Genomic DNA, 143,045 nt, shown 5'->3' on the forward strand with positions numbered 1-143,045 from the left:
GTGTAGTTTTGTTTGTGTCTCTCTTCAAAGACGTTACGATGAAAACAGAAATGAGGCATCGTCGGCATCACATGGTGAGAAATGGCACGATTAAAGGGCGAAAGGACGCTGACGGATGAGTCGTTCACCTTTTACTTGGGCACGCTGATGCTGTTCTCACCATCCATTTACAGATCCAATTCTCAGAATCATTTTCATCATGTAGGCGGATCTAAACACTACAATACTGACGGCCTCTGCTGATGCTTGAAGGGAAAACAAGCTGACTGGAATTGTTTCGTTTGAAGTATAAAACCAACCCTCCACGGTTGCAGAGTTCATCCCAAATAAATCAAAAGAGATTCATAAAAGGGAAGGAATTGTAACAGCTGAATGTATCTCTCAGTCTTGGAGCTCAGCTCATGTTGTGCAGCGTATCCAGCTGAATTTAAGCTCCTGGTGAGTCATAGATGACTTCTCTCTTTATACTTTTATGTGGATAGATTCGTAACTTTTTCTTTGTGCCGATGATTAATCTTCGCACATCCATCTGAGCCGTACGAGAAAGAAATGAAATGTAACAAGTGAGATGAAGAAGAGAGAGAGAGAGAGACAGAACTCAAATGGATGAAAGCTAGAGTACGAAGGGGAAGAAAGACATGCAGGATGCACGCCAAGAGTGAGAGAGAAGAAGTAAAAATGTCAGGGGGGGAACAGAGACACGAGTGCAATGACGGAGTCTGATGCTGTGGAACAAAAAGTATGACAGCCGAAGAGAGAGATGAGTGACACACAGGCGACAACAAGGGAAACGCCAGAATAAAAAGGGAAAGGGAACGCAAGAGAAGGAATCAGAAGGAAAGGCCGAATCAATGTGAGCAAGAACTGCGCTGGCGGTCATTGAGTTAGATGTTGTGTGTATTAACAATGAATATGATGTTAAATGTGTGTGTGTGTCTGCAGGTGCAGTCGGAGCCCCTCCAGCTGGATCCCGTTGTGCAATCAAAACCTCTACAAACACGGAGCCCTGCCCACTTTCCCTCTGCCAAACAGACTCCGCCGACGTCAGCATCAACGCACTTCAGGCGTCTCTCTATTTGGCATTCAGCTGTAGTTTGTTTCTCCAGACTCATCCTGCCCCCCTCCAGGTCTGACTCCAGGCCCTGTTCCTCTACCTCTCCTGGTCAAATATGTTTAACTGTAATATGTTGGGTTTTTTTTTGAATAATCAGGACTTTATTGTTGTAATAATATGAAATGTTTTTACCCCACAAATTCGGCGTACAGTCTAAAGATGGCAGCTGAGATAAAACACTTCTGGTTCCATACAAGGTCCCTCCAGAGGTTCCTGCAGCCACAATGCAGATTTGAAGTGGACCTGTCAGCTGGTGATATCATGATGTTTATCTTCTCAATGTCGGCCCCATTGTGGGGAAAATAGAAGATAAATGAGGCCAGACTGAGACTGCTCTGAGAACCTGAAACCTCCCAAAGACTACGAAGAGCAGGTCAGATTGAGCCCTTCACTTCTTCAGAGCTCCGTCTTCTCCTCCAAGTGCGGTTACTTCTGGTTTCATTAAAAAACCAGAAGATGGCAGCAGCCGAATTATGAAAACAGAAGTCCAGGTGACGTCTCCTCCAGTTTTACGCGCCGCGGTGTGCACGAGATGCTGAATTAAGGTTTGTGACGGGGCGTTAAGTAGTTAAGCATGAGCGAGTTTGTAAAAGGTGGAACTGAGATGAACCCTCGGAAATAAGTTTGAGGGAGCCGGGAGCAGGACTAAGGGATAGCGTGTGTGTGTGTGTGTGTGTGTGTGTGTGTGTGTGTGGAGATCAGACGGACGTGTATGTAAAGGCCTTCCCTCTCCGCTCAGGTTCTGCCTCTGGATTTTGGTCTTGTTTTCGATTGTTTGTCTTTCCCTCGAGGCCGCCGCCTTGTGGAGTTGTTAATGTGAGAGTGTGCGCGTGTGAATGTGCGCGTTTGTGTGCACGTGTTAGCGGAGCGTTATTGCGGTTGTCCAGAGCCAAATTGGTCAAATGAGATTTCTCTTTTAAAGCGCTGAAATGTCACAGGAGAGTAATTTGCGTCTGCTGGGTGAGATAATGTAGGTTTGTGTGTCTGTGTGTGTGTGTGTGTGTGTGTGTGTGGAGGCAATCAACAGCTTTTCTGAAGTGGATCAAGTATTGGTCATCTTCCAACTGGTCACTTCCTTTTCCTTCTTGGTGTGTTTACCCTTCACACTGTCTTCACACACATTAAAGGACTACACATGCTCGCCAAGATGCAGACTTCTGCCTTGTGTCACACGCACAAATGAGCAGGACAGACACACACACACACACTAACATGGAGCCACAGCATTCACGGTCAAGGACACACATTCACATTCTGTCTTCACACCTGAAAGTATAAAAATGCATATTCATGCTCAGACAAACGCACACATTAACTTGTCAGCAAAGAGCAACACGCAAGTGCGGACAAAAGCAGGAAACAAACACACTCCTGCAGTTTGTGCACTTTGCTTGCTTGCATAAACACAATTTAATATGCAAATACATGCAACACATGCAAATGCATAAGCAGCCACCCATTCACTGTCACACAGACAGACAGACACACAGGCTGAAATGAGCACATGCTCACACGCAGCACATGCATGACGGCCTCACCAAAAAAAATGCACGTGCAGCCATTTACAGAAATTAGATGCACGTACATTTACGCAGTGATACACTCCTGCACATGCTGCTGCTGCCATATGCTATCTCTCTCTCTCTCTCTCTCAATCACACACTCGCTGAGTGAGAAGACAGACCTTCCTCTTTCCAACACACTGACTTGTGTGCGAGCTTGTTTCCATGGAAACCTGAGGGGCAAGGTGTTAATGAAAGACTTTGCGATTGTGTAACCATCATGAAATGTTCACCATTACCTGCATCCGCGGCAGCATGAGGAATGTGAACACACTTTTTTCTTTTCCGGTCCTATTATCTGCTAGCAAGACTCTTTCAAGTTGTCACTTCAGTCAGGAAAACTATCAGGTACATAAGAGGCGACAGACAGTCCACCTGTTTCCTCGTCGGTGAAGAGGCGGCAAGTTTAGGCTCATCGAGCGTTTCAAAAGCACCCATGTTGAAAGAAAACTGTAAGGTGAGCTTCTTTAAAGAGCACGATGATATAAAAATGCGTCATGTTGCATCGCAGCCTCTGATGCTATATTAAGAAAACACAGATGTATTTGTATTACAAGGCCCCCATTGGCGCTTTTTTATTTGAGTGCTTTTAACTTCAGAAGTCGCACAGAGAGCGTGTGTGCCGATCCGGTTGGACCCTTTTTTTTTTTTTTTTTTTTTTTTTTAAAAACAGCTCTAATTTATTTCATATTATTGTGTGAATATCCCTCCAAACTGCATTTGCTTTAAATTGTGGATGCTCTGTCGTGGCACTGGAATGTGTCAGTAGATGAAATGAATTAATTATATCTCTGTATCTTTCCCCTCAGGCTCCTATTTCTACCATTCACAGTTGTTACATCAACAAAAGCAATGAGATGTTTGCAATAATTATATTTATCCTCCGTGGATGGATCTCCTCTCATCCCTAACACCTCTTAGCATACAGATTTAATTCCCAGTAGAATAAATTCTTGAAATGGATTTCTTTTTTTCTTTTTTTTTTGCAGGGTGGGTTTCAGCTCTGGTGAAGCTGCAAGCCCCTTCAGCCTTTTTTTTTTTTTTCCAGGTGAGTGAGCGTCAGGGGAGATAAGCCTGTCACAGTTTCCCTCTAGACGGAGGCACAGGGAGTACATCTCAAACAGCGGGACGACTGGCCAACAGCGATAGCCGGCCAACATCTCCATGAGACGGGTGAGACGGGAGGGGAGGGGTGAGATGGGGGTGGCGGTGGGGGAGGAGACGCATCAAAAACCTGGCATACTTTCACAGGAGCTGAGGCGCTCGGCAAAGACCTATCAGCGGTAATTGTTTTGCTTCCAAACGAGAAGTCACTTTGTTGCCAGTGCAGAGAGGAAAGGGGAAAAAAAAAAAAAAGGGATGATTGATGGATGTGAGTGATGGTGCATTTGAATGAGAGGCTTCAGTATTACACTCTGTACATGTCCCACATCTCCTCAGCAGGCACGAACCGTCGGAAAACAACAAGGTGGAGAGATGTTTCATCTATTATACACAACTTCCCAAACTTTTTTTAATGACATTCCAGCTTGTTTTATTTAAGAGTTCAATTTCTACAATTTATCGCGTCGCTTCTCTGCTTTTCATCCTGAATAAGATAAAGTCACTGATGTGTCTGATCCATTAATGCCTCTTGACACCTTCCTGGATTCGGGACTCGTCCTTGCATGCGGTCACGTGCCTCTGTTCGATTGTCAGTCCACGCGTTTTCAGACCTTTTGGTGCAGCCTCGTCTCCTGATTTGGGCTCAGCAGTCACGGCCACCAGCCAGTGATGAATGCAACATGGAGAGCGACCAACGGTTCATCTATTAGCTTATCTGTGCAGCCGATCCCAGCTGAGGTTCGCCCCCAACAGGTCGCCAGTCTTTCGCAGGGCCGATGCAAACAGAGCTCAAACCGACAATTGATCCAGAGTCATGAGAGTCACACCTGTGATATTTTACAGGTGATTTAAAGATTAGTTTTTTGCCGCTATCCAGATAATCGATGCAGAGTAGCAAACATCGGTGTGATGCCGTCTGTTTGTTTGTTGTGTCGCTGCCACATTTCAGAAAGTGCAGTTTCAGACCCGACAATATCTTTTTGGGTAATAACTAACAAACCAATTCAGTTGGTGTTCTCGGTCTGCCCGAGGAGAATTTACTAAAAATACATTTTTGCTTTCACTGTAACGTCCTGACTTTCCCAAAACGTCATCATTTTTCAAAGTGGCTCTCACTAAAAAGGTCCTCACTTCCCGAAAATATCTTCATTTTGGGGGGAAGGTGATCAGGCTGGAAAAAACGTCCTCACGTTCCCTGTCACAAGCCATGTACACAACACATACATGGACGCACACGTCTCCCCACACACACCCTTCACACGGTGCGAACAGTGCTGCTGGGGCTAATAAACGTTCTCAGGGTTAATTATGCGTTCTGCCCATTACATGGCTGTCCAGGTCGGGTCTGACATGTGTAATTTCCCCAACGTCTATGAATGGAGGCCAACAGCCCACCAGAGGCTCATGGGAAGCAGGTGGCTGCCGGACACCGGTCCTCCAACGGGTGACGGGGGGCTTGTTCAGGCTCGGCAGCATTTTTTGAAATGGTCAGGCACCGCGAGCTGGAGTTTCGAGGCCAGACGACTCACCTGAACTCTGAGGGGCGAAGGACGTGATCAAATGTTTCCAAATGTCTTTATGAGGGATTCATTTGCTCATATTACAGCCACAGTTTATTCTCCATCCCACTTTGCCGGAGAACCACATGTCACTTCAGCATTACTTTGTTCAGCAGAGTGTGAAAAGGGCACTTTACTTTCCTGTCTTCTTATTTAAAAAGCAGTGTGCGATGCACCCCGATCCACTGAATCTATAAGAGGAGGAAAGGTCAACTATGTCGGCGCTTTAAATGTGAATGTTAATTAGAGTTGGGCTGTAAAACCCTGCAGGCCCATTTTAACAGTAGCAAATGGGGAGTTTTTACCACCCAGGAGCCAGAGTTTGAAATACAGTCATTAGCAATGAATTTTTAAAGTGATTTATGGTGTGAGAAAGAAAAAAACGTTTGAAAGCGTTCAGCTGTCTGTCAGAGAGACAGCACTGACAGGCACGTCCCAGCATCACTGGGAACTTCTCCTGACACGCATGGAAAACTCAGTCAGCAGCTGGTGGAGACCAAAACTGAGCGTATACCTGCACTTGGCCGCTCAAGTTCTCAACCCATCATCCTCAATTAAGATATGTTACATTGACTTAAAGCATAAAATGGGAACATTTACATGAGGGGGCAGCGTGGAGGCTGCGGGCGGATGTCAGATGTCAGCAGTGAGCTTTCCAACGCCCTTATCAGTGTTTTCACTGAAAATCTAAGCGCTCAGATTGATATGTGCCGGCTGAACTGGACTAATAATCTGTGAGTCATCTGACATCACAACACACATTCTGAGCTTTATGATACTAACGCAAATAGAGCTTCTGTTTTTTTTTTCATGTTATGACATCCACTTATTGTTGGGAAAAGCCCATGAGGGTTTACATCATACCCCCCCACCACACTGCCACCATCAACAACCTCCCCTCCGCCTCTGTCTTCATCTGTTTGTATTTTAACAGCTCTCCCGGCACGAATGCCTTCTCTGATGTTTTCTGATCACTTCTCCCATCTAGGGGACACCACAGAGCATGCAAATGAAAAAATTTCCACAAGGGAACTACACAAAAAAAAGTAAGAGGAAAAGATTCCTGCTTTTACCATTGTACCATTTGATGAATATTTCTCCTCTGAGATAAAGTCTCAAGAGTTTGGAAAAAGTAGCGAGTAAAACCTCATTTGCGGCGTGTTTGTTAGCTCTCTGTCTCTGAAAGTGCCAGGGTTGTCGGGAGGTTGGTGGTGGTGGGAGGAGGGTTGGTATGTTCGCATGGGACGCCGCAACCCACGCATCACCTATTTACACCCGTCAGAACAGGAGAGATGGCAACGGAGAGGAAGGGAGAGCTGTCGAGTACAAAGTGCGGCAGGAAAAGGAAGCCAGAAAAAAACCAAAAACAAAACATTTTGTGTGTGTGTGTGTGTGTGTGGAAAGCTGTGGGTTTTGACTTTGGAAGCTGTCTTCGGGAGTCAAACAGCAGCACCACACTGTTTGGTCTTCCAAAGAGGTGCACTGTGGCAGAATTATTGCATATTGCCTATGACAGCGATAACGACTTGCCGCATATTGGGATTATACTGCTGTGTGAAGTCTTGGCGCCCAGCCTATTAAATATGCATGAATGTTTGAAATGAATTTTGGAGGATTTTTTTCACACACACACACACACCCCCTCCCCCCCAACCCACCACCACCACCACTCCCCTCCCATCCACCCCCCTCCACCTTCCTCCAACCCCAATCGTCTGCTCTGCCCCCTCCTCTTCATTGTCAAACTATATAATCATATTCCTGTCTATTAAAATTCGGATGAATAATTTAAACGTATGACAACGGCCGGGCTCTGAAAGAGAAGGTTTGTGTTCAGCAGTTGGCAGACAAGGTTGCTTTTGATGAGCGATGCATGCTAAATTGACATTGTTGTGGTGGAAAAAAGGCGAAGCAAAACAATGAAAGAAAAAGCAATACGCCAAAAAATTTCACCCTTGTGAAATCCGACGCTGCGACTTCAAAAAGTGTGACACAGAAACATATTGGTAGATATGAAATATTCAGCAAGGTTACAGCGAGGCTGCAGCAGGTGGAGGCACGGCGTTGTGTTGGCAAACCCCTGTCAATCTGCGGCCGTTTCATGCAGTTTAATTCCAGTCATTGACTTTATCAGCATGACAGTTGTTCAGAAACAATCCTGCCAAGTGCCAAGTGTAGGCTGCGTTTCAGCAAACAGGGAAAACAATTCACGGGTTCAAACCAAACATTCACTTTTGTTGTTGTGTACACGTGGAGTCTGACAGTGACGACAGATGAAATAATCAAAGTTGGGATTGAGAGTGTCCTCGGTGGTCTGGGAAAAAAAAAAAAAACGCACACACAAAATTAACATATAAGTGTGAGGAGATGAAGAACACACACTTTAAAATGGAGGGAGGAAAGAAATGTCCCTTAAAACCCAACAGGATAATTGATTGCACCTGAAATTTGACCGGTGGCTCGGATTTGGGATTTAGCTGCAGATTATTTGCTGAAAACAGCTGCCGCTGGAAACGAACTGAACCCCAAAAGTGAGTGTCAAAAATAGAAAACAATGAGCTTTAAAGGGGGAAAAGCTGCACAGAGAGCGACCTTAAATCTCTGTACGTGCACGAATCATTCATCAGCCTTTAATTTGTCCAGAGCAGCTGCTTCATCCCACCATTCAGTCTTTTCTCACTTTGGCTATGACAGCAGATGTAGACTGGAAGGAGGTAGGACAGACTGAATCACCCTGACTGAGATTGAGACAGACTGAATGTGCACACACAGATGTAGTGATAGACTGTGCTTGTGAGACAGGGAGCGTCTGAGGGAATAGGAGAGTGCGAGCTTGAAAGCGAATGCGAAAATTGGAGATATAGCTGTGGGTGGAGGGCAAACTAACTTTGAACATTCATTGCAGTGAAGTTATTATCCGTCCTCTCTAGAGGTCGCAGTCAAGGCTGCTGGGAAGGCTCCTCAAACAGAAAAAAAAAAAAACAAACTCCCATATATTGAACTCACACAGCACCACATGAGCCCTCACTTATTCCCCCAGAGCGCAGAGAAAATGTAAAAAGGCAATATCGTCTTAAAAAGGAATGGATTTATGTAACATTAGTCTCCCAGTGTTCAGCAAATTTGATCATCTGCTCCTAATTTTATGCAAATTCATCGAAGGCTCGTTTATGCGGCCCGGCTCTATTAGTGCGACTACTTGTATGTGACGACGGAACAAAAGTTTTTTTTTGGACCTGTAATGTCAAAGAGTCCCTCCAAAGTCACCCATCTGTTTGTGAGCTGCCGTTTTAAAGCCTCCAGTCTGCTGTTTGTTCGTGAGCTCCACCACAAATAGAAACGATTCGCCGATGTTAAGGTTGTTATATTATATTATTTATGTCAGCAAATACTTCGGTGAATATTAAATTAAACAGAACCTTTGGCCAGAATTTAAAAGTCATCTAATAAACCTCAGCTCCGGTTAGCTTGATATTATTGATGTGAGAAGATGAACAGGTCGGTTCTCCAGCTTCCAAAACTAAAGAATACATTTTGTTTTGACAGATAACAAACATGAAAGAAATTTTCATGTGTTAAACTTCCAGCTATGAAGATCCCTGAATTGCTTGGAAGAGTTTACTTTTGCTCACATTAAAAAACCTTTTCTGCTGGAAACAACCACCAAAATTACATCCCAGCGGGGCGCACGTATTTAACATCTATTTAAAAGCTTAACTCAAAGCTGATGGGATCTCAGAACATCTGTCTGCCGGCTTTGTTGTCAGAGCTTGAAAATCCAACACGTGGTGGCTTTAACTCATCAACAAATATCATATAATTGTTGCTTTTCAAAGACGATGGGTGGTGTCATTTTTGCCGACGTGACTTCATCACTCCACAGTCACTGCAAAAAATCTTTCCAGTCTTCTAAAGGGGATCACGCTGTGTGAAATTTTCCTTCCTGTCTCACTCAGGTTTTATCTCATCCTTCCTCTGACTGACAGCACACAGTATTCGAGGTATGATATGCTGAAAAAACTCACAATGCACTCACTGTACAAAATAAATGATGTATTATGAAAACCGAACTACCTGCAAGAGAGGGTTACCAAAAAGGCACCGAAAGATGATGAGCATGTAGACAACTGTCCAACATGGACAGACCAATGATGACGATGAATCAGGCCAATGTAAAGCTTCAGTGTGTGTTTGACAACGACAGTCAGCATCACTTGATTGAAAAGCTTTCAGGGAAAAGTGGTGCATATCATACTGTAGACATGATGCTGAATTTTGGGCCACGGGTTTGACTCCCAGCCAACATCTCCAGTCTTTAGACTCTAAAATGCTCAGTTAATCAAAAAAAAAACAAGGATATTGTATTAAACTAACTGATATAGTCTCAGATTTTAGATTGTCTACTGTCGTATTGTGAGCAGTTTTTATCCTTCCCCGCTGCCCTTTACAAATGTTTGTGTTACAGACATGAGAATGGGAATCAATCCCATTCAAAGGCGACACAGTGGCAGCACACTCACCCGCCGAGGGAAGCAGCTCAATATACCGAACCCACAACACCTGAACAAGGGAACTAACAGCCAATAATGTTTTGAGTCCGGTGGCCTCACGTGTTATCGATTTCCCTTTTCCGTGTGCACACAATGTGTGGTGCACTTCTGCTCAGGTGTGAGTGTTTTGTTGTTTTTTGTTTGTTTGTTTTACCTCCAAATAAAAGTGGCTGAGTGTTGGGGAGAGTCTGAGGTACGAGGCCAGATATCTGTCCAGATTAGTGTCAGACACACCTCTGGAGAGTTTATAAGTGGACCTTGAGTTCGGATTTGTTTGTGAAAGAAATGTTTCTTAAGTCACAAATAAACTTTAAATGCTTTCATTTGATTCACAGCAGTTTTTGTGGAACTCCCAAGGTCACAAGGCAAAAAAAAAATAAATCAATTTCTACAGAAATTACAAAGGAAAGGAAGGACTTCAGAAGGTTTATGGATATTTTCAATTTCTTTTAACACATTTTTTCACCGTTGGATTTCAGTCGAAGGAGCAGCTACAGATGTTTCATAACAATCTCTCAGACCGTTAGAAGTGCAAAAAATACAGCTGAAAACAGATTTGTGGATCAAGTATTGCTTTTTGGAAGTCTTCAGGCTCATTAGAGATTTAATCTTTCTTCTCATAATTGAAACGGAGAAGTAGTCAAGTCGAACCAAATATTCAGTCTCTCGAACAAGCAGCCTGGAGAGTAATTCTATCGTTCACTTTTGTTTTCTCATCTCATTGTTTTTTTTCTCTTGTTAGATTGTTTGACTGCTTATATTTCCCTGCCCCCACATCTCAGCTATGAACTCTTTGCAAACAATTTCATTATAACGGATAAAAACGATCAACCTTCAAGGTTCATATTGGACATGGAGGTGTGATGATCGTTCGAATATATGAAAGCGGAAAGTGTGCATGTCTGTGTTCGTTGAATGTGTAAATGGCTTCAAGAGGCACTGACTTTTTGGCTGCGTTTTGTGTGCTGAAGTCAAAGGAGTGGAGAGATGTGTGTGAAGATTTAATGTGTTTCTGTTACGCTGTCTGCACTGTACATGCAGGCCTGTGTGTGTGCATGCATGCGTCCGCACACTTGCTCCTCTGGAGCCTCCACTCAATATGTTGGCAACAAATGCAAAAACCTGCGAGATCAAAGGGAATATGACCCTGCTAATTCAACTTCAGATCAGAGAGAGATCTTCAAATTAAGCGCGCGGTTTTGAAGTAAACGCTGTTTTGCCACCGCGTTTCATTTATTTTCAGCTCCAGTGCCCTAATTGGCCCCAGAGGTGAGGAGGAAAGTGGATGGAATAGGAGTGCAGACGGAGGGCCAACTATCCATCTAAAATGTGCGCTAATGAAAAGGTCTGGGGAGAAATTGACATTTCGGTGGTAAAAGAGCAAAGGCATGTCAGATCGGCTAGTGGCCAAGCAAAGAGCCCTGTGGGACCTGTGCTCTGAGAGCCACTCAATATTTTATGCATCATATAGGTATTCATTGGATTCCGCATAATATATTTCCACAACTTTTATCACAAAATATGTACAAACATGATTCAACCTCCTCTGCAGACGCTGAGTGTCGGTAAAACTGCATTCATGAGCAGCTGTGATGAGGACGCAGGTCTGGAGCGAGAACAGGCATCAGGTTGAACATCTAAATTCTGTGTTATTGTTTCCTGTCTCAATGTTTCTGCACTTAATACATGCAGTTGTACAGTCTGGAACAGCTTCGTTCCGAAATACATTTCCCAAAACAATTTCAATTCAGACCGAAGTGTTGTTGGATATTAGTCACTGTCGCAATATTACAGCTCATTACATTCTGCAAAATATGGGGGGGGGGGAAACAAAACGGTTTAGTGTTTATGTGGACGAGCTGTGTGAGAAAAGATGGTGATTCCTTCTGAGAGATGCACCAGGCTTAGAGTAAACAGCCAGTGATCATTTATTTTATCAAATATCCAACCTTTACTTGCCCTTTGCAAGGGAAGTGATAAGGCCACGCTGAGGGAGTTATGGGCTAAACTTCAACTCTGCTGAAAGCCAAAAATCCAACATGCATGAAGGCGGTTGCATCACGTGTAATGAAAGCGCTTGCTGCAGCACTCATACTGTCAAGCAAAGATAAAAATGTGATGGCTATTCAGTTGAATTAATTCACTAATAAAAACATGCGCTGAAATTTTAACAACTTGTAGACAGCTTGTGATAAAATTTTACACTCACTGATCCCCTGACATTTCCTCCAACATCATCAGGAGGTCTTTTTTTTTTTAACTTTTCCAATATTTAGGTTTATGATCAGCTAAAGGGCTGTTTTCTGATCTAATCTAATCTGATATCATAGCAAACATTACTATTGAGCTCGTGCACTGAACTCAGATGGAGAAATGGAAAACATCACACTTCAATGTCACCAGATGAATACTAGTCATGTAATGGTGAGGGTAGATATTACCATCCAATGTGGCTCAGTACACGCTGCGGTGCTGCAGTCCACATCGGGGTAGATCCTGGCTGTTATCTGTGTGCTGCCGAATCAGTGCAGATCTGGAAGTTGCATCTGAGGCCATGGGAACGCTGTGTACCAGCTAAGAGGAAGCACAAGCATATGGCCCAAGTATAGGCTGGATGCCTCTTTCTTTACTTGTGGATCGAGGCATGTAGAATAAGAAACCGAAGGACTGAGAGCACAGGAAAATTAAACGTGTATGTGATTGCTGAATGTCTTTATTTTGCTCCAACAGCCTCCAAGCTTCTGATTATTATTCTTTTTTCCAGCAGATTTAAGAGGCTGGCTGCAGGGATTTGCTCCCATTCAGGCAGAAGGGCATTAGAGAGGTCCAACAGTGATCTTGAGCGATAAGGCTGATTATTTCAAAGGTGCTGAATGCAGGTGAGCTCCGATTTCTGTGCAGACCAAACTGAACAAATGGTAAAAAAAATCTGGACCTGGCTCTGTAAAGCAAGTACAAAACCTGAATGTAAGCACACAATCTATGAGGCAGGACATTTTTTTAGCCATGTGGTGATAAAACACTGGGAATATGTGACAGGTGTTGTTACAATAGAAACAAACATCCATGCTGAGCAAATTATCACTGGATAACAAAGCTGAGAAGACGCAGTAGAGGAAAAGCAGGGGTTTTGTTTTCCATCTGACACTGATGGATGGCTTAAGCTGGATGAAACAGCGTCTGGACTGTCCAGACCTTTATAAAACCCTGCAGATTACCTGAAGGGAAGAACACATCAACACCAACAAGCCAGCAGGCCACTCGCATCCCTGACAGCACTGCAAATGTGCAATAGAGCAAAAAGATTCATCCGTTAATCATGATTTTGGAAGGTACATTTGCATCAAATTTGAGTCTGTACTGTTCACATTTACATTGTCAAATGAAAAAAAAAATCTTCTTCCCACAAATTCAAAAACAGTCTTGTTTATAGCTTGACCATCGTGTATTTATTACTTTATTCAAATCAGGGCTTTGAGAGCAGAAGTGGGAGTTTGCTCAACCTCACAGAGGCGTAATCCTTCAGTTGACCTTAAAGACACCATGAAATGAAAAACGACTTGTCAACTTGTTTACTAATTTTGCCCACTACAGTCCAATCCTAAATACAAATACTGGAAAATATATGCAGAGTTTTGTTGTTTCGTGAGTCAAACACTTTACATTGTTTTTTTAATTTTCTTTAAAGGAGACCAAATGTCATCTCTGTCCTTCTTGGTAAGTGGCAACGAGCTCATGCTGTACTAAAGGATACAGCTTTATGTGTCATTTTGAACACATCAAATGAGCGAAGCACGATGCATGCTTGGCAAAATGTTTTTCTCTCTCTCTACAACTTCAAAAAGGAAAAAAATTATCAGTCATAAGTCGAAGCTCTGCGGTTTACACAAGAAACAAGGAATGAAATAATCAGCAATGTCATGAATCACTGAAATGTCCACAGTTATAATGTGGCTTAAAACAAAAACAAAAATGTATTTCACTGAAATTATGTCACTTCATGGCCACACATTGCTTTTATTGAAAAAAAGTTTTTGAGTGGAATTTTATTTATTTTTCTAAATTGTTATTTTCGCCTGACTTTGCGTGACCAAGGCTTTTGCTGATAATGAACATGCAGCGGCAGCCTGGAGCCAGCTACCACGCTGGAGGACGCTCCAGCGGCTCTGTCAAAAAGCCTCCTGCCTCCTCCACCAAGGCCACCTATTCATGCTGCTGGAAAAGCTCCCACACGCTGTCAGTGGAAACACAAGGGATGACCGTGGGTGCCGCGAAAGATATTCAAAAAAAAGAAAAAACAAGGAAAAAGAAAGACAGCCTACTGTTGCTGTCAGTATAGAAAGAGTGATCTCTGCAAGGAAGAAAGAAGTTTTGTTGTGCCTGAGAGTCCATACTGTAATGAGAACTGACTGCACTGCTCCTGTTCTAATCCCACAGGATCACACTGTGACTGTGCAGCACTGTGGGGAGGCTTTTGTACTGACTATATCAGACCTTTCTGACTCTTCCTTAATATTTTTGATCTGGAAGACGGTCGCATTTCCTGCCTGTTTAGTTATTTTGTGTTTAAATGAAAGAATGAACTGGAGGCAACCCGGGAAAAAAAACTAAACAAACTGATTTCTATAACTATTCCAATCAAGGTCTGCCACACTCTTAAAACTCTGTGACTCTATCATTAAAGTTACAGTCGATATTTCAAAGTTTCAAATATGTTGATCTGGCTTCCGCTAAAATGTGTATAGAAAAATGTAAGATACACCTAAAATTGAAAATTGATGATGCAGCCAGACGCTGTGCTGTAATAAAGGCTCTTTAAATTTGAATGCAGCGTATTCAGGGCTGGATTAGCAGATGGGCGGGTGCCCCAGTGTCCCTCCAGTGCACTTTGTAGCTAATATAGCATAATATGAACTGACATGGTAAAACCCTAAAGGTGGGTCCTGCTTAATTACCCGATCATAAAAGTGTATTTTAATGACGTTCCCTGTGTCAGGAGCTGGTTTTAAGACCTGCCATTTTGCTTACCAGATGCATATCCTTAAATGAATTTGAATGGAGTCGAAGTATCGCACAGCGAACCAGGGGAAACGTGTTATAATAGCACTGGACTGCAGCGCCCAAAGAGCGGGAGCGCATTAAGAGTCCAACAGAAGCTCACTTTTGTCCCAGGGTCTTCTGACAAATTAATCCAGCAATGATATTAAGTTGATACTGAAGCCTTATACCGCACAGGATGTCAGCAGTACATTGGAACGGTTTTTGAAACTACTGACGCTACGAAAATATTTATTTATTTAGCAGATGAAAGAGAATGTCACGAAGAAAGGAAAGGTGGAAGACGTACTTCTGTCTCAAAGCTGCATTCATGACAGGAGAGCTACTTTAAAGTCGTCATACTTGCTTTGAAGAGGTCATAACTAGGTCACAAGCAAATAAAACCTGCTGTGTACAACTAACGTTAACCGCAGATGATCTCAGTAAAAAAAAAAATAATAATAATATATATATTATTATTCATTTTTCAGGCTTTATGTGACTTAAATTGAAATCTGCAATGTCATGCATAATAAAAGTTGCTAAGCAACGCTGACTTGTATTCTTTAGGGTGCCTTACCAATTTAATGCAAGTTCAAAAATAAAAGTGGGCTTATTATGGAACCGCATTTTGACAGTAAAATGGTTCACTTGAATTTCAATAATATGCATCCTACCACACTTCAAATGTTCTGCTCCCCCAGTAGAAAAGGTTACTACAAGAAAAACTGGAGCTGACTGTGATAATCAAACATGATCTAATGGGGACATCTGCGGGTAGACACACATAATTACATTTAAAATAAAATAAAGAAATATGTATGTTTCTTTAAAATTAAATTAAACTTCAAAGTTAAAATTGAAAACTATTTTTTATTCATTTGGTTATTTATTAATTAAAATAAATCCCATCTCAGTCATGATTTAAAGTAACTTTAGATTAAGCCAATCAAATCTCGTCTTCTTCCTTGCTCAACCAATCAGAGCCGGGATTGCTCGGACGCTAACGTTTGGCTCACGAGCGCAAAAAAGTTGCTGAGTTTGTGCCCGCAGAGCTTCACCCTGATTGGATGAGTCCACCGGAAAAGGAAGTGATGTTTAAGCTCGGCTGTCGGCGCAGGTGCCGCGCATCTTTTTTTCTGTGTGAGTTTGTCGTCAACGTTACACAACCGGGCCAATGCGTCAACGGCGTGGAAAAAGGACACACACCGGGATGCCCGGCCGAAGTTATGCCGATTTATCGACAACAAACTAGCTAAAAGTAGGAAGTTTTTACAGCGGAGGAAGTAACATTTCACTGCTGACAGAAAAGGAATAAAAAGATGTTTCGGCAAACGAAGGCGGCTCTGCAGAAGCTTCGACACCTGAGGTAACGGTTAGCTAACAGTTCAAGCTAACACACCTGTGTGTGTGTGTGTGTGTGTGTGTGTGTGTGTGTGTGTGTGTGTGTGTGTGTGTGTGTGTGTGTGTGTGTGTGTGTGTGTGTGTTGTTAATTACATTCGGTGACTGTGTGTGTCTGTGTTTGCGTGACAATGAGGGAGAAAGAGACAGGATGTTGTTTGTATTTCAGGGAGGAACACAAACAAAAAGCAGACAGGGAGGCCGATCACACAGCTGGAGCAAACAGATGAGGAAATCAACTTTATTGGATTTAAAGATAAAATAATCTGCATTCAAACCAGTTTTACACTAAAACTGTGTGACTGCAGTTTGTATCTTGAAGAAGATGGAGCCATTAGGGACTAAGGCTGGGACATTGGCTTTTTGGAGTTATTTTTACATTTACATCACGTTGACTAATTTGACAGATGCTTCTGCACAGTAGAAGAGTTTGTAATAAGTGCAGGAAATTGTATAAAAATATGTTAGTCAGGCATGGTAGGGTTTTTAGGAGGAGAGATGAGTTTTTAAAGGCTTCTTGAAGGAAACCACAGAGCAGAACGACTGGGTTCAAGTCGACGAAGCCAGTCCAGAAGTTAACTGTGCAGTGAAATGTTAGTGACTTGACCTGGATTTGAGAGGACAAAAGTACAGTCTGATGAGCAGTGAAGTGGAGTGATCGAAGACCAGATGGGCCGCTCCATTCTGGACCACCTGAAAAGGTCTCACCGTAGACAAAGAGTGACGTGCGAGATTATTCAGTAAACTGTCAAGTGTTTTGCCCCCCAGCTTCAATGGACAGCAGCATATGTGGAGGCTGAAGAGCACTTCAGCTGAGAGGGCTCTTCAGTACCAACCAGGACAGAAAATCTATGGCTTCACAGTTAAAGAGGTGACTGAAGTATTTATAATGCTGCAGCTTTATTTTGAGCTCTAATAAACTTTAATAAAATACATATTTAAAGTTATGATTGGTAAACTTGAGTTAAAGGATTAGAATGTTATAGTAATTGCTCTAAATGTAAAATTGCAATTTTATGATCGATGGTCTCAATATAATGTCACTGATTTTCTTGTCTCAGTTTGATCCAGTAACTGAGATTAGACTTTGATCCTTCATGAAAGTGTTTACTGCTATTTGCAAAAAAACAAAAAAAAAAAGCTAATGTCTATGGTTCTTTTTGTGTTCTTCTAGGTTGCAGCAGTACCTGATCTGTTTCTCACAGCAGTGAAACTGACACATGATAAAACTGGGGCTCAGTACCTGCATGCAGCCAGAGATGACGCCAACAATCTCTTCAGGTTGGTTTAATATGTGGTGAAACAGCCCAACTTATTTATATTCATGTCATAAAACAGATTTGACTGGTAAAACGTGATGATGTTTCACTCTGTCTCTGCAATTATTCAGTTACACAAGCAAAAAATAAATAAAAACCACACGTGTTTCAGTGTCCAGTTCAGGACGACCCCCATGGACAGCACAGGGGTTCCCCACATCCTGGAGCACACGGTGCTGTGTGGATCTGAGAGGTATCCCTGCAGAGACCCTTTCTTCAAGATGCTCAACAGATCTCTGTCCACCTTCATGAATGCTTTCACAGGTACACAAAATCAATTCCAGCTAAAAGTACAAAGTGACGTCTGACACGTCACAGCAAAAAGCTGTGAAAATTAATGTCACTCCTGTTATGTATCTTTTTTGCTTCTCAAAGATGTACTGATTATTTTAGATATAATCTAAACATGATAGCTGTAAGGATAGAAAGAGATGCCAAGCTGAAGGTTGATCATCTGCCAAGGTTGCTGATGATTTTATTTCACCAGTGTTTTTGTTTTGTTTCCTTGTGAGCAGCCAGTGACTACACCATGTATCCATTCTCAACCCAAAATGGAAAAGACTTCCAGAATCTTCTCTCCGTCTATCTGGATGCGGTTTTCTTCCCTTCTTTACGAGAGCAGGATTTCTGGTGAGTTGTGACACTCTTGCTGTAGATTTTCTTTATTTACATATTTAACTTTATTCAAGTGCTCACAAGCCTTAGAACTATCTCATTTATGTTTTATCAGACTGGTGTTATGTTGTCCTTGTTTTGTTAAGTCAGCGATATGTGGCTGGATTGTGTTTTGTTTTCCCAGGCAGGAGGGCTGGAGGCTGGAGAATGAAAACCCCACAGATCCCAGCTCCCGTCTAGTATTTAAAGGAGTGGTGTTTAATGAAATGAAGGGAGCTTTTGTAAGTAAAAATTTTCTAAATAACTGCTATTGTTTCTTCCGTACACTGCAGTGTATATGAGCTCAGCATTATGTTTGTGGTGTCAAAACGTATTGCAGCGTTAAAATGTCTGTGGGATGCTGTTTGTGTCATCAGTCAGACAACGAGCGTCTGTACGCTCAGCACCTTCAGAACAAGCTGTACCCGGATCACACGTACTCTGTGGTGTCAGGGGGAGAACCTCTGGCCATCCCCGACCTTTCCTGGGAGCAACTCAAACATTTCCATGCCACACACTACCACCCCAGCAACGCCAGGTAAAGGACACACATGCATACTTTTATAAACCTACAAACAGAGTGTTATGTCGTGAATGAACAAACACACGGCATTCATTGTGTGTTTGTTTGGGTTTTTTTTTTTTTTTTTTTTTTTTCCAAACAAGGTTCTTCACCTACGGAGATTTGCCTTTGGAGCAGCATCTGAAGCAGATTGAAGAGGAAGCTCTGTCCAAGTTTGAACGTATCAATCCGAACACGGCGGTCCCCCCCCAGCCACACTGGAGCAGCCCTGTAAGTCCATATATTTTAATTTTAAGAATTTTTAAATAGCTGAGATTTAAAACTGCTGTAAAAATCCCAACTACTGTCAGACTACTTTAAAAATAAATGGCACATTTTAAAATCCAAAGATGTGTAGCTTGTGTCCCACTGGTTGTCTCTCTGGAATGGACAGTCCAGTCTCACTGTGTTTCATTGGCTTCCTCAGAGAGAGGACCATGTGACCTGCGGTCCTGATGCTCTGGCACCAGATCAAGCCAGACAGAACACGTTGTGTGTGAGCTACCTGCTGGGAGAGTAAGATTACATCGTCACTCTATTTCCTGCTGCAGTTCTCGGAGACATTTGTTCATTGTGAAGTAGAATGATATAAGATTTTAAGATTTCCTGCTTCTTGTGTTGCTGCTGATATTTGTGGCCTTTACCAGAGGTGGTTGTGGTGTTAAACATTTGAGGGGGAAGCACTTCTTCTCACCAAGAACCTTTAACCCTGTTACTCCTTAACACCAGATCTCCTTTTCTGTCCAGCATCACTGATACATTTGAAGGATTCACTCTCAGTCTGTTGTCGTCTTTGATGATCTCTGGGCCAAACTCTCCCTTCTACAAAGCTCTCATCGAACCGAAGTTAGGAACCGACTTCTCCTCTGTTGTTGGGTGGGTACAAAAGCTTCAAAATAACAACAACAACAAACATGTCGTTCCAAGTTTGGATCAGTTACAGTTTGATTTTACCAGCGTGAATGAAAAGTGAATAGGCTGTGCTGCACTTTGTCCATTTCTGGGCCAGAAGACTCACAGCTAAAGTCAAATCACCTTAAGCATTACAGCATTTTCCTTTTTAGTAAGAACCATTTAATGTCCATTAAGTTGACGTACTCATTACCTAAACATCCTGCTCTGCAGATACGACGGCAGCACCAAAGAAGCGTCATTCAGCATAGGATTGCAGGGAATGGCTGAAGAAGACACGGAGAGGGTGAAACAAATCATCAGCCAGACCTTCGACGACATTATAGAGTAAGTCCCATGGCTTAGGTGACTGATCTAGTTTAGGTTTTCATTGGCCTCGCTGTTATTAACGCTTCACAAATCTGCTGTGCATATGAGAAGTAGAGCTCAAAGCTGATGGCTGACGTCTTAGTTGATTCAAATTTCATTTGCATTCAGTTGGTGGATCTATCACCTACATGTAGCCCAAAACTGAAGATATAGAATGACTGAAATAAAGAAGAAATATCTTAAGAAATCTCTCAACACATCTGTGACTTCTGTAAAGTGCTCTCTAAATCATTTGAATTGTTATTACAGACCTAGGAGAAGGCAGCACAGATAAAACTGGACAGTATTACTATTTTATTTCTGCTATCCAAAGTGATTGACAGAATACAGCTCAAAAGACCTTCACTGTGACATCAGCATGTCTACATGTGTAGTTGAGAAAGGCCTCTTGATTGAGTCAACAGAAAAAGATTTCTTCCCTGTATGAGTCAGTTCTATTTGTCATGGGACACAGGAGCGGCTTTGAGGAGGAAAGAATCGAGGCTCTCCTCCATAAGATCGAGATCCAAATGAAACACCAGTCCACCAACTTCGGTTTGTCTTTGGCCTCGGTGAGTTTGCTGCCGTGTAACTGTTAACCTTCGTTCTGTTTCAACAGCCACAAGGACACTGCATGTGTTTATCAACCTCTATGTGGGCAGCTTGTCACAAACTGTTTGTGTTCTTTGAGCATCATTTCACTGTTTGTATTTGTTTCCACACATTTTCCGGACAAATGAAAAGACAGTAGAAATGTTTTTTGTTCTCTGTCACGCTGAGAAATTTATCTCTGGGAAAAATAGAGTCTTGTTTAAGTGCTGCAGAGATAAAGCTGACATGTGTTTCCTCACTCTTGACGTTTTGTTTGCATGTGTTTCTAGTACATCGCGTCGCTGTGGAACCATGACGGTGACCCTGTACAGCTGCTGCAGATCAGCAGCAGCGTCACCAAGTTTAGACAGGCCCTCACAGAAAACCCCCGCTTCCTCCAGGACAAAGTCAAACACTACTTTAAGGTGGTTTCATGGAAACATTAGATCTTAGTGGTATAAATAAAATATCCCCATAACATAAATTATTTGTCATAAAGCATAGACTTTTTGACTTTTTGGCAGCTCCTTCTGTTGAATGTTTTTATTTTAGGGTTAAATGCTGCTTTGGCTCCACTCTAACTCCCCCTCTCACCCTGCAGGAGAACACACACAGACTGACCCTGTCGATGAGCCCGGATGAGTCGTACCTGGAGAAACAGGCCCAGGCCGAGGAGGAGAAGCTTCAGAAAAAGATCCAGACTCTGACTGACAGCGACAGGAATGAGATCTATAAGAAAGGTAACACCAGTAATGTTCCTGATCCATGAGGGAAGCTGAGGAAGTGTCGGAAATTAACTCTCACACTTTGATCTATCTACCTGGAGATGAAGTTGAAAGGATTTCATGTATGTTTAGTAATTACTTATCCATCACTGTTGAGCCACATGATGAATTTTGGGCACGATAAATAAAATAAACACGTAAAAATAGATTTAGCTGCTATTTTAGTTGTCACAGTTGTTTCAGACGGTGTTGAGCACTCCTGATCGAAGTATTCACTTGATATTCAGTTCTGAAGTACCGCTCTCTGTTCCTGCAAAGGTCTGGAGCTGCTTGCTGCTCAGAGTAAAACCCAGGACGCCTCCTGTCTCCCCGCGCTCAAAGTGTCTGACATTGAGCCAGCGATTCCCATCACTCCTGTTCAAATGGGCTCTGCAGGTACGAAACAGTGCCGACGTTGTTAAACTTCATGCCACATTTGCGCAGCGGTTGCAGCATGGTTTTGTTTTGTTTTTGTTTTGTCATCCCTGAAGTGGTTTCTCTTCCTGCTCCCCACAGGATGCGTTCCGGTTCAGTACTGTGAGCAGCCCACCAACGGCCTGGTGTACTTCAGAGCCATGTGTAGTCTCAACACGTTGCCAGAGGATCTTCGGCTGTATGTCCCGCTCTTCTGCAGTGTTATCACCAGGTGAGTTAGCCTGTCAGTCCAGAAGACCAGGACAAGGTCCAACAGAGAGGATGCTGGTTCAATTTAAATTTTTTTTGTTGTTGTTTGTACATGTTTCTCACGGTTTCCACAGGATGGGCTCTGGAGGTCTGGACTACAGGCAACAGGCCCAACAGATGGAGCTCAGGACAGGCGGCATGTCCGTCTCCACCCAAGTCATCCCCGACTCCACCCAGCTGGACATGTACGAGCAGGTCAGAGCCGAGTCCAAGTCCAGTTTTACATTTTTATTTTCCCACTGCGTGCAGGGATAAAAAGTGAATCATTGGCAGAATAAGATATTTTTCCACGATGAAATTAGAGGTAAATATTTCGTATCCCTGAATGAAGATATTAATTTCCTGCTGCTCGTTTCGGTGTTGCAGGGTGTCCTTCTGTCCTCCTCCTGCCTGGAGAGGAACCTTCCTCACATGTTTCAGCTGTGGAGCGACATCTTCAACAGGTATATCATCTGCAGCAGCTGACGTCCGTCCTGTTTTTCAATCTAGTAGGAAACCGCAGCTGCATATTTTTATTAAGATTGTCTGATTGAGAATGAATCAAACTTTTTTCCTTCAGCCCCCACTTTGATGACGAAGAGCGCCTGAGAGTCCTGGTGATGTCCTCAGCACAGGAGCTGGCTAATGGGATCTCCTACTCAGGTCACATGTACGCCATGACCCGATCGGGCCGTCATCTGACTCCAGCAGGTGACCTCCAGGAGAGTTTTGGTGGGATGGAACAGGTAGCCCATCTGTTGTCGTCCTGTTGGTCTCAGGCACAAAATACACAACACTCATCTTTGTAGCATCACCTCATATGACACACTGACCAACATATTGAAGAATGACTAAGTATTTATCGCTCGTGATAAATGTGGTGTCCTCATTGTTTCTTTTTAACAAAACTTTAAAAGCTAAAAGCTAAAAAAAAGTTACATTTTTTGTTATATTTGCAGATTATGCTTTTGAATGTTCCCACCACTGTTTTGTTTTTGTTTTTTATTTGAACATTAGGTGAAGTTCATGAAGAGAATAGCTGAGATGTCAGACCTCGGCCAGGTTATCCGGACATTACCCAGGATCAAAAAGCACCTTCTGAACCCAGACAACATGAGGTGGGATTCACATCTCAGCGATATCCTTGGCACCTCATCTCAGCGTCGGAAGTTAACACATTTCATTCATTTCATTTCATTTTTGTTTCTTATAGATGTGCAGTGAACGCAACTCCACAGAAAGTGTCTGACACGGCAGCACAGCTCGACAAGTTCATCAAGGACATCGCTGAAAACCGGAGGGAACGAAAACCTGTCAGACCGAATATTGTTGAGGTAAAGTTTCATCACAGACAAATAGTGAATGTTTGTGTAGATAATTTTGACTTATTATTCTGCTTCTCTGTGTCATTTCTTTAATAAAGAGACCGCTGGACCCTTCGGACAGCAGCGGACTGAGCAGGAAACTAATCGCTGTAAGTTCAGTTTAATAGTAATAAACATAATCTCAGTCCAGTTTCTGTCTTTTCTTTTTTAAATCCGAACATTTTTCTCTACAGGAGCTGAATTTCCAGCCCTTTCAGATGAAAACCTTCTTCCCGATGCCTTTTCCCATCAACTTCGTCAGTGAGAGTATCCGTACGGTGCCGTTCTCCCACGAGGACTACGCCAGGTCACTTACTTTCTGTGCCTGAGTCTTCATTTTTGGCTCTTAAGGTTTACAGTCTGAATACATCTTTGATTTTCTCTCTCACAGTCTGTGTGTCTTGGCGAGAATGATGACGGCAAAATTTCTTCACGGAGAGATCAGAGAGAAAGGCGGAGCTTACGGCGGCGGTGCCAGAATGGGAGGCGGCGGTCTGTTCTCCTTTTACTCCTACAGGTGTGCAGACGTTCACACTGGTTTGACTTTATTCTGTATGTAAAATGTTTTCTGATCACTCTGCTGGAAGTTGGCCTGTTGACACTTTGCATTGATATTCAGAGACACTTTTAGAGTATTAATCAAACCATTATGTTGAGATGTTGACCTCTCCTGCGTCTCTCAGGGACCCCAACACGGCGCAGACCTTATCTGCTTTCCGTAAAGGCGTGGACTGGGCCAAGTCAGGACAGTTCACCCAACAAGACATCGATGAAGCCAAACTGTCAGTTTTCTCTGCTGTCGACTCGCCTGTGGCCCCTGCAGACAAAGGTGAGTGTCCGACTGCTGCATCCTGACTTCAGATCTACAAACATAATCAAATCAAAGCTTTACAGCCATTTTCTAAAGGGGAAAACTGTTATAGTGTGTATGTGCGGTGTAGTGTGAGACAACTTTTTAGGTGTCTTTCACAACTGTGATGCCTCTGCAGTAAAAACCATGACGATAGATGAATCACCAAGTTGTCACTGTGTTGCAGGAATGAGTCGTTTCCTCAGCGGAGTCACAGACGAGATGAAGCAGAGTCACAGAGAGAGACTCTTCACCGTCACTCATGAAAGCCTGGTGAACGCGGCACACAGGTGAATAAATACAAATCTAATGCCAATGTTTAAAAAAAAAAAAAAAAAAACAAGTCCCAGTAAAAATGCAGATGTAGGAAGCAGCAAGGAAGTGAGAGCCGTTCTTTTCTGTGTTGTCCTGCAGGTATCTGGGCGTCGGACAGAGGACGTGTGGCGTCGCCATCCTCGGTCCAGAGAACGAAGCGATCAAGAAAGATCCATCATGGGTTGTAAAATAACCAGGTGATTATTTCAACCTCTGATGTAACACAGTGGACAGAATCTCGCTGTTCTTTTTAAAATGACGGTCAAAAAGCTGAAGAACACGACAGGAATGCCTGACGTGTTTTAGTTGTGACGTTTCTTTCTGTAGATTCTGTAACTATTCTGTAACAGTTATATTTTGTGGTCATGAAGTCAGCAGCACTTAAAATCTTTTTGTCACGACATCTGAGTCACGTTTTCTCTGCAGTAGAAGGGTCTTCTGCTTCCCGTGTAGTTTAGGTCTCATCGATAAATGAATACTAACACGTGTTTGAAACAGATTTAATGCCAATTAGGAGCATCTTCTGCAGTAAATTTCTTTTCTGCCATAAATCATTTTCAGGGATATTTTAACCGATGTGGCAGATAAAGGGTTAGTTCACCTAGATTTCTGCAGACAGTTATGAGATTTGTTCCCAGCCCAGAACGACACTCAGACTTTTACTGTTAATGAAAAAAGAAGCTAGCAGGAGCTGCGTCGTCTCATTAATTCCATAAATGCTTTATTACTCTGTGACACACTGCAGCACATTAAGTTCATGTTGCACAGTTTCAGGCGTTATCCACAACAGCAGGACTCAGCCGACTCACAACCCAGGGTGGACACAGCAAAGGCAGCAACAACACCAACAACACGCACACATAAGCCAGGATCTGTGTTCCTACTGTAGGGCACATCTACAATCAACAGGACGGATGTGTATCAAGTTTTGAACAGGCTGATGGCGTGTTACACGTATGTCCTTTTTCAAAGCAGCTTTAGGGGGGTGACATTACACGACATTGATAAGGAGCTTTAGAAAATAAAAAAAAAATGACCTTAAATACATCACCGTCTCGTCCATGCCGTGGTTAGAATATAACAGATGTTTACTAAAAACGAGCCACATTTGTAGGACTAAAGCTTGAATACTTCTCTGCATCCTGCTTGCTACATAAAGAGCTCTACTCCGATCGGCTCCCCTTAAAATACTTTTGTTTTTAAATAAAACCTTCTTAAATAAAATCTAATTTGTTTGCAGTCAACCGGCGGTCGGTCAGTCACTGTGATTGTGAAGCCACGTTGATGTTGGAGGTGAAGCTCAGCTCAGATGGCCGACGATGCGTCGCTCTCTTTGGGTTGGATCCGGGTCACGTGCTCCAGCTGGCCCAAGTCGGACACGTCGTAGCTCGTCTTGTACTTGGCCAGGATTTTCATCAGAGGGCGGAGCTTCAGCCACCACTGCTCCTTCGGGATCCTGTGGCTGGAGACGACAAAGGACAAGTTTGTTTTGTTGGAACTCTTCTCTGCACAAATTATATAAGAACACAGAAAGCTATTTAAAATATAAAAAATAAAACTGTTCCCTCATCTCATTGTCATATAAATTCCTTTTCTTTTTCTCACAACAGAAATTAACTGACTTAAGTACACAAGTGATTGCTTTTTTTAATTGTCTAAAATAACAGGAACAAAAACAAAGGAAATAAACACGTTTCCCAAAATTATTCCCTTTGCAACACATCAGCACTGAATTCAATCATTGCTCTTTGTTAGGTTGTCTTTTTTAGCTCAGTGAACTGGTATTCAAATAATATTTTTTTTTTACTTACACAAAGTCGGTTTCGTCACGCAGCTGTGACACCGGCTGAAAGACCAGAGCTCTGCGGCGCATCCCCAAGAGACAGGCTGTGTCCTCCGAGGAGGTGAAGACACGTCCTGCAGTGAGGATGAACGTTAGCGACAAATGTTATTTATTTATTTATTTATTATTTTTATATTTTGTTTGACTTCTGTTCACCTCCTTTGTAAGAGTCCTTGAGTGTCCGTGAGATCCACTGAACAGCTTTCGCAGCCACTTTGGTCCCAAAGTTTCTATCAAACGGAGATGGAGCTCCTCCCTTTCAGAGTAAAGCAGAACAGTTTGTTTCTCAACTTCTGACTCTAAAAAGGTTTTCCTGATGAGTTTATGGCCTCAGTCTCCAGTTTCAAGTCTTCAACACAACATGAAAGAACCAAAATGGCTGAAAGCCACACGGCAGCTCATCAACCAAAGGGTGACATCACTGCGGCTGTTACTGTATTATTATTCATTTAAAACAGTATTAAATCCAATAAGGAGCTATAATAATTAGTATTATTTCTACATCCCAGCATCTTTACATCGAGTATTCACGCTGATCTTTAATACCGTGCAAACCAACCAACAAAAAACTTTCAACTCATTTCAATTCACGAGCTGAAAACGAAACCCTCATCTTCAGAGAACGATGTTAAGCTTAAACAGAACATCTACGACCTGCCCCAATGCATGCTGGGATACCTGCTGCATGTGACCGAGGACGTTCATCCTGCAGTCGAACACTCCGCGGCCCTCCTCGCTGTACAGCTGGTAGATGAAGTCTGTGGTGAAGTTCTCGTTGCAGTTCTCATTCCTACAACACAATAAGAAGGTCAGTAAGTCCGCGAGAGTGCTCAGACGTCACGCTTCAATAATAACATTTATTTATAAAGCACTTTTAAAGACACAAATAAACACACAAAGCTGTATACATCCAAGAAATCCCGCTTTTAAGAACTGACGGTTTCATTATCTATTGATTCAGGATTGATTGTTGATTTTTTCTTCTGAGAATGTATAAAATACTTCGGTGATCCGGCCCTTTAAGTCCAGTAAGCTGTCCCAGGTCTGACCTGCCCTTGAGCCAGGGCATCAGCCTGCCATCTCCCCAAAAACTGCAGACACGCCGGTGATGTGATGCACCACGAGCTTCGGTGTGTCTTAACGTGCAGACGCACAATGTCACCTACACACTGTCCAAAACACTACGTTTGTCCTATTTCCTCAGACCTGCTGGGAGCTGCTTCGCCGGCGTGATGGTGCAGTGACGAAAATAGCCACAACAGACGACATGAAATTACGTCTGTGACTTCAAACTGATGTAAAAACTCATCTTCAGACTAACTGGTTTGATCTAACTGTGACACACACACACACACACACACACATTCCTATTCCCATCAATCCCACAGCCAAACAGGTGAAGGAGTTTGGAGCCTCACCTGAGCACCAAGCCTCTCTGGATGCTCGTCTTCATCTTGTGCGTCAGATGCTCCACGTTGGCCTGAAAACAGAGCAGAGCCTCACATTAAAGCCGAGCGATGGCAGCCTGCAACCAGCCACGAACCACACGCCTCTGTCTCATCACCCCCCACCAACCTCCTCAGAAAGAAGAGCAGGGGAGCAACGGCGGCGTTTACGCCACCGGGGGGCGCCACCTCTTCTGTTTCCACCCTGAGCTGCTACAGGAGGGTTTGTTTGTTTCTCTCAGCTGTTATATTTTAATCTTATGAAAGAAAATTTTATCACTCTGCCTTATTTTTGTGTGTTCCGCATCTTACAAAAAAAATGATCACACACAAACACATTAAAATCAGTCATCTGTTATCGCTTCACTGGTGATGATATATTCATGGGATTTTTTTTTTTATAATCCCACAAATAATAAATAATAGAAGATTCCGACAAAACGATGAAAGCAAAGTTAAAACTACTTAAAGACTAAACTGGGCAGACTGAAAACTTTCTGGGTGAAAGTATGAGTGAGAAATAATTATTGAAGTTACAGACAGCCACAGTTTGAGAATAACAACATAAGCACTGAGGAGCCCGTCGGCTCTAATCAGCCCCGACCTGATCATCTTATTAATAAAATGCTTCATGTGCACTGTGATAATCTGGGTCACCTGCACAGGGGGGAGGGATTACTAAAACACACCTGAGAAACAAAGAGAAGAAATACAGACATGAGTGTGTGTATGAGTGTTTTTGTTTTTTTGTTTTTTTTTAAGCTGAAGTTGGACATTCATCTCTGACCTGCAGGTCCCGGATGTCAAACGGCTCCTCGTAGATGTAGACGGCGTCAGCGCCTGCAGCCAGGCCTCCCACGGTGGCCAGGTAGCCGCAGTAGCCGCCCATCGTCTCGATGATGAAGACCCTGCGCTTGGTGCCGCTGGCCGACTGCTTGATGCGGTCGCACGTCTGATTCACACACGCACAGAGCAGACTGTTAATAAGGAAGCGTGCAGCTGCCACAGACTCTGAAGTAGAGCTGAAAACTGATAACCAGGAAGTTTTTCCAACAGGAAAACAAAAACATTTTGCTTCCTTTTAGATTCAACCAACTACTGATCAGCTGCAGCTCTACTTCAGATCATCAAAGCTTCAGTGATACACAGGTGAGTTCAGTTAAAAGCTCCACATTTCGTTTACTTCTTTGAAATGTGGAGCTGCTGCAAAGTGTGTTTCACTGAACAACAAAAGCATCTGATCTGTGTGCTGCAGCCCAGTTAGAAAAGTTGTTTTCTGATCGGGGACAGTCTCCTTTATCTGGTGAAGACTTCACTCATCTGATCACCTGCGACCCCGAAAGTGCTTCCAAAATGCTTTACATAATACACAAACATCACAGCACACACACCGGCATGCAATGCATCATGGTCTTTGGGTTAGTCTGACTCAACAACAGGCAAAACGTTGCGGTTCGGGATCATAATCCAGGCCTGTGATGTCTCCTTCAGAGTTTAATAGAAACACAGGTCCCCCTCGTGTTTTTGTCTCACCTCCACGATGGCGTTGAGGGACGTGTCGGCGCCGATACTGAGGTCGGTGCCTGGCACGTTGTTACTAATGGTGGCAGGCAGCATGCACATCGGGATGCAAAGCTCCTCGTACTTGGCCCGGCCCTCATACAGCTGCAGCAGGGACTCAAAGGCCTGATGGTGGAGGGGGGGGGGGCAGCAATATTAGGTTAGACCACCGCCGACCACATGTTGGTCAGGAAGCTGCAGTGTTTTTTTCTAATTTCTAACAAAGATTTCAGGTTCATTCAGTTAGAAGTAAAGACTGAAGAAAGGAAAGGAGAAGAGACGGTTTGATTTGAATTTAAAGTGGCTCTGTGACCTGGCTCTCTCCAGGTGACGGGGGAGTGAAACCTTCACCTCCCTGGCCGACGGGTGACGGCGTTGACATGACGAGATAAAGACCGGGCTGGTGGGCTCCAGACGCTCCGAGCTGAGTTTCCTTTTATGTCCAGGAATTTTTTGTTTGTTTGTTTAAAATGGGCCGCGCAGACATGCTGGTTCAAATCAGCTTAAAAACAGCCAAACGTGGACTGCGGTCAGCGATGCCAGACTCACAACATACCCAAACAGCACACTTTGCATGCAGACGTTCCCTCCCAAAGGAGGAGCGTCCATTTTTCAGCTGTTGACCAAACACACACAGATATGAGGGCCACGCACAAAAACCAAGCAAGCAAAAAACAAAAACAAACAAACACTCACCTGGGTCCGCCGCTGACCTGCTCGCCTCCAACAACCAGCAACCAAGTTAGAAATTATATTGGAATTTGTTGGCTAAAATGAATGTTAATACTGAAGTTAAAAACTAGCTCATATTAATAGCTAAATTGTTAAGATTGAAATTGAAAACCAGCTACTAATTTAGCCAAACTTAAACACAGAGTGAGAAATAAGCTAAAATTTCTCAGCTAACGTGTAACTTGAAGCTAAAATTTGTAGGTTAAACTCCAAAACTAGCAAACATTACTTTGGTAAAAAGTACATTTATAAATTTGCCAGCATTATTACAGCATTATCTTAAAATGTAATTTAAGGCTTTTTTTTAGGTTAGATTACAATTAGCATTTAATTTTTAATACACTTTATTTCAAGAAATCTGATACAGAGCTGAATAAAAGAGTTCATTCAGATCCTGCTGCTTTGATTTACCTACAAATGGAAGAAAATCTTTTATTCTTACAAAAAATATAAATATTTATGTACATCCTAGACCCTATAACCCTAACCCTAACCCTTTCAGGCACAGTTGTGATTTAACATTTACAATTAAATTCCTTAAAATATTTTTACTGCTCAGTCAGTCGGCCTTCTTTTTGCTCCTGTGTGGATGCGAGCCGTCAGTCAGCGAAGCCCAGAAAATTGTTTTCTGGCTTAGTGGTGTTTTTTGTGTGTGTGTGTGTGTTAAGCCCAGCTTCAAACACACACACACACACACTGTGTACACACTCTGTACACACTCAGCCTCACTTACGTCAGTAATGGCATTCAGAGCGGTGTCTGAGCCAATGCTGAGGTCTGAACCGGGTATATTGTTGGAGACGGTGGCGGGAACCATAACCATGGGAACACAGAATTCACTATATTTGTCCCGAGCAGAAGAAAGTTCCAGTAATCCCACGTAGGCCTGCAGCGGTGACAGCCATTATTCAGGACGTAGAGACAAAACAGGGCAGATGAGGAAGATGAGGGGAAAGTGAGGTAAGGTTGTGATGTAATGTAAGCAGAGCCGAGCTGGTCAACAGCATCCAGATTCAGCTGTAAAGTCTAATTATGTGGAGCCGAGGCATTACTAAAGGACTGAAATTAGTTAAAGTTGCACCTTCTTAAATTTTTACTCAAAGAAATGTTAAAATTATTTGTGCCTGCTAGCTTTTATTTGGTCTCCACCAAATATGCAGCAAAACAAAAATTCAGCTTCCTCGAATATTCTTTTTTACCTTTTTTTGTATGTGGAATGAAAATGGCTTAAAGATTTGAATTGGTTCTGGGAGGGGCTTGATATTCTGAGTGATGGGGTCAACGTGGAAAAAATAAACAGCAATGATGTATGAGACTGGCACGCCAAGTGGAGAGAGCCACGCCCACCACAGGAAGTAGACTCGACGCACAACGACACAAAAGGATGGAGAACATTATCATTCTGGCCAAGCTGGCAAAGTCTGAAAACTGAATACTCTTCGGATATTTTTATTATTACATATTTGACTATTTAATTTCTTCCTAATCTTTCTTGTCTACTTTAAGAATCTGCAATCGTAGTAAAGTAGGCCCGTGTTTTAGTGACGGCCAGGTAAACGTAACCTTTTCAGCTTGGTCGTGATGTAGAAACAAGAGGGAAGGACAAGGAGAGAGCCAGTGACACTGCTGTCATTTTAAAAATAAGACAGAGCTGGAAAAGTGTTTTTCAGGTTGAAATGTCAAATCAGGGAAATCAGTGAAAATGGAAGAGGACTCGATGATAAACAATGAAATATTCAGTGAACGTGAAACCTGATCATGTTGCGCAACAGGAAGTGAATACAGTTTACATTTGTCTTTTCAGATTACTCAAGATTTCTGCTTTTGAAGAATTATCAGTAGCTTTTTTGGAGAGAAACAACATTACAAAAAGTTTTTGGATTAAACATAAAATATAAAGATAAAATTCTTTCATTATGCTCACGAATCAAATCAAGTTACGTACCTCAAATCCTCCGATGACAAGCAGCGCGTTGATGTTATGGATCTTTATCTGCTCAGCAATCTTGTCCAGATGTTTACCTGGAAGAGTTCTGACATATAAAAAGAAAACAAGAACAATCTCCACTTTAACTGTTTGTTTGAGGTTTTTTTTAAGCTACTATTAGAAAATGTTATTCCTTTTCAAGCAGATATGGTAAAACAAAGCAAAAGATTTATAGCAGATTTAAATTGCTGCAGCGTTTGCAGGACATTGATTACAAACTTACCTTTTTGTCCCCAACAACGAGCCCCCTCGTCCGGTCCAACCTCCTACATCCCCCCATTTGATCTCCTTGATCTGACAAAGAAAGACGTCGTGATTTATCTGATTGAACCCTCCTTTTCATTTTAGATCTTAAACGTATCGTTTGGGTCCACACGATGCAGCTGCTGATATGAAAACACAATTTAAAATAAAGTGAAAAGATAAACATACAGAGGCGAGAAAGGAAACAGTGACTCTAAATTACTAATGTTGGCAGATTTAATTGACTTTGAATTTAGTTTTTGAGTCTTGTGTGTGTAATTCTGATCCCCGGGCCTCACAAATCATCTTAATATGTAATGTTTCTGTTTAACCAGCCCCTCTTCGTTATAATCGGCGTCCTTCTTACTCGGGCTTTTATCCGGGATCACAGCGTCACTTTTCAATCACGTCTAATCCTTCTGTGTAACAACTCTCCACTGGGCTTAATCGCTTCCTACAGGTCCCGCCTGCTTTTTCTGCGCAGCCAAAAGTGTGTGCGTGCGTTTGTAGAAAGCATGCACACAATCAGTGCCATTCCAGCTCCACACATGCAGAGTGAGTGGCTTACAGTAAGTAGTCCTGTTTATCTGTACACAGTCTTATCATGGGGGGGGGCACTGCAGAGCCACTGTGACCTCCAGCCAATTCACCTCGCCCGTGTTTTTACTCCCAGCAGAGTTTACAGTCGCTTTTTCCCCTCCACCAATGAAAAAGACAGAACAGTTTCATTTCACAAAAGTCACATGAAAGAGTGAAGAGTCAGCAAGGAAAGACAGACGGATCAGGAAGTGGAGACCAAACAGTCTGACGGATCAGGAAGTGGAGACCAAACAGTCTGACGGATCAGGAAGTGGAGACTAAACACCTGACTGATCAGGAAGGGGAGACCAAACAGTCTGACCAATCAGGAAGTGGAGACCAAACAGTCTGACCAATCAGGAAGTGGAGACCAAACAGTCTGACTGATCAGGAAGTGGAGACTAAACAGTCTGATGGATCAGGAAGTGGAGACTAAACAGTCTGATGGATCAGGAAGTGGAGACTAAACAGTCTGACTGATCAGGAAGTGGAGACTAAACACCTGACTGATCAGGAAGTGGAGACTAAACAGTCTGATGGATCAGGAAGTGGAGACTAAACAGTCTGACGGATCAGGAAGTGGAGACTAAACAGTCTGACGGATCAGGAAGTGGAGACCAAACAGTCTGACTGATCAGGAAGTGGAGACCAAACAGTCTGACCGATCAGGAAGTGGAGACCAAACAGTCTGATGGATCAGGAAGTGGAGACCAAACAGTCTGACTGATCAGGAAGTGGAGACTAAACACCTGACCGATCAGGAAGTGGAGACTAAACACCTGACCAATCAGGAAGTGGAGACTAAACAGTTTGACCAATCAGGAAGCTGCTCTTACCTGTCCTTTGTAAAATCCCTCGAAGCCGTCACTGACTGCGAACATCTTGTGGCCTTCAGAGATTCCCACTCTGACGGCAGAACGCACGGCGGCATTCATACCTGCTGCCGGCGCACCGACGTTCATCACCGCCACGTTAAAAGAGCTCTGCACAGACACACAAACAATACTCAGAATCAAACACAACACAAACCTGCTGCTTGTCTTGGTTAGTCAGGTATTTATTGAAGCTCCGTTACACACATGATGCCTTGATCTCATGTCGTGTGAACAGCCACAACATGTGTGATGCTTCTTTTGACCTGGATGGTATCCGAGCAGCTTTTAGAGGCAACGGAGACGAGCAGCGACTTTAGAGAAAGTATATGAAGTCACAGCTGTGTAAACATTTTAAATAATTCCCTAATGTGAGTGCAGACAGCTGAGCGTCTCCGCTGCCTCGTCGGCCGAGACCTTCAGCAGGCAGGAAGCCACATGCTGCTACAAGCTGCTTTCTCTTGCTTAATATTGTTTAACACCACATTAGTGAAAGTTGTAAACTCTTATATCATGAAAGTGTGTCTTCAAAGCCTGATTTAGCTTCTTGACACACATCAGCACAGCATATATGATTTGAAACTGAATACCTGCCTGGAAGTCAGCCCAGCTTCATATATGAACTGAGACAGCAGCAGATAATGGAGTGAACAAGCAAAGACACTTTTCAGCCACATCAGAGTAGAAACAAAGCCGTGATTGTCCCTGACAGCAGGGGCTGCTGGGAAATACGGCGCCTCTCTGAGTGTCTCCGTCACACTGTCTTTACAGTTTAAACAGCTCTAAATGGACAGTTCTGTCATGTTTCTGGAAGCCAAAGCGAATTAAAGGAAGCTCCAAAACTTCTTCAGAAGCTTCAGCCTCACATACGTCATCTCCCGCCTCCTCCTCTCCCTCATGACAGAGACAGTCCTCCCCCCGAAAAAAAAAAAAAAAAGACTACAGCATCCACAATGCACCGACCAGGAAGTACCTTATACACTGACGCACAAATCAGAGAGCCGCGGTGGAAAAACACATCAGAAGAATGAGAAGCGTTACAACCTGGAGGATTTGACACAGTCAGGGACTGTCGGATCGTCTGAGGGGGAACTTACGTTGGGGAGCTCAGAGTCGGCTCTCCGGTGCGAGAGCAGCCTGTAGGTGTTCAGGTTGTTCTGGAAGCTCCTGCAGATGACAGCAGTTAAAAAAAAAAAAACAACAACAACAACACAAAAACACTTCAGAGTCGATCACACAATCAATGAAAACACAATTAAGCCTCGGCACTCTGCCCAACAGACCAGAAGGAATCCGTCTGACTCACTCACTGCCGGTAACTCGCACACTTTTTTTATATCCTCCACCTTCTAACTTCAGTTTGCCGAAAACTAACAGATAAAAATAAATAAAACACAGAAATACCTCCCACGCAGCCGGACCGCCTCATCAAACTTCTTCTCATCCATGGCCTTCTGGACCTCCTGGGTCTGTTGGCAGCAGGACAGATTCAGACATTCAGCCCCTCCATGAAATCACACAATTTTCCCACAAAAACTTCGAATCAAATAAAATATTCTTCAAAATATTTAAAAAGTTCAAGCATTGATATTTTAACTGTCTATTGTCATTTTGCACCTGAAGCTGGAAAAGGTGCAGACTAATCTGAAGTGCTGCCATTTTATTTTAACTATCTGGGTCCTGCATGACCTTTGTGCAGCCTCTCTCCAACACAAACACACTCTCACCATCTGAACACACTCCATTAGTGGCAGTCGAACAGCCTGGTTTCCAACCAGAGACACAACGCAGGCCGGCGTGTTTGTTGACGCCTCCAGCAACGCCAGCACGGCCTCCACGCCCATACGACTGGCCTGCAGCAGTCAAAGGTCATTTAAAGGTCACACCGATCGCAGAAGAAAGCATTCGTGCCGTCAGTGATGTTGAAGATATCGTGGACTTACGAGGATCCTGTCGAAGGCGGAGGGCGTCCCACCTCTCTGAACATGGCCCAAGATGGTGACCCTGGTGTCAAATCCCAGACAGCGGACGACCAGCTGGGTACGGGAGGAGAGCAAGGGATGATGGGAGGAAAAAGTTATTATTACCAAGAGTGAAAACAATAATGGCCTCTTATACGCTTAAACATGGAGCTTCAAATTAAATATTGCAGATACACTAAACTGGTTGGTAAAATCTCATGACATCACGGAATGAAGCAACGTAAGAAAATGCATAAGTATAATGTGCCAAAAAAAAAAACAAAAAACAAAGAGAAGCCATGCAAAACATCTCCTGTCATGTTAGCGAGGAAGCGAAGGTGAACTTACAGGTTAAGCACGTTGGGTGGGAGTGGAATTAAAAACAACAAAGATAACGTACGTGAAACATGCAGAAGAATAAAAAAAGGACAGGACAGGATGTAAAAGGTCCGACAGTGAAGGAGGCGTTTGTGGGTCCGTGGTGAACCCGGCTGGTCCACCATACTTACATCTTTGATATAATCGGGGGTTATGGCCTTGTTGTGGGAATCTATGGCACCCTCAGCTACAATTATAATGTTCAGCCTTTTCTTATCGGCGCGGTTCTAGACGGACAAAGAAGAAGCAGCAGGGTTTCAAAACATGACAGAAAACCTTTTGCACTCCCAAAAGCTGGATCCAGTAACGGAGGACGCCTTCACGGGATGGAAGAAGTTTCACATTTACAGCTAACTGGGAATGAATTTACAGAAACACCAAATCTCCGTTGGCGTCCAGCAGTCGGTCCAGCTTCCGGTCTCCCCCTCTGACATGAGCTCTACTCACATCCTTCACAAAACCAGACGTAATTTGGAGTCCGTGTCTGTCAATGGCTCCTTCAGCAACTATGATAATATTCAACCTGGAACCTCGAGATCGACTCTGGACGACAACAGACACTCCGTCAGCATCAAAGCTACTTTAAATCAGTCAGTTCATGCAAAACGCACAACACAACAAAAGGCTCGACGAACGGTGCGTTGGACTTCTAGAAAGATGCCAGAGAAGCAATTCAAAGGTTGTGGGTTTGAGTCCCACCAGAGTCGAGTTGTGCTGATGTTTTGTGTTACTCCTTCGCACACAAAACTTTATCAACTGCTTGTTGTCGCTTCTCAACTTCAAGGTTTGCTGTCCAAGTGGCCATCCTGTTGGGATTTGAACCCACAACCTTTGAATATCCTCTCTAGAAGCCCAACACACTGTCCGTTGTTCCACAGAGCCGGTTTACTGCCGACCAAACACACAATTATTTTCTATTTCTGAAACAAACAGTTGGCACAGCAGCTGTGCTCAATGATGTATTACCAATGTACTGCAGTGTGTGTCTGTGTGTGTCTGTGTGTGTTACCTCAGACAGTTTCTGACACATGTCGTCCTCCCAGCCGTCCGCTGGAGGCATTTCAGGAATAAAGACCCAATCTGCCCCGCAGGCCAGAGCACTGACGAGGGCCAGATATCTGCACACAGACCGACAGATTACTCACCGAGCCGCTGACTTTCAACATCACGCCACTTTAAAAATCTTTTGTGTGTCTGTTTGTGTGTTTTGCTCACCCACAGTGTCTGCCCATCACCTCCAAAACAAAAGTCCTCTGATGGCTGGAAAACAAGCAGAAACAGTTCTAATCAGCGAAAAGCCAGAATCACCCCCCCACACCTCGTTGCCTCCTGACCTCTCACCTCTGAGCCGTGGTCATGATGGCGTCCACCACCTCGATGATCCGATGCAGAGCCGAGTCGGTGCCGATGGTCATGTCCGTGCCGCAGAAGTCGTTGTCGATGGAGCCCACCATGCCGACGATGTGGAGCTTGGAGTTGGCACGGGCGGCCTCGGCGTCGATCAGACCTGAGCGGCGAGGGGGACACAGAGTGAGCGAGACGAGGTCAAACCTGGAAGAGGCGGCGGAGACGATGAGTTTGGATCACCTTGCTCCTGAAGCTCGTCCAGCAGGCTGCTCCACTCCTCCCTGAACAGGTTGGCTCCGGTCAGGCTGCCGTCTCCGCCAATCACACACAGGTTGGTGATGTGGCGCTGCACCAGGTTGTGCGCGGCCTTCAGGCGGCCCTCGTGGGTGCGAAACGCTTTACAGCGGGCGCTGCCAATGACCGTACCGCCCTGAGGAAGACACAACCGCCGTCATCACGCTGCTCTGAGATCATCTGTTCTTTAATGTTCCACATGATGAATCTGAAGTCCGAAGAAAAGCTCGGATTCAGTCACAGCAGGAAGTTCTGCTCACCACTTGCAGCATGCTGGAGACGCTCTCCCACGTCGCCTCTTTGATGTTGTCTCCGCCGTCCACCATCCCCTGGTAGCCCTGAGAGGAGACACACATGATCATTAATGACACAAACAGGCGTCACTGAGGTTGAATTCAGCCGGAGTCACCAGATACAGCCTGCGGTCGGCGTCCTGAGTCTCACCTCGTGGATGAAGTAGACCTTCGCTCCCACGTAGATGCCCATCCGGACGACGGCCCTGACGGCCCCGTTCATGCCTGCAAAGGGAGAGAGAGGAGTCAGCGGCTGTCAGCCCGGAGAGACGAATCAGCCGTTCAGGTCGGAATAAATGTTTCAAACGGAGATACCGGACAAAAAGAACAGAAAACTTTGGACTGTAGATGAGAAAATTACGGCTGAAAACATTATGATTTTTTTTTTTTGTTTGATTTCAAACAGCCGACTGGTGATGAAGTGTATAGAACAGTTTTCCCCGGCGCCGCACACAGTGTTGCTTTGATTAAAAAAACAGGACATATGTCTTCACATCCGGCTCCGTGTGGCAGCCAGAGCGTCCTGCGAGCGCCGTGGTGGGAACATGTCCTGTCCAAATGTCCTCTCCAACGCTGAAGGCTGCCAACAACCTGTCCCATTCATCAGCCTCCGTGTGCGGAATGTGGACGGGAAGTGAGCCAGTTTTAAACCGAAGGCCAGAGAGAAAGCCTCCACGTTCTTGTTTTGTCCAACACACAGAAAGCTAAAACCTTCAAAAGACGGCGAATGAATCATTTCATTGTTTTCAACTGGATTTATTCCGTTAATACGATGAGCAGCAGTCGTCATTTAGTTTGACTTCTTCGATCAGAGTGCATAAAGAGTGATGGGCCTTCAGAGGATTAAAGCCTGGAGGTGGGATGAGGCGAGTCGGGCACTAACTGAGTGTGATGGGACGAGATGAGGTTGCTAAGAGACCAGGAGGGTCCTGATTGGTCAGAGAGGGTCTGTGGAAGAGCGCGATTGGAGGTTTAGAAAATGAATGAGCACGACGATGGAGAGGTCAGGAGATACGTGTGTGTGTGTGTGCAGTCAGCACAACACAACACAACAAAAGGCTGTCCCTCCAGACAACTGCAATGACTCAACATCTCCAGTTCCTCTATGGCATCCCCCCCCCCCCCCCTCACCAAAAAAAAAATCCCCTTTAGAATGACGACGTAGAAGATGAGAAAAAATAAATCAGACCTGTTGAAGCCCATCAGTGACCTTTGACCTTTAGTTAAACTGCAGGATGAGGACGGAGACACAGCTCCCGCTCTGAATGAAACTCATCGAATCAAACCAAACTTATTTTATATTTCTGCACAGGTGCTCTTCAGCAGCCACCTTTTTACTCTGAACAAGCAGCGCCAAAAAACTACAACTTCGTGACATCTCAGGAGCACGTGATGTTACACACTGATACAACAAAAGCTCCACACATTGTTTAAATTTTATTTTTATATGTGATAACCACATATAATCTCTTTCATCAATATTTATTAGTAATGTAAGATAATCATGGTTGGTGTTGCGTCATTTTTGTTGTTTGGATTTGAGTGTGTGTGCATTAATGTATGCATTTCCTCCACCACATCCCTGCATACCCGCAGCTTCTCACGTAGGCAACACAAACCTCGCTGACAAGATGAGCCAAGACACACACACGCACAACAAAAACAACCCGGCAGTGTCCGCCTTCGAAATAAAAGCTCGGCCGCTCCAGCACAAGCGGAGGAACGTTTATTTTGAAAGGCGTCGATCGGAAGTGTGAGCTCTTGTCTGTTTTGCAGTTTGACTCTGGTCCTCTCACGACTCATCCTCCGTGATGCAACACACGTGTGTAAAATCTAAACAGGTTTGGAAAGCTTCCGTTTGCAGGACTTTGAGACCATTTCTTTTTATAGAATTATTAATAAGTCAGTTCAGTTTGATGCACAAGGAGGCAGAAACCTGTTCAGTTATTCAGCCATCACTTATTAATGCTGCTGCAGCTTTTAATATGTATGTGTATTAAAATAGAGGGAAATGAGACCCAGGAGCTCCACAGCATGACTGAATGTGATGATTCCGCAGCATCGACGTGCAGACGGACAGAAAGGAGCGTCATCTGTTGCGTAACAGATTCCTGCTTCAAAGAACACAACACATCGAATCAGAGGAATTTATGAAGAAAGAAATCATTTTCTCCAAAAAAATTAAAAAATAAATACATAAATCAATAGGTCACCTTCACTGACTGGAGGGTGGAAGTGTAACTAACTGTGAGGCAGACGTCAGCCACATCCATTATCGGACAAGCCTTCGGTCATTTGTACACAAACGTGTTGAGAAAAAAAAACAACACAATATAAAAACCATCATGGTAATTAAAGACAACAAACAAACACTTCAGAATGTCTGATTTCTTCTCCTTTATTTATCTTCTTTATATTTTGGTTTGTTTAGTCGTGACTGTGTCAAAACGTCCAGTCCGTCCGATAATGGAACCGCACACTTTACCTTGGGCATCTCCTCCGCTCGTCAGGACCGCGATGGATTTTCCTGCTCCGGACAGATTCTCGAAGAATTTCCGGGTGTCCTGCCGCTTCGGTGCCGCCGCTCCTGCCATGTCTGTCCGCCCCGAGCTGCCGAAGCTGCTTAGATTATTACAGCAATGGTAAGAATGACAGTAAAATAACCACGAGTCAAAGCTCCAGATCCGACGAGCTGGGCCGGTAACACTGATGGTATCAGGCCGAGGAAGAAGGAGGGAGGAGGGGGGGGACGCACTCCAGTCCCCCCCCCCCCCCCTCTTCCACGGAAGAAGATGGTCAACTACAGAAGATGAGTCACTCCAGGAATTAAATCAGAGCACCTGAAGAGCAGCAGAGAACCATCAGACACAAAAATGTTCAAATTATTTTCACTTCATCACTCCATGATAACAACAACAACAACAACAACAACAACAACAACAATGAATCGTTTTGAATACTGACTTTGTGCATTTTATGCAGCTGCACATTAATAACAGCTAATTCATCATTTTATTTTTATTTAATTTCCTGTAAGTTAAAGAAGAAGAGGAGATCATTCAGGATTTATCAAACATTAGCGTAGATGTTCAATAAAATGAATAAATACAGGGAATCATAATTATAAGTTCATGATTTATGATGACAAGGCTATTATAAATGTTGAATTATTAAAATGTTCCTTTTAGTTATTTTTCAGATATTCTACAAAACAATTTTTTTAATGCAAAATAAATTGTCATCAATGTTCCTCAAAGGTTAAAATGAGTTCGTTACAATAAATTCATAAAGTTAAATTCTTCCATCTTTCTGCTCTTTAAATAAAAATCAGAGTGACACCTCTTCAGTTTTTCCTCTACTCTACAGAAACAACAGCCAATGGCGCGGCAGGATTCTGATTGACAGTCGGATCCACCAATGAGCGTCCAGATCACGTACTTTGGAAACAAACTGCAGCCAATTGAAGACAGCGACAGTTTCAGCAATCAGGAAATAGAACAGCAAGAATAACAATCAGCAGAAAGAACACATAAAATGTGAGCTGAAACAGAATAAAAAGTTTGTGTTTTCAGATAAAATCATCAGATTTAACTGCAGCAACAAAATAAACTGAACGAAGGCCGAGAAATGTCCAATACATTTTAAATACCTTACAGCATTCCTAAATTATTATTATTATTATTATTATTATTATTATTATTATTTGAATCTGTGCGTTTCAAACATTTATAAATGTTTTGAATTGTTGCACAAAGCAATCACAGCTGCAGCTTTCACAGACGGTGTGACCTTTGATAAAGTTCATGACCTTGAGCAGTTTTATCTCCCGGACACCTCTGATGGCTCACAGCTACACTCATGATGTGCTCAGGATTGAAAAGAAAGCAGAAAAAAAAGTTTACTCTGCGGTCACTGCAGGATTGCGGTGTGATTCAGTTTGAAAAGGCCATCCAGAGGACAAGAATTCTGCAGGAAACAAAACATCTCACAGAGCAAGCCGAGACACGACGGTGCAGAGGTTTCCTCACTTCTTCAAATCAGAGCTCAGGATTTAAAATAAGGAACTAGACTTCCAAGGGCGCGTCGTGAACTGTTGCAACAGCCGGAAAGTTTCTTAATTTACTCCAAAAGTTATCAAATATGTGGGAAAACGTGTCCGCAGTGCTGGATTTCCCTCAGTTGGTGAAATATAGCACACACTGGATGGAACGTTTTGATGTGAAACATTCATAATTTTACTCCAAATTTAGAATATAGCATCGGAAATCTTTGGAAAACTTTGGGGAGCATAAGAGGAATATGATTATATTCCAGCTGCTGTTTGATTTTTGGATTATTGTGAAGGAGGATGGAAATGTTGCCTCCTGCTGGAGAAAAAACAAGCAAACACATTTAACCGTTTACAGGCTGCTGACAGTTTCAGGTAAAAATGACAGCCGGGCGATGAAATGAAACGATGGAGGCGATACTGCTTAATAAAAATAATTTATTTACAGTGGCATGAATCATAAATTAACGAGTAGCATTGGCAAAAGCAACATTAGAGTCGACAGCTTGCATAAAGTGGTGTGAATGTCTGGACTTTTGCATAAGAAAACACTCACACTGGACGACGTCGCCGCTGAGATATTTAATATGAACATCACAGCAGAGGCTCGTCAAAATAAAAATCTCTTGAACTGCAAACAGTGATCTTTAAACAGTTTTGACCTACTGCGCTGAAATTCATTTTAAAGTGGTCTAATCCTGTTAAATCCAGTCTTTAAAATGTCCTGAAAAGGGGCAAGAAGTATAATTTCTAAAAAATAAAATAAAATAAGTCTTTTACGGAGAGGAAAAAGATAATAAATATTTGTGGATGTACTTCAGCAGTTATGCAGGTGAGCTGTTTTCAGTCACCTAAACTTAACATCTGGCCCCTGGTGTAGCTTCATCACACAAATATTAGGGAAAAAAACAACTAAGAATAAGATTAAGGATTTTAATTTATAGTCTATGTTTTATGCAGTTAGTGCAGAATTAAAACCACAATGTGTAAGATTGAAAAAATTCCACATCTAAAAAATAGGACAAAAAAGATAGAAGATTAATTGGAAAATAAACTGGAAATGTAATTTAACCAGGCGGTGAGCGAGAGGAACTTCCTTCATATTTCATATTGGCTTTTACGTTCATTTTATATTTATTTCGATTTTCTATCAAGATTCAGTAAATTCTTGTTCCTGAGTTAAATAAGACTGTTTAATTTATTCTCGACTTCTTCTGCTGCTTTAACATTCCCCATCGAAGAACTTTTATCCCATTTAGTAAATTTAAATTTGTTGACTCCAGAACGTTACTCACTAATACAGCTAACTTTCCAGCAGTGGTTTTTATATTTGTCCAGTAAGGGACTTAATGGGAGCAGCTGCTTTAGGCCTGGATGCACTTTGACTGGATTATTGTTATTTACAGGCTTTAAGTGTTTAGAGATAAAGCGATGTGGCCGCAAGTTCATCAGCGGGTTGGAAATCACTTCATACGTATTTATAAAGCAAAAACACAGAGAGGGAGAATCTCCTTGTTTCATGGTAACTATGAACAAAATAATTTATGCTTAATAAAGTAAAAATGCCGTATCCAGGACTAGATAGACGAGATTACGCAGGTTGTACAGTGTCATTTCTCAGGAGAAAATAGAAAAATCCTGGTTGTATGCCTACAGTATGAAAACTCACTCAGCAGTGTGTGACACAGATAATACACCTGTAAACCTTACAGTTACACCCCACACACAACCACAGATCTAAGGCAGTATGCTATGTCTTTAGCATCTTAAGGTACTTACATGAATTACAGTATTTTGCAAATCGATAAAATATCCATCTACGAATCAGAGAAAAAAAAAAACTTCAATATATATGCGTTCACTGTTTCAGTCGTCGTTCACCTTGGAACTAAAACGTGAGGGGTTTCTGTACACGAGCGTTCACGACCGCTCTTGATTGCCGTGACATTCAGAACATTTCCATGGCTTCGGTGTTTTTCTCTGGAGAAAATCTGGGGTTTTACAACACGGTGGAGTTTGATGTTGCTGCAACCGAAGGACACAAGGGCAAAAAGGGATTGATGCCAAAAAAAAGGGGGGGTGGGGGGTTTTCTTGTGCTTACTTAGCAGGTTTCTGGATCATCTGACGTAAAGACAGACTCAAGTAAAATCCACTTAAGAGTCAGCTTTTGTTTAAAATCACAAGATCACAAGAAACAACTGAATAAAGGGAGCACCTTTAATCCCAGATCTGTTCCCAGGATGCGAGCCCACGTGAATCTGGATTGTAAACGTTCCCTGGTTTCATTTGTCTGTTTGTAGCAACCAAAAACTTGAGATCCTTTTGAGTCTGGTTTGAATTCATGTTCCTCACCAGCACGTCGACTACAGCAAGAACACGTCGCCGCTTCGCCCACAGAAAGAGCCAACGTGCTTTTAAATTGTCCTTCAGCTTCACGCCTGGTTCGAGTCCCACAGAGGGATCCCAACTAAGAGGTCGCAGTAGCGTGGCGTTTCATCAGTTACATGCTTCGTGTTTAGAGGCAGAAATAATCAGGGTGGTGAAATCTCAGTGGGCGGAGCAAACAAACAGACTTCTTCGAGGTTTTGGCGGCTGCGGTTCCCGCGTTTTGACCCAAAGACGGATTGTGAGCGTCTGTACCGAATTTCACGACGTTTCTTTCTGAACCTGAATGTGGCGGACAAACTCGCACGGCTAAAAAAAGAAGTGCTAAGGGTTAGGAAAAGAAATGTTAGTACCCTTTACATTATAAGATAAAAATAACATAAATATCAGCAGCCCGAAAGGCAGAAAGCTTCAAAGTCCTGATAGTTCACAAAATTAGCAGCTAGTTAGCTTTAAAATTCAAACTAACTACAGCAAAGTAGCGACAGCTCTTTTTGCAACCAGAAATAAGGAGACAATATCTGAACCGCTCTTTGTCAGATGGATTCCTGTCGTACTGCGGCTCTTTAGCTCCGCCCACTGAGGCTTAATTCAACCTACCAAATATTTCCTCTCTCTGAAAAACTGCTGCTTTGCTTTACCAGATAAATGGTTTAATAAATCTAAGTATGTACACGATCTACACACATTCACCTTCATTCAAAAAGTCATTAGACGGGGACACGGCTCCCTCGGTAGCTACAGCAGTTGAAATATATTAATTTTCAAAATCGACATCATAATGTACCATTCTGACAGATTTCCTTCAAGAAAGATATCCTTGATTTTCTTTTTCATGTCATACAAATAATCTCTAAAATTTCTTCAAAACTATAAATACTTGTGAAACATCTTTTTTTTTTGTTTGTTTGTTTGTTTTTCTCTTTTCTCTCCATAAACCTTCTCTTTCGACGTTTTCAGTCGGGCTCGAAAATAGAACCATAAAAGTTAAAATATGCTTCTCCAGTGTCAATCTGTGACATCGTTTCAGCTTCACACACACTCACACACACTAACGCACGCTCGCACAGACACACGCATTCGTTCTATCTCAAATACACAGCTTCAGAGTCTCCAGAGGAATACTTGGAAAACATCCATCATACTAACAGCAAATACTCAGTGGAAGCTTTTTCAAGTTGCTACTAGCATTTGTTTTTTTTTTATTATTATTAATGTTGAATATAAGGAGCAAAAATAACATGAACTACTCCTGCTGCTGTTTCTTTCAGTTAAAATCCAACACTTCCTCCAAACATTTCAAGTTAAAAGCCTTCGAATTGGTTCAGTGGGAAGAATGAAGGAATTTCACTTTCCAGGAAGGGTTTAGTTCGTTATGGATTTGCTGTTAGGATGGTTTGGACGTTTCCCTGTGACGTCTGACTTTCTTTTTTTTTTTTTAACATAAAATGCTGTGTGTGTGTTTGTGCTGACGGGGGGCGACACAGTTCAGAGGGTTTTACATGTGTTGGTCGTCTTCTTTCTGAGTCGGCTTGTGTGAAAGAAGGATCAGTGTTTTCCATCACATGTCATCAACTCATCGCTGGTTCTCCTGAGCGGAGCTGAGCAGGTTCCCGTGTGGCCTCAGCTGGGGTCAGCAAAAGTTCTACAAAAGGCCAGAAGCTCACATTAAAATAAATAGAAATGTGGTGTAAAAGTTATCCTTTTCATAGCAGATGGTGTTAAAACTCTTACAAACTCAAACTGACACATGAAAGACACCATTTATAACGATAATGACGATATAGCCTGGCATTATTTCATATTTTTGTCTCTCATTTCCAGCTTTATTTCATAATAATAATAATTCTTGATGGTGTAATCTATCAATCATGACACACATCATGGACCAGATAAGCCGCAGAAATGAAATGATCCTGTAGATCAAAGCCTACGTAATGTTCACGTGATAATAAATAAAAATGTACGATCTCAGATTGAGGATAACACTCTTTTACTTACAGAATTGGCGTCGCCATCTTGCGTCAACATGTCCATTCCTGCCAGCTGCTCCAAGATAAGGCTGCTGTCACTGACCTGCACCAGAGAAATAACCAAAGACATGAACGCTTCTGCCGAAAAGTTGTTCTAGTTGAATCTTCCAGAGTAATGTAATATACTTCTCCAATAATTGTCTTGATTTGTGTTTTTGGGAATCTAAAACACAAAAGCAAAGGTAAGCCAGCATGCATCTCTTACCTGCTCTGCATTCATGGAGGTCATTGAGTTCATCTGTCCTGACATCTGGTTCATGCTGCCTCCGTTGCTGGCCATGACTCCCAGGTTCATGTTGTTGTTGCTGTTGTAGAGTCCTCCATTGTGTTGCGCAGCGTACTGGGACTGGGACTGTTGGGGGTACATGCTGAAAGAAGGCCGGCTGAATTAAACCTGAGCTGCAGTCGGGGCGGGTCTTCACACATCAGACAGTTTTTACCTGTTACTGGTGGAGATGTTGGCGGGTTGGGGCCATCCGTTCAGGTCGGGGCCGGGCTGGTAGCTGGGAGGTCCTCCCTGGTTCGGGCCCGGGGGTTGTGGTTGTGGTTGGCCCTGGTTCTGCTGCAGCATGGGACTCTGCCCCTGCCCCATCCTGGGGGACAACAGAGGACTCTGAGGGGTCGCAGCCCCACACGGGAAACCAGCCCCAGGATCCTGATGTTGCTGCTGTTGGCTCATTCCTGCAGATAAACAGTAAGCACACAGATCTGTAACACACTGAGATTTAAAAAAAAAAAAAAAAAAACAACCAACAACTTTATCAGAAATTTTACATCTAAAAAAATATCATACCAAAAAAAAAAAAAAAGAGACAGACAAAGATAAATGAGAAACATCTCATCAGCCTCTGAAGCAGAAGAAGCAGAAGAACAACCAGGACCATGTAGACAAAAACACAATCTCTAAAAAACATGTATCTGCCAACTTCTCAGTGGCAAAACACACAATCCTCAAGATCCAGTTCATTCTTCACTTCAGAGCCTCGACAGATGCTCGACAGAGCTCCAGAGATGTCAGAGGAGATAAAGATGGAACACAAATTGAAAGAAAAAAGCACAATGCCACCATCAGACTATTTCCTGAACCACTATCACACGTGGTCCATTGGTTGGTTAGGTATTAATGTCACAGCAAAAACTAAATCTTATCCAACATTGACAATTTGCACATGAAAACAAATCAAGAAAGAAAAAAAAACAACTAATCATGCACACCAATCAACTCAAAAAACGACTTGATTTCCAGATTATGTTTGATCATCGCCACCACAAAGAAACTGATGAGACACAGCTGCTACACTCCAAAAATATACCTGAACTGCTGAATCGGAAGGCTGTGTGTTGTGATGGCGGACTCATTACCCCGCTGTACTGCCCGCCTATATTTCCCATCATGCCCTGGCTAGTCAGATGATGGCTGGGGGAGAGAGGGGAGAAGGGGCGGGAGGAGCTGGGATGAGGGGGAGGTGGAGGAGGGGATGGCAGGCCAGTACCGTAGCTGGAGGCCGGGTAGGGGAACTGCTGCGGGTTGCCTTGTGGGAGACGAGGGTTGGTACCGCCGATGGGCATTGGCGTGGGCGCGGCGCCCCCGCTGGGCATGTTGGGCGGCATGTTCATGCCCTGTGTGCGCATCATCATGGCACGCTGGTGGTGCAAGTGTTGCTGCTGCTGCTGCTGCTGCTGCTGCTGCTGTTGGCGTTGGCGTAGGTGATTGCTGAGGTACTCGCGCTGACGTTGGGCCAGCATCTGGGCGTTGAGGGTTCCCTGCAGGAGGAAACACACAGAGGTGACCCCCAAGAGGGTGTAATGAGAAAACTACTCAACCCAACACAAATTAACAACTGCTCAGCGACACACTGACTCCAGAGTCAAGGAAACAGCATCACACTGGACTGATGGTTAAATGGGGTGAAGTAGGAAGGAGGTGTAAGAGAGAGCCACACATATTCAGACATGTAGACTGACCTGGTTTGGTACATTAGACCTTAGAGGTAGATTCATATTGGACACTCCACTCATCTGGTTTACCATCGGCTGGCGGTTCTACGGCGGGGCAGAGAGAACGTGTTTGATTATAAACCTCAATGGAAACTTATGGGAGAAAGCAAAAATCCTTCAGGCATAAACATCCAGTCAGTATAAACATGTCAGAGACTAAGACCATTAACTCATTGGGAAGATGTTACTGAGGTAACAAATCATGCAATCTGACTTCTGTTTCATTCTATTAGAGGGCAGCGGATTGACTTTTCAGTTAGCTGATACATCATGAACAAATCGTACCATACTGGAGGTATTTCATCACAACTCAAATAAAATCCTGAAAGCTGAACTCAAGAATGATTTCAGCATAAAAACCTTCACCTGAATGGAACTTTTTGGTACTTTCAGATGGCATCTCTCCACCAGGTGGCAGTCTAGCCCTGAGCTGGTGCAAAATCACTTGCTACGATTTAACATTTTAAAAAAATTGCAATTGGCAGGAAGCATCAAGTATTTAGAAGAGTCCTGAGTGAAGAAATAGTGAAAATATGAGTAGATTAAAACAATAACAATGAATAAAAATGTGCTAAGGAAGATAATGCATACATTAACATAGAGGTTTAGTGCACACAGTCACAAACAGGAGCACTATGGGAGAAACGGCCCCTTAAAGAGGCAAACTGGTGTGTTAACTGCTCGTTACGTAAGGTACAGTCAAGCAATCACCTTAATGAGTCCGTGTGCCATTTTGTGCATGTGTTTGTGTGTGTGTGTGTGTGTGGTGTATGTGCAGTGCACATCATGTGTGTTTGTTGTTAAGTGTCTGAGCAGCAGGGAACTGCTGATGAGGGCTGAAAGCTGAAACATGTTTGCTCCTTTGCGGCTGCTGCTGTTGAGTTTACACCCACTGAACCCTGTTGGCATCGCAGTCTGCTCTGTTGCATCACACGCTATAAGAAAAGTCTCTCTCTGGAGACGGCTGTGTTTTCTTTTGTTTGGGATGTTAAGAGGGAGCGCCGAGTCTCGTTGTGTGTAACAGACAGTATCTGGTGTCACCTACCAGCTGGGCCTGCAGTCTGTGCTGCAGCTGAAGCCTCAGGTTGTTGGGCTGAGGTGGGACTACAGGACCAGGCCCCCCCGGCCTCATCCCGGGTGGTCTGGGCCCCACACCGCCGGGCATCCTCATCATCGGGGGGTAACCAGAGGGGGGCATCCTTTGCGGTCCCATGTGGCCTCCCATAGAAGGGCCGTGGAAGCCGCCGTCAGAAGGAATGCCGCCGTAACCCGGCTGGCCGCTGTAGTGTTGGCTGTACTGCGGAGGCTTCATGTTAGCTGCTGGGCCGGAGGAGCTGAGGTACTGGTCTTGGTCTGCCAGTGGACCCTGCAGGGTGGGAAGATGAGATATGAGTTTTTACAGCCACACTTCGCTCTGCTGGTCACTGAGGGACCTCACCTGTCCAGCCAGCGTCGGGATTCCCAACATCTTGTCAATCTCCTCCAGACCCTCGTAGTCCTTCAGCACCGAGCACAGCTGGTTCAGCAGGGCTCCCTCGTCAGGCTGGCTCTCGGGCCCCGTGCTGCAACAGCCCATTCCCTCCTCCTGGGGGACGCCGTACGGTGGCCTGGAATAGTCACAATGGACCAAACATTAGAATTTCCCGCACTCTTTTTTTCATTCTTGCGGCTGAAATGAACGACATACCTGCTTTGGTTTCCATAGTGATCCATCATCATTCGGTCTGGCCATGGGGCAGTCTGATTGGGCGGAGCTTGTTGCTGAGGGTAGGCGGGGTTCGCCATGTCCATTTCTGAAGAGAAGAGTGGATGAAATGTGAGAAACAGATCAGGTTTTGATGAGAGCTGATTCCGGTTCCTTTCTTCCCTCTTTCCTCACCATTTCCCATCATCTGCATGTTGACCATAGCTCTGGATCCTGGCGGGCCTCTTGTGGGCATTGCAGTGTTCATGTTGGGGACCATGCGACCAGGTCCCATGCCCTGGCCCATCATTGGCCCTGCAGCCCCCCCTACGGGTCCCTGGGGGCCCCAGCCCTGCTGCATGGCACCCCGCATTGACCCGTTGCTCATCATTCCTGATTTGGGTAACAGTCAGATTTGAAACAGATTTTTCTGAAAACACGGAAGCTTAAAATTATATATATATTATATATATATATATATATATATATATATATATATATATATTTTTTTTTTTTTTTTTTTTTTTTAGGAATTCTGCCATTTTTGACAGTTCCACGGTTTGACAGTATTTTTGTGCAGGATATTATTTATCTTGCTGCCTCACCTGCGTTGGACATTGCCGCTTGGCTGGCCATGCCAGCATGACTTCCCATCATGCCCTGCTGTTGTTGCTGCTGCATTAGAGGGTAGGGGGGGTTGTTCCTGTGTTGAGGGGGGAAAGGCCTGGGGGCGTTGGGGTTGGGGCCCATATTGGGATCCAGAGACATGTTCCTGCCTGTAGGAGGGCCTCGGCCCGGGTGGCCTGGCCTGCCTCCATTAAAGCCTGCAGGGATACAAATATTTTATGATCAGCATTGTGCACATGCTGAGAAATTCTAAAGATTTTAGCTTTTTAAATAACCAGAAACCATCAAATGAACTCGGGTTCAAACATCCTGATGCAGACATACTTGGGGGGCCGATGGGAGGGAAGGCTTTGTGCTGGGTGGGGGGGCTGGCGGCGCTGCTGCTGTCAGTCATCTGGAGGATGTCACTGATGATGGTCTGTTTGTCCACAGAGGAACCAGGCGGCACAGCGGAAGTGGACGACGTGGAGGACGACGGACCTCTGGCCGGCGGCTGGCCCACAAACAGCTGCTGTTGGCCTCCACTCTGCAGGTCCTCCAGCAGGTCCTCCAGCTCACTGGACTGAGATCGGCGACAACAAAAATCAGGGTGGAGTCAGTGCTGAAAAGCCTAAAACCTGCACGCTACCTAAGAGGGGTGTGCAGTAGTTACATATACTTCTATTTCATCTCAAGTTAAAGCAGAACAAAACTTTCTATTTAACTGCCAAGTATATGATTTTGTAAAAAGAGAAAGTAAACCACAACGTCTCATGTGATGAAACTGTGTCTGCCTACAATAAAAAGGGAAGTTTCAATTAGTTTCCAGTTAGAAGTGTTCTAAAATGTGTATCTAAAATATAAATTAAAAATGATTATTAAAAAAAATTCAGACGGAAAAAATTATTAAACCAATATGTGAAAAGAAACTTCTTTATAATGAACACATGAACGTGTTTAATCACTTTTGATGACAACTTTGAGAGAAACTGAGAAGCAACCTCAGTGTAATTTAAGCTGCCACACACACACACACACACACACACACACACACACACACACCACTGACAGGGACGGTTTCCTGCAGGCCTTTTCACTGATGAATAGCGGAGGAGCTAAAAATAAACTGCCAGCACTAATGAGGTCATATGTGATGTACAATAAAACAGAGTCGCAGCTAACCCAGACAAACAATATTGCCACAAATCAAGGGCAATGTTGGTGAGGGACATGCCCCCCCCCACCTCCCCAAACCTGAGCCATGTGAAGTTAATTATTCTGGTTGTTTATGCAGCGTATGAAGCACCAGCCGACCACAACACTGCAGTCACTCACTCTTTTACAGCATTTACTGGCAGATCACAGGTTGCAGTTTCCCGCAGCTGCATCCAGATGTTAGTAAGAATTCAGATGTAACTAAATCCTTTCTGTAAATTTCAAGTTGTTGGACTCCGGTCGGACTGCGGTTTACATGTAAGAACACGATTACACGTTAAGAAATTATACACACTTTGTCACATGCTCGTTCTCTGACACGCGAAGCAAACAGCAGCACAAATGGCAGATACAAAACTCACACTGTCACATGATCTTCTGCACGTTCTCATGCAAATAGTGGACAGCAAAAACAAGAGGCATGCTCACGAACTCTGACCCTTATGGGTTTTACTTCTCTGCTTTGCCTCTCGTCCTCATTGTTGTGTGCAGCTGGAACATCATCAGAACAGTCCAAACCTCCGTTCCAGCTCTACAAAACCTCATCTCATTCTAAACTACAAAGCACAAACTTCCTGAGCGAGCCTCTGAGTGACCCCCCCATCCCCCCAACCCCCTCCCCCAGACTCCGGTAGCAGCCTCCGCTCCTCCGTCCGGCTTCTGATCCTCGTCACCTCCTCATTCTTGCTTCTCTTCCTGGATCTAACTTCAGCCGTGTTGAACGACAACACTGCCGACTGGATCGACCCAGTTGTGTTTTGACCTCACACTACTTCAGCAAAAGGAGGTGTTGCACTGCAAAGGCATTGTTGTCGTGGGGGGGGGGGGGTTGCCACACATGGGTGGAGTTGAGGTGGGACACGCAAGTCGAGACCACAAAGGATGACTGTGATAGTTTGGTGTTGTGTCTGTACAGGTTCACCTGTGACGGCTGCTGTTAGAAGAGCCCCCTCTCTGCAGGCTGGTACATTTTTCATTCTTAAATTTGTTGAGAAGCACAACTTGATTTCACTTAATTTCACAAACTTGGAGGAACTAATTTTCTTTTACTGTTGAAAATGTGACAAACCCTGTTGTGTCACCGGAATGACAAAACTATTAGTCACTATTTCCGATCAGCTTTAGAAGACATTACTCAGCTGAGGCCTGATCTTAAATCCATGTTTACTACAGCCAAACATCTCTGCTACTTAAAATAAAGAAATATGAAAGCAACAGTCACCCCTTTGTTGACAAATTTGGGCTTTTATGGTAATTTCAGCTGCTTTTCTGCTAGCTGTTTATTCTTTAGCTTCTACATTTATAGTAGTTTGTTTTCAGAGCCGAATTGTTGTACAACGCCACCACCAAGTATTTTTAAGGTCTTAAACTCAAGCAAAAATGTAACCAAGCAACTTCAGATAGTTTTCTATGCTTTCACTCAAGTTTAACCTCCATACACGCCTCATCAGGAAGCGTACACTGGCCTACATTTATCCGCTGAGACAGACAGCTGATGTGGGTTTGACTCTCGTCACTCTTGTCTGTCTAAACAGGGCCTTGACTACTCAAGACTCCGCAGTCAGCCCCGACTCCCACATGTGCTGAAGCTTTTCAACAGTCCTCCGGTGCATCCCTCATCTTGGGTTTCAGGGAGTGCACAGACTCGTGAGAACCTGCAAACAGCTGCCTGAAGAGGAACCAAATACGTATCACCAACCACCAGCTTAGCAGATACTTGGCTTCACACTTGAAGGTGTTTATTAGGGATGTTAAACACATCCTTCGTAGTCAATCTCCTCTTAAAACAACCCAGAACAATTTCTACACCTCGTCAGCATCATGTCAGTGTCTTCTTGTAGTCAGTGCTGCAGCTGGTATCAATATCAATGATCTTTGGAGGATGAATCATTTGGTGACCCAGTGACTTTTCATGTTAACACCATGACTGGGCCAACCTCAGATCATGACAGAAAAGGTGTGAGACCGCAGTCGGTGTTCCCAGCAGAGTGCAGACTGTGTCGATAAACGCAGAGTAAAGAAAGTATGATGCTATGCTAGAAAGCTATCTGTACTTAACACGTGTAGTTACATGTGTACTTCCAAGTTTCTATTTCATCAAGAAAGTCCAAAACCCAACAACTATAACCAGGTATATACAACACTGACCTGGTCGGCCATGTTGAAGCCCACTTCCTGTTTCTCTGTCTTAATGTTGGACAGCTTTGGTCCTTCTCCAGGTTCCATCTTGATGGCTTTGTCCAGGATGCCGTTATCGTCCCTATCCAACAGATACCGCAACAATGCATTGTCCTTCTTTTTGGGACTCCCCGGCTCCTGTTTTGTGCAGAGCTCCCCCAGGGCGGCCATGTTGTCTCCCGTGGCCAACTCAGGACCGATGGGGTCTTTTCCAGTGGCCTCAGCCGTTAGCTTGGCCAGTTCCACAGGCGAGGTGCTGTTCTGCAGCAACCTGTGGAGGATTTTGTGTTTCTCTTTTAATGAGGTGGAGTAGTTGTTATGCCCACCTACACCTCCCACCCTGCCCTGCTGGTCCTTACAGTTCTGGTCATCCCCGAGCCCCCCCGTTGGCGAAGCAGGATCAGAGGGTTCTAACTTGGTGGTGAGGAGCTGGAGCAGCTTAGTGTGCCCTTTGGTGTTCAGAAGATGGTTCGGGGTGTCACCAAGCACACCCAGACCTCCATTACCTCCGAAGCTGTCAGGGTCATCGTCTTTCCCCTCAGACCGCTCACCTTCCTGGTTTCGGGACAACAAGTCTTGCTGCTCCCCAAAACTTCCAAACAGGTCTGTCTCCAAACTAGGTTTATTCTTGGCTCCTTGGTTTCCACTGTTGCTGCTGTGAACAGGACTCTGGAGGCCTGTCTGCTTTTTCCCAGGTGACTCTGGATGCTGCCCTTCAGCAAGTCCCTGGGTGACCCTGTGGCCCTGGCTCAGGGCTTGCAGTGCACTGAGGGAGTTGAACGTTTGGACAGTCCCCGTGCTGCTGCACACAGATGCTGGTGAGTGGAGGCCGGCGACAGGAGAGAAAGAACCAGGAGGATGCTGGGGCAGATGAGGGCTACTGCAGTTGCTGCTGCTGGCCACCATGCTGGGGCTCAGGTGATGAGGAGACAACATGGCACCCTGGACCCCTGAAGTGATGCTGGGGCTTCCCTGGGCTGAAGGGCTACCCAGCTTCAGAGTGTGGCTGTTTCCCTGAGGCGTGGGCGCACGACCCGATACGGCCCCAAAACCACGTCCAGGGGTGCTGGAGGCCGACGTGGGGTGGTGGGTGTTGCTGGTGACGCTGGCATCAGGGGAAGGGGAGGGGCCGCTGGTCGGGGTCATTGGCTTGACCATCCCCTGCCCGCTAGGTGCATCTGCAGTCATGCCGCCCATGTTCTCCCTGGAAGAAAAAGAAACAACACAAGATTCAGACCTCCAGTGGAGGGCACGTTGTGATTTCGCCTCGCTGGAGCAGTTTTCTGGCTGGCCATTCATCTGTCGCATTGTCGTGGACAGAGAACGCAGAGAAAACATTGCTTGTTCGCTCCACTGAAGTTTGTACACTACAGTGTAATCCAATGTGAACACACTCTTTACCTATTAACCCAAATTCAACAAGGTCACTTGACAACACTGTGCTCCAACTGCAAACATTAGTTGTTCATTTACTCTCACTCTTTAGGAGTCTTTTATTTGCCTTTTCCTCTGTGTCTCAGAGCTTTTTTTACTTGGCTATCAGACAAAACGTATTAAGCAAACAGCTGACAGCAGAAGCGCCTGTAACTGTTATATCTGTGTGATTGGGAATTCATGTTGGACTTCGTTCTCTCTAAACTAAGACTTAGTTTCTTTCACATCAGAGTTTTAGCCATTTTTAGACCACAATTCTGGACTTGGAAAATAAATGATTAAAAACATTTAACAGCTTAAAAAGCAATAAAGGAGTAAGTGGAAACATTAGGCATTTTATGGGGTTTTGTTTTGTTGTAATAGCTGATATAAAAGTGAAAAAACTAACTCATTCATGTGAAAAGCCTACCATGATATTCTAGCTGGTGTACTGTAGGTGGTGGAGTAGTCACTAGCAATGTGGAGTTAGTTAGCAGGAACGTTTGGTAACAGTCTTTCTTTCAGAGGCAATTAGTCATGTTATAAAGTAAAATAGAGAGCAGCCCTCAAACAGTGTACACAACTGAGAAAACAAAGTTGTAACGAAGCCTGAAGCTGTAACAGAGAGCTTTCAACATGGATCAGCTTTGGCCACACAGCAAACACACAAAGCTCTCATTGTGCTGAATACTGGAGCGATAAATTTGAATGTGAAACTTGTGGAAGTGAAAAAAGGCCAAGTTGTTGCCATTGATCCCTGAATGCTCTGAGTAACAGTCCTGGCATTGTTTTCTGACTGCCGTCCAATTCTCTGACTCCGAGCGGTCATACCAACGACTGGATGCTGGTTGAGTCGCAGTCATCTCCCAGTAGTGGGAGGAAGGGGTGGAGGTCCTGTAGACTGAACTGGCTGGTAGTGCTTGTGTCAGTTTTGGTCTATACATGCGGTGGCAGTTGTGAATAACAGGCCCTTTGTTCAGTGCAGCGACCCCCACCCCCTCCCCAACTCCCTTCATCCAACAAAATGAAGAGGAAACCACAAACAGTGAGACAGAACATGTGACAGATACACAAATCAACTAAAAAACGAAGAGAGAGAGAGTCAGCCGCAAAGTCAACTAAAGTACCAAATATTATTGTAACTTGAAGTACGAGAAAAGAAAAGCAGAGTAAAGGCAGAGAAGGCGAAGACCAACACTGGTAGAAAAACAAAGAAGAACCTTGCTCAAGCTCGGATGATGAACAAAAGGTTTGTTGTGCTGAGTTTTGAGTTCAGGGTCAGAGTGGCTGGTACCTCTGCAGGATGTGAAGGGACATGTAGAGCTGAGGTTCATTGGTGGCTGGAGCCCGGACCAACTTGCTTTTGGTTTGAGCCGAGACCACCGTCCCATCTGCCAAGGAGAACCTGTACATGGGGCTGAGCGCGTGGCCGTTCCTCAACACTGAGAAGACGACAAAAACACCGAAGGCATGTCTCGTAACAAATATGCTGACAGGAAGGACGGTCACAGAGTAACTCGGAGCAATAAGTGAATGACAACCGCAACAAAGCACATCTAAATTTAGACAATCCAGGATATCCATGAAGGACAATGAACTGAGGAAGACGTTACAAACAAAAATATTAGAAAATGAAATATTGATTTGCTAAATACTGCCTTAACCAAAGCTGCACCTATTTCCAGCTAACTGTATCTATTGTTGGTTGTTTTAGTTTGATCATTTGTCCACTTGCTGTCCTATTGTGTCCTTTCAGACTGCATATCTTACTTTACTCTCATTAGACGAACGATGAAAACTGACAGTTTAAGTTACACTAAATGTGCAAAGGTCCGTCATGGACAGCATTTTAAAATTAGCAGTAGCCACAGTCTTATTCTAAATGTCAATGAAAAATGTGTATTCATCTATTTAAAAGAGGGAGGTTAAAGGACAAAGCTAGTTCAGGGAACTTGACGATGCTGGGTTTAGACATTCACCCTCTTGCTGGTGTTTTTTGGCGAAGGACATCTCTCCGTCATTCTGCAGGTGGAACCTCTGAATGCAGCGCCGGACCAGGTCCTCCCAGCCCGGCTTCATGGATGCCCGCAGCAGACTGGTGTCCAGTGATGTGATCTTACCTGGGGCGGGTGGGGCACAACACTAATGTTAGTGGATATGAGCAATGTAGACCGCTTCACACACAACTGATTTTAAATTACATGGGATGCCGACAACTCTGCCATTTAGTAGCAAACTAAGGCAGTAATCTTTGCCCACGACGTGACATTAACAGAGGATTTCATACCTTGAAGGTCCTGCCGCGTTGTGAAGTTCTCGTACGTTGGCATCACAGGCCTCTCTTTGACAGGGACTCTTCTTGCAACACAGATGAGACAAGACTGGAAATCTGCACATTTGGGGGAAAAAGGGGGGTTTAGATAATTCATCCTGTACCTACATGGTGTAAAGAGGAAGTCACATTGCATTGAAGTCTTTGAGGAAATGCCCCAACTTTTAATTGGATTTATTTGTTCAGTTTGTTTTCGTGATGAGTTTATGGTCTCAGTCTCTGTGATACAATATGATGCTCATGTTATAAATGATGCTCCCATTTAGAGGAAAACAGACCATAAAGCAGGGTAGAAGGTGACAGCCAGATTTCCAAGTCGGTGGGTTCTACTGAAGTAAGTGATTGCAACTGAGCCTCTGTGTATTTGTAAGTAACTGCAAGATATCTTTCCCTCTCTTGGGTGGTCTTGTTGTGGCGCCTCTCGTGTTACAGCTTCAGTGGTTCCCTCATTAAAAACACAAAGCAACAGGTTCTTTATTGCCCTCCCTGTACCTGCGTGATATATACGTCTCCAAGAAAACATTAGAAAACGCCAACACAAACTGACCTGAAAGCTAAAACAGACAGTTTAATTAGCAACACAGAGGCTTCAAACAAGACAAACAACACCACCGACCTCTTTAATTTCAAAGGCCTCAATCTAAAAGTCACCCTAAACCTCAGTCTCAACCTGCAGCCCACAGTCTGTCCAGCAGACATTCTCCTCCTGTCAGGGGAGAGATTGGCACAATATCTGGTTGTCAGACGTCTAAAATTAGAGTGCCAGAAAGACTCTTTTCCCCAGTGCGTATGTGTGTGTGATAAGATGACAAAGTGCCACACACTAATTAGTCTCTCCCGGTGGATGGGAGGGAAAGTGGTGAGGAGTGGTGATGAAAGGAGGACAGGACACAAGAGACTAGAAGACGGGGGATGGAGAGAGTGATGAGAAAGTGACAGAAAGTCAAGAAAGAGATGGAAGTATGGAGAGAGAGGACAATAACATTCAGAGGAGGGGAGTATATGTAGGAGTGGAAGGTCATAGAAACAGACAACGGAGACCAACTCATAGATAAAGAGATGAAAACAAGAAGCAGAAAATGGGGGACATCAACAAAAAAGCCAAACGGAGAAGAAAAATAAATAAAAGCTAGAGAACCAAATAAATAGCAACAAGACACTGAGTAAATCAAAGTGAGTTAAAGAACATACCTTCCCCTTCTTCTTTGATTGACTTGGGTTCGGACACCGCAAAGCACTGCATGGTCTCGTACTTCTGCTGCAGCGCGTCCTGCTGCTCAGAGGTCGTCCGAGCTTCACCGTCGGCGTGAGGGTTGACCAGCATGCGACAGTTAAAGGTGTGGCTGTTCCTGTTGGAAGAGTCGCCGCTCCGATGATTGACTGGAAGATAAAAACGTACGCCGGGCCGAGAACAGGACTTTAGGAATCATCATGATTAGAAGTGGCAAAGCAGGCACCAAAATGATAACTGCAGCACCAACCAGTAATTTCTGTCTGCTGATTAGTCAACTGAAAAGTGTTTCAATAAAACAGGATGTAACTGGTTCACTTCTGGAGAGCTATGTTATGTCTGATATTGTGAAACTGTAGATTCTAGGCCTGGACACGATATAACGAAAGTAACACCAGCTGAGAGAAAGAAAATTAGTTTGTAGTGTCACAGGAATCTGTGATGTCAGAGATTATAGAGGAAGATTAAAGGTCTCATATTGTGTAAAAGTAGAGGTCCATTTCTCTCTTTGATTATGAAGCAGGTCTAGGCTCGACCACTCAGAAAACAGCCAATTACAGCAACATCTCTGATCCTGTCTTGTGATTGGCAGACTGACATGTTGTTATTGGAGCTCCAGAGAAAACTACACTCCTCAATCAGCTCATGTTCCAGTCTGTAGCTCTTACCGAGGCTCTTCGGTAGGAGGTTCTTGATGAACTTGGCGTGATCGCCAACGTGCAGCACGCTGTAGACGTTGGTGTTCATCAGCTCCTCCTGCTGGTAGCACAGATACTGACTGACGTTCTCAGAGACAAACACAATGTTGCCTTCCATGTTGACCACGAAGAAGAAGCCATCCAGGGCCTGAGAGAACGGGGAGGCAGAGGAGGCGACAAAGCGTGAGATGAAGGATTAAAGAATGAAGAGCAGGAGGAGGAGGTGGTTATAGCGACAGGAGAGGTGGAGAGAAGAGAGGAAAAGGATAAAGAAGAGTGGGGAAATGGGAGAAAGGAGAGGAGGGAGGAAGATAGGAGGAAATGTGCAAAGCAGCAACAGGAGGAAGATGAAGGTGAGAGGAGGAAACAGGAGGAACTGGATGTTTAATGTTTATCTGAGCTTGAAATTCTGAAGGTGCAAAAGGAACAAAAAAGGTCTGCCCATTTAAAAATGGATCTGGGCATTTTAATTTAGGTACTTTTGCAGCGTGCTTTCATAATTCTAGGTGTTGGCCTCTCTGCCACTGTGTGTGTGTGTGTGTGTGTGTGTGTGTGTGTGTGTGTTTGTTTTCATTCTTCTGCTCCTGTCAACTCAGCATTTTCTAGCTATATGTGCAGACTATGATTTGTCCTTTAGCCTGCCACATGTCCACACAAGCCTCCTACTGTAAGTCTGCCTGCTTATCATCCCAGCTGGTGTGCAACAGAATAGATGAGAATAGAACGGAATAGAACTGAACCGGACCGAATTTAAAGGGTCTTGGCATGAATGATGTTTATCTTTCAGACTCTGAGCAGACACCTCAGCCAATATTACGGCTGCTGAAATCTATATTTATCCTCTGTGTGTGTGTGTGTGGTTAGGCTCCTCCTATCCTGTTCTAATCTGGCTTTTCAGCAAGGTATTTATACCTCATTGGGTCCCATGTTATACGTCACCACACACCCATGTGCACGCACACACACACACAAACACACACAAATGCACAACTGTGGGTTTCATGACGCCACTGCCTCTAGCCAGAGGAACTCTTATCTCTGTGCGTCACCGTGGAGTGCACCACCATTTAAAGTCAGAAGGACGCTCTAATTGTTTTTCAAACGACAACGTCCATGACACACTTGTAGCCTGACTGAAGGCAGATTTCCATTTCAGTGTTGTGTCACAGTTGTGCTGCTCAGACTGCAGCACAATTCCCACAATCGCCTCTCATGTCATGGGAAATCGTGACCCATCGTCGTCGTCGTCAGCTAATGATGAAAACCAACCAAAGCTCGATGGAACCCACCTCCAACATCATGGGCCCCAGAGCATCTTTGTCAATGACCCCATGGCCTGTAGAGGAGACATCAGCCTTCTGCACCTCTTCACTGTCGGCCACTGGAGCTTTCTCTGCAGAAGAAGACAGAAACATGGGACAAAAACAAACAAAAAATAAATAGAATTACTTCTGACAGCATTTCAATCATAAACTGCAGAAAAGTGTTAAAGGTTCCAGGTCTGTAAAGCCTTGAACACTTGAGAGCCTTAAACCTGCATTACATCTAATGACCATCAGGTGGCAAGTCCACTGGTTGGAAAAAAAGTCTGTCTCTATGGGAAAAGCTTTTAAATACTCACTTGATTCAGTAGTTCAGTAGTTCAGTAAACATTTTCCTAACGACTTCATGATATCAGTCTATAGTTCCCACTATTCTTCAATACGACATAATGATTATGTTTTAAATAATGATCCAATTCAGTTATTAAAGAAAATCTAGATGGCGATGCCCAAATTTAGAACCAAAGGCAAAATGGCACCACAGCTTTTAGACACACTGACAATATTTTGAAAGACCATGTCAGGAGTTCAGGATGAACCTCAAAGAAGTGAATGAAGTAAATGAAAATGTTTCTCAGACAAATTTTATATCTTCCTGGAGCACAAAAAGCTTGTGCTGTACAGTAACTCAAGATTTTCTTCTTGTGGAAAATACCCACAGTGTTGTGTTTATGATAAGGGCGCCTTCGGGCAAAAACACACCAACTCCCTCTCTCTCTCCTGTGCATGAGGAACTTTCACTGATTACATCTCTCAGCTAGTCCCTCACTCATCCTGAGGTTAACCTTATGCTAATGTTCCTCAACCAGCATTATGATGATGATGATGATGATGATGATGATGGTGCGCTCTTAAACCCGCAGGTTTGAGTGCTGAACATATCATAAAAAGCAGGTAATGCCAACTAATGTGCACTACATTGCACACATTTACAGCCATATTAGAGGCTGGACTCCACTCTCCTCCCGGGCTGTACCACTGCACTGTTAAGCCTCCCATGGCCCCATTAGGGCACATAGCTAACATTCCTGTTGTGGGACCAGAGCTGCACGGAGTCATCAGCCCTTAAACCCTGTCACTGTGGAGTCTGGAGTGGCTGTCATGGAGGTTGGAGGGTATTAAAGTCACAGTATGGGCTTTCTCCAAAATGAACAAACTTGCCTCAAAAAAAGAATCAGTGTGTGCCTTCAATGTGACAGTCTAACAAGCGGAGGACAGAGAAATCACAACAAAGACAAAAATCAAGAAGAAATGTTGAAGGGTGCAGTTAATGTGATGATCTGACTAAAGCTGTACGCTGTAAAACAGAGTGCTTGTGAACAGCTTGTGTTGCATTTTGAATTTCTCCCCGGGATTAATGATTAAATTATCTATCTATGAAAAATGAAGCGTGCAACATGAAGATGTCAGATTAACAAATACATTGATGAATGTAAGAATGAAAACGAAGCAAATTTAAAAATATTTAAATCGACCAAACGATTATAATAACCCTCAATCAAAATATGACGCCATGAGTCTAATTCACATTTTAACTTCAACTGTAGTTCAACTCGCTTTGACACATTCAAAGGAGAGAGTGTGAGCTGACAAAAATCACACAGTTAGCACATCAGTGCACAAACACACTCATCTTCTATTCTATAATTTCACCCCGCTACTTCTGCAAACCATCACACACTCAGTGACATTCTTGTAGCAAAAGGCAAAGGTTATTCTGTCCCTGTTATTATTTTTGTGCGTATTTTGTTTAAATGAATATTGTGTCAGATCCACCTGAGCAGTTCAATTCTCTGGCTGCTGGACAACAGTTTCTGAAGTTGAGCAGGCAGCTGTGTGCTTTATCTGTGCATGTGTTTGCTTATTCAGCTGTTGTTTTCAGACACAAACAGTGTCACAACATGTGGACACTGCCTGGCCTGCCAAAGAGAGGGGAGGATGATGGGAGAGGGAAGGAAGGGGAGAAAGAGGAGGAGGAAAGGGAAGCTGACGGATTCATAGGAGAAATGGCGAGAAAAGGTGAGAGGATAGAGAAGAAGAGACGAAGAGCAGGACGTAGGGAAGGCAGATCTGCAGGCTTACATCATGTTGGTCAGTGTTACATAACAGCTCTGTCTCAGTCTGCCTCTTCACCATCATCATCACACATTATCATTACAGTCAGTGTTAACACACACACTATATATTTCCGTGTGTGAAGTTCCCCGCAGTCTTCCAGGTGTTTGAGCACGGATGTACAGGGCGGAGGCAGACGCGTGTGTTTGTGCGATAAAACACATCAGGTGTCTATTAGATGTTAAAAAGAGGCTCTGCTGATGCTGTCACAGTCACATTTAGGCTTTGTTTTTTACACTTTTAGTTTGTTTGGCTCACACACACACACACACCCACACACAGTTTCAAAAGAGGTATAACCTGTGAAAAACCCAGAAGTAATTCCCATAACAGAAGATGTGACGTTAGCACTAAGCTTGATACAGACATGAGGTCATGTTCGCCTCTGCGCTGTTTTTCCTCAATTTTTTCATAATCGTGGTTAAAGATGATGAATAAAGCCTCTATTTCATCACAAATAGTTGCCCAAGACAGAAAAACGCTCCCAGCTCTGCCAAAGTAGAAGACTGCTAAATAACTGCTTATTCACAAACATCTTTGTTATGTGCCGCCAGCATTTATCCAATTTATTTAAATATAAGCTACAACATGAGACTATAAAACACACAGATTGATCCAGGTACAGTCCATTATAGAGCAAAATCCCACTTGGGGACTAAAATGCTAGAAAATGCTTCAAAGGTTAAAGATCCCAGACCGTATGTGTTCCTGGATTATGGAGCAGGAATGGGAATCAGAAATACTTCATTAATCCCCAGGGGAAATTCTGTACATTCTCAGTGTATTCAGTGGGAGCATTCATCATATTCAGCATACAATGAAGAGGAAGTATGAATGATACTGGGCTGGCCCCTGAATGGACAAACACACACAACAACAACAACAACGTAAGGTGTAAACAGGCGCAGGTCCTCACCCTGCTCCTTGATCTGCCTGATCTGCTTCACAGTCTCCTTGAGGATGGCACATTTGTCTGGCTTGACGTTGAGGTCGTCCATGTCGTTGATGTTGGCGAAGATCAGCTCTGCCAGCTCCTCGATATATTTGTTCTCCTGCTCCCGGTTCCTCCTCTCTGTGCTCCTCTTTGGGCTGGACACAGGAAGACAGAGGAAGAGTTTAGTGTGAATTTCAGGATTTGGTGCTTAAAAGACTTATTTTAGACAAACATATAAATCATCTTTAACAGACTCCCTTGTATACTTTATCTTGTGTAAAACACTGAGGCATCTTCACCTTCACAATAAGTTGACCTCAACAACCTGAGCCCCAACATTTGTGTCGTCATTATAGCCTCGGTACATCGTCACTACATCTTTCATACGGCGCAGCAACTTGTTATAGCTTCTACTGACCGCTTTCTGGAACAATGCTGCCGCAGCATTTTGCCCCATCAACGTGAGAGAGACCTTGACCCACAAATTCTCTCTCTTTACCTCCCTAAATACAACATCATCCGTTTACAAAGACGTTATGACGAATGGAGGGTGAAGGTCTGCACCTGGGCCCAACTAGGTCTGGCTGACAGTCTTTCCTCTTCAGGCACTCTGCCCCCCGGGGGGGCTCCGGGGTGTCCCCCCTCCCACTACTCATCTTCAGCAAATATCAGCACCTGGAGGCACAAACAGAAGGAAGAACTTTTTCACAAATTTTGTTTTTAACAAATGGAAGAAAGTTCACACTGACATTGAGTTGCATTATTAGAAATTATTCAGTGAAATAGTATAGTGTTGAAATAGGAACTTTTACAAGGTCTCATACTATCTAAATTAAGACGCACAATTCTTCTTTGTTTAGAGTTCATGGTTCTATGTGAATAATGTTAAACTGTTGAATCCACAGAGAAATGCCTGTATCCAGCAACTGAGCCTAAAAACCACAAATATATCTTCTTAAAGACTTCAGCACTTCAAATTAACTGTTATGGGGCCTGTAAGTTTCTAACAAGGTTCTAGTTATAACATCATCATCATTGTTTATTATTAAATCTAAAGCCTGTGCCAGTCCTTTGAATGTAGGTATAGTGGTTCTTTGTGGAAACTACAGTGAAAAGCGCCCTTCTCCATACCACACGAGACCTTCGACATTCTTATCCACACTGTTATGAACAGACAGGAATCAATGTGCTGAAGATGTATGCAACCTGTTTGAATGGTGTATAATCAAACAAGGAGCGTGCTCGTGAATCATTAAACAATGTACCATTGTAATGTGACTGCAATATGTGGGAGGCCCAGTGGGAATACAGTAGGTGTCAATAATTACTCCGGTTGGAAATAGTAATTCATGTAGGCATTCACACTGTGCTTACATAAACATTTCAGGCATTTTAAGTTGACATCTTTAGCCGTGGAGGACTCAGCTGCCTTGATAATATTTCTATGATCCTGAAAGTACTGTGCAAGAGTAGAGAAGGAGGGAAAGTACACCCACTGGCAGGAGAGGTTGAACCATATGGTCACCTCATGCTGCTAGACCCTCGACCAAACTCATCGTCTTGGCCCGACACCAGTCAGCTCTGTTGTTTGTCCTTGTTGGGTTGAAAAGGAAGGAGTAACTGATCTAAAAGTTGCATTCATTGAAATTTAAATGTAGGATTTTTCCTCTGTTGTCTGTTTTTTTTTTTTTTTTGGAAGGATGTTTGATTTAGAAATGATATTCAGCGAACAATGATGGTTTGATGGAAATCAAAACTAGCAGTTAGTTGCACAGTGAATGACAGTTACAGATTTGGATGATTTTCTTTAACTGGTTACCAAATAAAAGCTGAGGGAATAAAAAGATCACGCCGACAGGTCGTAAATTGATGGAAAATCCAGTCCTTGTTTTTGATTTACACACGCAGATGAGGTGGAGAAGAAGGTGTGTATCAGGGCAGTAGGACTTTAAGGCCCTTTAGCTGGTCAACACGTCACCTGACTGTTACATAACAGTGTGTGGGGCTGATACTGAGCAGACGAAGGCATGGAAAGCAGGATGAGAGCGAGAGTGAGAGAAATGAAAGAAGATGAGTGAGGAGAAAGGACAGAGGAGGGAAAAGGTGTGTTAAGGGAGCAACTGGATGGCCCGTGGGTTCATTGGGGCATACGGGAAACATTTTCTTACACAGACATCAAGTCAGCAAGTGCAAATGTTGTAAATAAGACAGGTGGGTGTGGATGGGGAGATGGGGGAGACAGGAGAGGGAAAACAGGAGTGGGAGAGAGCAGGAAAGGCCAATAAGGTCATGGAAATACCCAGACAAAGTAGAGTTTTTGTTTGTGCTGATAGTTCCCATGATGCGCTGAGAAGTCGTGTTAATCAGTTGTCGGCACTTCTTGCTATCACCCCATTTTAGCGAAGCAAGCAGCATCACTTCAGAGCTTCGGCTAAGGAGCATGAAAGTCTTTCGTGATTTCACAACAATGAGGTTGAAATTTTTGTTTTCATTTTAGTTTTTTATTTTTTAGGGGCCAGGACTGCCAGGAAATGGGGAAAAGACATTTGTTTATTTCTATGAGTTTTAACAACCCCACACTTTTCATCCAGAGCCATCACCGGATCATATCTCACTTTTGTTTATAACTGAATATTTAAAAGCTTCCTTCAGCTGTACTCTGCATTTGGAGCTAATTACCAAATGAAAGCTTGCTAAAGTAAAGTAAAGTAGAGTGGAGGCTGTGGTATACATAACACTGGCTGGATGTCCTAATGCTTACACTCATGGTGAACTTGTTAAACTTTTTAAATGTATTCCAAAGCAACGCGAACATTCTTCCAAACCCATTCAGGAAAAACTTGTTCTAAGCAAACAGAGATGATAGTTACACGAGAATTCAAATCATTCTGATCCCGCATTGGACATGTAAACACAAAGTGGATTGGATGTTTTCATTCCTCTACCACTTATGTTTCCAGGTCACGGGGTGTGCTGGACCCAATGCCAGTTCACTCGGGGCGAGGGCAGGGTCACCAGTCCATCTCAGGGTCAACACACAGAGACAGACCGACACCAACAACCACTCACACTCAGACCTACGGACAGTTTAGAGTCACTAGTTAACCCAAACACGATGTTTCCAGAACATGGAGGCTCGACACAGAAAGGCCCCAGGCCGGGAATTTGACCCCAGCGACTTTCTTATTGTGGGGCAATGGCACAAAGCCCTATGCCGCCGTGCTGCCCCGATTGTATGTTTGTTTAATATTATTGATTCTGCTTTAACTGCGTAATTTGCACCATGCTAAGAACATCATGCCTAAGAACATCAAAGATAATTAGTTTAATGTAATTTAGTTTCATAGCTCCATTTAATTGTCAGGTAGAAAAAAAACCAAAAAAAAAAAAAAAAAAAAAAAAAAAAAACTGGGCTACGCTGTTCTTCATTCAAAATACCTGAAGAGAAGACAGATGTTCTGTTGCTGTGAGGCAACTCGTGGTCAGAATTCATTCACTCGTCAGTCTCAACTGTCCAACAGCCCTCTGAGGTTCCTGTGAGGATGTCCTCACAATTCAAAATGTCGTTACAACCAACCTTTGTCCAGAAAACAAAAACAACAACAACAACAACAAGACGCACACACACACACACACACAAAAGGCCTCAGAACCATTTTGATCAGGGTCTCGAGCAGGTGCACATGGGACCACACATATGTGGAGGCACTTTGCCTTACGTAAACACACACACAATGAATTAACACTAATGTAGCCTGCGACAAAAGCCTTTAGCCTGTTCAGCCCAATACTAATGCAATCAGAGGAGCCAAGAGCTTCACAAAGAGAGACGAGGCCAGAGGGTCAAACCAGCCATTAAGGAATTAAAGCTGAGGACTGATCACAGCCTGCTTAAGTGGACTCTGTCTCCAATAGAAACCATCACTCCTCCAGGTCTTTGTTTAGAGCCTCTGACAAACCAGCAGTGACACGATGAGGCTTGAACAGATGTTGTCGTCCTCATGCTACTCGTCATGTGTAGTTAACACAGCAAGGCACAATACTTCAGATTTTTTCTTTTTTGGATTTTGAATAATATTAAACTTGACAAAGAAACATGATGGCTTTCATGTGGCAAAACTCACTGTTCCCCTGAACCGTGCTGACGGGGGCTTCCAAACTGTATCAGGTTTGTTATCAATAATTTAACTTCAAACTGTCTTTCTGGTCTGTTCAGCTTTCAAGGAATATCCCTGCGGTTTGTACTTCCTGGTGTGCTACAGGTGACGGGGAGCTGGCCGGTGTCAGGTTTCAGCCAGATGGAGGTCAGATGAGAAGGAAGAGACTGGTGCGACCTACTTAGCAAATTGATTGGTAAAATAATAGGCACAAACTAAAATGTGGGGCAACTTGTTGATAGGGTTCAGATAATTAAAGGAAAAAGGATGGAGAAAAGCTGGAAATCTGAATAAATGGTTGAGATGATGTGACGATCTCCATTTGCATTCGAGACCTACCCTGACATAATGATAGTTGTCATGGAAGTAAAACACACTAGGGGTGGTTATTAAAGGAATGAGTCATCCTCAGGCATTAGCTTTGCAGAATAATTGAGGTTTTGAGCATGTAACAAAAAAAAAAAACAAAAAAAACAAAAACACTGACCACGCAGTCTTATGTAATGACTGACAGCACCAAATTAAAGCTAATGTGTTTTTGCAGGGACAGCGCAAACCTCCATCTTCATAGGTAACATGAAAACACATTAACATTAAATATTGAACGAAAAAGCCTTTCTCCAAAATCTTTGTCATTTACAGCTTCCACCCCGTGTTGCAGACAAGGTAGCTGGTCTGAACACGGCCCTGTGCAAAACGAAAAAAACAAACACATTTCTGCTTCATAAAATATGGTTTAATTAGGCAACATGTCATTTTTTAATACTCTGTTCTAAACCTGCTTGAAAATTACTGGATAATACTTAAAGCCAGTAAAATATTCAACAGCCTGAGTGGTTATTATCAAGCTTTAGATGTTTTATTTTGAAGGCTGAGAATAGTGGAATTATATGGCCCTGATGTAAACATGACAGGGACTGAGGTGGGACCTTCCTCCCTCCGGCGTCTTAAGCTCCTGTCAAGGCCGTGGTCTAAGCCAGCGAGCCCTCCCATCACATACAAACATAAAGTAGATTTAATACCCTGCAGCGGCTGGATTAGGAACACTGGCTTCTCCGACGCCGAGGGGCCTGCAGCACAGGATGGTGGGTGTGTGTTTGTGTGTGTGTCTGCCCATCTCTACACATCAGCCAGTCCACGTCAATACGTCCAAGCTCTTTATGTTCATCTCTGCCATTTGGTGCTGCGGTGATGCAGCTCTGAGCCGGCGGCTTTATGGTCGGTGGCTTACTGACTGTTGCCAGGGACAACAGGCGTTTTGTTGATCTCGCTGGCTTTAGGCGACGGTCGATTTCCTACATCCAGGAACCTGGAAGTTTGCTTTTACTTGAAGAAAGGCTAATTTCACAGAACACACGTCAAAATGTAGCGCAAACTGCTGACTCAGCCGATACTCACGCAGGTCCGTATCTCAGCCATGTTCATCGTTAGAGCTAATTAAAACCAACAGAGGGAACACAAACTGCAAAACAAAATACTGAATAAGGCATGTATGTCTGTATAAAAGGAGCCACAAAAACAGACGACCCACTGACCCTTTAGAGAACTGCGACACACTGCCGTCTTATTATTTTCATTACACAACGCAATTATCTATGAAGCCAAAACAAACTCCTTCATCCCACCAAGTCTTTGAGCTGCAGAAGCAGAATCTCATTTTCAAACCAAGCCATAAAAAAAAAACTTCCCTGGCTGTGATTTCACTCCATGTTTACTCCACGTCCTATTTCTGACGTTGCAGTTCATGTCGAATGCAAACGTGTGTGTACTAAACTAACACAGCGCAGAAATTCACAACCAAACACAGATTATTTAAGATTAGCTATATATTGGAACTCTGCCTTAACGGGGCTTTAACTTTAAAATCTCTGGATATGGCCAAAGGGGATAACAATGTGGGTCTCTGTTAAAGTCCAACAGACGTCACAGCACCATCCAGCACACACTGACCCTCTGAGGACGTCATCCAGGGACATTTTCCTTCTGTCATCTGTTATCACAACTTGAGTCATTGAGGTTCATTTACCGACCGTGGAAAGTTTTTAACTTTTTGCTGTACAGCAGATGGCTTTTGACTTGTCACTGTTTTTTTTACATGCATTTTGAAGAACGACATTGTTTACATTTTGGGGAATTAAATTCTGTTAGAGCAAAACAGTTTTGCATGATTAAAAGTATTATAGCCTTTGGGCCTGCTATCATAATTCACTTTAAAACTTTAAAACTTTAAAACTTTCAGAGGGATGCTGCTGCACATTTTGTTTGGCCCACCTGATAAACACAATTTTTAGATACTTAAGTTAATCTGTAAATCTAAAATTTGGGTCACTGTGACACCAAAACAGCTGCCACCTGGCAGGCCAGTCCTTTTTTTATTGAGTTGTTGTCAAAGTTTCCGAGGACTCCTTACACCGGTGTGTCGGAATGGAAAGCAAACACTTTTGTGTGTGCTGAGTCTCCACAAAACTCAGACTGCACACATTGGCCCACTTCAACCATTGCCCTTTAATTTCTAAACGGCCACCCCCACCTCCACCGTCCTTGTCTCAACAAACAGCAGGATAATTGGTATTTGAGAAACAGCACAGGTCAAACTTTTGATTTGAGTACTTATTTCGTCAAAGAGTTTTGTCTTGGATCTGGCCACAGCCACTGTCACTTCTTCTTCAGAAAGTTTCCAGATGGTGGAGATACTGTTTGACAGGAAATTAAAATGAATTCTGGAATGGTTACGGTTTTGCTGCGCTGTTGCTAATCCAGAAAATACTATTGGAGAAACAGTCCAAAAAACTGCCACAAATTAACAGTTGTGTTACACGTGAATATGGCAAGAAGAGAAGTCATCAGAGCTTTTGGTTGAAGAAAATGTGCTGTGATCTGACTTTGAGTACGAGCACTGCAGAGGAAGCTAACATCTGCATCACTGAAAACATGGACACTCAAACACCAGAGCGATGGTTGCAGATTTGAAAAAGGCAGAGAGGGCGTTTGCAGGCTGCTGCTCATTACTCTGCAAGCGCTGCTTCATGTAATGTGAGAGCCTGATCGATTATAGACCAGAATCAATAACACCAAACATGCCTGCCCAGATGCTAACTCAATTGTGAGCATGCATCGATGCACACGTGCATGCACACGCATGCAAACACACACAGAAACAGAAAAACCAATACTCGTCCAAAAGCTATTTCCCATGTGCACCAATTTATATGTACAACATAAGCAACTCTCACACGAAATAGATCCAGAGTCTCAAAGTGAAACTAGTGGAATGGCAAACATTTACAAACGTGTAGATCTGATAAAGCTCTTCCGTGGAACTTGACAACCAATGCACAATTTTTGCCTATCCTGACAGAGGACAGCAGAAAAGCCACCGAACCACGTTTACACTGAAGTGCGAGGAACATAGCGGAGTGAAGCATTCGTGCCCCAAATCTGTCCTGCGGTGGTGAAACCTCTGGACCCTTGAACAAGCATGGAAAAACACAGTCAGGACCTCAGAGTGAGGGAGAGAGCGAAGCTTTGTTTTTTTTTTTTTTTTTTGTCAGTGACACTCTCCCTCTCTGATCTCGTCACTTTCAGCAGCGGCCAAATCTGGACACAGACATGAGTCTTCTCAGCTCAAATTTCACCTCAAGCTTCACAGATTTGTACAATTTAATCTGCAAGTAAATGTCGAAAAACCAAGAGTTTTAAACGTCACCTACAGTGGTGGAGCCAAAGTACAGACTGGTTGGCAAAACAGAAGCCGCACATTCACATTTACTCTTTACAGTAATGAACATGCAGAGAAGAAAAGAATGTTTCCTCTGCATAAAAAATAAGAATACAGTTTATGTTTGATATGAAACCTGACCTGATGGGCTTAAGCTTAAGATAACGCATCACGAAATGAAAGCAAAAACACAGAGATACTGCAGGAGTTTTGGGCCCAGAGGGTCAAACTCCACCTTCAGCTCACTGAATGACTTATCTGCAGAGGCAGCCAGTGGCAGTGTGAAAATTAACATACAGTCACAGCTGAACGGCCTCATAAAGCCCTCCTGTCCAGGCCGTGTGCACAAGACAGATTTATTTCCATTAAAGTTTAGATGTAAAAAAAAAAAAAACAAAACAAAAACATGTTTATGGTAATTGAAAAAAAATACCACAATGTTGTTAAGTATCTCTGAAGTCTGAGTACAAGTTATCTCAGCGTATTAAAACAGACGTCATGTTTTGCCGATGATGATAACTGTAATAACTCTGGTAAACCCCTTTGTGACTTGAATGGCTGCATTACAAGCCTCTAACGTTTTCATATTCTATAGATAAGGGTTGACTCGTCATTGCGAAGTCCGTAAACCTGCGGAGTTCTTGCTGCTTTCGCCTCGACTCTGCCTCGAGCTGTCGTCTGTACGAACGTGCTTTCTGAACGACTGTTGACAGCAGTTGTTATTGAAGCAGAGCAAACCCAGTTAACAGTTGGCTGGTTAGACCTCAGGTGACAGTGCAGCTCCTGCCCTGCTGACTGTGCACTCCGTGTGAGTGTGAGTGTCATTCACAACCACTCCCCCCCATGACACACACAAACTGTGTGTCAAAACCACAATAATACATTTCAGCTCAAAGTCCAGTTCTGACTAAGATGGACATGAATGTTGTGAGCATCAAACTCATCACTGCTTGAGGAATAAATACACATAATTATCGTATTAATAATAACAACAACAGCCTGGCTGGTATGGTTTTCACCTTGTGTGTGTCTTTTTTAGTGTGTACTACCAAGACAATTATCACCGAGCCCACGTTGAGTACTTCAGCAGGTGTATATATCTCTGGATTTGTTGTCAACGTAACGCAACTGTGTAAGATACAGTCACTAAACTTTACAGATGTGTAGCTGAGGTCAATAAGTAGGCTGAGTTCAAAGATGGGTGTGGTCTGATGCATGACATGCATACCGACTACTCATGTAATAATGTACTAACAACTATTGTGTACTTATGGTATATGGTGACATCACAAAGGGGTCTCTAGCTACGCCTACAACTTACAATATAATTCTATATCTTAAAATATGCAATGTTTGTCTTCAGTAAATTGACATTAGTAAATTAGTAAGTTAACAAACATTTCCTAATTATCTATCATTTAAATTGCGATTAAGGTCCAAAAGTCAACAAGACAGCTCCTGGACCACAACACAGAGGTGGAATCTGATCAGCAGGTACGTCAACACAGCTAATGCTTTGTTTGTTGACCTAAGACACCAAAAAGTATTGTTCACACTCACACAGGTCAAACTCCCCATGTTAAATAGAAATAGTGTAAATAGAGCATGTCCAAGCCTCAGAGGCTGAGCCGCCTGTTAGTCTATTAGAGTCACTTACCTCTGCTTTTAAACCTGTCCATAACCGGTCCAGAACCGGCCAACCATCCCATGCCGGCCAGGCGCACACACTGGGTTCTCACACCATGCGCACACACGCACACACACACAGGCACGCAGCACATAAATACAAACTCGTTGTGCGTTTCTCCCTCTCTCCTCTATGAGATTGCTCAGTGTGTGTGTGTCATCTGCGCCTAATGACAGCTGACAAACTACATGCCACAAATCCCCTCTCTTTCTCTCTCTGTCCCCTCCCCCATCACATAGACACACACACACACACTCCTCCCTGTCTCCTCCCACAACACACACATACACGCACGTACGCGCACACACACACACACACACACACACACTCCTCCCTCCTGTTAGCCGATGGGCAGAGAAAAACTCCCTGTCTCTCTCTCACCGCCTTTCTAGAAACTGAATCATTTACATGGCATTTTGAACTCGCATTACACACTGTGGCTGAGCTAAGTGTTATTTCCATCTTACACACGTATCGATGAAATGCCAAACATGTTTATCAATGCTGAAGATTTAAAAAAAAAAAAACAAGAAAAAACAACCTCAATGTCATGAACATTTGATTCAGTAGCTCTCAAGCACTTTCCCAGACTGGCCCTGGATAATAATTGCACATACTGGTGACATTGCTGGCAATATTGACAGCTGGGGATGTATTTTATTAATTCTATCATTACGTCAGCCTCGACTCCTCTGGGAGGTTTCCACAGCAGACTGAAGACTGAATGCCTAAAATTCCAAGTTGCTGTTCCAGTTTAACTGAAATTTGCTGTCACAGAAGTGGCCGTACCAAAGCCATACTACCAACTACTACATCACAGATTTACACTAACACCTCGTTTTGAACTGAGACGTGAGTGAGGCTGCTGGTGTGGTGACCATGCAGTCAGTTTGGTTAATTTCTCTGTGCTAGATATTAATTTACAGCGAAAATTTCAAAAATAAAAAGCAAATGGACGTCCATAAGAAACAGTGAAGTCTACGAGAGAGCAGCAGGGAAAGACTGACAAAGACTGTGACTGTACATTTAGCATTAACATAATAAGCCTCGTCCCTGTTTTGATAATAAGCCTCACACTAAGTGAGATGGCAGATAGCACAATTGAAAGTGAGAGAGTGCGAGAAAGAGAGAGACGGAGACAGAGTGTGAGGGAAAGAGAAGGGTAATTTTAAAGATGGCAAAGCAGCTGTGTTTCACAAGCACACACACAGCACATTTGCACAAACAACAACACGAGCACACAAAATTTGTTAGGCTAGCTGTTGTTCTCACTTAAATACAGACACCTCTCTTCCTGACTTTCTCACACACACACACACACACACACACACACACACTTTCTCTGCTTTCACTTTCCGTGTTGTCATGTCAGGATGTCCCTGAGTTACTTTCGTGCCCGTTGCTGTGACGGTGAACTAGCGTTGCTGCTCTGCAGGTTTTCTCAACCTTTGATCTCATAACCACACTTTTTCTTTTTTTCTTTTTTTAAACCCACTGTCTCATTCTGATTTTCAGTGTGACAATCTGAAACTTGAATGTGAGAACTTCAAGCCTATTTCATTTTAGTTTTGCACCATTACATTGATTTTTTTTAAGTCCCCATCACTGACTGAGAAACTACCTTTTTTGATTGGCACACCTTCCCCTGATTCATCAAATCTACAAGAACAAATTAAATTAAACGGAGAGCCAATGCAAATGTCATCATAACACATGAACTGTACAAATAGATAAAAGGGTAAATTAATAATATACTATATATATATAAACAAAAGTAATGAAGACAACTTACCTCATATGTAAAGCATCTTGGGTAAACATCTACGAAGTGCTACCTTGAGACATCATCTAGTGCTCTCTGCAAGACAACAAGAGAGGTTGATTTATCTTAATTATGTAAGAAAACAACTGTGTTTTAATTTGGTTCTTGTTTTTACTACTACATGGCGGGACAGTTTGGAAAGGCAGGAAATGGGGCGGAGAGAATGGAAACGATGTGCAGAAAAGAGTCCGCTCTGGACAGGGATCAACCCGGGGCCCACATGGTGTGGGAGCCCTGACCACTCAGCTGTTGAGCTGCCCACATAGACTGTTTATAAAAGTGGAGGTTGGCTCCACAACCTCCCAAGATGCATTTCAAAAGAGGATTTCCAGCAGAACATGTAAACTAAAGTTTCTAATGTTTAAGTTATTCTTTTGGGGATATGATGTCTTTGTTGAACAGGACAGTGTGGTGAGAGAGTCTGTGGAGTCCTCCTTTGAGTCAGGGACTTATGTGGACTTTCCTATATAACTAAATGCTACTTTGATGTTTTAAAATTGCTCGACTTTCCTGTTCAGGTTCCAGGGTTCAGTGTCATCGCCACATGAATCACTCCCTGATCAAGTGCAGCTCAGGCACACGCCCAGGATCAAATGTATGGACGTGAGAGCATTCAATAGAAGATGCTGCTGAGTGTTTAAGTGTAAAATAATTTTTCCAGACCTTCACCTTAAACACCACCCACTGGTTATGCTGGAAGTCTGACTCTTGCCCACAATAACAAGAAAACCTGCTGCTTTTCCCAGACACTGACCCAGGCTGGGAGGACGAGTCGGAGAGTTTCGGGCCCTTTTTCACGCTGTGAGGCTTGACCTGGGCCGCTGTGGTGCCGGTCCAGGTTCACCGAGTTCCCACTCCATGGTTCACCATGACAAACATCCTATTTCATGAAGCATATCGTCTGGCTTTATTTGAACAGCTGAGCTGATGCAGGGACCTCGCAAGCGCAACTGAAGTAAAGAAGCTTTATGTGGGACGCTCGACTTTTGTTTTTGTGGTGCAAGCTGAAAAGCCGGATCTTGTTGCCATGCCCTTGAGCAAAGACACTGAAAGTTCTACCTGCTCAGTGAATGTCAGTTATGCTGATTAGCCCCACCTTGTTTTATGTAATCAGGCGGAAACACAACTTTTCAGGAAATATCACGTCACACGCTCTTCTCCTCAGTGAATCAAATTTACTCAGATAGGTTACACTGACTTCGACCTCAGATATGACTATTTCTGTCTTGCAATTTGCTTAAATTGGACCTTGCTGGCTTAGTTGTAAACGACTCAGAGTCGAATCTTCAATGAAAATGGTTTAGTATGAGAAGCAAAAACAATGTTCGATGACATTCCCTCCTCCCCTCTCAGTCCAGTCAGGTAGAAATGGCCACCACATTCGATTTTTGGTTACTGTCATTGAGGGACATTTGGTGATTGACCTAAACCACAGCACACTTCTTTTTTTTCTTGAACTTGACCCTGAATAGGATTACAAGAGAGGATGACTTTATCTAGATCTGAAACTGTTTTCCTAGAAATTATGGAGGGGTGGGGAAAGGTCCGGCTGTTTGATGAGGCAGAGGTAACCAAAAGTCTGAATTACGAGTTTTTACGTTTATAAAGATGGATTGGGGTTAGTGTGACACAGATTCGCTGATGTTTAAAATGTAAAATGTTGCATATTTAAAGTTAACCGGTCTATTTAGATTAGCAGTGAATCTGAAATAGTGTTTGTGTAGAAGAAAGAATAGTGAAAAGAAGAAGTGAGTTTTTTGGTCAGTGGCCAAATCTGAAACATCTGCTGGCGCTTCCCCCCTGGTGTGTGAATGTGTTATTATTAAGTGTATCTGTATGTGCGTGCATGTGTGTGTGTGTGAGAGAGAGAGAGAGAGAGAGAGAGAGAGAGAGAGAGAGAGAGAGCCACCCTCTCAGTCAGTTGGACACAAGCTGACTCAAACCACACAATCACTTCAACATGCACCTGCCACTGCTGAACGATGGCTACGTATGTGTGCATGTGTCACTCTGTGTGTGTGTGTGTGTGTGTGTGTGTGTAGGAGGGAGGATGGACAGCTAATCTCTCCCCAACTGCTTTGTGAATTACACAAGCACACATGCAAGTACAAATGTTCCTGTACACATAGTGACAGAAAGACTCTGTGGCTTTGATTCAGCTCCGTTTCTGCACTCTGAAGTTGAGTGGTGAGAAGAGACAAGTTTGAGAATTTAATCAACAATAATATGAAGAGATGCCCCTCGGAGGGGTGGGGCTACCACGGACAATGGGATGTGCTTAAAAGCTATGAAATAAAATAATGCTCTCTTTGAACACAACGTATATTCCCCTGAGGTACAGTACAGTTGACCATCCCCCCCGAGTCCAGGGCAGGGAAACGTAAACAACTTGTCTGCATTTTGTTGGTAGACATGAAGAGTTTCGATGTAACTTATTTCCATTGGAAATATTACAGCAGGCTGGCACAGACACAAACACAATGTAAGTCTGTTAGAGAGAGAGAAGTGAGAAACAGAGCTGTAAAAAGTCAACGTGAGACACACACGCACACACACACACACACAGAGCCGGCCTACTTCCTGGATGTGATTAAACTCAATGGTAACACGTGATCAGCAGCCACACTGAGGCCCAGAGCTGGTTCAACACAAACGTCCACCACCAGCATCAAGACATCTGTCAGCACGCATGTAACACACTGTGCTCTGTGAGAGGGCAGTCCGTCTGTAAACAAGACCGACAATGTTTCATCAGCTAATTTTCAATCTGCACATGCATGAAATAAACTGAAACCACCTGCCATCAGGAGCCGTTAGCGTACCGGGAAAATAAAACCTGCTTTGGCAACTCACACTCAAGTTGTACTTTAGTAAGTGATACTTGGACTAAGTGGACTTGGCTTGTAACACGTCTTTGTCTCGAGGCTCCACTCTTAACTTTTACTAAAGACAACAAGAACCATTCAAAGGATTAGTCAGGCCTCTGCCATTGGAGAGCTTTTATATTCCTACAACTGTTCCTCTATCCTCTAACTCTCACAGCAGGAACCCTGCGGCCGCAGATGTGCGATGCCGAGTACAGGCACAACAAACTAAGCTGTGTCAGCCTCAAACCAGTTGTGATTGCAGTTGAGGGGAAAGGAGAAGTTTAGAGTATTTTTGAGTATTTCCCGATGCAACTAATTGCATAATAAATATGATGAAATCACTTGAGTTTCAGCCGATACTGCCTGATGGGGAGTTGCATTGAAATGCTAACATGAATCTTATGCTAATTAACCTCCTCGCTGTCATCCTAGCAACAACGCTGCACCACCAGCTTAAAAAAAAAAAAAAAAGAGGGTGATGTACACCACAATTAGCTCTGGGCTGGGCCTAAGTTTGCTCTGCAAAAGCCTTTTATGCTATTAGCTTGTATTATCCGACTGGAGGCCCGTAGACTCTTTCTCCCTCCGACTCTATCCTGCTGTCACAGTGCAGGAGAATTACAGCTGCCATCAGCTTCAGCTAACCAAATTAGCACTTGTTATGCAACCTGCTTGACTTGGCTCCCAGGTCTGGAGCCTCAACCCTGCACAGCTTTCATTAAGGTTTGCACACAGGACAGCCTCTCTGATTCTACATTGCACTTGTTTTTGTTTTCTTGCACTTCAAGAAGTTTTGCTTCCTATATGAGATGATCAATTGGCAGAAATTCCTTCTTGCTAGGGAGCTGACTGTCCAAAAACTCAAATGAGATTTCTAAAAATAATTTGTAGCATTGTGTCAGCATGGCGGAATTGGATATCCCGTTCTTGTTAAACTTTACCCTGTGAATTTCCACCATGTGTCTGGGAAGTGTAAAAAGTCATGCTACTAATGTTTACGATCCACAGCTAACATTACATTCTACCCACAACATCGCATCTTGTTTTGATGCTGAGATCCTAAAACATAGCAGGTATCTCAGATGTTGTGTTGTGCGCTCGTGTGGTTCTACAGACTTCCTGCTGGTTACGTCTCTGGCTCCATCTCTGAGTTTCATTCACCGAAATAGAAGAGACAAGACTGAAGGGACACCATTCACTGCCAGACTTCAAATCAAAGCCAAATTATCGAAAAACAAAACCATTGACAGTTTGTGAGATGTGTGGGTGTTGCATGTCTGGAAGGCCACTGGGTGCAGAGAGCGTTTACAAAAAGCTGGACTTCCATCCTGAAGTGTGACCCCACTAAAGATATACATAATGAGTCAGGCAGCTCTGTTCTTATTCTTCAGATTCCAACAAGTGTATTATCTTCTATTTCTAATTCGCATTACTTACGGCAACTGATATGTGTCACACAAATGTGGTATGGGGGTGTTCACATAATGATAGCTCATACATACAGTGTGTGTCTGTGTGTGCATTTGTGTGTAGCTGGTTAATTAGAGCACTTGGTCTCCAGAGGATCAGGCCTTGAAGACAACTGTCTCTGCTACGTGACAGGAGGCCAGGTGGCAAAGATGTATGTGTGTGTGAGAGATAAGTGGGTGTTGGTGAGAGGAAGCCAGACATAAACAAACACGGCGGAGTAGAGAAACGCTCACATGCCAGTAAATGTACAGATGAGTCGGGAAGGGGCGGCGTGAAAGGCGAGCACCCGTCCTCTGAAGGTCTGATGGGTGATTCTGGATCAGCTGAAGTTTAAGGAAGAACACAACAGCTGTTGGACTTTGTGAACACGAACTTCCTAGAAAATGTTCATCCGGTCTTGTTTAATTGCAGTAAAACGGCCGACGACGACAGTGCTGTCTAAACCGCTGCAATAAATGCATACCAACGGCTGAATGAAGCAACGTTAGACCACTGAGCCAATTCAATCACAAAGAAGGAAAAACTAAAGACAAAGATTGAATGATTGTGGGTTAACATGGATTTGCATGCTGAGGATAAGACCTAGTGGAAAACCTGCGATAGCAAACTGCACAGTCAAGCGTCTGCCCTTCCTCCTCCTCCTCCTCCTCCTCCTCCTCCTCCTCCTCCTCCTTATCCTCCTGCTGCTGCTGCTGCTGCTGCTGCCGCCATTGGTCAGGGCATTATTTCAACCTTCACGTGGTTAACTGAATTCAAGCTACTAAGGATCCCACACTGGGCAAGCTGCCAATCTCATGTTAAGATCTTGTTCTTAAGTACATTCCTGCACTCTTGCTGCAGCACTTGCACATAAGGTACTTTCAGCATTGAAAGGGAATTGAAGCATACGGATGTTTAAGCGGACCAATTGGTACGTCTGTGCATTGAAGCTGAGTGGAGCGAATCATTATAAAACCGCGACAGAAAAAGATGCATTTTCATCCTTGAACAAAGCGAATAATGACACACAAAATGTCATATTTCTAGATAACCTTAGCATCTAAAGAGTAAACATAAGAGCCAGACTGATCACAGGGAAACGGAGGGATACACAGAGAACCTGGCAACCTCATGTGCATGTTGCAATCCCTTTCAAAGTTCACTTTGGGGTGCAGGGAAGAGCAAATAACCCTAAAAGAGCCAAAAAAATCAGGAGTCCAGCCGTAGAAGATAACATAGGCAGAGGAGTTGGATGGCACCTGTCACGTAGGCAAACTTAAAGGTTCTGTATAGTAACATACCAGCACATCAGCAAACATGGGCAAACCTGTGCTACAGCAAATAAAGAAATTGTTGCAGCTGCACCAAATAGCTACCTGACCATGAGATAGTAAGGTTTAAGCAGAGCTGATCAGTAAAAACCTTTTTCAGCTCTTTAAAACAGCCCTGAGAGCTCATCCAATACAAAGCTGCTAAAATGGACAAACAGAATTATCACAGAAGCTCATGAACACAAACAGTAAGTGGTTGCAATGCAATGAGCACTCAGTGGTGCAAATTTTATGAAGTGTTGGTTGTTTAAACTGATTGCTGAGTGTGCATGCTGGGCTTCTAATGCGATGTATATTTGTCGATGTGCATTTACAGTTGCATCTTAAAATGACTGAATTAGCCAATTTTTCCCTTGAAGTCCATGAAATAACACTCATATTCCTCGTCACAGGATCAGCTGTATGATTGTTTTCTTGTTATTATGGAACTGGAGATGCGTTTCTGCACACCATTGATAAAAAGATAAGAATTAACAGGAGCAACAACTAACACTTGGTTGGTTTAGTCTTCAAAATATAAGAATTGTAAGTATAAGAATTGAGGAGGATGGTATTTTATCCTGTCTGGGCTTAAACGTAAGAGGTATTTGGAAATATATCCGATTTGTTCGGCTGTAATTTAAATAAATTAAATAAATTAATTAAACAATAGCTTTAAAAAAATAAAGCGTGCAAGATTATTTTATTTTGAAACACCAAGCCGGAAACGGAAACGGTGCGGCCATGCTTGTTTCAATCGACTGCCCGACTTTGGATGAGGAAGTCCTAAAGAGATGTCAGCCGTAATAACTTCAAAAATATGTCCGTAAAAAAACCTAAAACTTCCCCCCAGTCACACTGACGGCTTTAAAACTACCAAACACGCGTTAAATGTTCAGGGAGGTGTTGTTTCACTTTGACTAAACCGAAGCACAAACTGCGGCTGACGCTTCGTTTTCCCGGTCCGACATCAGGAAGAGGAAAAAAAAAAACTACTACTAATAAAAAGAATAATAATAAAATGTTTTCTCCTTTAACTTTAAAAAAATATTCAAGAGTTTATACACACAGCCGTTTCATGTTTGAGTGTAAATAATAAATAAAATAAATTTTAATAAAAAAAAAAAAAAAAAAAACAAGACGAAGTGATAGCTGTCACTCCGGCTGACAGAGAAAGCTGGATTAAAAAAAGATGAATAAATAAACGAGCGGATTTTTATTTTTCACAGTGAACTTGATTTAGATTTTTCACTGGAGAACTGGTCCCACAGCACCGTGGAGCTGAAATAACGGTAACTGACGCGGCGCCATTAGTGGAAGTGAAGCTGGAGGCGGGGAAGCGGCAGCAGATCGGTGAGCTGCTTTTATGTTATTTCATTTCATTAAGTTTGTTTTTCTTTGGTTTTATAACGGAGCTGAAGTGTTTGTTTTGTTTGTTGGTTAGTTGGTTAGTTGGTTAGTTGGGTGGGGGTGTGTGGAGGAGGAGGAAGGGGAGAGGGGAGGGTTTAGTCCGGGGGAATGACAGGAAACTTACCTGGGAGTTGAGCGGACACGGGCCCCGGTGCTGTCGGTGAAGGGTCCGGTCAGCGGGACGGAGGAGCTGCGGCGGTGACCGGGGCCGGAGCCGCCATGTTCCTGAGGCTCAGAGGCTCCTCGGCTGTTTATCTTTACCTCCACCCCCCCCCGTGTATCTGCCCTCCCCTCCCTCCAACACTCATCTTATTACCCCACTGCAAGGCTGCGCCTCCGACGGCCCTTTAACCCAGCCAGTATCTCACACACACACAAAATAATAATAAACAACTCATACATCCAAAACCATCTTAATTATAAATAAATCCAATAATAATACAATATTAACATCATTGCTTTTTAATAGTCGCATGTTGAAAGCCTTAGAATAAAAATTATAGTTATGATTCTTTATATTCTGCTCAAATTTGTCTTTAAAATTGACAAGTTTATCAGAATTTACATCATCTGCTCACAATGTTAACCCTGTGATGACACTTCCGTTTTTTTGAGACAAAACCTGACACGTTTCCTGCATTGTGACTCATGAATAATAATAATAATATGATATAAATATATCAGTAGTTTGGTTGCATACGCTCTCGTACCACTCATATTGCTCGACATCAGCTTTGCCATAAACTTTCAGGCACATTGTTTCCTTCCAAAAAATCTGCATGATTCATACACTGTAGTTATTTGTTGGAATTGATGGTGTTGCTTCCAGTAAAGTCACCCCTTGAGTACTTTTTGCACACAAAACTTAAGATACGGAGAAAGTCCCCAATCAGGCTGCATCCATTCTGTTAGTCAAAGCGAAAACTTATCACTCTCGCTGAGGAGTGAGCTAGAGGTCAAAGGTTCAAGCCAAAGATCACAAGCTTTTATCACTCAATACATTATCATGCTGATTGAATTCACTTTATAATCTGAATTTTATTAATTCTGAATCAGATGACATAACTCTCTGTGAAATAACAGCAATAATTGCAATAACAGTTGTTCTTAAATGACTGCTACCTGTTCACCATTGAGTCATTTTCAAATATATTTTACATCACACATTCACATAATTTACATGCACTGTTTCAAACAATCTCCTGAAAACAATAATACTAATATTTGGGTTAGATTTAGATTTTTGATATCAGACAATAAAATTAATTATCAGATGCTGCCACCTAGTGACTGAAGGCAAAAAAAAGTAGGGAAGAATTTGTTGTATAGTTGAGTTTAAGAAAAAAAAAATGACAGCTGGTGGAAAAAAAAAATCTAATCTGATTAAAAAAATATATATATATGTTTCACAGTCTTTCACCATCAACAGTCTTTGAGAACAGACAGATTTTGATACTTGCTGTTTTGACTTTCCTTCACTCTCCAACCCCCCGACGGGATACACATGTAAAACCTGTCCTGACATAAGCTGAACAAACACCAGCGATGAGAAGCTACCAACAACATTAACAAGCAATGATTGACTGAAAGAACAAATCAGCTTCAAGGCTTCATAAATCTGCAAATGTGCAGTGTGGTCTGGATATACAACACCACACAGGCATTATCGTTTTGTGGTTATCGCCTCCAGAAGAAGACAACTTTGTAAAAACTTTAAGTCAGTTAATAAAGTCTGGGTCTTAACACCTCTTGGATCAGTTATCTGTCCAATTCAACACACAAAACACGGTTACAGAAGGAGAACTGACTCGTGGTTCTGGTTGAACAGCATCGTGCTGGATTCATAAAGGCTCATTCTAGTGGTGAACTGAAAGATGTTAGAGCAGGAAAAATCTGCCCTGTTCACCCAGATATTGTGTTGATTGGAGCCAGTAAATCCTGTAAATGTCTGCTGCAGAGTCATTTCACCTTCTGGTTGTAGTCTCACCCTTTCAACGACAGAGCCCGGATGCTTGTGGGTTTCAGGGCCGGTGTTAAAGGAGCTTGAGGAAAGGGACGGGAATGTGACCCAAACTCAGCTGATAAAATTATCATTTAGCTAGAAATTGTCAGGTTTTGAACTTTGGCAGGAGTTAGTCTGTTATTTCACCAAAAGCGGAAGATTTTGTTTTAAATTATCAAAGAAAAGGAAAAAAAAAAAAACAAAAAAACAAAACACTTCTAGAAGCCAGTCTAGGAATTTCACTCTGCCACATGAAGGCACTGCAGGACGTGACGGATCCACAGGAAACACTCAGCTGACCTTCAGACTAAATTTAGCCTTATCAAACCTCCGAGGCAACAAACCATCCTGATTTTCCATTAGTATGTCTGTTAATCATCAGACAAAAACAAGCTTAGCAGAAACATTGTTCAGAGGGATTTATAATTTCCACCTAAAAGAATCCAGATTGGCCCACATCATCTTCAGATTCCTTTTCCATCATCACAGGTTACTCTTCCATTTTTTCTGTGAGAGCTCATCCACTGTGGGAGAAATATTTATGTGGTTTATCTTTAATGTGCACAAGCAAATTAAGCAATTATCATGAATTTTTAACCTTGACATGCAACACCAACACTAAAACACTCCTGAATGTAATAATTTGATCCAACAAAATCTACTTTTCTCTGGTCAAAAACAAACACTGTAAAGCTCTCCCAATGTATTTTTCAGCCGTGCCAAGAAAGGACTTACCGCGGCTAATCTTGCCATCTTTCTCCAGTTTCTTTAGGTGATGGACCAGGTTCACATTAGCTGCTGGGTGCAGGTATTCAGGAGTGTCCTGGAAGAAGAAGCTGTGAAACATGGTTCAAGAAAACAGAGCAAAGCACACACACACTTGGCTTGGACGATGGCGCCAGGCTGTGTGTGTTTTCAGGCTTTGAATCAGCTAAAGTCCACATGAATGATGCTAACCCAGTTTTACTTTGAAAAACCTTCCTGACCTTCTTGCCTCAGCTTGCAACTGTAATGTCTTGTAAATGTCTTTGTTTTCCCGAGTGGGTACTATTATCTGCAACTGAGCGTACACAATATGTTTCCTGTTTGCACTGACTTGGACACACCCTGCGCACTGCAAGTCTGGTCTTCACGTTGGTGTTCAAATCCATTCAGCTCTTATTCTGAAAAATGCATCGGTAACTTCTGGTGTCGTCCCCACCTTGTAGACGATCTTTACGAGCTCCATCGAAGAGAAAGACTTTCCCGCTCCATCCTGAATGGCGGCCAGGATCTGCTGCTCCCGTTGGTGCCGGTGGCCGATGTAGTGTCTGATCTTAGAGCCAGCGTCCTGAACCACGGGGCCATGGCCTGCAAAGAGAGCACAGATGTGTTATTGTTGACATGTGAAGGTTATAGAGTCTTTCTTTCATTATCTAATGTGACTGTCAATTGTAAAAAATAATAAATTAATGGAAGAATGAACACCAGCTCTTCCTGCACTAGTTCCCCTAGCACCTGGGCCACCCCTCCAAAATGGAAGTTTATCCAGATGTGAAATGATAGGTCTATTAATAGGTCACAGGCTACTGGATCAGATTCATTTCATAAACAGATTTAACTGGGTACATCTCAAGATACGTGATGATTGCAGCTTTTTTCGTGTATTTCACAGTCAAATTAATGAGCAAGTTAAAAAGATAGGCTCAGTATGAAAAAGGGTAGAAGGTCGCCAGGTCAATTCACAGACTGGCAGTGATGGTGGTGAACGCCAAAGAGATGCATTTATCTGTCCCTTATTGATCTCTCACCACTGAGCAAGGAAAAAAAAGAAGAAAAGAATTAGTGTACCAAGCATTCTGGCACGCGCTCACTCACCGGGGTAGATGAGGTCGGCCTGAGAGTCCAGCAGGATCTCCAGAGATTTTATGTAGTCGTAGAGATCCTCGAACACGGCCGTGCCTTCGCCCAGGATGCAGTCTCCAGAGAAGAGCGCCTGCTCCTCCTCCAGCAGCAGAGCCATGTGGTCATCGGTGTGCCCTGGGGTGAACAACACCCTGGAAACGGAAAAAAAAAAAACATGACACAGGACGGAGCACCGATTTTCACCTTCTTTCAGCATGATGCACTTAACCTTCCTTTAAACCGAACTAACTTGAGTGTGGCCCCCTCCGTCTGGATGACATCTCCATCTTTTAGATAAGTATAGATCTTGTCTCCCGCTGTGTCGCTGACTTGGTTGGGACGAGGCAGCTTGCTGACTCGTACCTCAGGTCCTGCAGGAGGGCAGAAATGATCAGCATTGATCTCCGGATTGGGGTAAAAGAAAGAAGCCCTGCTCCACCACGCGGTCCGTCCTCACCGGTGATGTCCCTGCAGATGTCCACCAAACCTCCTATGTGGTCGAGATGCCAGTGTGTGACGATGATCTCCTGGATGCTGGTGTTGAACTGGGTCAGCGCCTGTTTCAGGCTGCTGATATATTCAGGCACAGCCGGCTCTCCGGTGTCAATCAGCACCCGTCTGGAACAAAATCAGACATGATTATTAGAATTATTATTTTTTTTCACACTATTAAAAAGTTATTCACAGTTATTCACTTTGGGGTGACTCGGTGTCACCTGTCCAACCAGGTCAAGTGTTCTTCTCCGGATTAGAACCCAGCAGGACATCTGCTCAGTCCGGGTGGAGCTGGATTCATTTGAGATGACTTTTTAAGTCAAATTCGTTATCCTCATTATTATTATTGATCCAAACCAATTCCACACATTTAGACCACTCACATAATTTTCTTATGTCAGTGCTATCAGTGTTTTTGTGCCGCTCCTCTCTGATATCATTTTAGATTCATTTGTTTTTAGAGGCTCCAGATTTATGTTTCCAATATTGTTCGTTGTGTCCGTGAAGTTCAGGGAACATTTAGATTTTTATTTTATTTTTTTTTTTTAAACACGATTCGGTCGGTCTCACCTGTCCCCGGTTCCGACCAGGTAAGTGTTGGTTCCCTGCAGAGTCATCGGGCCCGGATTACAGCCCAGAACCCGGACGACCCGGGCCGACAGCTGCTCGATCCGGGGAAGAACTGAAGCCATGGCTGATCCGGATTAAACGTTAGATTGACGAAAAAACACTACGAAACACGAACCCGGAAGTGAACCGGAAGATGCGTAGGGTCAACGTCTACCTCAAAATAAAAGCGGAAGCCGTTTTTCACGTTAAAAGCGTTTGAAAAATCATCCTGCTTTAATTGTGGGGAAGATTTATTTGTGTATTTAATGTTTCTGTTGTCAGCTGCATTATTTCCACTGAGGGTTGTTTTATTTTTATGGCCGTTTGCCTAATTATAGTTTGTGCCAGTTTTTATGCATATTTCTTTTTCAGCTGTGCGCTGAGTTTCAACTTTGCATGCAAAAAGATGTCTATTGAAGCAAGTGTTGTTTAAATTGAGAAATACACTTAAAAATAATGTTAAATCCAAGTACTAACCTTTTTGTAAAACCAGTTTTTCTTTTGTTGGTTAGTGTTTAGTCTATGTTTAACGTGTCTTTGCCTTGTTTTATTGTATTATTGTATTTTATTATGTGCATTATTTTATATTATGTAAAACACTTTGTAACTCAGTTTCAGAAAGTAGAATATACTACTACTACTAATATGAATAATAACAAAGGGTGGTATTTGGGACAAATAAGAGACAGTATAAGAGGCAAATACCACATTCACGTTGGGTCTCTTTAACTCCATAAAAAGTTTGGTCTAGACCTGTTCCATGTGTAAATTGCTGCTTTGTTATGATTTGCCGCTGATTTCATATACACATGATGATCAGTACAGTCTCCATCATATATATGTGACATATTGTGACCATAAACGCGCTGAGCATACATGACTGCCATGCTTGTTCTCTGCTGCAGCAAAAACAGTGTGAGAATCTGTCCCAGTCAATGTCAGCAGGTGGAACCAAACACTAGGTGGGGCCATTGTCCAGGCTGATGTTTCAGCCCCCCTCCCCTCACCACATCAGAGTTTTGCGCTTGTGGGGGAAAAAAAGGCAAAAAACAATTTAACAGTCCTGGTTTATCAGTGGTTCACAGTTTGATAATTTTATTACTGGGTAATGATGATGACACTTGTCAACTCCTCACAATTCCGAGTCAAATATCAGAGCTCTCTGGCTTAATGAGTGTTGTTAATGCCTTCATTCATCTGGAAGTTTAAATGGGTGTATTTTTTATTACACCTCAAACTGAGGCAACTAATATCATTAAAAGATGTTTAACCACGACCTCTGACCCTGTCATATGGGCATTAATGAAACATCATGTAAGAAATTATTTAAAAGCAGGTTTTAGAGATTTTTCAGAGAGGATTTGCACTTCTGTCATTCAAAAGCTCGTAATAATTCAAGTATATTAACCCGTACAGCTATTTTTTTTTATTCTGACAGGGATTATCAACTCCAGAACCAGTGACACAGAAAAAGGAACTCTCAGTCACCATTAAACTGATTTAAAAACCTTTTTTCTGAGTTGGAATTCAAGCCACAGCATCTCGTACTTCTAAGGTGCATAGAGTGACGCAAAAAGAGTCAAGAGATCGAAACTGCAGCAAGTCTTGATTAAGCAACAACTCGTTTGTGAGCCCAGTGCGAGCCGTCCTTCTCAGTCCTCTGTGTTTCATCGAGAAGAACATTTGATTGCAAGCACCATAGGAAGGAGCTCAGCTGATGACAAATCTTTAATGTATTTTATATTCCTATTTCATCAGCCTGCAGAGTGATTTGGCCCTCACAATCAGTCCATTATCTCCAATACTTATCCAAGAGGGAGGCAGACGCGGCCTGGACAGATCATTACAGCCGACATTTAAAGACACAGAACCACATTCGAAGGACACCTACGCAGGAACAGGGAGAACATGCAACCTAGCAAACTGCACACCGGCTTTAGCTGAGGCACCTCATGCTGTTTATCATTTTAAATTCTCAGTTCAGATCAGATTTCAGCAGCTTTCTGTCTCCCCTTCGATTTCTATAACGAGGACAGGATTATTTGCACTGGTGCACGTGAAAACAACGTGGGTGGCATGATGGGCAAAGTTACACAACACAACACTCAACTGTAATGAAGAGAATCCAAACAGTATCCAATTAAAATGGAGACTTTTTTTTTTTTTTAAGATGAACAAAGGCAACACTCAGAACATAAACTGCAACAAATACACAAGTGTGATGATGGATAATCAGTGAAAAGACTAAATCAATCGCACTCAGCCACTTCCTCTTCGCCATGTCCTTAACTTGAAGAGTTTCCTTTTGCTGATGGCGGATTGGATGTCAGCTCGACCTTTCATTCCTCTTTACATTCCTGACATCACATGCAGATAAAAAACATTGAACTGGCCAATAATTTAGCCAGCTAAATCAACTTTTAGTCAACGGTGGACTGTGAGGACTCTCAGGACAGACCGCCTGCCTTTGTTGCTGTTGCTGAGTGGTTTTGCACACCACTCAGATTTTTTTAGCCTGTCTTTTACTGTGAAAACGCTGAAGCAAAGCTTTTAAGAAGGTCAAAAAAAAAAAAAATGGAGGACATTCTCACCTCTCTCCTCTAGCCCCCTGTTAGCCATCGGACTGTTTGAAATCCTGTCTACAAAGCACCTCATGGGCTACCCTTTGGAAAACTCAGACAAAAGACTCTTGTCTGTCTCAGTCCAGGACTAAATGTCTAAAAGTGTTCTTTTTACGGTTAAACACTGAACCTAAATATTAACCTGAATCATGACTCCATGTACGCATTGCATGGTGCCATCAACACGTTAACATCCCAACATGCTCTGTAGCAGGAAGAGAAATCATGACGAGGTTTTGGTCCCATTTCGAGGTAAACAGACCATGAAGATGGGTTTGAATTAGTGGGTGTGGTTAAAAAAATCAAGATGGCCGATGGGCAGATGATAAATTAGACGCTTTAAAACAGCAGAACAAAGCTGTCTTGTGTAAAAATAATCTCAACAGCTTAAATTCCAGAGCGATGCTGTGATCCAAATTCAGCTCATCCTGTCAACATCTGGACATGGAAGTCTATGGGAAAATGTCCCCACTGTTTTTTTGAAACGATGGTCTCATTTAGAGGAAAACAGACCTGGTCAGATCCGGACCTCGCTCTGGGTGATCCGCAGGTGGGCAGAGGCTTCGTTCTGTTTAAATCAATGGGACAGATGTTTGTGAGCAACAACAGATATCGCGGTTGAGCACGTTGATGTTGGTCTTTTAGCGTGATATGTTGAGAAAAAGCATCTCTTCCTGTCAGTGCAGGACGTGATCAGACTGTGACAGTAACAGTTCCACAGAGTTCAGTGGTGCAAAGAGCATCAGCTCTGGTCTGCAGAGATGCGGTCAGATGTGGTCAGATAGCTGGACGAGCACATGTGTGGTGAGAACAGGAGATCAGGGCAGGCATTCACTGAGGGGATCTGTTCTGCTGTGAGCGTCCCATTTCACTGGCAGGTGTTATTTCCACTTGTCCCCTTCCTGCTTACCAACATCCAATATCATCATCACCATCAAAACACCAAAAGAGGGAGTATCTTTTGAAAGGACGGCGTCCATCGCTGCAGTAGCTGCTCAGGTGGATCATGGCTAATGCAGTTTTTTGCCTTTGTGTACATATATTTATGAACGAAGTGGCTCGAGATGGCGTGTTAAATTGCCCGATGAGCGACTCCACTCATCCTTCCTAACACCTTGTTTGATATTTGTCTGTTATAAATCCTGACCCATTAATAAGAAAAAAAAAAAGCAGCAGAGAATCTGGCTCTGTCTCGTATTTACAGGTAGAAAAATGCAGTGGGGGAAGCAGAGAGACATTATTTCCCTAAATGAAATAGAACCTGACATCTGGGCATCCAAGGGCCCCATCCTCCTCTCTCCCTCTCTCTCTCTTTGTAATTACACGACATAATGGTGGTGCAGTCGGTCCGTAATCTCCCATTATAATCAGTCTCGGCTGCTTCCACTCGCTCTCCACCACAGCCTCTAATTCAATATAAATGTAAATGACTGGGGGAGAGAGAGAGTGAGAGAGAGAGGCAGGGAAGAGGGGAGTGAGGGGGGTGAGTGGGGGGGGGCTATCAGGAGTATAAATGTGGGAGTCTGATCTCACTACAAATCCAAACTTACATTTAAGTTGTGCACATCTTTGTAATTACATGCACAGATTGAATGTGGACTGTGAGGTGAGTGAGGAGAGTGTGTAGGTGTTCAATATTGAATTGTAAGCAGGAAAAATAACCCCCCCCCCTCTCCCAAAAATAAATAAATAAAAAAATGTTTGAGCAGGTCTTCAGATATTCCAAACCACTCTGCACAGACTGTTGTAGTTTGTCTTAAGATCAAGTTGTGATCAAGTGAAGTTGTGCTTTATGAATTTGCCTCCGCTTTAGCATAAATCCTTCAGGAAAATACTGGGCAGGCTTATAAATCAAGTAGGAAGTAGGGTCGGTTTCCCATCGACTTCAATGCAATACAGGTTTTTACGTTTTATTGTCAGTCTCATGACCAATAAAAGCGGCCATAAACACATCTGTCTTCATGCATTGTTAAGCTTGAAATGCTTTGCTACATGCTATAGAAATCATTTTAATATCACCATAAATAAAGTTACGTTATTAAAAAGCCGTTAATGGCTCGTTAAACAGACATGTTTCTATTTTGTGTTTATTTTCTATTAGCCATTTCTCTCTCCTCCCCCCTCCCATACGCACCATTCTTTCTCCTCCGACTCCCTCATCCTTCAAATTGATATTTCCCCTGATTCTCTTTCCTCCTCTCGTATCTCTCTCATCTCTCTCTCTTTCTTTCCACTTATTTAATTTAGTATTACATTAAGGCTCTGCAGGAGAAAGTTAATTACACAGCATTTTGAATTATGAATTGTGATACAGTTTGGTAACATATTGCCTCATTTCTCAGAGCAGACTGAAGCCGCGGTGAGATTCCTCACATTTACTTTGCAGGTATCAAAGGTGCCATGTTCAGTGGGGTCTTTCATATAAGTTGAATTTTTTATAAGATGAACTTGATATCATCTTTTGTTAAAACCTGTGTGACAGATGAAATGATTCATTCCAAAATACATTATTAAATGAATTACCAATGGGAAGAAAATTGCTGTCTGAAAATCTTCAATCAGTATTTTCTCACTTAGCAGAGAAACGGATGGTAATGTGTTGTCTTTAATGATAGCTTTCATATGAGAAAGAAGAGAAAATATTTATCTTTTTTCACAATAAGTCAGTGGATCAGCCACAGAAGAATAATAAAGAACATATCCCAAATAAATCTCACATAATGAAGGCCAACTTATGATTCGTTGTTTCTTTTGACATGCTGCAGTCCCAGACTGTTAAAATGACATCAACTTGTCATTTTAATCTTGTTAATGTATCACGATGTGACGCTGCTTAAAGAACTACATGATATATTGTGAAATAATCCCATATTTTGTATTAACACGTTCACTATTGCTGCCCCCTCTGCACGTGGAAGCTTTTCCCAGAAAACAAACCAGTTTCATTAATTATTGATTAAAATAATAATAATAATAATCTTAACTATAACCATCCAATCAGGATAGAGTACAGAGCAGTACAGATCCTACAAAATAAATATATATATGTATATATTTTCTGGTTTAAGATAAACAAAGATGGCCGGCGGGAATTAAAAGCGGTTGATATCACAAACACATGATTTAATTTTGTGTACGATTCAGTTCAGTTCAGTTTGTTTCCTGGCTGGACTGGCCACAGCTCAGTTCTGAATCTCTGCGGCTGAGGGACGGAGCGACGAACTGGACAATCAAAGCACATTACTGTGGCTGCTCCCTTTCCCAAGAAGCAACAAATCCAGTGACTGTTGTTGTTCATGTGTTGTTTACTTGTGCACATGGTTGTCAGTATGCAGACGGCGCCCCCACAGGTAACACAACGGCTGAGACAGTTACTCAGCTGCAGACTCCCTCAGCTTCCCTCAGGACTGAATTAAGGTGACTTTCCGCTGACGTGCTGACTCACTGCAAGCAGACAGGCAGACAGAGACCCTGACGGACCGTGACAAACCCAGACCAGGATTAGGAGGGAGGGTGGGCGCCGCAGCTAACCCCCCCAACCCCGAAACGAACTTCATCCCTGTAGTTGGAAAGTTGAAGACAGAGACACAGCACAGCCAGCTCTGCTGTGGACAATAAATAATGTACAGATATATCGAGAGCCGGACCTTCTTGGATATGGTGGTCACGCACCCAGCAGTCGTTTGCTGAAGGTACGGCTGACAAATAAAAACACCGCCATGCTGCACAACACAAAATTCTTTTGTTGGTTTAAATGGTCTAATTTGAAACAATAAGCCTGCATTGCTAAATATATTTTTCTTACTGTCACCAAACCAAATATGAATGTTATCTTTCTAACAAGTGATGTGTGAATCCAAAGCTCGATAAATCTTATTCCGCTCTGCCATGGAGCTCAACTGTTGCCCAAAAACTATTAAAAACACACCCAGAGTCGTGCTGTCACACTGGGTTACATATTCCTTCAGTCCTATGAATACTCACAATGTAGTTTATTTTGAATCAGTCCCACATAAACTGTGCTGCTGCCAGAAATACTGGAGCAACAAATGCATATTCATCCACCGCTGAAAATAGTCCCCAACTTACCGGATCATTAAGCCTTTTTCAGAAATGTAACTATACATTTTAAAGATTCAAATCTCCATCAGGAATCAGCGGGGTTCAGGATGAACCTTCAGAAAAGCATTTTAGCAGATGGAAATCAAAGCCAATGTTACCGCTTTCTGTCTGGGTGTTTCTCTTGCTGAAGTCAAAAAAAGAATTAGCGGAGGTGGATTTCCCGCCGTTGCATTACAATAAGGTCCGCAGATCTTTTGTGTCGGCCCTTCACTTTTTCTTTAAAGCCAGAATGATTTTTTAAAAGTTTACATTTTAGCATTGGCCACAATCTTTTCCTGATGTTTATTGAGCCAAACTTAAAGGAGCTATTTGCTCACTTTTGCCGCAGCCATATTGCTAATGTTAGCGCAGATAGCTAACAGCCCTGACATGGCGGACATTATTGCTCAGCTTGTGAAGAGCTGGATCTGGAGGTGGAAGTCAAGATAACGTTAACTTGTTTCAACTGTGTTTCTATCACTTCTACTAAAGTTAGCATGCTGATGAGCTAGCACGCTGTAGCATCCCGTCTGGCCCGACCCAGCGGACACTTCATGACCTACATTACATTATTCCAAAAGGCAAAGTTTTGTAGGAATACTGGTACGTAATCAGGTACTAATGCTGACGCTATGTGGCAATGGCAGAGCTTACAGAGCCGCAGTGACATCTTACGGCCAGCTGCGATAAAGCAGACAGACAGATGCTCACGCAGACGGCGCTGTAGACAGACAGGACACTGAGTCGGTGTCCAACACTGTCTGATTTGGAGACCGGCCAACTGGGGGGAAACTGTCAGACGCTGGCAGGAAGCTGCTGATTAATCTGAGCAGTGATGGAGAGAAAAATCCTGAGAGAGCAGGGAGCAACTGTGTGTGTGTGTGTGTGAGAAAGAGAGAGAGGAAGGACGAGAGAATGAGAGACGAAGCCGATGTAAAAAATGACAGAGGAAGGAAAGCCATTTATTGTTCTGCTGTATTATTTTTATTCAGCTGATTACACAGCGCTGCTCATCCAACATCAAAACCAATACAACAATAAAATAATCCAATAAATAGAAGCTGAAGTGAGTAAAGACAAGGGAGAGAAAAGAAGTGATACGGGAAATTAAGGACAGAGCAGATGGGAGGAGACGGTGAAGGAAAGGAGATAGACAGCAATGAAGAGATAAGAGAGGTGTGAGACAAAAGAAAGACGATAACACTGTGGGGGGGTGAGCACTGGAGGACAAATGAGGGAGCAAAGAGAGAAAGTTTTTACCCACTAACAGGTTTACTCCTCCTACTCCGACAACACATTAAAATAACTAAAAATTATTTGCTCTCTTCGCTCCGGCTGCCAACTTTCGACTCGAGGAGTGACAAGTGAGCCGGCTGCAGAGGATGAAACAGGAAGGACTTAAGAAGCGTCTTTTGGTCCACTCGTTATTCAGGTCATGAGAGTCCAGATTGGCCGTCCCTTCCCGTTCTGTTCTGCCCCAAATCCGATGGCTTCAGGTTCACTTCGCCACCTGACAATATTATCAGCGGACTGGCCCCAAAATGAATCCGGACTTCGTCCAACTCGTTGGGGAATCGGGCTGAGGTTGTTTAATGTGCAGTTTTGGGTCTGGATCCCTCAGGGGCCAGGAAGTGTCCCAACGCTTCAGCAGCTTCCATTTTCATGGCTTCTTGCACTTAGCAGGTAAGTTGTTACACAGTCCGACGTCCATGACCCCCCATCCTCGCCTTAACTCCGTGCACCAGTCCTGCTCACCGAAAGTGGCCCAGGATTCCTGTCCCTGCTCCAAGATGGCCTTCTTACACATTTAAACTTTGAGAACAGGGTGAAATCATTTCAGCCCCCACAACTCTAATCGTTCCCCTCACCAGATAAAAGTGTGAGACTCCTGAGGGAGAGTTTGAAGGGAACCAGGTTCATTAATCTTTTGTCACTGTATCAGGTCAGAGGACCGATGTGCACATCCAGAACTCACCAAAACTTCCTCTGGCCTCCACAGTTCGCCATCGTTCAGCTCACCATGGGGACCGGGCTTCCAGATGATTAGTCACGATTTCTGACATCATTGAAAATTCCGTCAACGCATTTCCCTCATAGCTGCTTTAAACATTTATGATATATAACTGAACTTCACGGCAGAACAGGCCACGCTGTCCACCATCTGGGGCTCAGTGTTCTTTAGTCAACATTGCCGATGGTGGACGTCCAGCCGTTCGCTGCAGCAAACATCCGTAGATCTCTGAGTCTGCTGTCTGTCTGAGATCACTGCTGTGGAACAGTGTCAGTTTCAGGAGGGCTGATTAAAATGCTTTGTACCTGATTACTGAAAATTTCATCAATAAAGCGGCTCCACCAGCACTGGAATGGAAAAGCAAACGCTCCACAATCAGATCATCTGGTGTGGAAGGGAGAAGCACCAGCAGCCGCTCGCTGCCTGAGAAGATGATTCATAACCTTGTTCTTATTGTTAGCACCACAGAGTCGGAGTTGAGGAACGAACAGCCAATAATTAATGGAGAGTTTACCCTTCACCAATGACAGGACTCCACATCCTTCACTCGGCAGTAAACTCGCTTCCTGCTTGAGAAAGGATGAGTGTAAAAAAAGCTAATTCATTCTGACATTTTGCTTTACAGAGAGGTCAGGCTGAAAAAGGCATTTTGTTCTTTTTATAATGAGCAGTTTTAAGCCTTCCAAAATCGCTCCTCGTCAGATATATTTTTGTCTACAACGTGACTTACTCATCCACCTCCGTTTGGTCGACGCAGAAGCAAATAGATTTTATTATATAAAGCAGGGAGAGGAATTCGCCGCCTCTTCTCTCTTTATCAATGTGTTTTCCGTCATCATCCGTTCGTCACACCGTCATTTGTTTCACCTCTGCACTCCATCCAGAAAAAAGAAAAATCACGGGGCACCCCAGAAGATTTTTAATTCAGCTTCAACTCACCCTGCTCGGAAAAAAAAGCTTTAAATATTAAATATCCAAAAAGTGCAAATGTGATCCTGGATGATTGCATGTCATGTCAACAGTGAGTTTCCTTTAATGACTTATTTAAAGTGCCACGGCTGATTCACTGGCCTTCATGTGGCCTCAGACAGATGCAGTGTGATTTTCCTCCCTTTCTGTTTCCCTGGTGGGGGGTCGCTGCTTTCTGATGTTCATTTGAACAGTTTACATGTAAAATCAGACATGGAGACAAACACTCGTACGAGGGCACCTCCATGCCTGACTGCTAACACTGAGTGATTTATTGGCCACGTAGTTCTAAAACGTCTCTCTCTCTCCTGCAGCAGCCGGTCCGAGTTCTCCTTCACAAAGTTACACAAAGTGCATCGAACAGTACAAACGCTCCATTATCCTTTGAACAGACACACACAAAGACTAAAACACAACAGAGTCACACTAAAGCCACACACATTACAAATGTCTTTGCTTTCCCTTTTTCCCTTCTTAAAAGATAAATAAATGAATATTAGAGCTTAATATTTTTTCTATCTGGGAGAAGAAGCCAAATGCCATTTCCTTTCTAATAGCTCTGCTAGATAAATAAAATTTGATTTGATTTGTGCGTGGTTTAACGAATGTTCTGCTTGGACTCTTTATCCAGGTGAGCTGCTCAGTTCACCGTTCTTCGTGTTCTGTCGCAGATCTGACTCAAACTTCAGTCGGCGAAGAAGTGAAAAAACCGTCAGCTCAATTTTTCACCCAAACAACCTCTACTTATCCTGACAATGGGGCAGCCATCTTGACTGAAAGGCGCCTCTCCTCCTCCTCCTCCTCCTTCCCCTCTACTGATCTGAAGATTGGCTGGCAGTGAATAAAGAATGAGTTATGTCAAGTAGAAAAAAAAAAAAGGCAGGTGACTTTTCATTCTTCCATTTGAGTCGAGGGAATGAATCTTCAGATAAAACCCCCACCTTTGGCCTCGGGAACTGAAAAGCTCCCGTGTGTCCAAAAGATGCGAGGCCATATTGGATCTCGGAAAAGAGCCCCAGACGACGTTACAGCTCATTTAAAGTTAAAGATGGAGCTTCTTTTTTTGCCTCCTGTTTTTGCCCTGGGGTCTGCAGAGTCTCCTCGGTGTGGAGGGGTGATATTAGCTTTAGCTGCCAGAAAAACAGAGACAAGAGATAGGGAGGAAGCTTTTTAAAAGGACGCTCTGCTGCTGTTCTGTTGGAAGAAAGAGGATTCAAATATATTCATCTCCTCCGCTGAAGATAAGCGCAATGGTAAATGCTTTCAAATTAAAATAAAGACTCTTGAAGGACCTCACTGTGAACTTGACCTCTGAATGCTGACCTCCAAATTCTGATCAGTTCAGCCCATGTTTGAGGTAAATCTGAAATCTGAAGATTATTTTTGAGACATCATACTCAAGAGGCTGGAACTGTTATTTTTTTTTGTGAGGTGAACGTAAACCTGACCTTTGGCCACCTAAATATAATCAGCTCATCGTTTGTAGCAAGTTTGAAGGCGTTCCTGAATGGAAAGGAAGAAAAAACGTTCAAAAACAAATGTGAATGATACAAGACGGACGTTAACCCGACAAAGTTCCCTTTAAGAGCAGAAACCGGCTGATCATGGCGTAAACATTAGTGACACTGAAAGGATGAAGTTACTCAAACTTGCTTTGATAGACTGAGTTTTATTGGAACGATTAAAGAAGTCCGATTTTTGTTGGATAATTCAAACAAGGAAGACGTTAAAAGTCTGAGATGTTTCAATGCTGTGAATTTCACTTCACCCTGTTCATGTCAGATCAAATCTCAGCTCGCATCAGTGTGTCCCTCAGGTGTGTAGTTAAATGTATATCTGACTACGTGTGTGTGTCCTGTTTCTATATGTGTGTGTGCCCAATTAGCTGTGCGAGGAAACACACTCACTGCGCTCTCCTGATTGGCTCAGCTGCATCAGGCTCACTGCTCCCCCATTGGGCGGCGCACGAGGAGGCGGCAGTTTGTTGCTGTTGCTACGATCCTGTTGCTAGGTTCCCGGCTGTTGCTAGGAGACAGGTGATGCATTATGGATGGTTGGTTTCCTCATGGAGGAGCGAATCTGAAATGCTGATGACGGGAGCCTCCATCAATCCCTCCATCATTTTCTAACACTCTCCTAACTGCTCGCCGACTCTCCGTCATTTTGTCCCTAATTTAGATCGTGCTGTTAACATCCATTTGTTGGGGATTGATACAAAGGGGGGGGGGGCATTTCCTCTGACCCTCAGCAGTTTTTCTGGAAAAGATTCATGAAACTACATTCTCATTTTCCTCCTGCTCTACATCACGGGGTTTCGTCTCCCTCTCTGATGTCTTATCCAGCTGCTGAATCATACCGACTGAACATCTGCATCAGGATCTTCCTGTTTCCAACTTTCCCAGCTTTTTCTCAGCCTCCATATTTCTATTAATGTTCCTCCGCTGCAGCTGAGAGGAAACGGCTTTTCTAACAGAAGAGTGTTTGCTTAAATAAAGTGTGTTGTCTCTTCTTTAACAACGGTCACATAGCAGCTATATCAAACCTACAGCCAGTTTTTATCTGAACGTTTTGAACTTTTCATTGGAGGACTTCCTGTTTTTTAGGGGCACTAAAAAAGGTATCTGGGAATTTACTCATCCTCCACCAAGGAGGGGACGTCTTCACCCGTGTATTTCCCCTGAAGTTGTTGCCCAGAACCTGGTGGAGCGGAAACCTTCGGGGTCAGATCCGAATCATTTACTGTGAATTTGACTGTTTTTCTGGTCTGTGAGTTTTGGAACTGGCGGAGTGAGTTCCCTCCTGTTTATTCCTGGAATACAACAGTATCAGGACTAAAACAAGAAAGAGTAAAATTACAAATCCCATGACCGTCCACTCAGACGTCACCCATCGGTCCGGGAGCTCCCGCTTTGAAGCCTTGACTTTGTCTGGATGAACACACATTTGGAGGAGATGATGGGATCGTGCGTCCCGCCGTCCCTCGTCGATGTGGTCCAGCACTGTTAGCGTACAACAGATGTACTTTATATTACCTTCAAAAAAATCACATTAGCAACACTTTCAAGTGTGTCGTGTGGGCGGAACGCTGAAGATGCTCACGGGGGGGGGACTGTTATTTTTAATTAGTCTTAAAAGATATTATTCTCATTAACTGCAGCCTGAACGCAGTCGAGAGGCTGCAGAGAAAAAAACAAAAAAAAAACCAAATCTGTGCGAAGAGATAAAAGTTTTTTCTGCTTTCCAACAATTTTCTGACTAAGAAGTTGTTGCAGTTGTTACTTTTTGTTTGCAGACAGTTTGAACAGGACACCTGGCTGCCGGTCCCTCCTCTGTGACACCGGGTGACATTTGCAGAGACAGAAGTGTTTGGTCTGCGGTCTCAGCGTCTCTCCTTCAGACACACACACAGACACACAAAGACACATATGCACCACCCAGATGGTGGAGGAGCCACTCAGTCGCAGCTCTTATCTTTGAAAACTGTTCAAGTCTGCACGTCGCAAATACCTGCTGCTGCTGTCACGGACACGTGTCTAAGTGTGTGTCTGAGTGTGTGTGTGTGTGTGTGTGTGAGAGAGAGAGATACAGAATGATGGCACATGGGGAGAAACAAGTGTGTGTCTGTGCACGATTGCCACAGTGTGGAGTTTGTGAACCGGTGTGTGTAGATGAGAATTGAGTCCATGCAAGGTGCTGGGATGCATGGATGTGTGTGTGTGTGTGTGTGTGTGTGTGTGTGTCCGTTCTATGCTAAGTCAGCTGTGACAGGCTATAATAGCTCTTGAAGCCATCCATCTGAACACACTGCAGCTCGTTGTGTGTTTTATCTCTGACTCTGTTATCACTCCAAGTCTTCTTCTTCTTCTTCTTCTTTGCTCCCGGCTCGACGGTCCTCTCCTCCGCCGCCAATAAGGCCACCAGAGCGAGACAGATAGAGGAGGAAGTTGGCTGAGAAATGACATCGATGGAAAGTTCAGGCGCAGGCGTTGAACGGTGGACACTCGAGGGGTCCGACGTCCGTCTCACAACCTCAAAGCTGCAGCAGACTTAATTGGAGAGAAAAAGTCTGAGAGCGAGATTAACCCCCCGCCTACTAAACTTTACAGTCATTACTAATCAGCATCCTGTTTGTCATTTCAGGGGACCACCATAAAACAAACCACATTTAAAAAACGTTCAGGTCCTGGTTCTATGACCTGGATCACAGGGATGGTGTTGGTGGACCTCAGTGCTGAGGCAGCAGCCGGGGATATTACTAAACGACAACAGACAGCTACTGACTCCTCCCACAGGGCCTGATTAGTAGTTTTATAACACATCTGTTCTTCTTTGGGATCCGAGGAAAGTGTGAGCTGCCACTTTGAAGTTATCATGTTTTAAGTCCAGAAGAAACTGGATTTAGAGGAGAAGATGGATCTGACCTGCTCTGTGCTCTATCCAGATTGGATGAATCAGCCTGTCGATCACACAGTAGCCCCGCCCCTAACCCCTCCCCTCCTTCCTGGTCAGTTCCCCTCATTTAAAAAATGATCATGTTGTATTTCAGACCATAAACTCGTCAGGAAAACGTTTACTGAGGAGGAGGAGGGACATTTTCCCATAGACTTCAACATCAGGGAGGAGGAAGGACATTTTCTTTTTACAACCTGTGGAGTCGTCCCCTGATGGTCAGTAGACAGAATGAAGCTTTAAGCTGCTTCAATACGAACCTGTAAACACACACACACACACACACACACACACACACACACACACACAGGGAATATAATTGTCACTTGTCCTTCTTGTCCACCGACACACATCATATCTATCACACTCCAATTCTCCTCCTTACTCTCCCACATGTCTGTCGGTCTGGTCCAGCAGCCGCACATCATTTGTAATTATGCAAAACAGTCCTTTCTCGTGGCGTGGAGGGAAAGCAATTTTTCTATGCAAATGGTTAAATTCCCCGTGAGGGCCGCCATTGGACGCGTGCTTATAAAGGTGTTAATGATGAGTGACGCTGAGTGATATTGGGGTCACTGCACGTGCCACACCGATGAAAATGATCAACTAAATACCAGAAGTGCTCTCACGACGGGTGAGGTGGGGAGGGAGTTGGGGGGGGGGCCAAGTGGCGCTCTGGAGAGTCGCAGCCGTGACCGATAGTAATCCAACTGGATGAGGCAGTAATGAGAAAAGATCCGAAGGGTGATTAAAATTAAAGAATTGTTTTTTTTTAAGAAGTATTCCCCTTCAAGTCTGTTTTTAAAGGGCTGCAAACACACCTGAACGTGGTGTGGCGTTAATTGGGTCATAAATATCACAGACTGCCATTCTGCAGCGGAGCTCCCTCCTGAAACGATCCTGGGAAAAACCGGAACCGGAACCAGAACCAGGCTGTGCAACGCAGTGGCTCCAATTTAACGGCTGTCACGTCTTCTTTTAAGCAAACGGAGACACCGACTAGAAAACCAGCGGCCGGGTCTCTTTCCCAGTCCAGTTCAGGGTTGAACCTGGACGGGGAGCTGAAACCTTCACAGGACAGGAAGTGAGAAGGAAAGCTTCGAGACGACGCAGTAAAACAGGAAAGGGAAAACCTACAGACACCGAGAGCCTGTGAACCGTCATGGAACCAGCAGATAAATAATCAGTTAACTGCGTGGTGACAGAAAATGCGTTTTTGTGTGTCTTTGCCGTCGAAACGATGACATTTCACTGAAGATGTTTTGCTATTGATCATCGCCGGGGACGAAACATTTGAACTGCTGCTGCGAAGCTGCGGGAGTCTCGTTTCGGAAAACAAAACTCTCAGCATCCATCTGTGAACCGCAATGAGTCTTTTCTGAATTTCCTTCTGCCACAGGAATAACGACGGCCCATTAACGGCCTGGCGATGGCACGGCAAACAAAAAAAAAATAATAATAATAATAAAAAAAAACGAAACAGCAGACACGACTGCTGCCTTTCACTGAACCTCATTAGCTCCCAGGAGAACAACTGACAATATTTTACTTGAAGAGGCGCTGCGATGGCAGAACTCTAACTGCATGCATCTTGTAAAATAAAGTCGACTACGGAGAGAACGCTTCTGTCTGCTGATGGGAAAAAAGTCCAGGCAATTATGTTTCTTCTTCTTCTTCTTTAATTTCGGTATTTAACGTCCCCACATTCATTTATTTTCTGAATGAGTTTCATGACCTCTCAGGCCCTTAAAAAAAAAAAAAAAATCAAATCTTCAAATCCCCATTTTACAGTTTCTAATACACGGACCTGTCAAAGAGATAATAAACATTCATCTCCTCCGTCCTGAAAACGGAACTGCTTTTTTTTTTTGTAAATACACGTCTGATTGCTTCGCTTCACCGGCGGCCGCAAATGACACAATGATAACTGAAAATAATGACTATTTACAAATCATCTTCTTCAGGGCGGCGGCGACTTCCTGCCAAGGAGGGCTCAGATGTGACATGAGCGGTTTCCTGAGGATCTGAGAACGAGATTAATTCATTAATTACAGCAGGAACGCACCCAATTTTAAATAACATGTCTTCAGGCTTCGCTCCTCTTGTATAAACTGCAAAATTAAGTCATCGCTCAAATGTGCGATTTGCAGTAAAAATAGGTGTTTCTTTTTTTTCTTCTTCTTCTTCTTCTCCTGGAAATCACATTTCCACACTAAAGTGGACCCACTTTCATAGATTACTGTCTGTTTTTACAAAATAAAACACGCTTTCAAATGAACGGAGGGTTCCTCTCTGTAACTTTTTTTCTCTTTACCAGCTTCACTACAACACAGAACCGTGAAGTAGCCGGGTTTTGTTGGAGCCTTCGAGATTCACCAGCTGAGGTCCAGTCGGTCGGCCGAACTGGGGCCTTCCAGACCGTCTCGGCCTACGTGACGACGGCAGGAAGGATCAGCTGCTGCCGCCCGACACAGTGAGACGCTGTGATCTTCAGATACTGCTCATTGTCTCCAGAGGAAGATTTTGCCCGGGGCTTTTAATCGTGGTTCTGTTGTGTTGTCTTCGTGGGGACCGGGGACCAGGACAGGATGACAACATGGAAGCTGCTCTCTAACTGAGAAACCTCCAAAGCGGCTCTGCGCTCCCTAAAACTTTGAGCTGTTTGTGGAGATCTCATCTGGACTTTGTGGCTGCGCCGACATTCGGCCTCCGTTCCCGGTGGAAGGCGCCCTGCGGGTGCAGCTCAGTGTGAAAACACAACACTTAGACACTCTGAATCGACTCATATGACGCATCATTGAAGAAAGCGACGTCTCGCTGAATCGATTTTCTGACTTCCTCCCCTCTAAGTCAACACTGCCGGCCGGCAGCTCCAGTTTATGCACCCAGAGTGTTTTCTCAACAATTGATCGCGAGCTGCTGCTGTTTCACCTGAATAAGCACCTTGAAAGAAGCTCTTCACCCACTCTGTTTCATCTGAGAAGACGACGGCTGAATGTCAATGCCAAGCCGGAGTCATGACTACGCGTAGTAACGAACAGATTAGAGATTTCATCGTGGAGCAGAGATGATCGATCTAAAAGAGAATAAATGCATCCAGCTGCTTGTTGTTGTTGTTTGTGTTCCTGCAGACACCGAAGCCTGGAGTAACTATTTAACCTGAAGAACTGACGAGATCTGAGAAACACCTCAAACCTGCAATTTAAACAGACTGTCTGAACGTTTGGCCGTAAAGTGAAGCCTTCTATCTGATGACTGCGAGGTGTTATCTCATTAAGTAGGAAATCATTCTGTATCTCCTTTATTTCCCATCCTTATTTAAAATTTTTATCTCTTTGGTGCGTTTCGTTTTTTTGCTCAGGATAATAATTACAGCTCATCATCAGCTTCATTTTTGTTGGATGGGGCTCAAACTGATTCTAACTCATCTTAGTTTGATCTCTTCTGCTCTCCTGCTGATCAGGTTGTTGGACTCGTTGGACAAAAATCTTCTTCATCTGTAAAAATGTGCACATGGTCAGAATCAGTTGTTCTGCTCTCTGCCTTTTATTCTAAAACACATTAGAAAGGAAAGGTGAGGAAATATTCAGGACCCAACACCAAAGAGGTGCTTTAAATCAGCATAAACTTCTCAGCCGCCGTCTCGTGTCCGCTTTGAAGCACGGCGTTTAACAAAGCACACAAAAGAGACAAAACACTCAAGTCAAGATAGCTTTACAATACTGCATCAACAAGAGACTTTATTCACAATTAGTCAACACCAATAGAACAAAATATCTTCTGTTATTCTTTTCTGTACAGTGTGAACGCCACAGACCGGCCATCTATTGGTACTCGATGGAGTGCGTGAAAGGAAACGCATTGACTTATTGGGCAACCTCACCGCAAAAAGAAAAACAAAAAAGCTTCTTTTTGACATTTAATGATCTCACCTTCCCATTTTTTTTTTCACATTTTTACAATATCTGTGACAACTGTCTTTAAAATAATGACCCATTCTACATCGAAGGAGCATTTCTTGCAGCAGGTTTCTTTTTTTTCGCTGCAGAGTTGCATCACCCTGATATTTCAGAGATGATTGGCTTTTGCACTGTTAAGGTCCTCGTGCAGTGAGTCTAGTTTATAGATGAACCGTTTGAGGCCACAGAAAAGAAAATGCAGCCGTGCGTTAGTAACATTGTGTGTCCGTGTTGTGTTATTGGAGAGGCCGGGCTAGCAGAACAAGGATTTGAAAACTGATCGCTCACCATCAGCAGGTTTTTAACTACGAGCTGGTTTCCCAAAACCATCCAGGAGCTTATTTACTCACGTTTGCGTCTGTTTTCTCCGTCTCCGCTCCAGTAAAGCGGATCGCTGGTCTGTTCGTGGTCTCTAACTGCAGAACCAGAGAGCTTTGTTCATTTTCTTCGTTTTTAACACTGATTGTGTTGTATGCGTGTTTTTGTGTGTTATGTGTGTTCATTAAAGGAACCTGACTGTAACAACAATTATTCTATCAAATGGTGGAAGCCAGCAGTTATTCTAAACAATTCAAAGTGTGAGTTAATCTCCACAAACGGCCTTTTAATGCTGTTTTTGTTGTACAACAGAATAAAAACTTAAGATGCTTTTTGGGAAAAACCAGCTGAGTCAAACTGGAAACTAGTTTTCGTTGGAAACATGTTGAGACGCACAAATCATCCATTAATGCTACATCGAAGAACGGCTATTGAGAAGCAAAACGACGTCCTTGTATCGCACTGGTGCTCGTGAGAAACGCTTCATTTTTTCACAGCCTCGCTCCTCAACTTCCTGCTCCCGGCTGATTAGAGGCTCCGTGTTCCTCCGTGTTTATCGGAGGGGATTTTCTTTTAAGTACCTGTGCTGCAAACTTTTAATCCACAGGTTAATCCGCTGGAGTGAGGCCATAAAAAAAAAAAAGAAGCGTTGCACACTCGGCAGGTGATTCCAGGTGGCTACACAAACTCAGCGGCCATCTGTTGTGTTTTTATTAAGGCAAGACGTTAGTGTAACTTCAGCGACGAGATACTGGCTGTCCACGAGGGGGAAGAAACACAATATTGCTTCCACTTGGATGATCAGGATTACACACAGAAAGGGAATAAAATCAGAACCTCCTGTCTCAAAATAACCAGCGTCTTCTGTTCTAATGCTTCAACACTTCTTTTTTTTAATTTTATCTTTTTTCTTACAAAAAATAAAGACAGTAAAATATCGTCTGGTTTCTACTTCACTGACCAACACTGGGCGCTTTTGAGTTACACTGACACTCGAGCATAATCATGGAAAGGCGAAATAAAGCGTGGCACTAAGAGTAAGACACGGCTACGATTCGGTGATCAACATCAGTCCCTCACTCGGTGAAACACTTGGACTGAGCGTCATTTGGGTTCTTCTTTTGGAAACATTTGCTCACATTTTGTGTATCAATCCAAAAAAAATCCATCTAATCACTTTCTGTCAGAACAAACACATTTTCAGCAGGGGAGGTGACGTGCTGCTTCACACACAACTCCAATTCCAACGCTCAGATTTTCTTTCCTGCATTACGATACGTTATGTCTCTGCAGAGCTTTCTGCTGAAGAGACCTGAATCCGGACGGATTTATATAAACAGGAATTTTTGATCGACGCAGCTGAGCTAATTAGAGGAAAGTGTTTTTACCAAAGTGACGCCGATTCAGTTGATGCTGAACGCTGAAAACAGAAACTATAATAATAAATATACTCTGAATATAACATAGAGAAACATTTTCATCAATCTATCAAAATGTGTTTAAATGCAGTGAAATGCCACTTTGGAAAAACAGGCTGCATGGATCATTACAATAGAAGGAAGGTCGATGTATGTACAAGATCCTGGCACAACGTTGGAAAAGACGGGAGGTGAAAGGTCAGGAGACAAGGAGAGATGGAGGAAAGGAGGAGAGGAAGGAACGAATCCAAACGTGACGGTTGGTTAAATTAGAGGCCGACACATCAGAGGAGGAGGGAAGTGAAGGAAACAGGAACAGGAAGCGTCCTCCAGGAGAAGGAGACGACGTCTATCAGAAGGAGCTGCACCTTCCTACTGTGGAAGAGCTTTCAGGATGGCGTTGACCTCCTCAGCAACGGCCGTCAGCGCAAACTCAAACTGATCCTGGAGGCAGACGAAGGGGAAGGAGAAGAGGAAGAGGAAGAGAAAGAGGAAGAAGAGGAGGAAGATGAAGAGGAAGAGGAAGAGTAAGAGGAAGAAGAGGAGGAAGATGAAGAGGAAGAGGAAGAGAAAGAGGAAGAAGAGGAGGAAGAGGAAGAGAAAGAGGAAGAAGAGGAGGAAGATGAAGAGGAAGAGGAAGAGAAAGAGGAAGAAGAGGAGGAAGATGAAGAGGAAGAGGAAGAAGAGGAGGAAGATGAAGAGGAAGAGGAAGAGAAAGAGGAAGAGGAAGAAGAAGAAGAAGAAGAAGAAGAGGAAGAGGAAGAAGAGGAGGAAGATGAAGAAGACAAAGAGGAAGAAGAAGACGAAGATGAAGAGGAAGAGGAAGAGAAAGAGGAAGAGGAAGAAGATGAAGAGGAAGAGGAAGAAGAGGAGGAAGATGAAGAGGAAGAGGAAGAAGAGGAGGAAGATGAAGAAGACAAAGAGGAAGAAGAAGACGAAGATGAAGAGGAAGAGGAAGAGAAAGAGGAAGAGGAAGAAGATGAAGAGGAAGAGGAAGAAGAGGAGGAAGATGAAGAGGAAGAAGAAGAAGAGGAGGAAGAGGAAGAAGAAGAAGAGGAGGAAGAGGAAGAAGAGGAGGAAGAAGAAGACGAAGATGAAGAGGAAGAGGAAGAAGAGGAGGAAGAAGAAGAAGACAAAGAGGAAGAAGAAGACGAAGATGAAGAGGAAGAGGAAGAGAAAGAGGAAGAGGAAGAGAAGGAACAGGAAGGAGAAAACAGAAACTATTAACACGTCTCTGAAGAAAACAGCAGAAACTGGCTGATCTGGCTGCGCATCATTTTTCCTCCTCTATTCGTTTTCAGATTGTGTTTTGTTGGGACTTGCTCTTGACATCGGAATCACAAACAAAACCGGAAGTGTCTGAAACATCATTTTATGCTGCTACATGGAGATTTAACCTGAAACAAATGAGTCCAGCTGATCACATGGGTTTTTCTGAGATGAAGACCAGAGACGTCCATCTGCTCTGAACAGATCTGTTCACATTAAGGCTCCAGGTTCTATCAGCTGGTTAAAGGAGGCTTTCATTGATCCATTTCCTCCGATGAACAGGACTCAGGTGTGTGCTACCTACCTTGGTCTGGACCATTCCCGGCCTCTGGTCCCGCAGGTGCTCCAGAGTCGCTGCGATGTCAATCTCCTTGGCGCCTGACGGGCACAAAAACACACACATGTAAAACGCTGCTGGACGGCGTCCAGAGGGCTGCCGAGTTAATCCACGCTAACATCTGTCAGTCTGCTGTTTTCTACCGAACTCCCTTTAGATCAGCAAAAGGCGATTACATTCATCCTCTTTCACACAAACAAACACGCACACACAGACACACACTCCACAAACAGCTAGGTGGTGGCGTTTTGTTGTCGGGATGAAAAAAGATAAAGACTGAAAGGAAACTGTTGAAGAGGGAATCACAGAGCCGACGTGTTTGTCGCCTTTTCTAAAAGGAGCTGATCCCGAAGGCCTTCGGCAGGCTTTGAGCCGGCACAGTGAGCTCAGGAGGCCGCTGCCAAAAGTCCGCCATGGCTGTCGGCGGTCACCGTGCCAGCCTGGCGTCGTGCCCCGAGGCTGACGGCGGTGCGGCTGAATGACCTTCGCTCAGACGCTGGTGAGATTATTACATTGTAATCCAATTAGATTATGATGCCGTTAGAGATGAAGAGGCTGCATGACATGATCATAGCTTTGTGTTTTCAGCCTGCCTGATGGTGACAGGAGCTCAGCGCCGTCACGTGATAACTTCCAGATATATGACACTTCTGATAAAACTCACCAAAAGGACGTCTGAACGTTTGTTTGTCTGCAAGTCAAGAACACTTTCTGTTCCTCGTCAGAAGAAGAGTGAGTAATGTGAATGTAATGTCAATAATGTGAATTTTAATTGGCCTCGTCCAATCAGAGGCTCAGAAGTTCTTCAAATCAAAACAGCTTTGTTTTTTGTTTATAATGAAACATCATGTCAGGATCAAGCTTCAGTGTTTCATGTTTTATTTTGAAAAAGTTTTTTTTTTTTTTTTTTTTTTGAGCTTTGTGTCACAGCTTCCGGAAAAAAGAAGAAAGAAAGAAATTATTTAAAAACACAGAGGGGGTAAAATAAAATCAGATAAAAAAAAAGAAAAAGAAAACGGGAGGAATGAAGACGTCTACAGGGAAACAGAAGCAGGAGCAACAATGAAATTCACAAAGAACAAGATAAAGAAAACAAAAAAAATAAAAGATTGAATTTATTGTGACGCTAATCGTTCTCCTCTCCCTCCTCCTCCTCTGTCCCAATGCCGAGGAAACAAAAGCACAAGATTCCTGTTTACTTTCTTCTTGTTGTGACATAATAACTCTGCTTTTCCTCGCTGGCATGAAGAGGAAAATAAATGGTGGGAGAGCTGCTCATTCACACCGTTCTCTCTTTCACTTTCACAGCTTTTTTTTTTTTTTACTACACAATAAGCTCCCTTCTTGTCCGAAAAGCTGCAACACACAACTCACTGCTGTAGTCTGTCTTTTTTTTTTTCCTTAGAGGATGGGGGGGTTAACAAGCTGAGGGCTTTTGTGCCGGTTCTGATAAACCTCAGAATGGACAGCATTTGGAAAAAAACGTCTTCTTGCAAAACTCGTCCTTAAAGGAAAAAAAAAAAAAAAAAAAAACAGCGTCATGTAGAGCTTCTCTCCTCGGTTCAGGGTGGAGGTCAGGATCAGGACTGAGGAGGGGAGGAAGGCGGGGGGGGGGAGAAAAACACGGCTCTTGAGGAGTCCGTGAAAGACCTTTTTTAAGCTGGAGCCGAGTGCCGAGCTCAGCAGCTGGACCTGGGAACAGACGGACGGTGAAAAGCTCTCCGGCACTCGACGGGTTTCATTCAGTTCTTAAGATGAAGAGATGAAGAGATGGGTAGTGGTGGTGGTGGTCGGGGGGGGGGGGGGGGGGGGGGTTGTCTTTTGGAAAGGAAGAAGGGGCTAAAAAAAAAAAACAAAACGTGAGAACCAAAGCAACCTCCTCATCCTTCATTCCCAAACGAACAATTCAGGCCTCCCCGAGAAAAAAGGGGCTGGGGGGGCACAGGAGCAATTTAGGAACGCGTCTTTGATCAGGAAGAGCGAAGGCCCGGGAGCCTCCAGCCTCTCAGGACTGATGAGAAACCACTAAATCTACGTTTGGTGGTGATCAGCTGTGACATCGTGAGCACCCACAGGTGAGGGGGACCGACTGGCCCAAAGAGGGAGGACCACTGGACCACGGGGTCAGGGGTCAAGGGGACGATGGCTGAGCTGCCGGAGCTCAAACTGCTGGTTCTGATCCGGTCGGGCCACCACCAGGACCTCCTACTATGGACACCTGAGCACCTGTGGGATGAGCTCCAGGACTTTAAAGGATCTGTCCAGATCCCGGAGCTCAGCTTCAGAGCTCAGCTTCAGAGGTCTGGATCAGAACTGATCAGCGGACGAAGGAACGAACACAAAGATCTGATTCTGGTTAGGAATCAAACATTTCTCTTTTTTCATCTTTGTTCAAACAGATTTGATGAAAATTAGCATAGAAAAAAAAACAGGCTGTGTGAAATAATGAAACTTGTGTTTATGATTCAGCAGCTTTTGGCCTCAGCGTCTAAAAATAGAGCCAGTTTAGATTTAAATGTCAAAGTTAAACTTTCATCAAAGAGTCTTCAGGTCTGTTTCTTGGCAAATAAAATGTTTTTGCATCATCATCATCATCATCAGCAGCTCCATCTCGGTTCAGTCGCCTCCTGCTGTGCATCATTACTTCTGTTTCTGTCTGCTTCTTTTTTTTGGACGCCTCATTTTGGACGCGGCTGACTGAGAAGTAGATACTCAAAAAAAAAAAAACGAAAAACAGAACGATGTCGAGAGCTTTTCTGTTTCGGAGAGATGACACAAGTAAAGTTTTTATTTTTATGACACTATGTAGAAAATAATAGGTTGGTCAAATTCATCCTTAACCTTTTGACTTGACAACGAGCAACGAGCAAGAACAATTAGACTTCCCAGATTATGAATAAAATCGAGGTGATCTGTCAAATCAAACATCTACGGCGTCTCACGTCTGTCGTCACGGGTATTTTCAGCACAGCACCATGAAGTCATCTCCTGGACTTCAGGCAGACTTTTTACACGCTTCTTCAGAGATTAGCTCACTGCACGTCCCATTCAGGAAGTGGTTAACAATGGAAAAGAGAAAATATATGTCACATATGACGAGGAAACAAAAAGAGAGGCAGGAAACGTTTCATTTGAATGCACGTGGTGAAGAAAACTTTCAGCCTCGGCTTCTTCTTCATGTAAACTGACAAAATGAAAGTCTTTCTTTAGCCCTCCCACAAAAATGCTATCAATTTAAATAACCTTTATATTGTCATATGATTAAATATCAGCGGACAGAACTTTATTTAACGCCCATCACGCACCTGCCAGCTCCTCGTGAAGCGTTCAGCCCCTGATATAATTACTACACTGTTTTTATTCTATCACACTCTAATTATAGTAATTACCACGCACTCACAATGTGCTTCAAAAGCAGCGGCTGTGAGTCCTGATGACACTTGAAACAAGGTGTTCGAGGTCAACAAGTTTAATTCAGATCCGTTAACAAGTAGGAACATACTCTTTTCCATTCAGCGCTCCTCCTATTTTATCTTCCTTCCTTCCTCTTTCGTCCTCTAATTGCACTTTCTGAAGTTTAAATTTCCTTTACTGGTAGAAGCTGCCGCCGGCGTGCCGATAGTGTAACAGATATTAATAAACTGTAACTAAGCAAAAGCTTGTTTTCCCCGGTTCAGCTGTTTTGTGTTCATGGAAAATGTCATTTGTAACCGCGTGATGCTTTAATTATCTCCCTAAAAGGTTTTTTTTTTTTTTTTATTCCCTCATCCAAACTTTACACACACATATTGGTGGAACACACACCTTTAGCCATCTTGTTGAGGACCATGTCGATCAGGATGTAGGTCCCACTTCTTCCTGCACCATCACTGCACGGGTGGGCGAGAGAGAGAGAGAGAGAGAGAGGATTTTTCAGTTTTAATAAAGAGAAATAAAGACGGCTGAACATAAAAACCGTCATACTGAAGCTGTAGACTATAAAACCTGGAAACCCAAACTGCCTCCGTGCTGTGGGCGGAGCTACAGGATTACACTTCCTGTCTCTATTTCTCTTCAGTATTTTATCTAAGCCCATTTCGTTGTTCTGGTTCTGAATTCTGATGAATAAAGGTGTTGCTTTTGTTTCTCAACATGTCAAACGTGTGATGGGCAGCGGAGAGCTTTAAACCCGGCGAGTCTTCAGAAGAGAATCAGGAACCCAAAACACATCAGAATACAAACAACTATTTTCTGAGATTAAAAATCAAAAAGGTACGACACAAACGGAGCGCACACACACACACACACACACACACACACACAGAATGAATTAGAGCGGGTAGAGTACATGGAGAGAATATTTTATATCCTCGATTCAATTCAACTGCTGGAAATTGATGTCTTCACCCTCAACAATCTCAAGTGCAGTGTGTGTGTGTCTGTGAGCTCTGGCATGAGTCCATACTTGGTGAATATTTCATTTTCACTGAGGCACACACACACACCCACACCTTTGTATAATTCAACACACCCAGTGGCAGTAATTGAGCAGTGACCCCCCCCCATATATATATATATTATAAATATATACACACAGTCTGTGTCTGTGTGTGTGTGCATGTTACACAGATATAACTATCACCCTGATCTAAGACAATTACTGTGTTTTGTTCAGGTTATTAAGCTGCGCTGAGATCTGTCGTATCTCTGAACCTCATCAGGATCATTACAAGGCCATGAAGGTGTGTGTGTGTGTGTGTGTGTGTGTGTGTGTGAGTGTGTGTGTGTGTGAGTAAGCGTCAGGGCGTCTTGCTGCCTCCTCTCTGTTTAAAATGAGCGACGGTGTCTCAGGAAGAAGAAAGAACCAGGATGTTTCCATCACTTCCTGTTTTATTTTGGAAGGATTATGCCTCCTCTTAATTTGAAATGCTTCACTTCCTGCTGTGGTGCACCAGTCTGACCCGCCCAGGTTAGCTTCACCTGTCTGGCCTCGCTCGTGTAAACAGGAAGACAGCAGATATCACCCAATCAGGGGTTGAGGGCGGAGTCTGCCTCATCGTTTCCAAACAGGAAACTGAGGTCAGTGGCGTTCCTAAACGTTCCCCAGACTCTGAAACTAACCAGGAAGTGTTGATGGGATCGTTCAGTTCCAGTTCACTGTTTAAAAAACCAAAATATTTCTGATTTCTGATTCTGAGGATGTGTCTCCTCTTCAGTCGCCACGCAGGAGAGGCAGACGCTCTCTGAACGGCTGAGCTCGGTTGGCTGTGACAGAAACCTCTTCGGGACTTTTCTGGGTCCTTTCATTACTAAACCACGCTTACACGGGATTGGCTGGCTGTTTGAAGTCTATGGGAAAATGTCCCTCCTCCTCCCTGATGAGTTTCTGGTCTCAGTCTCTAGTTTACAGTCTCAGAACAACATGATGTTCATTTTTTAAATGATGCTCCATTTAGCAGGAAGGAGCGGAGGAGTTAGGGGGCGGAGCTACTGTGTAGTAATAAATTAATGTGTCTACTGCAGAGTCATGTGGGTTTTGTTGCTTCTTTCAACCTCAACAGCTGCCCGACATCTGTCCCGTATTATGTTTTCAACAACCACAACAATGAAAGTCATCTAACCTAAACGAAGAAGAAGTAAGAATTAACTGCAGATTCAGAGCAACAGCATCATACAGATGAAGAGAATGCTGGCGGTGGTAAACCAGATTATAACCACTGAAACTTATAGCTTCTGGACATCGAGCGAGGCGCTAAGTAACTTTGGGGATTTCAGCGTCTTCCAGCTGCCGCTTCATAACGCTGCATTCACTCTCAGGTGCAGACTCCCAGTCTGGCCGGGAAAGGAAATGTATGGCCACCTCTTCTAAGAACCATTACACCATATTAAATAATAGATCACTTAGTGGAGGAGCGAGCAGACAGAACATCAATCTGTTCTGGAAGACTTTTCCTCTCATCCACTGTTTACCCTCTCTGCCTCTCTCCCTCTCACATCGCAAACTTTGAAGCGCCTCAAATTAAAAGTCGCCATCCTTGGCGGATAAGTTTGTCAAATTAAATCTCAACTCTTCGGCTAATTCCTCATTTAAAGTGTTTATCTTCTTCCGCATGTTGACTGAGAAATAAAAGCAGGAGCGTAGACGGGAGGAAGGACACCACAACAGACAAAATGACTACAGAACAACCTCAGTTAACACACACACACACACAGTTGTGTGTGTTGTTATACTTGCCTGCAGTGGACTATGATAGGACACGAGCGTCCCCGGTAGCACTTGTTAACTTTCCTGTAAAAAACACAGAACACAAAGAAGAAATCAGTGTTAACATCACAGGAACAACAAACACACACACACACACACACACACACACACACACACACACACAGTCAGTTCACATTGTACCCATTGTGTTACAAAAATAACACACAATAACAGTTTTTTTTTTCTATCAGTGCAGAACAAACAAGTAAAATTGAAATTATTTAGCCGATGCAGAAATCACTCGAAGCTTGTGATCTTTCAGCATGTTGGGGGTAGGTGGGTGGGATTTCCCAGCATGCTCGGAGGTGATGTGTTCATGGACAGAAAGAGGGCAGAGCGTCCCAAATGTCCAAGAGCACTCTTCATTGTTCAGGTACTTTTAAACAGAGAGCTTGAAGTAATAACAGCAGCTTTTATTGTGTTAATGTACAGAGCTCCCACGTGGAGTCAAACTGTGTAAACAAGGGGACGCTGACTTACTAGCTCATTGAACATTTTCCTAATGAGCTTTTTAAAATAATGGTCCCATTTACAGGACACAACATCAAGTGTCGAGAAACAAATAAAAACAAATTAAGTATATGAATAAATCTTGGAGTGACTCCATGGCCAAGTGGTTTGGGTTCAGATAATAATTCTTTCCTGCTTTTTGTCATTTCCTGTCCTTCTTTAATTGCCAGTAAAAAAGAAAGAAGTGTTATCTTGAAGTAAGAATATTGGAAAGTTTCTCATCATTTGATCTGGATGAACACCCACTTCCTGATAAACAGTCCAGCAGATTCCTCAGTAGCTCTCAATTATTTATTAAAACGTCCCTTCCGCCCACGTAACACCTTGAAGAACGACAAACTGCCTTCAAAGGCTGAGCTTCCATCAGCGTTCCTGCAATAAAGGCCGGATACTTGTTTTCTTTCTTCTCCTCTCTCTCGCCACTCAAACTTTTGTGAAAGAAAGTCATATTCCACAACAGAGGAATATTTTGTGCTGCTTTCATATGTGCACGAAAAAGTCCAGCTGTGTGTTCAAAACACACTGAAAAAAAAAAAAGGTGCAATTTCTATCTCAGTGAGTTGCGAGTCTGATCTCAGCAGGATTTTCTATTTCATGGTGATAACTCTAAACAACAATATTCAGCAGGAGCATATTATGTAAAGGCACGGTGTGTGTGTGTGTGTTTGATCCGTAAAGCATCACTCAGTCAAGGAAGGAAACTTCAGACCCGTAGTGTCTTCTTTCTCCGTTGTTGTTCTCAAACTTTCTCAGCTCATTAATGTTTCCATTTTCCATCATTTCTGTCGTCGAAAAACAGTTTCGGAAAAACGGTGGCCGTGATTTCAACCTTTTCTCGAGTTGCAAGACACCTTGAAAATGTCGAAGGTTTCAGTGAGATTTGACGGAAAGTTTGGACGAGCAAAGAAGAAGAAATATTTGTGTAAAAGGATGTCATGACCTCATCATCCGGTTGTGTTGCCAGGCAACAGTAACTTGTCCGATTCCCACACAAAGGTGGCAGTTTGTGATGTTTCTACAATCCAGCACTGTTAGCTGTTGTCAAATTACCATCTTTGACAAAACTTGACCAAGCTTGGCTAAGTTATTACAGTAACCATGGCAACGAAGGCGATGTACAGGTTATTACTGTAACTGGGTCGATGGTTGTTGATGCATATTTCAATGGGATCATTCCTTCTCCCTGAGCAGGATCTTTTTTTTAAATATCCATTTCTTAAAGCGGCTTTGAACACTTCAGCGTCTTGTGCGTTTGTGTGCGTGCGTGTGCATTTTAATTTGACTCCAGATCAAACAGATTAAAGTTTTTTTTTTCTGATATTAAAATAACAAATGCAGAGGAATTGTGCAGCTGTGCAGAAGCTGATGATTCCTAAACTTTCCATCTAACAAGCTCTGACGTAATGCAGGTTAAACAGAATAATGTAACCTGTAATCATCACAAGTAAAAAAATGATAATAACAAAATATATATATGTAAAAAAAAAAAAAAAGAAAAAGCAACAACACATTTTTGTCCTCCACCCCGACCGAAACTGAAAAGCCAGAGCTCACTGCAGACAATCAAAAGTGACGTTACCATGGAAACAGCCGGCAGAGGATTGCCAACAGGCTCTGGCGGGAGGCGGGGGTCGTATAAAAAGGGTGTGGGAATCAAAGGAAACGCCCCGTAAGAGAGAGTCAAGCTTGACTGATGGAGACAAAAGAGAGGAAGACAGCGATGGAGACAGAAAGAGGTGGAGGGGGGAGGGACGGGGGGAGACAGAGAGGACGACAGTCTGATGGACTCTGAACCAGATCAGTGACGAACTTTCAGGCTCCAAACCCAAACATGAGAGTCCACACGAATCCGAGAAGTCAACACTGAAGGCCTTAAATCTGCATTTTGTCTGACGACCATCAGGGGGCGAGATTGTATTGAAGTCTATGGGGAAAAGCAGCCGACTCATTTGATTAATTAGCCCTGTAAACATTTTCTTCCAGTTCCAGAAAGACTTCAGAAGGCTTCACAGCTCAAACCAACGAGTGACATCACGAGTTGGTACCCAGAATAAAGCATATTGATACGATTAGTCGGTTAACTTCCATTAAAACGGGTGCCAAAATGAAAACCAGCGGCTTGTTCCTGCACTGGACGCTGAACTAATCAATGTTTTATGGTTCAGAATTTTTTGCGCAAAACAGAAACAATAAAATGCCAAAAAATGGCAGCTCTGTTGTGTGACTTGTTATAACGTCGTTTTAAATAAATATTACAGAGAAGACTGGAGGGGGCCGACAGGCTGCCTGCACCGGCGACCCCGTGAATCCAGTCCGCAGACAGACTACATCGTCTTACACACATCCAAGAAGACAAGTCTTTTCTCAGACTAAAAACCAGATAGAGAGAGAGAGAGACGGACGGCGGGGGAGAAAAGGACAAAAGCGACCAAGAGAGGAAGGAAGAGACTAAGAAAGAGAGAGAGAGTGGTGGGGGGGGGTAAGGCGGGGGTTGGGAGGTTGAAGGCAGTCGAGCAAACCATGAGCAAGCAAAAAGGCAAGAGGTCTTTTCAGGTCACCGGGCACAGCGAGGGGGGAAAGAGAAGAAGGAGGGCAGAGGAAGGTGAGGAGAAGAGGGCAATAAAAGAGGAGTAAAAAGGGAAGGGGCAAAAGGGGGGGGGGGTCCGTGAGGCCCCTTGGTTGCAGAGTCACAGTCTCCAATGATCACTTTTGTGACTATGCAACTGGGCTTATATTACTAGCTGCAACATCACAAAAATGACACTGGCAACCGCTAGTTAGCTGGTAAAACGGGGAGGGGGAGGATTTGTAAAGCAATGCGTTGGCTCAGTCAGTTGTGAGTGAGGTTATAAGAGTAAAAACAAACAAACAACCAAAACAACAACAACACAAAAAAAAAGACAGCATGCTGGCACCAGCACAAAGGAGGGAGAGATATTTCAGATGCCATCCTGAGACCATCGAGGTGGAAAAAGAGGAAGTGGGGAAGGGCTGTTGCTGTGAAAGTACCACATCCGCGGCAGTAAAAGTGAAAAATATCTCCCTCTGTGTTTTCTTCATTGTGCTCTGACCCCGGCACCCTGTGAGTAAAGGCAATATTTCCTAACTGTTGGTGGGTGGTGACGCCCACCAGACCTTTTATAATGGCCGTGACCACAAACTCTCTCCGTCTTGATATCTCACCTAATTGATGTGCAGCAGCAACGTGGCAACTCCGGGCCTATATATAAAACCCGAGCCCGGGTCTATCGCTCCACAAAATCCTCAGTGAATCAGAGAAAAAAGAGGGCCGGGGCAGCTCATACCTAATAGGCAATACAGTATATCAGTTTAAAAGAGGTCGAAGTGGAGAGGGAGGAGAGCTGCTATAAAGGCGCCAGAGATAAAGGATCGCTCCGGCAGAGTTCCCTCAATGCATCCTCAATTACACCCTTATCGAGTGGAAAATGCCCGGGATGTTCGAGGATATATACAGATATTTTGTGTCCGCCTGCACCTTCAGGGTCACGAGTGAAAACTCCTGGAGAAGGCAGAGGGTTGAAGTTATTATCCACACAAACCCGAAGAGTCTGTGGTTCAGTGGAGGAACAAACAAAGTCCAGAGCTTTCTACTTTAACGTTCCCAATAAAAACCCAAATGTGATATAGAAGTGTGTCCGCCGCCATCAGCTGTGCATTCACGCTGACAGCCTTTCAACTGCAACCACGGTTTTTTTTTTTTTTCCCTCAGTTTGCCGATTTCCCACTTTTCTTTCAGACTTTTGTGTAACGGCAGAGTTTATTTGGAGAGTATGCCAAACGACAAAAAGGTCGTCACCAGCTACAATTACACAAAAATTTGGGCGTCTCTTACGTCGTTTTAGAGGACTTTTTTACAGACGTCAGTTTGCTTTGTTCACCAAAGGAAGCACAAAGTGACATAGAACCAAAGCTCACTTTGAAATATTGACTGGAACGACATACAAAGTGGTGTCCGTCAGTTCTGCTGCGGAAACAAATCCTGCCCTCAAAGTGAATTCTCCTCTTTAAAAAAAAAAAGGTTTCTTCAAGGTTTCTTCTAAAACCTCAGTGCTTTTGCTATCAACATTAGAAACAGTCTAATGTACTTTTTGCATTTTCAAAGACACTCTTTAAGTGAAACGCCTAAAAGAGGTTGAAAAGCAACGTCGTGGTTAAAAAGCCGGATGTGGCGTGTTGGGCTGTGTCTTGGTCTGTGTGCCGTCTGGGAATATCATTTGGAATGTGTGGTGGGAAGCTGCTGAGGGATCCTCTTTGGTTCCTCCTCAGGCCAACAGCGGCGATAAAACAGGACCGCAGGAAGAACCAAAGTGGTGACGGGGAAACACCTTCATGTCTTTGGAGGTCCCTACCTGCGGAAGTCGAGGAGAGTCCGGCTGGTTTCCGGGATGTTCTGGTTGAGCCAGGTCAGGAAGTGGAACTGGGTGACGGTCCGTGTCTCGTTGGTCTGCATGTTCTTCAGGTAGAAGCTACGAACCAGGAAGTCGTCGCACCAGATGTGTTCGGACACCAGGTTGACCTGCAGGTATATATGAGATGTCCAGTTCCGTAAAACAATCACATCTGTGCTTACTGAACGATAAAAATTAGGGAAAGGTCAAATCTGTTTAGTGATACATAACTATAATTCCTCCAAATATCAACTACAATCACTAAATAATCACATACAGACAATCAGATTTCCCAAAATTGTCTTAACCAAGTTTCCAAAAGGGAGCGAGGGGAAAATGTTTGATGTTTTTCTAAAACACACGCTGGGACTGTTTACCTCGTAGATGTGGTACAGGTTGGACCCCTCGTCGGGCCAGTAGTGGTAGCACTGCTTCACCCCGCTCTCGACGAGAGGCGTCAGCATGACGATGACCACGCAGCCGTTCTCCCAGACCATCTGCAAACAGAACGGGCCGCGAAGTGGGATGTATTTATTTGTGGAGAGAAGTGTTTATTAAATTAAATGTTTGAATTTTGTTTTTCACGGGATACTTAACATTTCCGCCCCAGTGAGTTTGTTTATCTCCACAGCAGTAAACTCGCCTGCTGCTCTCTGTGACGGTACGTACTTGTATTTACACATTTTTCACAGGCCTGACTTGTAAGTACTGATGATCAGGTTTCCAGTTGGTGATTTATGTTACTTGAAGTTCCTTTTGAAGTTAGTTAACATGTCGAGCACTCAGCCGTTTCCTGAGAGCGGGAGTCGCACGGCGGCCTTGATTTGGAACGAGCTCTTACACGAAGCTGTCAACAATTCCCATAATCTGCCAAGAGAAGAGTGACATTTGTCCCCGCTCGCCCACTCGCTTGAATATCGGTCCATAATTAGTTAAAACTTTTTGCTATCTGGCATTCTGGGAGGGTGGATGCATCTGTTTTGGGGGCGGGAAGGAGAAATTAAATCTACGTTTGAAAGCAAACACTTGAGCCTCAAACTTTGGTGAGAAACCGCAGGCCAGTGAAAGGGGCTGCGGCACGAAAAGTAATGGCCGCCCCCAGCTGGATCATTCCACGGCGAGGTCGGTCGTGTGGTCGTTTATTTCCTGCTGGCAGTCATATTCTCACAGCCGGAGGGTGGGCCGGCTCTGGAGATCCATTCATCTGTGATCACAGGGTAACCGTCGGGCCGTTAATGGAAGCCATAAAACAATCCCGCTCCCACATCATCGAGTTAGATAATCAAGATGGCTACACCTGCCGTCGAGTCCAGAGCGCCGCCACACCTTGGCGAAGATTTAACTGACTTAATAATTAGTTAATTACGGCAGCTTTTGAATTGCCACTTCCTCTCGACCCCCACTGCCTCCCTGATTGCTCTCAAGCATCTAAAGACGTGACTGTGCAGTTTTTTGTTTTTAGGAAGGGTGTTAATTCAGTTTAGCTGACGAGGTGAGAACGTGATGATGATGATTTCCTACTTGTGAAACTTCAGGTTTGTTAAAATGCTAATTTTATTTAAACCCTTATTTATTCAGCGGAAAGCTGAATCCTCGTTTGTACTTCTTGTCGGCGGAGGCTGGTGTGCCGTCGTGTAACCGGAGATAATCGGCGTAATAACCTCAGCAGCTAGTGAGTCAGGAGCCCGACGGGACTCAGTCATGCTGGTTACAGGACAGCAGGAAGCCTGGTTAAACACAGAGACCTGAAACTCCGAGCTGCATGCCTGATGAGCAGCAGATCTGGTGACTTGATGGTTTCTATGGAGGCTGTTTTGTTGAGCGTTTTATTTCCAGTTAAAAACGACTCCGGCTCGTGCAGTTAAGTGCATCTCAGTAGCTCCACGGAGCTCCTGCTCTTACTGGACGGAGGGTTTGACACCAGAACGACAGTAAAGTAACAACACACAACAGCCTCTCCCCGCACCACAACCCGACAGCATTGCAGTGTGTTTGTGTGGCATCGCAGCATCGTCAGCGAAGTACTACGAGTTCTGCACACTCACGGTCGGTGACCTTGATGCTTCAGCACCAAAAAAAGGACGTAAAAAAAGGATATGTGAGAAATTTCTTGGCAGATTTTAAATGAGCTTGTCTTTTATATTTCAATCGAGCTGAGCAGCTGCAGGACGTTCCTCTCTTTTTATTCTGCTCACCAGCGAGAGCACAGCAGGGACACAAGATGTTTGACAAAGAGGCCTTTCCTTTCCTACACACCTAACACTCACAGACACACACGAACACACACCTCAACTGGAAAGAATAACTTATTGATCTCCTGGACTTGGTTTCGGATCCAATCTAATATTTGGGACAGTGGGAGAAGAGTTTGCTGTCTGCTGCATTCACAATGTGTCTCACTGTCGACTGGTTGTGTGTGTGTGTGTTTGTGTAGTGTTGTTGGGAAGTGAGCATGACGGTGAAAGAGAGATTAACAATGACAGCCACAGAACTAGCTGGTCTCCCCTTTGGGTCGCTGCACTAATACAAATCTGTGAACTCTTGTTTAAGAGAACAGACTATTGATTTTTAGTTCCTGTGTGTGTGTCTGTGTGTAGATGTGTGTGTGTGTGTGTGTGTGTGTGTTTTTACCTGCCAGAAGTCCGCCACTGTCGAGGGAAGGGGGCCTTGAGTGGCAATGTAGGCCGGGTTCCTGGGGTCGTGATCCATCTGCGGGGCAGACGGAGGAGAGATGATGTCATCATGACTCATGTCCCGGCAGCCAAGTTAATTAAAATATAATAATTCACATCACAGAAAAAACACGACAGTTTGGCCCCCGCGGAGTCAGAGTTACCCTCAGGCTGTCTGTTAGCGTTCTGCGGTTTCACCAGAGAAATGAATCTTGGGGACGCTCACACAGACTGCGACGCTTTCGGCCAATAAATGTAGCTTCTAAAGGATTTGGCCACTGAAATGGGAAACAGTGAAAGCCAGAAACACTCAGCATTTAAATATTGTCAGTAACTGTCTGGTTGTCAGTCCAGTTTCGGATCAGACAACATCTGGGTCTGGACCGCAGTCCAGCTGCTGGTGTTTGACGGGACAGAAGTATTCCAGTGAAAGGCGAAAAGAACGACGTCCTGTTGAAGTAACAATCTAACTTTTGAAGTAAATTCAACTTTCGAGATAAGATGAGATGAAATGAGATAAGATAATCTTTATTGATACCTGGAGAGGAAATTAAAATTTGTCACAGCAGCACAAAGGGTGACGGTTTAATAATAATAATAATAAAAAAGGAATTATAGTGAATTTGTTTGGAAAGTTTTCAGAACATATTTACATTTTCAGCCAACGTGTGGGAAACGTTAAATCATCGGGTCTTTCTGCTCAGCTGGTTTCTTCTATAAGGGATCATAATTTATACTCTTACTTTTACGTTTTGTGGTTCTTCCATTCACAGCTGGCAGCTTCTCTGTGAGTTTTTTTTTTTTTTTTTTAAGTAAATTAGACTTCCTCCTGAACTTAATGGAAATTACAGAAGGATGGCGAAGGCGTCGGGAGTGGAACGTGAGGTGAATTTGTGGGGAAGTGAGTGACGCCCCTGCCTATTACCATGCAAATTGTAGGGTAAATGTAATAATTGGCGAGACCAATTTAGCTGGAAGCAATTACGGAGGGAAGACAGACAAATTCAGGGGCTTTTCCGCGAGCAGAATTGTCTTTAATGGTTTTGTGTTCCCATCATGAATGCCAAACAAATAATGCACCTCTAATGAACTTAACATGTAGGAACCAGAAGAGAGAAAAGGTGACACAGCGCCTCATTAAAAAGCATCTACAGCTGGAAAGGCATCATGGTGAAAAACATAGCTGGAGGGAGAGAGAGCGTTTAAAGATGTCTGAAGAATGTAAATCCTGAGAACAGAGATTTTGTCATCATGATTCATGTGCTGGGAGAGAGTTAATTAAAATGTCATAATTAACAACAATGAAAAATCAGGACACAGTTAAATGTCATGAGTTGCAGTAAGTTGTTGTGAGTTCCTTCAAAATAGGACAGTCGATCTTTAAATGCAGCCTCTGAATTCAAACAGTCTTTATGTACGTGGATAACCCCGTCCCTTCAGCCTGGGAGCTTCATTTTTAAAAACAGATAAAACAAAGAGAGATTCCAGATCACTGGCCTGACAGCATTAGATGGCAGTATTCTGGTAGATGTGGGGATTTTCCACTGTTTTAACATTCTGCCATCATGGATACTCTTACGTCTTTTTTTGCGATCGTACAGAAGGCTAACAAAGTTCGGGGACATGTCTTTATGCAGTCGTTAAAATTGTCCCCCCTTGAGAGTTACGGCCTGGAAAATAGACAGAGAAGGATGAAGGGAACCAGAAGAAGAATCGAGAAAGAAAGCACGATAGGAAAAAAGTTGGACGGTTAAGAAATGAAGGAGGTCAAAGAAAAGAGACAACACTACATATTTCTGTTATCAGTCTGCAGACGCACAACAAAGTGTGCGTGTGTGTGTGTCGTCTTTAATTAGGAACAAAAATGGGGAGATCTGAGAAACATAATTATAACTGTTATTGTTTTTTGTCATTTGGAAAGAGGGAGGTACACTCAAACGGTGTGTGTGTGATGAAGTTTCAGGATGGAGCCCACTATTACTACAGTCTGACACCTCAGTGGGGGTGAAGGTGTGTGTGTGTGTGTGTGATTGTGTGTGTGCGCACTAACAGACAACTCTTAGCTGGCAGCAAAATGAATTAGCTGTAACTGTGTGTGAGTTTGGAAATAAAACCATGTTCGGGAATTGTCATTATGAAGACGAACAATTAATGTGCTTCGTGTGGTTTTACGTGAGTTAAACCAGAAGACGACATCTGGTTGATGAACATAAATCATCCTGTGTTTATTTTTATTTATTTTTTGGCTAAACGTTGTAACTCCGTCTGTATCGACCTACAAATCAGATCTGGCTTTCAGAATAAACTGGATTTTGGAAGTTGCTGCTTTGAAGCCCCAAGTTTGTGATTTCAAACGCAGAAGAAAAAATATTTGAAGGAAAACGTTTACTGGGGAGGAGGAGGAACATTTTCCCATAGACTTCAGTACCATCTGACTGCTTTTTGCAGCCAATGACGTCGCCCCCTGATGGTCAGAGACAGAATGAATGTTTAACATCAGCTGGTCCCAAACCAAAACCAGGATCAGGACCTGAACGCATCAGCACTGAGCATTAAGTGAAGTATAAACAAAGCTAAATGAGGTTCAAGAGAAAACCAAACCACCAGCTGAGGCTCTTTGAATAACTCACCGTGCACACACACGCTCACTCTTTAATATGTGTGAGTGGTGAACGTGTGTGTGTGTGTTTGCGTGCTGTGGTCTGATTTATCGGCGTGTTTCTTTTGTGCATGTGCTGCAGCTGTTTTTGCATCGTGGTGTTTTCGACATTTGAGCAGGTTTCTCTTTTGTTCCTGGAAACTTTTGATTCGTTCTCTCTCTCTCTCTCTCTCTCTCTCTCACACACGCAGCCACTTCTTGGTGTGACGCCCAGATTTGAAATGCATAGCGTTTCTGTTGCTTTTAATGGAATACCACTGTATCTGCCTCGAGGGGGAACATAAACCTACTATTCTAACACTGGTTTCCAAATTGATACACTCGCTCACTGGATTCACGCGGCTCTTTTCTTCCTCCTTCCTCCTTCGTGTGGGCTGTTTAGCTGCTTAAAGCAGCGCCGAGACGAAGGAAGGGCCCCGGCGAGTCGAGCGCATCGCAGCGGTAAACACAAACGAGTGTCTCATTAGCATAACCCAAGGTCAAAAACAATCATTTCCCCAGACCCCGCAGATCAATTTTTATTTATTTATACATTTTTGTTTCAGGAATGAGAAGAAGTGAGCCGAGAGCCGTTTGCGCGTCCTTCCCTGAGCGGATACTCACTCGGGGGTGTTTTCTGTGTAACAAGCATTAATATTCATGGTGCAGAACGTGCACACCGGCGTGGAGGCTGCTGGAGCTGAAGCTAAGCAAGCGTTGCATCAAAATTTATATTGTACGACGCTACGCTGCCTTTGTTCGGGTGCCGCCGCCCCGTGGGGACCGTGGGAGCTCGGCGTAGTAGTGCTCAGAGTTAGTATGCAGAGGGGGTACTTACGATGGGGCTGGCGTTGATGTAATCAGAGCTGCCTTGGCTGTTCTCCACCTTCAAGGTGATTCTGGAGTGATCGTCTGGAACACAAACAGAGGAACTCAGTGCGTTTTGTTTGACAAATGCACTGTAAAGGAGAGTTTCTCCCCACGTCTGCTGAGGAGACAGGACTCTCGCTGTAGCCTTGATGTGCATTTCCACAAGCATCTAAATGAAAATGTTTCTGTGACCAAAAGAGCTTTTCACCTCACGATACAAGCAGCATTGAAAAACCACCGGGGAGATTTCCTTGATGTTGTCTGAGCTTTGCTCAGAGATTTCACCAGGTGATCTCTGACTGACACCTACAAGCTGCTTCGCACTTCACAGTCATGAGGCTCAACTTCAGAAACTCCCGACGGGTGAGTCTGTCCGAGCTTTCATCAAACTGGCGGGATTTCATTTCACTGGAACATCCAAAGGTTTTGAACAAAATCTGCTTTTTGTGTGTGTGTGTCAGTAAAACACTGAATGTTTAGGACGAATCTGGTCTCTCTCAGCTTCACGGAGAGCTGCCCTCCGTCACCAACAGTTCACTGCCCTCTCCAGCCTGCAGTAACAGTTTGGAAAATCTTTCTGGGGGGAACCAGTGGTGCTTCAAATAGGAAGCGCAATTTATTCCTGACAAACTGCTTTCCCTGCTGACAACCTGGATTTCATTAAGCCCTGGCCTGGTGGAGAGAATGGGACAGCACTTTTTCAGATGGGCTATTTCCACAGAAGCTTAGAAATTTTTAATCATTGATGAGGTCGGTGCAGGAGAGCTTTAATAGAAAACTAATTTACAACCCTTCTGCTCGCTGCATCTGCCCCTGCGTTCTGATAATACAGGCCAGGCTCAGAATGTAGGGGGAGTGCTGTGGAGAGGCAGTTTGAAGGGCAACATGAGGTGTAACTGTCAAAGCTCGGTAGAGAGACAGAAAATTAAGACAAAGATTGGAGGGTAAACAGAGAAAAATCTTTTTTAACGATACGTGGGACTAAAGACCAGAGTCTTTGTTTGATTTCCATTTTGATAATAAAGTTACTCATTTGGCAGGTGCCTCTTTCCAAAATGACTTACGACCTTCAGTGCAGTCAGATACCTCGGCGTAAGCACATCTATTTGATAAGTTCAAGGAAATCAGATGAAGATGTGACCAGAAAGTGCTAAAAAGCTGCTATTCAGCCGAGTTCAGGTGTTAAGGGGAGGTGCTGTCTGAGGAGATTTTCTACATTTATCTTTGAAGCCGCGACGGGAACATAAATCTGTGGGCTGGCCACTACTGATGATTTCTAACTTAAATACCCCAAAAGGAATTTTTCTTCAAGTGCAATAGATCATTTATAGGTCAGACGTAGATAGCTTGCAGGCTATCTTTTGTTCTGAAGTTTTTTAAAGTTTAAATTTTAAAGTTACATTATGAATTAGCATCAAGCAAACGTCTCAGGTCGAGATGATCCTGATTTAAAATCATACCCGATGTCTGCTGAACATCAGCGAAACGCCACAATCTCAGTTGGCCAATGTGGCGTTTTGACGGCCACCTGACGACAGAGTGATTATTGATGATCGGTATCTGAATGCTGCCACCAGAATCAAAAGCAGATAAGAGTTCATCACTTACATGCCACGACCGCGGCGGAGCGGTTCTTCTTGGCGTTGCCGTCCTTCAGGCCGACGGTGCAGCCGCTGGGCTCAGCCTGATAAGCACACAGCGCCTCCCACTCCTTCTCCAGGCGGTCCTTGTTCTTCAGGTGATCCTCCATGTAGGACTGAAGGAGACAAGTAGGGAGAGGAGGTGGAGAACTGAGCTCAGTTTGTACTGATACACCTTCACCATCAGGACGGTGTTTGCATGAAGCTTTGGCTGAGCTCAGCTTTGTCTGCCTGATGGACAGAATCTACCTCTCAGGAAGGAGGTTCCAACTGATCTGAAACTATTCACGAACCAGCCTGTGATTTTAACTCCGTAATCAACTCGGATAAAGTTTCTGGCAGGCTGTTGGTCTCTGGAGCCAGCTGAAGAAAAAAATCGACGGCTAAAACGTCAAGCTCATTCCTGCGATTGCCAATCAACTTTTTAAACGTTCTAACTGTTTTCCAAAGTGTCGAATCACACCCATCTGGCACCGCACTGAGGTGAAGAAGAAAACAAAGATAATACTGTTTTAACCTGCTTAAGGCAGCAGATGGATGGGGTCCACTTCAATTTACAACTGAAACTGCAGAAGAAAGGTAAGCTCTCACATGGTGATATTTACAGGAGAATGAAAAACCTTCAGGTCTCTTCTGGGCCTCTGATTCTGATTCCACATCTGCGGTTTTCTAAACTTCCTTCCTTCTCACTGATTCTCCATGAGCATTGAAACTGTATGTATTTTATTACGGATCCAACAATATATTAATGCTTGATGAGGCTAGCAGGTTAGCAATGAGACGATGCTGCAGGCTGTAGCTTTTGTTTTTTCAGCAGCCCACGAAGCGCACTAAATATATGGAAGCACGATGGTTTGTAATGGATGAGGGAGCGAAATGAGCTGGTGTGGTTCTTTAAATGGCTCAGCACATGATTTATGGCGGCAGTTACAAATGGGGCCGATCTTAATCAGAATTAGCTTCCAAAAAAGGCCTAATGGTTTTTCACTGAAATGAGAGGAGTTTGTTAAAAAAGGCAGGAATGAAGACGACTCCCGATCCAATTCATACACAAGATCATCACGTCACTCAACACAAACTACAAGAGCCTACATGTAGCTGGTCGGGCCGATCGTGAGCAGCAGGCTTCAAAGCTGCATTGTGTACAGCTGAAAACATATCAGACACACACACACACACACACACAGACAGTGTAACTCAAGCTGCTCCTTGTTATCATATCAGCTCTCTATTGCATTTGCTTTGGAGCTGCTAAAAGCAGCGATGATGTAACATGAAGCCGCGAGCTGCGACTCTCCACCTGCACACAGCCGCTTATCCCCAGCAGGAGGTCCGACTCCTTCAAAAAGAGACACACAACACGCACACAGACACACACACGGAGGAAAATGCACATAAAGCACATAAATGTTTTTTATAAGGTCACTCACAACTACACACACTTGGACCACCGCTACACACACGGTAACACAAAAGAAAGGGAATAGAAAAGCAGGAAGACACAGAAATGAATGCAGTCTTACAGAAAACACACACACACACACACACCGTCCTACATCAGATGCCCCCCCCCACCAATTCCCTCCCTCTCTAATGCCAGAGTAATAGGGTTTTGTGGCTGTGTAAAGGGATTATTGCAATCCAATCAGGAGGTGCTGAGAGCACCATGTGTCGGCCAAACACTGAATAATCCCCTTACTGCGATGGTGGTGGTGGTGGTGGTGAGGGGGGGGGCATGGGGCGCTGGGGTTTGAGGGTGCTTACAGCTGCCAAAGGTGCTCAATAAAAACTGCTACGCAACGTACAAGGCTCAGCCCGGGCCGCCATTGTGGCTCCGAAGCATCGTGTGAACACCTGTAAGATTCATGGTGAGGTGACGTAATGCGGCGGCCATTTTGGATCGGCACAGAGTGAAGGGAAGAGGAGGAGAGGTTGAAGAAAGAAAAACCAACGTGGGATACTGTTATTCAGCAGGAAAGGAAGGAAGACAGTCGCCTCAGTTTGAAGGCACCAAACTGAAGCATTTCCACGTCTGCTGTATGTCTCCTCAATGAAAACAGCCTCCGTCAGTTCATCGGGATCCATGAGTCATATCAGAGGTGTCTCATTTCAGTCAAAACATCTCCTGCTCAGCTGACCACGTTAGATCGATTTAACACCCACTTCCTGCAGCCTGCTCGTCCTCTGGCCAATCAAACCGGGGCTGAGGGGGGGGGGCGTCCGCCACGGGGAGAGAAAAACAAAAAAAACAAAAAACAAAACCCAGCACGGTAAATCTCAATGGAGGCTCCTGCTGCATATAATCTATAACACTTAGTTGGGCCACAACAAAAGACTAGATAATGTGCTTTATATATAGAGTCAACTAATCCTCTTAAGACACAAGGAGAGAGGATGTGTGGGGGTGTTGGGGGGTGGAGAGGGGTGGAGGGTGCTCTGTCCCCGTCACATGGGACCAAGTAGTACATTAACTTAGATAAGATGGTGAAAGCTGCTTCTCCTCAAATTAAAATCGGTGGGTGGATGATGACATGGAATTTGCTTGGGTTTACGAAAGGCAATTAATTTTTTTGGGAGGTGGGGTGGGGGTGGAGAGGACAGAGGTGGGGCACCATGTTATTCCTCTTTCTGTCTCTCTCTCTCTCCGATGCCTTGGATTTTTATTAATGGCTCAACAGTTGGCTCACTCGAGTGCGTGGCTGGGATGAAATATTTGCTCCTCTGGCGCCAGGCGATGGATTTGGTCCCTCACTGTGACGCCACCGTGAGAAAAAAATAAAAAAATTCTTCCAAATGTGTCAACTTGGATCCCCATCTTTTTGCCGTCACAATGTGAATCTGAAACGAGGTCTCCGGCAAGTGCCGGGCGTTTTTGTGAAAATGTCGGAAACTGACAGAAAATTCAGCGCAGGAAGCAAAAATAAAAAGATGAAGCAGAAGCGGATGGAAAATGGAAAACAGAAATTCAATAGAAAAAAAAAGAAGCGGGACCGAGACAGAGGGTTTCTACGGATAGTACGCACCAACAGGAGTCTGTCAGGGGTACAACAATACCTCCTTCACCATAACAACGTCATGACTAGACATGAAAAACATTACACAGCCTTTTTTTGACCCCCCTGAAAAAAAAAAACCAAAAACATTACATCCACTGAAAACAACCAGAACTTCTTCGTCCACATGGGAATCGAACACAGTTCTCCTGAGTCGTATTCATGCGTTTAGTTGACCCGGCCATCCACCCAAACTGCCTTCATCACTGCGACCAACCAAATGTCACTATGAGGTCATAATGATGACCTCCGACCTCTAAGGAGAAAATGGAAGAAAACATTATCCATGAAAGAGATTATAAAAAAGGAAATATTAACACACGATTATCAGCCTTCTTTCTTTTTCTTCACGGAGAGGCTGACATTTAGATCTACGGCAGCGTAATGAGACTTTCCCTCTGCTAACGTTTCTATTGGAGACGATCTGGCCAATCAGAGCTCTGCTCTCCTTCTCCAAACTGTTGCTGTCCGTTCGAAGCTCCCTCTCATTAACTGAGAATCACACATTATGACTTCCTGCCATGACGAGCGCCCTGCGACTGACAAACTGCGCCCGGATCCTCGCTTCTCGTTCCCTTTTTATTTCCTTGATGCAACAGGGGGGCGTCCTCAGCGTTAAATACACCATCAAGTCCTCGTCAGCACAGCAGGCTCCTAATAAACTGAGTCCATTTGGACAGTTTTCATCAGTATTAAACGGCACAGTCGCAATTAAAGTTTCCATTTTATGTTTATAATCCAACTACGAAATGAAAACATTGACAAAACAGACTCAATAAAAATGGATGTAATATACAATCTGATGACTGTGTGAGCGTAACAGTCCTTATCTCACTCCTGAATGAGTGCATGAGGCCACGAGAGACCGAGAAATCTGGCTAATTTATAATGAGATTGGTAGCTCGACCAATATTTATTATCGTTGAATATCACAATATAGTTATTCTATAAAGAGGACACTTGGGTTACGTATATTTACAGTTAGAGATCTGTCTCTTTCTCTCTTCCTACATTCATCCACACCATCTCAATCAACACCTGACAGGTAACAGGAGGTAACAGATAAAACTACAGCAGTTTGAGGTTTGAGCAACTAAAATTCACAAACTACAAGAACCATCTCTCTGACAGCTCCAAGTGTCCGAATAATGTTTCAGACCTACAGATTCCCTCATGAAGGCGGTGGAGGTGAAAATCTCCCTCGTGTTGGAATGAATAAGAGTCACATTGTGGAACCAGCCAGTGGCCAGCTGTTCCCTTTACTATGACCCGCCTTTACTCCTTTAAAGTTAAAAAGCAGTAAAGAGGCTTTTTTTCCTGCCTCTGCATTCACAGCAGTCAGATTAATTTACAACAACACCTCCAACACCTAACTCAGTTTAAATGTCGTCACTTTGACCTTTCTCTAATCGTGTCAAGTCAGGTGTTATTTGTTTGGCGCCAACTGACGTGATGTTTTGAAATAAAGCAGGCGTAGACTCAGGGTGAAAAATGCCTTAAATCTTACCCTTAAATCTGCGTTAGGTCAGATCCACAGCTGACGCCACTGTCTCCTCCGAATATGCTTTTAATCCTGGCTTCAAAAATCAGTACGGTACGAGCAATTTACAAACCGATGGGTGACATCGGCACCGGCTTCTTAGAGAGGGAGCTCATCACCATCACTCCGACTTCAGCGTTTGAACATTTAAAGGCTCCGTATTGTTTTGTGGATGGAGGATGGGCTCTCGCTTCAACGCTCTTCACTGTATATATGAGACATTGATGGACAGAGTGGAAAATGTCTTTTAAAACTTTGAAGTTTCTTTGGAGGGGATTCAAGTGGAGCATCATCATTCAAGAGGGCGTTCATCTCATCACCTACACAAAATGTATTAATCATCGCAGCCACATCAGACTCGCTTGGTCTCGCTCCATCCCTCACAGCATTTACATATTAGTCTCTATATTGTACCAAATTCAGCAATCACCCAGACCAGACTGTGGCCCACACACACACCAACTGAATACTTAACGAGAGCAAATCTTAGATTCGCTCCTCTTATCTCTCAAGTGACGCTGCCCCTTCTGAGATGTCTTCATCTGGCTCAGACAAAGAAGGCCTACGTACCTGAAGAAGTCCAGAGAAAGGAAAAGAGAATGACCTTGGCATATCGGTGGGCTCGTCAGGTCGTGTTGTGGTTTGTGAAAGAAACATTTTAGCTGTTTGGGGCAGTAAAAATAGACAAACAAACAAAAACAACAGAGCTGCTCCCTGCAGTGGCACAGAGACGTTTCTCTTGAACGCAACTCTGGTGCAAATCTCAGGGGTAATTAGTATCTTTGTGCCTATTGAACACATCAAAAGTCCGCTCTGTCACATCTCGCCTGCAGCTTCATAATGCACAGAGACAGAGAGAGAAAGGTGGGGGAGGTGGCGGTGCTGAGGGTGGTGGGTGGTTGAAGTGAATAGCTATATATTGCAATTATGTTAGCATGCAACCAAATGCGACCGAGCTTCAATGGAGATTTTCATCTGCGGGATAGAAAGAAGCCCAGAAACTGTGGGTGTAATGAGATGTACAGGAAACAAAAAAAAGAGAGAGAGAGAGAGAGAGAAAGATGACAGAGACGGTGAGATGAGAGGAAAAAGAGAAGTGTGTGAGAGAGAGAGGGAATGAGAGGTATACGCAGAAATGCAGAAAAGACACAGATGTTTGAAAGATGGGGGCGAAATGGTTCTGTTGTTCTTTAAAGAGATAAATGATTTCAGGGGAGAGAGGGGAAGGTGACAGGATGTTCCGAATAAAAAACGGAGGAAACGCAGGAAGGGTGGTCAGACATCCGATAATGTAGAGCAGTGCAGATCGGGGATTAAAAGGTAGACCTCCATGCGGTCCTAATTCTAAATCAGGTGTAGGTGCTATAATAAATCAGTGAAAGTGTCAGCGGTCTCAGTCCACAGAGAAACCCTTAAAACCAGCCGTCAGCACTTCCTGAACTTTGTGATGTCACAACAAAGCCAGACATGACCAACATCCAAACTCGCATGTTCTGGTTTCATGAAAGCAGAAACCATTCAGCCAATCAGAAGAGAGGATCAGGTCCCAGGAACCCATACGAAGCTCGCTCTGAATGTCTGACCTCAGCCTGATAATCTGCGTTCCACGTAATTATTCAGTGAGTTCGTGTTAGCTAACATTCGCTTCCAGCTGTACTGGCAGCTCTGGTGATCAGTTTGTGATTGGCTTTGCCCAATTAACCCAATCTAATCTCTGCTTTTTGTGGACATCCCCCTTCTTCATCCTTCCTACGCAGCTTTAAACTGGAGTTACAGCCCTAATGAGGACCTTGCAAAACCTCTTTGACTATCTGGAGACGTGGGAAGTAATTTAAAGGTTTGGAATCAGGCTAAGACGAGCTGGGCTAACTAACTGATGCCTCAGGCACAAAAAATAAAAAATAAATACAATTTCTTCAAAATTTACTTTTATTACGTAAAATTGGTTCCACTGATTCATGAAGGGGCATGAAGTGATTTTAACCTTTTGGTTATCAAAAAATTCGGTCCAAAGATCTTTAAATGTCAACGTGCAGATCCAACAGCGCGACACTCACCAGAATCATGTGACCAGTGGAGATGTCCATGTTGGAGTGGGCGGGCTCCTCGCTCCAGGAGGAGATGCTGCTCCGCGCCGACGGGCTGACGGCCTGGCCGCCGTCGCTGAACTGAGATGACACGCTGCTGATCCTGGAGGAGATGGGCTCCGGACGATCGGCCGGAGGTTTGACCGCCATACGCTGCCGACAGAGTTCCTGCAGGAAGGGAGGGAGGAGAGGGCTGGTTATATCTGAGCGATTGAACCGCCTAAACGTAACTGACATCCTGAAGAATCGACTTTTGTCGGGGTGTTGTTCTCATTTTGGCCTCAGAGGAGCTCTCTGTGCTGAAGACAATCCTCTGACGACAATGTCTACAGTCACGTCTCCACATCAGAGTCTCCGATTGGCTCCTGTGGGTGATGTCACAGCCAATCAGAGTGTCTCATTCAGAGTTCTAGCTCTGAATGATTATTGCTGGAAAAGTGTAAGAATGTGGTTTGTTCGGAAAAACGTCTGTTTTTAGTTTTTTCTTGTTTTCTGAGCTACGGACATAAAGGAAATGTGTTGTGACCTTCATGGTGGAGATATTCAGTATAGACTTGCTTCTTTGTGCTCCTGTGTGTGAATCACAAATCACCAAACCCCAGCAAAGCCACGAGGCAGGAGAAGGAAAGGAAAAGGATTTGGAGCTCAGCCCCCGACTGCTGTACGCTGGCCAGCTTCCAGGCTGTCAGTGGAAAGCAGCGTGCACGCTCAGCAACCTGTTCCCCGGACAAATAAAAACTTTGAGTCTCTCAGCAGCCGACACAATGTCTTCATTCATGTGCCTGAGCTGACTGTCATTCTCTTGTCTGTTGGATACGTGACCACAAAGAAATGTTGTCAGCACGTCAACGCTTCGCGCGGCTCCTCCACACGAGTTCCCAGCTGGAGCTTCGATGAGCTGCGCGGAATGACCGTAACACTGAGTGACGCTGACGCAGACAATGCTGTTCTGACTGCACAACAATTTTTACTCATCCTGCATGTTTGAGAAAGATTGTGACAGCCACTGAGGCCGCTGATGCTTCAAACTGTGACGACGTCACTTCTGATTTGATTATCTGTGAGAAATATAAGAAACTAACTCCTTCACGAAGTGACAGCGTTTTTAAAATTCACTTTATGCATACAAATACAGAAAAAGGGAGAAATTGTTTGCAGCTGTGCTTTTGAATTTGTAAATGGACACACTGATCCAAATACTTCCACTTTCAAGCTAACATTTAAACATTTAAAATGTTAAAATATTTAAAGATGGAAGTTCTGCTGTGGTCAGACAAACCCTGCAAAACTCAATTATTCATATATTCGTTTACAGAGTTGATGCTCCACGGCTGTAAAAGGGATTTAGATTAAAAACTATGAAGCCACAACATTTGAAATATCTCCAGTCTGACTGACAGGCTCACCACATGAACTGTTCAACACAAAAACCACCAATTAAAACATAAATATCGCACTAACACTGAATAAAACGAAACTCCCTCCCTCAGCGGTCCTAAGTCACTGCAGTGCAGTGATAAAGAGAGCCAGAGCTGAACACGGCCTCCTCCTGCTAAAGAGGATTTTTAGGAATCAGAGGATTACATCTTCAATCCCTCTGTGACGTTTAATACCTCAGTAATCAATACATCCAATCTTGTGAAGCTCCATGAACACATCACATCACTGCCATGAGTAAAAAAAAAAAAACAACACAACAATGAATGTCACCTTTTTTTCAGATGGACGGACTCTCTCTGTGTTTCTTAATGAGAGCGATGCTGATGATTAACTAACGGAACGTTTGATTGACGGCGGTGGTAATGCGAGTGGGGCTTCATTAGTCTGTATCTGATCTGACTGATGTTCTCGTAGGTCGGGCCCGCTGACACTGATCTATGGGCTCGGACACGGGCTCATAAATGTGTGCAGATTATTAAAGCGCTCCGGCACCGGGCCCGGGGATCCTGATGGCGCCGCTGTTGGGAGGCCGTGCGAACACGACCACATGCGAAGGAGGGGGAGCGATAAAGGAAAGCACTGAACCGCAGCTAAATTTATTCTGCAGTGCTGAATTTATTTATAGACACGGATTTTATGGACGTTTCGGTCCAGGACGCCGGCGTTTTGTAAACCTATAAAAGAACCTGTCCGACAGTTTGCGTCGAAGATGGAGACAGAACTGAAAAAATTATGAAAATTATACAGAAATATTTCTTATATAATCGCTCCTGTCCTTATCACGAAGATTCCTTCAGCATCTCAGCTTCGGGGCTTTACAGCAACTGGACGAAATTAGACTTCAAACCAACAAATCTCCATCGTGTGCTGCGTTTAATGACGCGACGGTGTGATGTCACAAACGGATGAATGGAGAGGATTTTCTGGTCAGGAAAATATGCTAAATTCAGTGAATACAGGCCACAGCATTTCACTCATAGCCAATCATTTTTACCTATTTTAGAAATGCTCACTTCCGATGGCCTCGTTCACTTATTTCTTCTCTTTTTCCGACAGAACTTGATAAACCAAGAGCTTCACTACTTCAGCTGTGCTGCATTGAACTTGAATGGAAAACTAACCAACTGTGGAGATTTAATTAACTTTTTAGCACCTTACATTTTCTTAACGGGAGAGTCCAGTTTGGATAGATCTGCCACAAAACAGCACAGCAGCAGATTTTCGGCCCGACCGGTCCGACAGCACTGTAACACTGACACCTCGATCACAATGTCTGGATCTTCTTCATTCAGGCCATCTCTGCCAATCTGGTGATCAGTATCGACGAGTTTGACAGCATCCATTTCATTTATTCTCTTGCTTGATTATTAGTTGGGAGCTAAATGAGTTTATCGGATTCAGCCTCGGAGCTGTAAATCATCTTATCTCATCATAAAAGCTAAGTGATCAATATTCCAGAGTGAATGAGTGATGTCTTTAATCGTTAGCTGCATGATCACTGGATGATATATAATGAGGCTTCCCATTAGGAGCATAACAACAACTTATACCTTATTTGAAGAATATAAAGTAATGATATATTAAACAGAGCATGTTCCTCTACACCTGGATGTGGATGTGCTGGCTTATTTTTACCATTAATGTCCAACTCAATGTCCTTTTTCTTTCCAGGAACATTACAACTGTGTTGATGAAGAAAACTAAACAGACTGTTGTCAGAGAAGCTTCTGGAAGATGATGGTCGATTCCAGAGGTCTACTAAAAGCCAAACATTGGCTATCGCTGTCTGAGTTACAGCCTCGGAAACTCAACGCGGGGCCCATCGGGGAGGCCGCTGTGAGCTGTGGGTGTTTTGTCAGGGAGGGAAAAACATGATGAAGAGCATTCATATTTTTACGGGCCCACACGGTGAATGTCGCCACAGCAGGAAATTCTTTTATGATGTAATTAAAACTTCTTAAAAACCCAACCCAACCCCATCGCCCTCCTCCAACCTCCAGAGAACCAATTAGAGGAAAAACATGCAAAAAATAATCATTTGAAAGCAACATTATAAGCCAGGATATGTTTAGTGTCTAAACAATGTGAATTTAGGGCGTCTCTGAGCGTTTTTATTTACGCTGTATTCTTCTGCTCTGTGCGCCTCGTCAGCTGGCGAGACCCGTCACGCTCGTCACTGAGGTTTATGGTGTGAGCGTTTTCCCGCTTTGTCTCAATGTTGCGCTCAATTTGTGAAGGTTTATAACAGAGAAGGCGAAACTAATCAAGAGACTTCAGACAAGACAAGACCAAACTGTCAGCGTCCTGACTCCTGACTGCAGTGGTTCAGGTTTGAGTTGGACTCTCTGTCCCAGCCGGTCTGTTTCTCACTGCTGCAATAAGGAAAAATAAATCCCAGATGCCTTTGCACTTGCTGGTTTTCAGAGATCACACCGTTGGGTCATAGTAACTGCGTTTCATGTTACTGTCTGAGTTCATTCCCTTCATTCCAGGAAATAAATGGCTTTGGGCCATTTTCAGAATTGCATTAAATTCTGTCTGGATAGTTTTGAAAATGAAGTTTTGTCCAACATTACATCATTGTTGCCTGAACTGTTTTGCTTTCAAGGTCAGACAGTTTCTTTTTCAGTCTTCTGACAAACAGAAAACATGGGAAAAATGACAGTTTCCAGGAGATCCACATTAGCTGATGTTTGTCTGGTGGATAAATTTTTTTGGATGACTGAGTGAAATGCAGCAGAGATGTGGACGCGGCCGTCCGTTCGAGCCACTGCAATAAATAAAGTTGCATAAATGTTTGCCATTATGGATTACCGATGCCTAACAAGCTTTCAGTCTTGAGAAATTGATTTCAAAATACAATAAAATGAATAAAAACAAAGTGTCTGTGTGGAAAAAAAGGAAAGTCAATCGTGGCACTGATGGCAGCACTCAGCAGAAAATTATGGGATTTTTTGAAGTAACTGTAATGAACAAAGACAATTAAGTTCCTGCGTGAAGCCACATCACTGCAAAAGGATGAGTCGGTTTATTCAACGGGAAAAAGAAGCAATTGATCCACAGAATGTCAAAAATGTAGTTTGAGCAGAAACAAAATAAAAGCCTTTCACACAAATACCACAAAAGAAAGTGAGGAATCGATGGCCGCTGCCAAGGTACAAGGAAAAGGAACAATAAAGATATTAACGGCTGCTGCTGTGAAGATGGAGGCCGTGCTTTAACTGAGCCTCGTCAACTCTCCCCCCATGAATAAAGGTTAGGAAAAAAAAAAACCAAACAAACACCGACCCCCTCCTGGGCATCACGCCACAAGACCAACACAAATCATGCACCACCTCGAGGCGAAGGCGGGCGAGTCAGTGCCCAGCAGAGCACCCCCCCTCATAAAGGCTGCAGGGTCGGGGTGGTTGGGGTGTGCCAGCAGGGGCGCCTCTGTTTACAGGCCCTTCTGACCAAAACAAATGCAGGGGTCTTCACCCAAGCACTTGGCCTCTGTGCTTAAACAAACAAGTAGAAGGGGGGGGGCATGATTCAGTGAGGCTGAGCGGGGGGAGGGTGAGGGAATGAAGAAGGAGCCGAAGCTAGAGCAGAACGGTTTGGACCGGAGCAGCAGATATTGACTGGATAACACAGAGCTCGATTAAAGCCGACTAAAGTGAAATAATGAATGTTCTGTTCATTTTTAATTTAACGTCTTATCGCCGACAAACAGTAAGCGGCGTCACTGTTCCCTTCATCATAACAGAGCACATTTAGAGGATGAACTACTGTCCACATATCAGAGCTGAGCCAAAGCTCGTGTGCTGGTTCTCAGATTGTGTTGAAAGTGTTCCTCGTGTTGTTACAATAAGATGAAATGAGAGTCAAGGACAAGCTGAAGAACGAGACGGCGTCTTCTGAATTCTGTGCCGTGACAGAATTTAGTGCCACACTGCCAAGTGCTCGTCACACAGTAGCCCCGCCCCCTAACCCCTCCCCTCTCCTTCCGGGTCTGTTTCCTTCTAAACGTTGTCATCATGTTGTATTGCAGACTTGAAACTCATCGGGGGGTGGTGGCCACCTTTCTCTGCTACTGGCTGATGAGCAGGAGACGAGTGTTCATGTCTCTGCTCATCCTCACAACACGCTTGTTTTTGTAACGTGTAGACAAAGACTTGGAGGATAAAATTAAAATTTTAGACTTATTGGCCTTTGAATATATGAAACATGCAGTTTCCACTGCTGCTCCACAACACGCAGCAGGACCTCCCGAAGACAGCATGTACGACACGTGATCAATCAAATTATATTCTACTTAATCATGTCAGCAGAAGGCGACAGTGACTGGAAACAGGATGTTATCAGGGAAGTGATGTATTTCCCCAAGACGGGAAAAAAAAAAAGACAAAATCCACTCGGAGGGAAAAGAGGTGTGCTCGCTTGTTTAATCTAAACTGAAATGGAACGATGTGTTTTACACTTGTGCCTCGGCGGCGTAGAGATGATGTGTTATCGTGCCAGTGAAGGTCCCTTAAATCGAATAAAGAGATGGAGAGAGCAGAGTACATTTGGAAAAAAAGAAAAAAGACAAGCGGACAACTTAAATTTAATCTCGTAATATGCATACATGTTATGATATCTCTGACAGATTCTGAAGCATTTCTCGTGTTTCAAGAAATTTTGGATGGCAATCTCTAAATAAGATAAAATCGCCTGCAGGTAAAAATCTTCATTTGTGGAAAATCATTGCAGGAAGTTCCACCGTGATGATCTCATCCATCCGACAGATTGTTTCTTCTACTTTGGAGCAAAAAAAAAAACCAAAACGATTTTTTGGAGCAGAAAGAAGTTAAAGATGGCAGCAGAGTAATGCGGTGCCCCCCCTCCCCCCCGCTCCTCGGTCAGGCCGTTTGATTGACAAGCTGCGGAGGACTCAGGGTGGCACAGTGATCTGAATGGAAGGTGGTGTGTGTTTGTGTGTGAAGCGAGGCCTCAAACAAATCCGCCAAGGGCAAGAAACATTGCCGTGCAGTAGCTGGTGAGTGTGTGTGTGTGTTCGACAGCCAGCATGAAGGAGCTGCAGTTGTAAGGCCGTCAGGCAGCTCGACGCTTCCTGTCTGCTTTTAATTGCATGTAGCTCCAGAGACGGCACAAACACACACACCAGCCCAGGGAAGCCCTCCACACAAAGAGACGAGGCTTACACGGCTAAGATGGAAGCTGAACACCGAGGATGACGGCGACTCGCTGCCGAGGAGGAGGGAGAGCTGCTAATCAGATGAACGATGCGTAACCACAGTCCTACGTGTGAATTTTTAATTAGCGTTTTCAATTAGAGGAAAGTAACCGTGAAGATAAAGTTCGTCACGGTGAGGAAAACCAAATATTTTCAGGGATGCTCACAGGTCGTTTGGGGGGGGCGGATGGGTCAACAACGCACAGGGAAATGACACAGCAGAGCTGTGTTCGATTCCAACGTGGAAGGAGCAGTTGATTGTTGTTACTCCATGAAACTAACTGATAAGTTAAACCCGCAGTGACCATGGCCTGCTTGGTACGGTAACCATGACAACTGCGGTCAGCGGATGTGGAGGAAGTACTTATTTGAACCCAGCTCGCCATCTTTCATTTTTTTCCTCATCCGTACGGAGCCACCACCGTCATTGCAGTTACCATGGCAACGGGGTTGGCTCCGCCGTCCTCAGTACAGGCTGTATTTATTATTGTAACCATGACAACCGGGAAACGGGGACGCTATTTCACGACAGGCTCCTCTGCTGTCGTGTCAGAGGTTTTGTTGCTCAGGATGAAGGGCCTGTTGGTCTGGAGGATTTTCATGCCCGATACAGAAATAAATAAATAAATGAATAAAGACCATCATGAATTTTTATCACGAGTCCTCTGTGATGAAGTAAAGCTTTGACACAGCAGCACACTCTGTTTCTGGAGTTAAGAACCTGCCCCCCCCAGAGAAGAAGCACGAAACGTAAGCACTTCAGGGATGGGCTGGGCTCATTATAAAATCAATGCTCAGAGGACCGTTCTCATTTAAAAACATGGTGGTGAAAAGGTCAGAGAGCGAGAGAGGTAGAGAGGGATAGAGAGAGAGAGAGACAGAAAAATCTCAATCTAATTCTTAGCTCAAAAAGCCATTTAATATTGGATAGTCTAAATTAAATTTCACGCACGGCTATTCCGGCCAAAGCACAATTACAACGAGCACGGGAAGGAACAGAAATGACCTGTTGGATCGGTGACATCACGCCATGTCTCACCCGACCAATTACATCAGGGGATCAAGCACAGTCAGCATCGACCTGGTTACGTCAGGTCTCCAGAATTCAAAGTTCAGTCACGAGGTTTTTTTTAATTCAGCTCACAAACAGCCAGGACTTTGATGACTCAACAACACAACTTAAAACCATCTACGTCTATTTGTTGGAGATCGGCGGTGTGGAGCTGCAAGCCACCAGCAGCGCAGTGACACCTCCTACCTGATAGGTGGCGGTAGCATCGCTGCCGCCATCTGTTCCCAGATTGGTGAGCTTCTCCTTGAGCTTGTGGTGGGAGCGGTGGCGGAGGCAGTAGACCACGGTGGAGGCCAGCAGCACGCCGGCGATGCACAGGATGGACACAACGGTGAGGATGAGGAACTTGGTGGACTCTGCCTGGCTGTACTTGGTGGGGATCTGGTTGATCTGGCT

At 43.8% G+C, this 143,045-nt stretch overlaps 5 protein-coding genes across 14 annotated transcripts in view; 1 reads left to right on the forward strand and 4 right to left on the reverse strand.

Annotated features, from left to right (window-relative positions):
* Positions 1–16,101: 16,101 nt before the first annotated feature.
* pitrm1 (pitrilysin metallopeptidase 1) lies at positions 16,102–26,235 on the forward strand. The gene is made up of 28 exons (XM_029523972.1): positions 16,102–16,295; positions 17,097–17,199; positions 17,503–17,609; positions 17,760–17,911; positions 18,163–18,277; positions 18,447–18,543; positions 18,679–18,839; positions 18,968–19,094; positions 19,291–19,379; positions 19,611–19,739; positions 19,989–20,102; positions 20,599–20,695; positions 21,005–21,139; positions 21,316–21,454; positions 21,758–21,874; positions 21,995–22,124; positions 22,237–22,357; positions 22,529–22,605; positions 22,722–22,887; positions 23,159–23,259; positions 23,355–23,475; positions 23,565–23,615; positions 23,700–23,812; positions 23,897–24,022; positions 24,189–24,334; positions 24,543–24,645; positions 24,770–24,867; positions 25,911–26,235. Exons 1-27 carry the CDS (start codon positions 16,249–16,251, stop codon positions 24,861–24,863), a joined length of 3,078 nt encoding a protein of 1,025 aa, XP_029379832.1. The 5' UTR covers positions 16,102–16,248; the 3' UTR covers positions 24,864–24,867; positions 25,911–26,235.
* Positions 25,370–40,945, reverse strand: LOC115057119 (ATP-dependent 6-phosphofructokinase, platelet type-like). Of its 6 annotated transcripts, XM_029523977.1 has the most exons (23): positions 40,690–40,945; positions 38,356–38,429; positions 38,172–38,249; positions 37,858–38,047; positions 37,612–37,777; positions 37,486–37,530; positions 37,280–37,388; positions 36,718–36,813; positions 35,875–35,967; positions 35,659–35,784; positions 35,336–35,400; positions 35,025–35,098; positions 34,775–34,776; positions 33,896–34,042; positions 32,461–32,531; positions 32,196–32,283; positions 30,984–31,136; positions 28,746–28,910; positions 27,932–27,993; positions 27,192–27,303; positions 26,670–26,769; positions 26,482–26,587; positions 25,370–26,132 (listed from the first exon to the last, which is right to left on the reverse strand). In XM_029523977.1, the coding sequence occupies exons 1-23, from the start codon at positions 40,796–40,798 to the stop codon at positions 25,976–25,978; spliced, it is 2,388 nt and encodes a 795-aa protein (XP_029379837.1). In that variant the 5' UTR covers positions 40,799–40,945; the 3' UTR covers positions 25,370–25,975. The 6 variants fall into 6 exon arrangements, with proteins under 6 accessions (XP_029379837.1, XP_029379836.1, XP_029379835.1 ...); XM_029523976.1 differs by lacking the exon at positions 34,775–34,776 and having other exon boundaries at positions 35,029–35,098; positions 40,690–40,944; XM_029523975.1 differs by lacking the exons at positions 34,775–34,776; positions 36,718–36,813 and adding an exon at positions 36,402–36,497 and having other exon boundaries at positions 35,029–35,098; positions 40,690–40,943.
* A 1,728-nt stretch (positions 40,946–42,673) lies between these two features.
* On the reverse strand, positions 42,674–83,073 carry LOC115057211 (nuclear receptor coactivator 2-like). 4 transcript variants are annotated; one of them, XM_029524146.1, is made up of 24 exons: positions 82,942–83,046; positions 80,352–80,441; positions 75,752–75,817; positions 64,962–65,072; positions 64,380–64,552; positions 61,316–61,419; positions 59,997–60,174; positions 59,289–59,477; positions 58,053–58,154; positions 57,745–57,885; positions 57,060–57,207; positions 54,323–55,556; positions 51,305–51,542; positions 50,959–51,177; positions 50,549–50,746; positions 50,357–50,462; positions 50,108–50,276; positions 49,715–50,035; positions 48,637–48,714; positions 47,985–48,435; positions 47,112–47,352; positions 46,877–47,039; positions 46,640–46,714; positions 42,674–46,283 (listed from the first exon to the last, which is right to left on the reverse strand). In XM_029524146.1, exons 4-24 carry the CDS (start codon positions 65,051–65,053, stop codon positions 46,272–46,274), a joined length of 4,632 nt encoding a protein of 1,543 aa, XP_029380006.1. In that variant the 5' UTR covers positions 65,054–65,072; positions 75,752–75,817; positions 80,352–80,441; positions 82,942–83,046; the 3' UTR covers positions 42,674–46,271. The 4 variants fall into 4 exon arrangements, with proteins under 4 accessions (XP_029380006.1, XP_029380005.1, XP_029380007.1 ...); XM_029524145.1 differs by lacking the exon at positions 80,352–80,441 and having other exon boundaries at positions 82,942–83,073; XM_029524147.1 differs by lacking the exons at positions 75,752–75,817; positions 80,352–80,441; positions 82,942–83,046 and adding an exon at positions 73,930–74,113 and having other exon boundaries at positions 48,165–48,435.
* Positions 83,074–83,835: 762 nt separating this feature from the next.
* lactb2 (lactamase, beta 2) lies at positions 83,836–87,951 on the reverse strand. Its single transcript, XM_029524148.1, has 7 exons — positions 87,769–87,951; positions 87,161–87,321; positions 86,954–87,074; positions 86,677–86,855; positions 86,021–86,169; positions 85,555–85,642; positions 83,836–85,343 (listed from the first exon to the last, which is right to left on the reverse strand). The coding sequence occupies exons 1-7, from the start codon at positions 87,888–87,890 to the stop codon at positions 85,303–85,305; spliced, it is 861 nt and encodes a 286-aa protein (XP_029380008.1). The 5' UTR covers positions 87,891–87,951; the 3' UTR covers positions 83,836–85,302.
* Positions 87,952–105,677: 17,726 nt separating this feature from the next.
* LOC115058016 (receptor-type tyrosine-protein phosphatase N2-like) overlaps positions 105,678–143,045 on the reverse strand; it is a 148,492-nt gene continuing 111,124 nt past the window's right edge. For both annotated transcript variants that reach the window (XM_029525300.1, XM_029525299.1), the window contains exons 13-23: positions 142,836–143,045; positions 134,893–135,090; positions 128,211–128,358; positions 126,571–126,644; positions 123,054–123,131; positions 120,800–120,919; positions 120,384–120,550; positions 115,474–115,527; positions 113,064–113,128; positions 109,227–109,300; positions 105,678–108,097 (exon numbers count right to left, since the gene is read on the reverse strand). The exon at positions 142,836–143,045 is cut by the window's right edge and continues 3 nt beyond it. In XM_029525300.1, coding sequence (XP_029381160.1) covers positions 108,026–108,097; positions 109,227–109,300; positions 113,064–113,128; positions 115,474–115,527; positions 120,384–120,550; positions 120,800–120,919; positions 123,054–123,131; positions 126,571–126,644; positions 128,211–128,358; positions 134,893–135,090; positions 142,836–143,045 — 1,260 coding nt within the window. In that variant the 3' untranslated portion in view covers positions 105,678–108,025. The remainder of the gene's footprint in view (positions 108,098–109,226; positions 109,301–113,063; positions 113,129–115,473; positions 115,528–120,383; positions 120,551–120,799; positions 120,920–123,053; positions 123,132–126,570; positions 126,645–128,210; positions 128,359–134,892; positions 135,091–142,835) is intronic.

This window comes from Echeneis naucrates, chromosome 17 (genome assembly GCF_900963305.1).
Source record: "Echeneis naucrates chromosome 17, fEcheNa1.1, whole genome shotgun sequence".
NCBI lineage: Eukaryota > Metazoa > Chordata > Actinopteri > Carangiformes > Echeneidae > Echeneis > Echeneis naucrates.

Bases quoted from the DNA above. Each gene is read 5' to 3' on its own strand.
- pitrm1 (XM_029523972.1), top strand. From the start codon at position 16,249: ATGTTTCGGCAAACGAAGGCGGCTCTGCAGAAGCTTCGACACCTGAG. The intron at 18,278-18,446 runs GTGAGTTGTGAC...TTGTTTTCCCAG, and splicing joins TTACGAGAGCAGGATTTCTG to GCAGGAGGGCTGGAGGCTGG. The intron at 24,335-24,542 runs GTGAGTGTCCGA...ACTGTGTTGCAG, and splicing joins TGTGGCCCCTGCAGACAAAG to GAATGAGTCGTTTCCTCAGC.
- LOC115057119 (XM_029523977.1), bottom strand. From the start codon at position 40,798: ATGGCAGGAGCGGCGGCACCGAAGCGGCAGGACACCCGGAAATTCTTC. The intron at 35,401-35,658 runs GTGAGAGTGTGT...TGCTGCCAACAG, and splicing joins TAATGGAGTGTGTTCAGATG to ACCCAGGAGGTCCAGAAGGC. The intron at 32,532-33,895 runs GTAAGAGCAGCT...TTTCTTTGTCAG, and splicing joins AGGGATTTTACAAAGGACAG to ATCAAGGAGATCAAATGGGG.
- LOC115057211 (XM_029524145.1), bottom strand. From the start codon at position 65,053: ATGAGTAGTGGGAGGGGGGACACCCCGGAGCCCCCCCGGGGGGCAGAG. The intron at 50,277-50,356 runs GTATGTCGTTCA...TGACTATTCCAG, and splicing joins CACTATGGAAACCAAAGCAG to GCCACCGTACGGCGTCCCCC. The intron at 48,715-49,714 runs GTAGGTGACACC...GCCCCGCCGTAG, and splicing joins ACAGACTGCAGGCCCAGCTG to AACCGCCAGCCGATGGTAAA.
- lactb2 (XM_029524148.1), bottom strand. From the start codon at position 87,890: ATGGCTTCAGTTCTTCCCCGGATCGAGCAGCTGTCGGCCCGGGTCGTC. The intron at 87,075-87,160 runs GTGAGGACGGAC...GCCCTCCTGCAG, and splicing joins CATCTGCAGGGACATCACCG to GACCTGAGGTACGAGTCAGC. The intron at 85,643-86,020 runs GTGGGGACGACA...TTCTTCTTCCAG, and splicing joins TCGTAAAGATCGTCTACAAG to GACACTCCTGAATACCTGCA.